Source organism: Hylaeus anthracinus, unplaced genomic scaffold (genome assembly GCF_026225885.1).
Source record: "Hylaeus anthracinus isolate JK02 unplaced genomic scaffold, UHH_iyHylAnth1.0_haploid 11994, whole genome shotgun sequence".
Taxonomy (NCBI): Eukaryota; Metazoa; Arthropoda; class Insecta; order Hymenoptera; family Colletidae; genus Hylaeus; species Hylaeus anthracinus.
The window spans coordinates 5,002,383-5,121,170 of record NW_026534341.1 but is presented as its reverse complement, the minus strand read 5'-3'; the positions used below and the strand labels follow the sequence as shown (position 1 = coordinate 5,121,170).

The window sequence follows — 118,788 nt, the reverse complement described above, 5'->3', positions numbered from 1 at the left end:
TCTTAACTTCTCTTTTTGTAATCAATGATATTTTACATATTCTCGGAGATCTCTAAGATAGATATAGTCCAAACAACATTTACTAGGTGATATATTAGGTTGTCCCAAAAGTTTCTTCCATTTCATTAATAAGTAATACATACAAAATATTTTATGTCTAATTTTACATTATTGAACTTAGGTTGTTTATTTATATAAACACAAAATAGCTGAGTGCAAGTCACGGAAGAAACTTTTGAGAATCGAATGACCATGAACACATATTTAGATTGTGGATATTTATGCAAATTCATATTTTCAAAATTGAAAGAATCATAGTTGCTACGAAACAGTTTTATTGAAAACAATTATTTACGTCGATTTGCTGTACCGCCAATTTTAACTTTTTTCTCGTAAAAACAATTTTTCAAATAATTGAAACGTGAATAAATATGTTTTCTAATTTTTTCTGCAAGAGGTATTATAGTTTTTTTTTTGTTTTTAAATATTTCTTACTTTTGTACGATATTCTTTTGTGGTATTTCTTCCATTGACTTGCGTGTCAGTGATATGTACTTTTTTTAATAGATGAATACACGTCGCAGTGTACGTGAATCGAAGCCTTAGGTCGCAATAGAAATAACAGAGGAATCTCATGGACACGTACCGTTGCTTACGAAAACGTTTTGCATACAATATAAGCAGGATTCACCCGTTCTAACAATAAGAACTTTCACCTGAAATTTACGCCAAAGGGAAGTGAACTAATTTAACGATAAATCAGTTTACAATCAAGTCTTCTTTCACACTTGGCATTCTATTTCATATTACTTTTTATACTCGTCGTTACACGTGAGAACGTTTCTGCTCTGTTCTATGCGTCCGTTTCGTAATATGTATGTTCTTACTTTCCGCGAACGAGAAGCAACTTCTTTATCTTTATCGATCAACTTCATTCACTCGGAAAACTGTTCCATAGAATTTTTTATATAATTGTCTCGAACGTTAGAATATTTCAAGTATTAAGTGTAAAAATTATTAAGTTTGTTTTGTATTGCAAGTAATTGCACCAAAAGTTTTGTGTACACCGATCAATTTTCCAAAAAAGTTTTGTGTGAAATTGTAGTTTCGTAACTTCTTTGTTTATAATCAATGATATTTTACATATTCTCGGAAGTCTCTAAGATAAAAGTATAGAAGCAATAAGTATTTGATCGTGCTCATCATTTAATTAATTATCTGATATTTAAATTAATTTTACAAAAAAAAAAAGGAAAACATTTTCTACAAAACTATAAATAAAATCACTCTCTCATATATATTATTATTATTATTATTATAATAATTCTAAAATCATACATCTCATGATTGTCATATCTAGACTGCAGTTTTTTACCCGTTTATAGGAAACTTGAGTGTGCAAGAAACTACAAAATGGACACAGTAGTATGCGAAATAATATAAAAAAAAATATTGAACGTAAAATTCATATTACAATATTTGGAAGTAACATATATTTTATTTAGGCTCACTTTTTGTAGGTACGTTTGCAAAGATTTTATTTTGCATAAAGATTCGCAGTCTAGTCATATGTGACAATGAAAAAAAATGTGACAATGAAAATGTTCTATTTGTTGAAAAATTCATCGTCTATCCCTGACTGTATCTGGTCGAGGCTCCTGCAGCATACATTTTTGTACCCTTTCGTATAACGTAATCACTCTCTCGTCCCCTTCTCTATTCCATTTAGCAGGTTTGACTTTAGCCATAGCGTCGAGCCAGCTATTGCACGATTTCGAGGTCGATTAGACGGTCCATATTATGCGGCTTGCTTTCACTTTCGTCGTCGCTTGCACAGTAGATGGTTTAGCATTAAAACAAAGAATGCACTATTGTACTGTATTTCAGCCTAAGGCGTTGGAAGAATACCCTAAGGCTGGTTGCACATTAGATGAGTATTATGCGGCTGCGTGCACACATCTCAACAACTTTTCAAATTTTGCTATCGAAATCTTCTTACTACACAAAGATTGCATTTTTATTTGTACAAAATCACGAGTTTCGGATGTATCCCTACGGTTGCTTGAAATATAAATTAAGATTGGTGGATTGAAAAAGTACTTGACTAAACTCCTTAATCGAATTGCTCCTGAAATAACATATATATGTATAGTATATTTATATAGGGTGTGTAAATATTCACCACAGTTTTGAAACTAACGAATTCCATCGACTAATAGAGCGACAGTTTTGGAATATTACATCAATTGTGATTATGATAATTATAAACTAATACACACCGTTGGATTCAGAATAAGAAAAAAACGCTTTTATTAATCTAAGAATAAATCAAAATTTTTAAAAATTTCGAGCAGGAGGGTGGTAATTTTTGAAAAAAATTATTTTAAATTGTTTGACATTGGCTTATAGGCCTCTTAAAACAGTCCAAAGTTTATATAAACATTTTTTCGATATCTCTTATCGTTTTCAAGTTATAAACGCATAAGTAAACAGGGCGGCTCAGAGAAAAGGGGTAGTTTCTCCCTCAAAGTGAAAAACGGGCACGAACGAATTACACCTGTTTTCTTAGACAGGTTTAATAAATATTTATGCAATGTTTCATCGAAATCGGAATGTATCACTTGGCAAGCTTGGAAGCGGGGTTTGTATTTTATTTCCTAAGCTGTACAACACGAGTCTTCTCCTTGGTTACTACTACTTGACTAGCTCAAATGCACGTATTCATGCGGAACAGAAGGTCTAAAGTAAAATTAAAAGGTGCATACTTTTTAAATGATATTAATAATAATTGTAATTATATACCATAATATTACAAAAAATATAATTTAATACAAAGACGACTTATCAAAAACATGTCTTATTACTAACAAACATTTATGTTATATAATATATAATATATCATAGGTTAAATATAAAAGTAAACTCATAGAAAGTATTTCATAAACTGTCCTTAGTAATTGATATATGCATATATACTTAACTACTGCGAATTTATAGTAAATCTTCACAATTTTCGTCGCTAGTTCCTGAAGTGTGGCAAGGGTATCTTTGAATAGAAATTGTGTCGTAGGGTTTTGTCTGTTCCAAAACTACAACCTTTTCCGCATGTAGTTCTAAAAGTTCGTAAAAAGTGGAAAAAGACAATTTAATGAAAATGAGACTTACCTTAGAATCATTTATGTAACTTAAAAAGAATGTTTAAAAGGGCTCAAGTTAAATTTAACTATCAATTTTACTAACCCAAACAGTATAGGAACGCACGTGAGGCATCCAATTTGTTGTAATTGTTGGGTGAAATTATATCGTGAAATTTTGGTATGATCCTTTGATGCCAGTGGACTTCTAACAATGCTTGGAATTCTGCTTTTGTTAAAGATACCCTATAACTACAATAAAAAATGAAACATGTCTTATTTTGGAAACTACCAAGAGCAAAACTAATACACACTAATAATAGTTGTGCAAATATGTTTAGAAATACTTTAAATAATTATATTATAGGTTGTACAAAACTTATAAGAAACAAAGAATGCTGACCTAGAAATGGATCCTGATGTACTACTTGGTGGTTTTCTCCCATTTAATTGTATTTCCAATTCTTTGGTGGTTTCACTGGAAACATTAATGTTTAATGGATTTCGCAACATTTATTATACTTGAAACTAAATTTACTGAATGTTAAATATTAATTGTGATATGATGAGCAGACAAGCAAACCTCAAGCTCAGAAGAAATATCAATTGGACCCTAAATATCGCAATAAATTAACCAATACCTCTCTTTCTCTTCAAGAGCTGGAATTTCTGGAAATGTAACCTCTTCTGGAGGAACTCCAGTGATCTCCTCTTGCTGTTGCTCTCCGGGCACATATGCTGAGTGCGTAAGCGCGATAGGGAGGTTGTGCGGTAGTGAGGCTCGAGGTTGTGTTTTGTTTATTGTCTTAGAATGATCATTTGGCTCGATTATTGCAAGTTTACTCGATATTTCAACCTCTTGAATGTCCAATTTACTCGTCGGATCCGGACGTAGAGTTTCATTCACTGTGAAATAATAGTTACAGAAGTATTTGTTTCGTTTATAACGTATTAACGTACTTATTATTTACCACAAATTATCAGTAATAAATATTTGTTACTATTGAAACCGCGACAGCAATAAATCTCTAAAGTGAGATTATTTTATTAATTAAAATAAAAATCGTATTATGTTGCTCACGTTCTGTTTCGTCAATTTGAAGATTCGAAAATTCATTTTGGGTGACTGAAGGTATTACAAGATGACGTTCGAAAAGTTTGATCAAAATTTCTGCCCATGGTCTGTTTAAGAATTTTAATGCGGGCTGTGTTAAATATTTCTTAGCTGATAGAGCGTTATTAGGAATATGCGAATAATGTTCCTGAAAAATAATAAAATGGAAATTAAATACTTATTTGTATGCATCCTTAATAATTCAGTCATTTTAATAATTCATTAAGCAATCCAGTGATTTCAATTAATATCTTTTACATATACTCATTATAAAAACTTACCACTGTATGAATTGCAACATTTCCAATCGCGTTTCGTAATACGTTATTGCTTAACATAGTTTCTTTATCATAAAGTTTCTTTCTAATTCTTCTTTTTCTTGTATCCCCTGTTAATTCTACATGTTCATGGATAAAAGGTTGCAATTCAAGATCTGTTACTTGTATAGGTTCAAGCCTCTGTGCAATTACTTCTGCAGGTTGTAGTTCATCTACAAGTGGTACTTCCTGGTAAGTATGTGGAGGTGGAACTACTTCTCCAGATTGTAGTTCGTGTACATCTACAACTGGTACTTCCACAGATGTATGTGGAGGTGTAAGTTCTTTAGAACTAATCTGTAAAATGAAACATTAAAAATAATACCATGTTTTATTGACTTTAATATGAAAATTTTAAGGAAAGAAATAAATCAGTAAATATTTAAAATTGAAGACAGAGTAGAACAATTATGTAATAAAGAAAATGATTAAAAAATGAGTAATTGATGTTAAGAAAAAATTTGGTACAATTGCGACTCTCTTCTCAAGATACCTTTCTTTTCTTTGAAGGAGTTCCAGGAAGAGATTTTGAAGCCCTTTTTTTAGGAGTTCCAGGAATTGGTTTTTTGAATTGGTCATCTGAAAAACATTACTAATAGAAATAATATATATTAATAGAATATGATTAAGCTTGACGATATTCAAAGTTACCATGGATCACCAAAAACTCTCTTTGATCCTGATTAGGAAAACTATCTCCGTGACCTTTTTTAGATTCGATAAATTCGATGTCACGTATATCAACAATGCTATCATTAATTTGTTGTGACTGTCTCTGATCAATTTTTCGTATTTCGTTCCTAGTATAAATATATATACAAATAATTGTACAAATGTTAACAGAAAAATAAACAAGCAATTATAAAGTAATTTTAAAACTATAGGGATTCAAACTTGGTAGTTTATGAATGTAAAAGGATTTGGAGTTCTGGATACATGGGAAACTAACAGGAACTGGTCTTCTTCTTCAGGTAACATAAAATTCTCCAGGTCAAAATCAGTCATTACTCCGAAATTCGTTTCATCTTGTATCTACATTTGAATAACATTATTATCCAATTAAATTCAAGTGGATTATCAAAATACAAAGAAAGTATTTCCTATTAAATTTGTGTAATACGCGATACATCCAGTTATGATAACTTTATATCATAATAGTTTCATTTTACATTTGTGATTCATTTAGTTCATGACTTACTTAAATTTTAATTGAGTATTCTATTTGTTTAAATGATATCTTAACATAGTTTGATCATCCTTACCAAGTGGTTCATAACGAAAGAGTAAGGTTTTTCTGTGATGAGATGCAATTTTCGTGATACATGATCATTGATCATCTGCCTTGTAGGAGGATCATTTGGTTCATTTAAAGCCATTTCTAAAGTAAACTCATCATTATCCCTATAAAAAAGGATGTTATTTGTAATCCTGTCAATCTAGTAACAAATTTCGCTCTAATAAAAATAAAAATTTATATTTTTCAAATTACCAATATTTTTTCTAAACATTAAGGCTACCATAAAATTAGAAATGATTTTAAAGTAGAAGTCTACATATATAAACATATGATTTTTTAATTATTACCTTTTCTTATGTGACAAACTTGAGGCTTGTCCAAATAAAAAATCTGTAATAAAAAAGAAAAAAATAAATTTCCTTTATCTATAAAAAATAGAAAAAGAACAGTGGTTATTATTATTGGCATTACAAGGAATTACAATAAATTAAATCAAAACATTATTGACATACCCTTCTCACTGAAAAATATTATATTTATAATAATTCTTAAACTTGATATCTTTGTTTATTATTATTCTCTTAGTAAATATTACTTCTTCTTGGATGTAATTAAACTTAAAAAGATAGGAAAATTACCTTGAAGAAGTTGTGTTTGATAAAACAGTATTTTCGTCGCGCCGTACATTAACTGGGAGACAAGGTAAAGACTCATTCTGTAATGGATCCTGTCACCGCGTACCTCGATCGCTGACAAGATCTCCTCACTGGAAAAACAATAGAAGTAATTAATCCAAACAATCAAAAATGGAAATTACACTACGAACTATCATTATCGAACTCAAAATTCGAAAACAAGTGCGTATACACACACACACGTAGAAAAACGATATTACCAGAGATAAGCTACTTTAATGTTCTCAAGCGTCTTTTGATTTACAGTTTTTTTAAATATTTTCTCGCTGATAGTCGCGGCCAACCAGCATCGCGCAAATTTACCCCTTCGTCGAAGAGAGAGGAGCTCGTGTGAATAAAACATTGGAAAATTAAATGGTTAAATGAGAACACAAATAAAATGCGAATCGTTCTACCATCGAGTTTTGTTTCTTTCGGTTAAACCGTTAAAACGAACAAGAGTATCGTCGAGAAATCGATCAATCGATTATTGAAGGAGGTACGTCGATGCATTGGATGAATTCAAAAAGGCCGTCGGTGCGCAGGAGCCAGAGCCAAACTTCGAGTTGACTTCAGCGATAGTTGCGGAAAAAGTAGGAAACTCCGGGACAAGGACAGAGAGGGCGATACAACAATTGCAGGAGAGACGAGGACAGGACGATTAGACTAGCATGACTTTTTTCAAGGATAGCAAAGAAGCAATATCTTCTAATAATTCTGGTTTTAATACATTCGTTACACTTTGGCGGATGCGACTCCATGGCCTGATTTTGCCATTTCGGCCTTAAAACTTTATAAACAATAAAAGTACGTTTGCTATTTTCATTTTTTCAAGGACGTAAGTTGTGACGGAACAGAGTTCTACATTACCGACGTGATTCAACCGGAAAGCGTCATTCTAACCTCAAAAAATACCACGTGCTGCGGCAAAAGGAAAAATTAGGGTCATGAACAAAACCGAGGATTCCGAGGACGTATTGAATTCTACAATGGTTCACAAGACCCCATTCAATACAGTTTTGAGCAACTTTCTGGCACTTCTAGCAGCCAGTCTAATCAGCCGAACGCTGAATTTGTCCAGGCAATCAGGAGGCCTCAGCTCCCCACCTTCATGAAGGATGACCCGGACATCTGATTTTTTTATCATAGAAGCAGAATTTGCAGCAAGCAATATAAGGTCAGATCAAACTAAATATTCAGAAACCAAGTAGCCATAGTTTTTGTGCTAGTGGCGGAGTCTTATATGTCAATATTTTCCCATACGTACGCAGCGTGAGACAATGTTACACTTGTCTACAATTTGGACACCAAAAGAAAACATGTAGATATGAAGATAAACTATGCTTTGTATATGGACTTCAATATATTATATCAATATTATATTATATAATGTTGTTAAATAGTATATAATATCAATATAATATTGATTTCTATATACTCAAAGAGGGAATGGCGTTCCTATTGGTTCCTGTGTGGGGATTCGCCCTAAAGTATGTCGCTCCGCGCAGACGCGAATTTGAACGCGTATGCCGATGGCGTGGAGTGGGGACGGTGTGAAGAGTACAACGGATCAACGGACAACGGCCATGCGGCGGCCATTTCGTTCAGGGCCCAAGCACAGATGTGGGAAGTGAAACGCATTGAGCTCTATCCTAAGGATCTATCCTAGGATAGAGCTCAATGGTGAAACCACGTTTTTAGTTGGTGACACAAATCCAGGCGGCTCTAGTAGGCATCGCATACACATATCTAGCGTATCGGTGAGTACCACACTGGTATGAAAATTTCAGCGTCAGTGTCAGTTTCCGCCGGTACTCGTCGTCATTTAAAGTCCGCGAAAGCGAAACATTTGAATTACGAAGTAACAATCACTCACGTGGCGGCACATGAGGGGTCATTAAAACCTGTCCGTCACCATAAATGTGGTTGAGAATATCAAACTAACAACACATCTTGCATGTTTCGAACCCATTCATATCATTTCATACTTTTTAGTGTTTACTATGTTGTTTATGTTTTCTTAATATTATTTCTATGGATTTTATTGGTTTCATGACACATATTTTTATTTAAATAATTTATCTTACAGTATACAATGTTGTATGGTAACCTTGTAATTGCCACAGTCATAGTGATATATAAAAGGGATCAATATCGATTTGTATCACTAAAAAAGATAAATTACATGTACTTCTTATTAATACTAAATTAAATTCAATAAATTAGTGTTATAATTATAAATTATTTCGAACCAATCTTTAAAAGATATTTAAAAATTACGAGAACCATAATTTTGTTTATATTATAAATTTCACTGTCTGATAACAAAGTATTGTATTCTTAAATTATTCACATGTATGAAAAGTAACTTATATACAGAGTATGAAATACAATCGATTTCAATTAATTGGGACGCACTAGGACCAGAACAATGTTATATAAGTAAATGTTCGATTTTATTCTTTAAGATTTATCTTAATTATATGGCTTATCCAATTAACGGATCGCCCAAATCAGAATTCACTGTATTTACAATATTTCAACGTATTTAGAATAAAATAATCACTAACTAATAGATTTAACACATAATTATGATGGTCACATTTGTTAAAAAAAAGTTGAGTCAAAAATAAATTGATGGTTTTTACAAAATTCAATTTTACATTTTTTAATAAATATGAGTGTACTATTGATGTACAATGTTTTAAAAATTGTGTAATATTTCTCTATATAATAAAGAAAAGTGATTAAAAATAAAAAGTCAATTATTTTCTGAGTTTAGAAAAATATAAATACATTAAATAGAAAAGCGGATTTTCTATGATAATAAATTATTTTTCCAATTTACTCCATACTTCTGGACTTAAATCCAGTGCTCAACTATCTCACGAAGATATCAATATTAAATGCTAATATTTTTAAAATATTTACTAATAAATGAGTACTCACAAATAAAATACAGGTTGACGAAATTTTTACAGAGATAAAGATTCTTGTAATTAAAATATATCTTAGACAGAAAATACTGAGCTAGATCTGCTCTATTATTTACGAAAGTTAGCTAACGAATTAATACGATAATCATCTATTACCGCTTGTTGACATAATTAGTAACACTGTTCTTAACACACTGTACACTGCTCATGAAAATGTTTGCCATACTTTATCTTCACATTTGTTTATATGAAAATATTTATATTTCATGGTTTTTTTTTAAAGTCCTGTTTGTCGACTACTAGTCGTAATAATATATCGTCCTCAAATGTGTTAACTCATGTGTAGCAATTCATTATCGTACTAAAATAACTAAGAACAAAATGAATACCTGCTAATATGCATTACAAAGAGTTTCTTTGAATTTAAGTATGTTTAACATTGTAGATTGAATAATGTGTAAAGATAACAAGCAGATTGTATGTGCCTGAATAGATACACAGTGTGTTAAATAATGTTACAGATAACTAAATTAGTTAAAATTTGAAAAATCCGTTTTCAGCTTAATGGATGGTGTAGAGATTTTAATTTGTGGTTTTACGAGATCTACTGTTCGAGTGTGCCTTTGTGCTTGCTGATGAGAGGATCTCACGGCATTTTCTAGCTTAGTCTTCAGTTCTGTAGATTGCGACATCAATGTTTTAAATTCCTAAAATAAGAAATAAATACTTTAGAATGTCAATACATAGTCTTGTACATACATAAAGATAATTATTTGAATAATGCAATTAATACCTGAGGATACTTTGGTCCTATCTTGTTAAGCCATTGAAAGCTCTGTTGGTGAAGATTTAATTGATATTTGGAAGCATGTTGAAGTTGATCTCCCTCCAATAAATAATTAATTAGGATTGGCACAAGTAAAGTCAGCATCTGTATACCTAATTATTTATAAACAAGAAAATTGAAATATATTTGATAAGATTTGATACTAATATTCTTTACATTGTCTACTATGACGTATGATTTCGACAAGTTTTTTAGTTTAAAAAATTTTTTAAATTTCGTTATGTTCGATTTTCAAATACCGATGAAGCTCGCCAATTTGTTTTCTCGCGTCTAATGTAATAATAGAAAATATTTTTTCAAAGCTTACTTTATGTTTTATTCATAGAAATAAAATTCATTTGTATTAGACATATAATATTATTATACAAAATTCATAAACATGTCCTATTTAGACATCGCTAAGGTAGTGAAACTTCTTACAAATTCTGAGTATATATTACTATTATTTACACACCTTGTAACAGATCTCCTGCTTTGCATGTAACATAGTTTTAATGACAACGTTAATTTAATTCCAATGAACTAGTTATTCTTAGTATATAGTTTATCAAGTAAAAAATACGGTAAAAACGTAATATGGATTATTACATACGGTGAGAAAGATCGGCAAGTCCTATAAGAGCTTCTACGGTGCTGATACATTCCAAGGTGAAAGCCAACTCTAAATCATTTGTAACTTGTTTACTTTTATCACTGTAGAGATATTCTACTAATCTTGGCGCTAATGCATGGATATATGGTGTACTTATTGTACGTTCTGGATGTAAAAATATGTTTCTCAAAGTTTGAACACATTTGAATTTTATCTGAAACATTTAAGTATATAAATAAATTATAAGAATCATTTCAAGACACTACTAAAATGCCGCAAATCATACCATTGTGTTTTCCGATTGAAATGCATGTCTGAAGTGATTGATACAAGGGAACTGTAGGTTTGGTGCACTTAAAACTTCTAAAGAAGCATGAAGAACAAATACCGCAATACCTAATATCATTGCTACCTCATCCATTTTTGCTTCGTCATTTCCTATGAACATATTATACATAATATACTTACTGATAAATAAATAACATTTGCATAATTGGAATTAAATAATAACAGCAATAGCCTAGTAGATAACATACATTAATTGCTTGTTCGAACTAGCGTCATTATTTCATTATATCGATATTTACATATTTTCACACTAAGTTTCATGTGTTATTCATTTTATTTGTACCTGTTTTAGCAAGATCGATGATCTTAGCAAGAGCACTTTGCAAAAGACTAGTCCACTGTTCTTGACTTCTGTGATCCTTAGCATACTTATTTGTTGTAAGGTTCTTCATGCAGTGCAAAGCTGCATGAACTGGTATATCTGATCCTGTTTTATTGCATTCATTGTCAGTCCGTACCGCAGTTTCTCTTATTACTCCAGTTGCAAGATATAACAATGTTGGCAAAATTGCCACAGCCCCTGAAAGTGAGTACAATATATACATTAGCCTATATTTGAAATGGCGTATACTTCAATTTAATTAAAAGAAAATATTTACCTTGAGGAGAGCAAAGAGTAGGCAGAGATTCCATTATATTAAGCGCAGCTGCTATGAGCTTTCCATTTTCTTCGGATGGCATGTAACCTCTTTGAGATAAAATTGCTGTTGTTCCGCCAGGATTTGGATTCAATGCTGGTATTTGCCGAACCAAAAGGCACAAACACACTTCTAGAATTGCAAATACCAATGATTTACCTGGCACGAGCTCACCACTTTCTTCACCTTCCCCTAATAGATCTACTTCTTGAGTTTCGTTACTTTCTTCGTGTGCTGGTGCTATTTCTGCCATAATACCATGCGCATATATAAATTAGTATATGCCCAATTTAGGAATGAACAATTGGTAGTTATTTACTCAAATACTTTCTTAAATACATTTTGTCCAATCTAGTGTAATTATTATTATTCATGAAAAACAAAATACGTTATGTTTTACCTTTTAGTTTAGTTTTCTTTCTTTCTGCCAGATCTTCCTGTGCTGCTTTCATTACTTGTTTTAAAACTTCCATTACTACCATTTGAATTACATAACTTTCTCTAGTTAATAGCATTCTGAAACAATAAAACGTGAAATATACACAAATTTAATGTATAATGTATTTGTTAAAATATACCTGTGTAGGACATTACACAATTCAATTGGTAACGAACGATCTGTAATCAGTACTTTACGAGCCCACGCTGAATTTAATAAAGTGTACAAAGCGTTTAAACATGTTTCTATATTCTGAGTGGATTCTGAAGATCGAGGACTGCATAAAGCTTCCATGCATATACCTAAAACATTCGATAAATATGTAGCACAAAGTAATATCTATTATCATAAAAAAAAAAACTATTATTTACCGAACAGTAAATGAAATCGTTCAACATTAGTATTAGTTTTAGGGGAGACATTATTGTTGTTGTTGTTGTTATTATTGGTCGCATTTGATGTTTGTACTTCATTCTTAGTTTCTTCTAGTCCGAAACCTTTCGCATTCAGCCAGAGTGTTGCAGCATGTAGGATTGGTGCCCACGATTCTGCATAATGAGGTCGAGCAGATTCCATTGTGTCTGTTGTATAAAAAGCACCCCCATCATGTGGTAATTGACTGGAAAATTCTAATAACACAAGAAATTAGTTTATTATTAATTATTTATTAATATACAAAACTAACTGTACCTGGCGGTAAAGAAAGTAGAGCATGATCTCTCAAAGCAGCTAACCAGTACTGGCTCAAACTTAACAATTCTGGTTGCACCAAACTTAATAAACTTTCAGTTTGGAATTCAAATTTCCCAAAGTCTTCATCGTTCCCATCATTGAGTTGATTTGTATTTTGATTGAATGCGTCTTTACTGTTTAACGCAGCACCATCTCTTATCATAGCAACTACATATACCTAAAACATATACATAAAGGTAAAGCATACATAAAGTAAACCAATCGTTATATTATTTCATTCATATTATAGCATTTTCACCATTAAACGTTTATTGTATATTTGTATTTTACCTCTGCCCAAGCTTTTAAAATCGCTAATCTTTCGAGTGTCAGCAAACTTTCATTATAAAGCTGCGGTCGTGTATGTCCCTCTCTCAATTTTTCTAAAGAGGATACAAGTAATTGATGTACTCTACGAAGATCATTGAGATCTCTGGCAACTCCACTTCCAATCCAAGCACTACACGCTTGACAAGCTGCAGCTGTAACATGTGACGCTGTTTCCGTAGCAAATGCGGGTCTCAACGCAGCTCCCACCTATAAATATTCAATGATTAAATAAGGATATGAAATACTTTTGAAACATTTATTAATACGTATGTAATTTATAAATTACTTGTGCTTGAAACTGCTCAAGTAATAAGTGCCCAGGAAATTCTGGCTCAGGAACGTTTGCAAATTTATCTATAATCTCCTGAAGTGTTTTCAGGCCCTCAAGACGCAATGGATCGCAATCACTGGTCGCGGCCATAAATGCCATTCGCACTAAATCGGAAAGATGCAATACTAAGAAATCACCTAAAATTGGAAGAAATTTATAAACATTAAACAAAAGAAATACCTAAAGAATGTAGACCAAAAATAAATAGAACCAAATAAACCATACTTTTTCCTTTAGACAATTGGATCTCCTTAGCTAAGGCGAGATCGAAATGTGCTTGTTTATTATTTACACAAGCAGCAACAATTCTTCTAACAGATTGTGCAGCGAAAACTCTAGTTGGCCACCGTGGAGTGATAGCAGGTCGTTGTTTCGTAGATTCATCGGCATGAAATTCGGCTTGATCATCGTCTCCTTCTGCGTCTGCATTATCATTATCGACGGCACTATCTTCAACGTTGATGGCGTTTCCTTCTTCGTTAGTACACGTTTCTATACGATAAAATATAAGAATTTTATAATCTTATTTAATTTGACGTTTACATAATTTTGTTACCGCATTATTCTATACCTGAAGCTATAGTAAGAACGTCTTTACACAGAGATAACCATTGAGATAAATTATCTGCTGCTAGAATTTGCAGCATACTGGTCAATGTATCATGGATATCCTTTATCAATTTACTATCAGTTTCTGTGTCCAACATACTGAACAAAACACCAGGAAGACCAGTTTCTGTTATGACAAGACCTTCAACTACATTGGTGTCCCGACTTTCATTAGCTAATGTCATTGCATGTTCGCATACTTCTTTCGCTTCTCGTTGAGCAAGTTGACGAAGACAAGATATTGCGGCTTTGCGTAAAAGCAGATGATTGCTCGATAAAGTTCGCTATGAATAAAATAATATAAATATAAAAAATACCAATATTAGTATTGTTTGCATTGTATCATATAATACTTACGCATAATGTAGGAACGAGAGACGACAAATTAACGTGTCTGGGCGCAAATAAATGTAACTGTTGGAGGCATCCTGTAGCTTCTGCTTGCACAAGAGGATCTTGATGGTCTTGCATAATGGCGCACGCACACAAAAATGATGATCGTGCCATACAAATTGTCGATGTGTTACCTGAAAATTAAAATATATTGTTTTTTGTATTTAACAATCGAGTTATATGTACATTAACAAGTATTGTTGATAAATAAACTATGTAGAACTATGTAACTATGTAAAACTCACCTTGTAACTCTGGTCCTATTGTTGTTATAAGTGCTGACAGTACTTTCCCTATACATTGATGTACATCAATATAGGAATGAGGAACATTTAGAAGAAGAGTTAATGCTAAAGACAATGTAGGTTCAACGTAGCCCCGAAACATTGGTCCACCAGAATCAGCTATAAGTGCAAGAGCATGTAACGCCCATACCTAGATAGGAGGATAACATTACATCCTTCTGACCGTAAACAATTATTAAAATAGCATTGGAGTGCATACATGTGTGAACAGGACATATATTATATATGTATTTATACACGATCTTACTTGTACCACAGGAGACGAATTATCTTGGGCAAGTGCAAGTAGAATACTGACACTTGTGTTGAGGTGTTGACTAGATCCCATCCCACCCACGTATTTATGAAGACATCCCAACGCTAAAGAATGACCAGTTCTGCTCGCAACATCGCGAGCAGATTTTAAACGGTCAAAACTCGTTTGCGCCAATTCTGCTGTAAACTTTGGATCAGAAATAACTTGAGCCATTCTTCCAACAGCTTCTCCTGCTGCCCATCTTAGTATCGAATTACTGCTCACTAAAGCGCTCTGTAATATAAACAATAATATTAAATAGTATTAAACGTTCAATAGAAGTTGAATGTTGAGAAAAGAACTTTTAAACTTTACAGTGTATAGTATGTATAGCTAATAAGAGAAACATAGCACATTCTTACAATAATGAGATTAGTGGCAGACTTTTTTACATCCTCCTGACCAAATCCAGTTTTTGCTTCATTGAGACCCTTCAAGCCGCTTAGTACAGCCGTAAAAACGTTCATTTGTATTGCTTCCTGCCTACCAGATTTCGTATGTTTTATGCACTCGCCGAAGTGATCTAACATTTGTAATCTATGTTTGTTCGCTACACGTGGAAAAATTTGACCAAACAATGACACTGATAGATCAATAACAGCAACTCCCAAAGGTAAAGGACCAGGAATTATTTCATCCTAGAAGCAAAATTATTCGAATTGAATCTTTATGATTTTGTTTTAATATGACTCTAACAATGTTTTGGAATATTTACATGTGGCACTGGTCTATAGAGACAACATGGATTGTGTTCCAAAGCTCCAGAACCTGCAGCACTGTTGGGTTGCAACTGAAATTAATATAGAATATATAATAAATCATTTCTCATAAGCAATACGAAGTAAACAAGCATAAATGTTGATACCATCACAGTCTAAAAATAAAATTAATTAACCAAAACTTTGTATTGTAAACTAAAAATAACTTCATAATTTGAATTGCGTAAAACAAATAAAAATGAAAGCAAAACATAGTGTAACGAGTACTTAGAAAAGTAAAGAATAAATTAAAATAATCGGTTTTAATACTACTTTTCACTATTTCATAAGTAAATTTACAAATATTCCTGTAACACTTAAAGAAAGTATACAGAAAAAGTATTAAAAAGTAATGAAAGGCACCATAGAACATTACTCACATGTTCCAAATCTGCCCTTCTGTTCGGTTCCATCTAGACACGAGTGTAAATATTATACATTAACTTCAAACAATGTAACATATGACATGTTGACGTACACTCTTTACAATACGTCTGCTTTAGTTATTTGATTATGTTTTAATATCAATACATGATTACAAAATATACTTTTATAATATTATACATAGTTCAAATGCTTACTTGATCTTCTATTGTACGGTGGTCAGTTTCTTGTAGCCATGTACCAAGAATGACAGAATCATTGGCATGACAAACTGCACGTAATAATGACGTTGTAGTATTTCCAGGATTTTCGGTCAATGTAAATTCTGATACCAACATTCTTAGAAGATGCGTATATGAACCTATTTAATTCATACATTCAAATATTAACATATAACGTCACAAAGTAAATGGTTTTTAAAATCATAAATAATTTATAATTATAATTTATACCTTCAAATGTTTGAGGTGGTAGTAACAACAATGTTTCATATAAACGCAAACGAACCATTGCAGCTGGAGCTTTCAGTTGTTGTCCGTAATTTTTCAATACAGGTGACAAACTAAAATAATATTTTTAGATGTATACTATAATAACGTAACGCTGTTAAGTACTAGCTACATATAAAAATGTAGTAATTACATACTTAGTTAACATTGCCAGTGCAGACTCAATCGGTGTCAGAAGTCGTCTCGTAATGTCATCGTTTAAAAGCTCTGGACAATGCAATAGAAAACTGTGCATTGCTGATAATGCACCAGCTCGACCTTCCAAGGTTACTTGCCAAGTAAAAGCATCACCTCTGGCTTTTTCACTCTCAAGTTCTTTGTTTGAACGAGGGAACGAATTTCTCCAGAGTAGTAGCATTCTAGGTAGTAATCCTTTCACTACAGCCGTACCTGAATAATTAAATTATTATTTCCTTATAATTTATTACGTTTATAACTATTGTGTGTGATAAACTTAAACTGTTAATATCATACCAAGAGTCATTATAGCTCCAATTAAAAGCCATCCAGCGTGTGTTCGATTCAGCGATAAACGACTATTTTGGCTTGCGCTCCGCAGAAGTTCCTCAGCAGTATTAAAAATTATCTACAAACGGAAATGGATAATTTTAACTTAATCACATAATAGTATTTACTTCGTGATTACTTTATAGTATATAATTTTATACACAATTTTAAGAGTCTCTAAAATAATTACTTTTCCTTTCGTATGGGGAACTCCAAGTGGTGATAAACGGACACTACCAAGTACTGCAGCTAAAGCACTGCTATATCCAGCTATTGCTTCTGGTGAGCTACGCATATTTTCAATTCCATCCACACAACGATCAATCAAAGGTGTTATTTGATTTGGAGCCGCTACACAAATACAGCGTAAACACCAAGAAGCTGCAAGTCGGGCTGCTTGACACGGATGAACCAGAACAGCCATAATTGTGTCGATTAAACCTGAGACATTATAATGGTTAGTACAATTACTGATAATTAAATAATTACATATAAATTGTAAATTTGAAGTACATACTTAAAGATTGATCGGACAATAAATTACAAGCTGTTGTACCCAACCCTAAGATTAAGTTCCCCATTTCTTGCAATGCACAAACTAATAAATGTTGACTAAATAATGTTTCCTGGTTACAATCCTTAGCATTTTCTGGACTAAAATCTAAAAGATTGAAGGTAAAAGTTAACACAAGTTAATACAAGAACGATTTATAAAAATACTGTGACAAGAAAAATTAACAAGTTTACCAATAGAATTCATTTGTTTCAAAATAATGTGTGCTATTTCCTTGCATGCAGCAGCTTGAGCTCCTTCACCCAATAACTTTCCGATAGTGCCATGTAATATAAAATTGACACACTTTCTAGAGTAGACAGCATCAACATGGGAACTAGCAGCTTTTGGATTAGTTACAAGATCAAGTACATGGGCAACTAATGAACCAACATTACGTTCAAGCCATGAACCTCCCAGCATTTGAACAAATACTACATATGCCTGCAAAATGTTAATAACGTAAATAATTGATCATAAAATTCTGTATAAAATATGTATATATTCTGTATATAATTATCCTTACATGTGTGACTCCAACTCGAACGTCTCTGTTCACACTAGAGTTTCCTTTTATGATTTCTCCAGTACCTTTTAAAAAACCTACTCCACCCCTTAAAAATCCAGACATTAAAATATTCAGTACTTCGTCGAGTGAAATTTGTTTATAACCTTTGCTCTGTGTCACTAAATAAAAATCATGGTTAACTTAAGTATGTTTTGTCCATAACAAATAATTAAACATGTCTATTCTACATACCTGAAGGATTTTTCCCTTTTGGTGCTGGAAGTTGAGTCATTGCCACTAATGTACCTAATAATTTTGCAATTGCACATCTTACTTCATAATTTGAACCCTCAAATGCTCGAAAGCAAAGTGTTGCAACACTTTCTATTTCAGTTGTATATAAAAATGGAGCATGATTTAACATTTCCAGTAAACACTGTAAATATTACAAGAAACATATTTTCAATAATGCATATACAAAGTGTTAAAAAAGTAAATAATAAAGTACCTTTGCAGCAGCACACCTTACAGCCATTACTCTGTCTGTAAGATAATGTCTAGAAACTTTATATATTTCTTTATGAACATTTGTAATCGCAGATCCCATTCCAGCACATACCTAGTAAATTGAATTTTGTACAATATGCAAGAAATAACCGTGCATTTTGTCTAATGAAAAATATTACCTTTTCAAGAGTGTGCATAATTTCTATTCGAGTTTGGGATTCCCCAGAACGTAAAGATTTTATCAGAATCTGTACAGTTTCTTCATATGACCTACCCATCATCCTTCCTAATTTTTCATACATACATCCTACACAGCATATAGCAGCTCTATAAATAGTTGGAAATCGAATACAGATGTATTGAGTTGTGCCATGTATAGAAATGGAATGAATTATAAGAGTAAAACAGTATTTTCATTATTAATAATAAATAAATGTGTCAAGGAATACTTACAATTTTGTTGGAAGGAAACTTGGTGAATCATCCTTATTTCTAAGAATATCATTGCATTTATTGACAGTATCAAAAAGCAAAAATGTATCACCAACACTGAATAAAGTGGCAAGACATCTTGCAATAAGTCGTCGTGTAGGAGGACCAGGTGCTCCTTGCATGTGCTTAGTTAATTGTTCCACTAATTTTTGCTGGCATCCTTTAATATCACTCTGAAAATATTATATAATTCCAAGATAAAAATTCCAAGAAAAAAACATATTGTAGTGGATAAATATGATATGAATAAATCAAATAAATAATACCTTTTGTGCAGCTATTAAAACCTTATCCAAAAACCGTAACCATTCAAATATAAAAACTGGTCGTTTAGCCTCAGGGATTTGATTAAGGGCATCCTCATTGAGGGTCAAACTATGACTCAACTCCATCATCATTTCAATAAATTAGATTATAAACACCTTTATGTTTTTCACTGCTGATCTGTAACAAAATTACAATAATTTAGTTTTCACCATTCAACATCTTGGATGCAATTAACTACAATACGATAATTTAATTTCTAATTATAGAGCCAAATATAAATTCGGACATCTCCAATAGACTGACAACTTAAAATATACATATGTTTTTCTTTCTGAAGATGTTAAAAGATCTTATTGATTCTACACGAATTAATAGCGTTAACAAAATTATAGAACAGTAAATGATGAAATACCACAAACACTTCCGGTATTATCAGTAGATAATAAGTAACATAATTTTTCCCTTTCTTTTGTTATCTATTCACACAAAATCATTCCATTTCATTAACGTAAAGCTATGTAAATACATAACTATTGATATTTTCCACTCAACAATTGTACTATGTAAAGTGAATCACTTTATCAACAGCTTGTCATCGCTTTTTAATAACAGCATGGATTATTGAAATAACGATTTACTTTTTCCGCGTAACACAGATATTTTAACTTGATTTAGGTTAGGGTGGATCGGTAATCACCTGGATGAGAAGCGTCGACAATGAATCATTGAGACCACCTACTCGCTGTGACTTTATTGCACCCACACATTTTAATATTTTTCCAATATTCCAAAGAACGTCATCAATTAAATGAAAAAAATAAATGACAATTAAGTAAAAAAGGTTATCAAGATTTTATTTTGTAGTATAGCAGGTTTTGATTTTGCAATAAAACATATTGTAGAATTTTAACAACCACTGTCAAATCGATACAAAAATTATTAAGTCGGAACGTTATGCAAATACTTTCGTAAGAAAATACATCACTATTTACAAAATCACTAATTTGTTCTTTATTTATATGAGATGCAGTCATGTTTATAAACACTGCGTTTGGATTCAAGAATCAGGCAAACGCAAGTGTGTACGGATTCTTAGCTTGTATGTGTGTATGTGTATATGTAATCCTTATTCACCTTTCACTGAAGAATATCTAAAAATTATTCAATTTTTAATCCGTACCTTCGTACTTTTTTTTACAGATTTTAGTTAAAAAAAAAAATCTCAAGGCAAGCTTCATATCTCGTTAAAAAAACACGAAATAACAAAAAACTAATTAGTATACTGTGGTATACTGTCCTCTCTCCGCCCTTCATAATAAATAATTTACGAGTAATTTGTCATAGTCAACATTGGTATTTCATACTGCGTATAATTTTTTTTAAGATTCCTTGGACGTGTTTATTATTCAAAACTTCTCACTCGAGCAATTAATCTGTTTTAAATTCGTACTATCGTTTAATTTACATATACTTGATTGGAATATTTGAATTAATGTATTCACTTATATTATTCATCAAGTCGTTTACAATGTATGTAAACGTTTGGATAAGTAATTGGGAAATTATATATTCGTGTTTCAACATTCCAGCGAACATTTGAGGTTTCAATTGTAATTCGAATGAAAATAGAAATGAGAGGACTGAAGTGAAAATGAAAGAAAAATGTCAGAAAACTGAAAGGAATGTGAAGAGGTGGGATGAATAGAAGATTGCGGGGGGGGGGGGGGAGAGATAACAAAAGGAAAATGAAGATAAAACGATGATGTCAGGGTGATAAAAAAAATGATGTGAAACAGAAATAAGGCTGAAGGAGAAATGGTGGGAAGTTGAAAGGGAAATGAGTGGAAAATGAGAAAGAGCGAGGAGGAAGGGGGAAGGAGGAAAGGAAGGAATGAAAGAAAAAATAAATGTATGAATGAAATGATTGAAATGAGTTTTTAATAAGTTGAACTTTAATGACTAATGACTAATGACTAATGACGAGCGTTTTATCAAATTCACTACAAAGCATTGACGCATATGTGAAGCAGAGTGCGCCACGTTCAGTTCTCAGGTTCTGAGTCGGTAATACAGTTTCGCACAAAGCCCCTTAAGATGCAATATTTGTACAGCATGAATGAAATTTTAAAAAAGTCCTATTGGCGCCTATTACACTGTTATATCTCTGAAATTAGATGAAGAAAGGGCAAATCAGTTTAGCAACATAATAAGTTCCCTTTTCCAATATTTGTTACAAAAATATTGTGAGAAAAACGTTGTTAACAGTTTACTAACTTTACAGAGAAAATCAACAGACATAAATCAAATTGATCGTCAAAAAAAATTAAAAAATAATTCTATAATATTATTAAGACAATTTCCGTTATCAACTCGAACAAAATGTTTGTTACTTAATGAAACCTTTAGGAATGTTAATGAGAAACATCATATATCCTCATGCCTTCCGCATAGTTGTAACACAGTTCCATTAAACAAATTCATTCCAAGGTAACTTTACCTCAGATCAATCGTACGTCTGTTATTTTAACCAACACTTTGTTCGATGTAAAAACAGCACCGCGTCTGCGATTGTATGTTTTATTCAATCACGATCACGCACTGTTTACGAACTGTCTAAGAAAAATTGCAGTCACTTCTTGCATTTCTCATGGAAACTAATTAACGTAACAAGCACATAACACGCATTTGCACAATTTTTCAAAATTTTGAAGATTTACGATTACCAGGGAATTCATACGAAGGAAGAATCAAATATGATTTCACTCGTGTAAATATATATATATACTATATCAATACCGACACAAGCTACTTAAAAAAAAAATTAAATTGACCAGTAGAAACGAATTATAAATAAAATAGATACGATGCGATCGACGATTCGCGCGATAATGCCCAATCAATGATGAAAGATATCAAAGTGCAAATTAGTAATTATGCAAATTGTATCTAGTATGTGATAATTACACCTTTTTCTCGTAATTCATTATCGTTCCTAGTCTGCAAACGTGCATATGTCCTTAGAAATGGGCTGACAATGTAAAACAGAAAAAAAAAGTAAATTTAATTCTTGAAGTAGGACTTTCGGTCCTCAGGTTGTATATATATATATATTTCGTGACCCAAAGAAAAAGGAAAAAAGCACGATGAGGAAAGTAGGAGCGAATATAACTCAACTGCTACTAACAAGGTGTAACCATAGTGTAGCTTTCGCATAAAACAGTGAATCTCATTTAAGGGACGCGTGGTTATTCCACTTCTTGGAACAGGCAGGGGAGTTCCCCACGACATCCAAGATGCATTGCATGAACCCAAACAGACTGGTTTTAGACAGGATTCACTAGAAATTAGCAGACCAGATGTTAGATGGTATCGTACTTGAAACCGATGGTACATGAACCTTTTCTCAGCCCTCGTTACACTTGACAAACTACAATGAGTAGTAATACAGGTTGCGGCAGAAATAATTTCCATATTTTAAAAAGCGATTGTAAAAAAGTGGTACGAGATACCACCAGAAACTTGTTATCTCTTAAATCTAGATATAAAAAAGTTTTCAAACATCGTTCTTGGTCCTTGAATGAACTAAAGGAGACCATCCAAGAGGAAATTGAAAGAATTTACCCCGAAATGCTAGCGAGAGTGATGGAAAACTTTCAAGAACGACTCCAAATGTGTATCGCCCGTGAAGGCCACCGTTTGAACGACATCATTTTTAAAACATAAAGTAAAAGAAACTTTTTTATATCTAGATTTAAGAAATAAAAAGTATCTGGTGTTATCTCGTATCATTTTTTTTTCAATCGTTTTTTAAGATGTGGGAGTTATTTCTGTCGCACCCTGTACATGGAAACATATCATTTTTAATTTTACGTTAACAGTTTCGTTATAGACATTTTGGATTGTCCACGATCGAACAATCAATATAACTTTAAATTAGTAAAAACAAATTGTAAAAGCGAAATCTAAAAACAACACGCTCTTAACGCACTCGTGCCGGGGCCTGCTAGTGTGGTATAAAAAATTATTTGTTATCTCTATTTACCGAGTTTCGAAATATTTTTTTTTGTGCGTTTTTTTTCACGCGGTCCCCATCTACCGCACAAAAACAGGTTTGATTGTATACATACATATATAGTAGATCTACAGGAAAGTTCTGCCGTTTTTACGTATGCAATGACTGACCCACTTGTATCAAACGGAACCTTCAGGTGGTACAGGGTTTTCCCAGGTCTCTTGCTTATAGCTGAAATGATAAAACCAAGACCAACTCAAGGGTATGTGACCCCGTAGGAATCATAGAACAACGACACACTAAATTAATAAAAAGTGAAATTATGATTGTATATTGAAAAGTGAAACTGAACAACAACAACAACTCAATGATAAACTTCCTCGAGTGATTTTTTAAAAGAAAACTTTTATGTTTCAAAATGGTTACATGGAAACTGTATGATCATTGACTTAATAGGATTATTAAAAATAACAGCTGCGAAACTGTAAATAAAAAAACTAGTTAACGTAAATTATTAGAAACTGAAATTATGATTGTGTACACAAAAACGTGAAACTGAATAATAACTCTCCACAATAATAAACATATTGGTTGCAAACGGCACCAAAATAAGGTAGTAGTGATGTGTTGCTAATATAGAAATAACAAAAAACTATTAGATTTAATAAAATACATTTTCCATTCACCGTTTCGCTTAATTATCATCGCGTTAGAATGATTAAGCATAATTGAATTCAACAGTATTCAACAATCTGAAAGATTGTAACTGCTATCGGAAATACTTAAACGAAAAATATATTCATTCTGTCTCGTACGATTACTATTAAGCATTGAAGAGTTTTTTTTTTTTTTTTTTGTATAGACGAGACATTAATATATGTCGCCAATGTCATTGGTGAGCAGGATAAGTTGATGATAACTAATTTTTCTTACACTGTTTACAGTCGAGTGTTCTTGTCTTGTACGTTTATCTCATGTGTGAAACGTTTCCGTAAACAAAATTCTGACGTACCCGATAGAAAACATTGACAAATGATACCGAATAGACGTCTGGAAGTTTCGACATCTCTAGTCTGATTTATTATGCGATCGTCGTTTAATGTTTCATACCACTACAGTTTCACTTTTCAATGTACATTCATAATTTTATTTTCCAATAATTTATATTAACTCCACCTTTATTTACAGTTCTGTAGCTGTTAATAATAATTTTGTTAATCGAAGTATCACACAATTCCTATATAATCACTCTGACACATACAAATTTTATTTGAACAATCACTCAACGAAGAGAGTGTGTTTAATAAGTGTATCGTAGTGTTGAGTTATTACTGAGTTTCACTTTTCAATGCACAATCATAATAACAACAGTTACGTATGTCGAACAGATTATATGATTCAGCAGCGAACAAAATATAGAATCTTTAAATGTTGAAACGAATTGTCTGTTTTGTTACTTTGTATTTGAATAAATTGAAATTTCGTATAAAAGAAGCGATTGTTCTATTATCCGAAAGTTCTCTTATTACTTTTGTTTTCCAATTAGTGCGGATACAGGAGGCTCAACTAAAATCCATAAAAAGTCTCAATTCATGCGAACCATTCGCGTTTATATGTATATTCTGAAAACAGACAAAAAACGCTATAAAATGTTTTTTAATGGTTAATAGGGACTCGCTCCTCGTTTAAAAAAAAGGCAGGCTTTGTAGCGTTTTTTTGTTTACTTTCGGAATACCTAAATTTCATTGGTCTCATCTGGGTTTGTTTGTTTTTGCAGGCGACATTTATGACCAGAGACTATAGGTATAAACGCTAAATCATAATTCCTACGAAATTAATGTTTTCAATGTTTTCTCCACTTCTAGGTAATAAATTGAAAGAAGAATAATAAAATATCGAATGGAAAGAACAAAATTGATCCATAATTATCGATGTACTTTTTTCTCTAATATGCATTTATCATTCCTAAACAATTTTTTAAACGTTTCAAATAAATCTTAAAGTAACCGGAATTTTACACGCAAGATTTAAATAAACACTGTCTACTTTCTTGCATACTTGTATACTTTGTTAAATTTCTTTATTGGATCTGAAATAAGAAGCATATCGTGTTGAAATTATTAATACATTTGCGAATAACTTGTTGAGTAATTAGTCCAGTACCCCCGACTCTGTAACGAACAACCATCAAATGAATAAAATTGAGGGAAACCAGTCTTGCCAGGGATCGATTTACACGTTTCGCAATCTATTCCAATAACCAGAAGTTATAAAAATCAATAAAAGGTGATCGTAATTAGAGTAATTATAATATTGTGTAAATTCCAGAAAAAAGGACATGTGAGAAACCTTCAATGATACATTTCAATTCTAGAATCGGACGGCACGTATTCTTCATTCATGAAATTCTCACGAGTCAAGAGTCAAGAAATTCGAATGATTTCTTATTTTTGTTCTGCTTTCTTTTTTTCTTTTTTCTTTTTTTTTTTAGATGCAATTTAACAGTGAAATTTAGAGAAAATATGACACAATTTCTTTGACAAAAAAGTTAAAGGAATATTATCTTTTATTTAAGTAAGTGTGTCACTGTTATTAAAGTCAATATTCGTTAGTACTAGTCAATGTCTAACAAGTCAAAATATAGGATTTTGAGAGATAGATACTTATTGTGTATCTGTCGATTGTCTGTGAAATCAACTTCCTCAGACTTGTACAGGGTGTCACAAAATGATATGTCACGCCCGCTATGATTCTACGCCTACAATTTGGTGGAAATTGCCATAAAAAACTCCTCGTAAAATTGACCTTGAACTTGAAAATCAAGGTAAAAAGAAACAATTTTTTGTTTGTTTAATCGTGTTTTAGTTGTCATAACGATGAACTTTGTGAAATAAGCTATGTGTCACATCTACAACAGTTCTCTTAAGAAATGATGTTGCGTTTCTCATCATTTTCGCAGCTTCTTTATTTGTAAATTTTTACATCCAGCGCCAATATATATGTAAATAGTATACTATTGACAAAGCAGCGATGAGTTATGCGTTTTCAAGCACTTTATGCTGATGATTAAAATGGTCCATTTTTTTAACGAACATTTTTTTTATGTTTCTTCTCCGCACACGGAAAATCCCACCATTGGTTCGGATTATTCGAAGAAGGCGTGCCTCGTTGTCCAGCTTCATCAGCTGAATTGTCTATCGCTCAGGTCAACAGTTCAGATCAGTCGATCATTTAAAACATCGAATTGAAGAAGCTTTTAATTATTTTCGATCAATTCCCAATCTTGGTGAGAAAACTCGCCGAAATATGAAAGTTCGTTTGCGGGAGTGTATGAACCTCAGAGGTGGACATATTGAAGCTGCGTGTGAATTTAATTGGTAGGATTATCATTAACAACAGCTTTACAGAACTGTAAGTAAAAGTGCAGTTAATGTAAATGATTACAAAATGAAATTATGATTCTATATTGAAAAGTGAAACTTAATAATAACTAAACGATAAACTTATTAAACATCCCCTTTCTTTGACTTACTCATCAAAATAGTATACTTTAGAGTGATGTGTGATGTATGAGTAATGAATAGGATCGTAATGCACGTGGTGTTTAACATTACTTTTTGGCATAAAATAGTTAGTTCCTTAAAATAACGAATGACGCGCATCACGAGCGAAACGTACCAGCTAACAGCATTCAAAATTACATTTTCGTTGCGAAACATATCAGGTTTGAAACAAAAATCATACTTAATCTTTACGCAAAGTTTGAAGCCTTGATCTGAAATTTTTTAATTCATACTCAGATAATCTTCTGTAAACAATTATTAAAACACATAAATATCACGGCGATTATTCAAATTCGCGTGTGTATTGGGATTTCTCAATTCAATCCCAATTATAATTTCTTTCTGTGTAAGGGGCTTGGAACATACGGGATTTTAGTAAGTACAAATTTCTCCATAATTGTACACTTTTCTCAGAAACGGTTAAGCCGATATTAACAAAATTGTACGCACTTGTTTTTTTAATAGCGGGACTTAATTTAGACAGAGAATTTTGTTAACGTTTCGATTTCTAAAAAAGTTACCGCCGCGCAAACTTGTTCACTTTCGTTTCAACTCTGAAAATATGTTTAAAATTAACCACTTGGAATCTCGAAAAAATGTTCAGTCTGTTTTTAGCCCTATCATCTCTGTACATTATGCAAAAAGAAAAATTTAAGAAAGTCAATTAAGTCCAGAGATAAGTGCACTTTCGTACAAAAAACCTAACTTTTTAGCAGACGCAAGAAACTAAAAATTTCTATTTCATGCCCGATTAACGATATAAATGTTATCTGATCGTATTTACTTTTATCAAAATCGATCAACACTGCCTTTTTGATAATTTGCTATCTCTTATACCCTAGAAAACAATACTTTGTGGCGGTAACTAAGGTAACCGCGTCTCCGTTCTCACGCAAATTTGACTGTGTCGTTGTTTCCTCTCCGAGAAAGTTGTCAGTTGTGTTTCCGTATACTTTTTACAGTTTTATCGCGTTCTTTCTTTCTTTTTTTTTTAACTTTTTTTCGTGTCAAGCAAGTCGCGTTCTCGTATCTTCTTTTGATTTTTCGACTTTTCACGTGTATTTTTGTTCTCAGCAATTTTTCTTAACCACTCCGAGTGCTTCAAATTAAATTCCGATTGCACAGAATTGTTCAGAATCGCTGAAATTTTGCTGAGAGAAGGTGATTTTTGTTCCATTTGTCGATGTTCCAAGCCCCTTAACTCGAAGAAACAATTCAGAAGCAGCTCTCCAGCTTGTCATTCGTCAAAACCAACCACGACTATATTTAACAGGCTTCTCCGTGCAGTTTTGAAGGATTCTAATTCGCAACCTAAGGTTAGTACATAAGAACCTGCTCTTCGTGCGTGGAATGCCATCCAGTTTCCTCGCTGAACCGGTGGTTAGGTTTTCTCATTAATGCAGCGCTATCTTCAATGTCCAGAATGTATAGTATCATACGTGAAGAATCATGTTGTACTTCTATTGGTTCCATTCTATCGTCTAGCACGATCCGAACTTACGTAAATTCGGCTTCTTGATATTTGATGCTGGATTAATTCATTACGAAATCGAAGGGATTATAAAGTATCTATTACTTTCTCCTGTCCATTCGCAATTCTTCGAGATACAGCTCGAAGAGATACAGAATACCATAGGGGACTTCAGGCGCCGCGATTAATCCCAGGCATTTTTACATTATCTATCAATTATCTTCCTTTCTTCAATTATGAACTTCAATTATTATTATTATCTTGCTCGTGCGTACTGTCGAGTTATATTACACATTGCGAGAATAAAAAATGGTTGTGTCACGATGCATTTGCCTGGTTGATCAGTATTTGCAGGTAACAATGCAGTAAATACCAATGACGAGCGGGAAAAGTAGATTTGAAATTAATTTCTTGATTTCACACAGTTTTCTTCGGGATATTTATTCCCTTTATTCATAAATTCGGTGGTTTTAATTATACTTCTATTATAGGTGGATAAATACGAATATATTCTTATCTATTCACCTAATCAAAATGTAATAATTTGTGTGAAATTTGATGCGTGAAATCGAAAATGTGTGAAATTTGATGTATTACAAATTCATTAACGTTGCAGTTCGGATTACTTCATTTAACAAAGTCTGATAAAATTTAGTATCGAGGAAATTGATATTATACAATGGAAAAGAAAAGACTTATAATAAAATATTAACAGGAGACAATGTCACGCGATTTCGTTCATTTTGGAATTTGCATAAGATTACTTTATTTAACAAAGTGTGATCAAATTTAGTATCGAGGAAATTGATATTATACAATGGAAAAGAAAAGGCTTATAATAAAATATTAACAGGAGACAATGTCACGCGATTTCGTTCATTTTGGAATTTGCATAAGATTACTTTATTTAACAAAGTGTGATCAAATTTAGTATCGAGGAAATTGAAATTATACAATGGAAAAGAAAAGGTTTCTAATAAAATATAAACAGGAGGCAATGTCCTGTTTAAAATTGATATTATTTATCACCATTACATCAATAACATACAACGAATAATATAGCAAATGTGAAATTAAATTAAAAAAGAAAAGGTTAATCAAATCAAATAAAAAGAAATTTCATTGTTCTTCTAGTACGAAATACTCCACATTAAAATTCTCGTTTTCAAGGAGCAACGAATACAAGAATTACTTTCCTTTTCCACGATTGAACATTTTTTCCCCATTGCCTAATGCAAGGCGGCTAACGAAAGTTGAAAATTGTGCCAGTTTTCGTTTATGGAATTCATCGTAACGCTTGATTGATTCGATAGTACAAGGCCGTTGACCGCGTTGCCCATCTTTTCTGGTTTGCTGAAAATAAGAACAAACCGGTGGCCCGCCCATGGCTTTTTCTTGTTCGCGTGCGTCATTTGCTATTGGTACCGATGGCAAAGAGAAGAGAAAAATCTTGGACGTTGTCTCCAACGGCGTCGTATGGGGGTTAGTGATCAGGAGACGGTATAAAGCAGAGTGAACACAGGACTCCTGCACACTAATAACAAGACATAGAGGGAGTGTGTAACATACAAACGATTCAAGTTTATCATCGATGCGAGAAAACACCGCGATGTTACAGTTTTTGTAATTGGGTGTGATGCACGTTGCACGTTCGAGATTAGAGAATCATCGACGCGGATGACTTATGGCTCTCTTTATCAAAGTTTAACGATTCGCTCGTGTATAGACTAAACAAGTGTGAAAAGTGTTGTTTCTGAGCCAGTGTCATTCAGGGATCTGTTTCTTCGACTCGCGGGTGTTTTATTATAGTGAACCCTTCTCCGAAGATTACGTTTTCTTGGTAAGTTGTTTAGCCTGAGCATAGTCCCTATGCTTTTTCACATTTCTTACTAATTAGTAATTAACACTTGGTAACAGTGAACGAAGGTGCATGAAATGCACATCGTGTCGTTGAAGTATTTTTTAATATACAATAATCAGCGCGGCAAGCTCATCGATGAATGCATTTTATAAGAATAACCCTGTCGACGTTCGTGCAGAAACTTTTTACTGTGGATCAGCGTGGAGATATAGATAGAATCTTTCGATAATGTTTAGATGGTGCGACGTGTTTCTATTTATATTAAAATCCACGTTCCTTCGAGCAAATAATGTTCCTCGAGATGGATCAAGATAATAATTTATTTAAATTCGGTAAATAGTATCCAAGTGTACTGATATTTTGTTGAAATATTGAAAAATCATGTATATTAATTTCAATAATGTGCTAATAAGGAGTCGGTATAATTTCTTAAATTAAAATGCATGTTTCTTGTGATCTCGACAAGCCATTATCGAACTTTTCCAGATTCATATTAAAGAACACGTTTGGAACAGAAACAATTTTCTTATATAAAAAAAAACAAAACAGGACCATTTACATACAGTGGGCGTAGAAAGTATTCGTACACTGATCAAGTTCCAAAAAAAAACTGTGTAAAATTGTAATTTATTAACTTAGTTTTCATAAACAATGACATTCTACATATTCTCGGAAATCTCTAGAATAGGTGTGGTTCAGCCGACAATTACTAGTTTATATAATTTGCGAAATTAATTTGAAAATATAAAAAATCGACAGAAATATAGAAGCAATATGTGTTCGTACGGTTCTTGTGAAGAATCATTTTCAGTAGAATTTGTATATGTTTTTCCCATCTACAGATACAGAAAACAATTCAGTCGAATTCTCGAGATAGTTCCAAGTTTAATAATTCCGTGTTGAAGTCTCTTGAAGAATCACGTATTTGAATCTCAAAAATATGTCGATAAAGTGCCGACCATAATTTCTTATTTGTGTAAAAAATATTCTTCTCGGAATCGAAGAAACTCGATAAATAAAAGTGTTCGCGGTTAAAAGCTTGCAATCGTCAGGGAAAGATAGCAGGATATCGATCAAACTTACGAAATGCATAGCGAATTATATTGAAAAACAGTTCCTTCGACCAGTTTTATAATATATGTATACTCTTTGATCAGCTCTGGTTCCACCGAAAGATCACGATAGATACTCGTGTCACGTACGGGATCTGCATATGCAACTCTCTTTATGCTCTGATCCTAATGCAAGGCGCATAATGAAAGATGACAAGATCGTTGCAAGGCTACTTAGTTTATTGTATTTCGAAGACGTTATCGGTCGTGTGCGTGTCTAGCGAGTCCGTTTTGCTTGAAAAAATTAGGATAAGAATAAACGACAGTCGAAAGGCAGCAATTTTATTAGATTTTATTAGATTTAATGCATTTATGATACCAGCTAATATGATAAATATATGGTAAACGTAATCAAAAAGTATGTTTTACTTGTGTAAAACAAAACAACAATACTATTATTGTATATTAATTATAAAATACATATACTATTTCAATATACATATGTATATTTTTTGTATATTTGCCATATTACCGTATAAATCCATAAAATCCATAGTTTAGTAATTATCAACGCCTGAAAAATTGCATACATGCAGTGATATCGATGTCCTTTGTCGCCAAAAAGTTAAACATTTAAAATTGAAAAGTGCAGTTCGTTCAAAAAAAGAGTCAAGTTTAATAACATGTGAGATCTGAGCGATATCGATGACTTCTTTTCTGTGCGTGTTCGAGGAAACATAGAATTTCAATTTAAACAAGTTTGTTCGCGTTAAAATTTAAAGGCAATGCGTAACAGAAGTCCTGTTCGACACTTTGCACCTTGCGGTTGCCGCGAATCTTCGTAACGGTAAAAGAAAGGCCTTTTTTTAGCGAGTGTATCGTTTGATTTACGGTCTGTTAATGTTTTCAGAGGAATGTGTTAGCCCAGATGCATGATATTAATTGAAAAGTTACGGTCGTTAGATATTTACGTACGAACTTGCTCGACGCAAGGTGACCAACCGTCACGATTTCTCAATCGTGCTTTATGACGTGCACGCTTCTCAATCAAAAGTTCGCCTGACCAAGCGTTAAAGTCACTCCAGAAATTAGACTCGAAAACCTTACGGCAGAGTGTACTCCATTTTAATGTTTAGCTTGCAATTAGTTTGACAATTATGCGCGGTAAATGTATAATAGTTGTAAAAACAATAATTCTACGTGCAATGCGTTTTCTTTGTAAATAGGAAGAACAAAACAGGAACTCTTACATGTGTGTTTTTCCAATTCATCGATCAAGATATTAATTTATTTGGATTCTGAAAATAATTTCAAAGTTTAATAAAGTTGTGTTGGAACTATGTAGAATCGTGTATTTTAATTTCAATAATATGCTGATAAGGTGTCCATATAATTTCTAAATGTTTAGATGGAAACGACGTGTTTATATTTAAAGTAAAATGTGTGTCCCTTGTGATCTCGACAAGCGAACATAACCGTACTTGTGAATACCGTAATATGGTACATTTAACATTTACACATTTAACATATTTGATACATTTTAACATTTGGCGATTACTGTGTATGTTTATGTGTATGTTTAATAATATAATAAATTATAATTATATAATATATAGTATAATAATAATATACATCTTACACCGTTTGGAAGATCAAACATACTTTTATTTAAGGTTTCGTATCTGTAAAAATATGTATTTGCATAAACATCCGCGGTCTAGTAATCAGACAATCAGGGAGTATATGAAATTTTCGTTTCTCGAGCTTCCTTATTAATTCCTTACCGATTATTTTGAGATACATTGAAGTGAAAATATTCCAGAGAAAGACAGACAATCATATTGATACGCGATATCAATAGTGCAGGTTTTCCATACATGATTGCGATATGGGCAAAGGAAATATGAATTATTATTGCACGAATTGAATTTCGACTGATTATGAAACTTATCGAATTATTTATAGAAATAAAAATAAATTTTATTAGAATACGATACAAATATTTAAATATGATATAAAAATTAAATGGGACATTCAAAATTTCGAGCTCCATATTCGAATATAATTTATGAAATACGAGTATAATATAAAGAAATTCTAGTTTGAAGCTAAGTTATTCGCATGTAAAAAAGAAATCATGTATCTCAGTTATCTACAGCTGTACAAATATTAAACATACAATTAAAGTTCAAATTTAATTATCAAATATAATTAATAAAAAATAACTTCAATAGAAATACAGCCTGTGTTTGCATAAAGAAGAGAAACGCAATAAATAAATGTTTCATCTCGTCTATGTACTTGAATCTATTAACTAACAATAAGCTTCCTTCGATTAACAATCATTTGTCTCGCCGTGCCAAAGCACAACAATATCACTCACTCATTCAAGTCAAACATTTAATTGGACGATATCATTCTATTCAAATCTTTTACGCAGTACTAAACGAAGGAAACAAGGGAAACATATTACTCAACGCTTATTATCCTAACGTCACACTTATTTCACACTTAATTTCGACAATTCCATCCATCCTTTCTTTAATGTTGCGTCACGGTAATCAATGACTAGCATACGTATTGAAAGAGTGTTTAATTAATTTAATATTCAATAGGTTGTGTCTCTGGGGAAGAAACGATTCATTATTCATGCAAACGATAACAGTTCAGAAGTTCCTCTGCAAGTACCGGCTTGTTACGCTATTTGTTGCGATACTAGTCGCGATTAACATTGCAAATCCTCGATACACATTAGTGTCAGAGATCTACATCATACGCGACGTAAGTGCATCTCCGTGCCGTGAGTCACTCACAAGGAACGTTTACCAAGTGTGCGCTTCTGATTTTCTTGAAATTTTGCATACGTATAAAACATTGAAAAATATTTGACACGTATTTGTTTTATATTGTCCCGTTTTGATATTTGAGGAGTGAAACGAATCCTCAAATTAAAATTATTGTATTTACATGCAAATAGATTAACTTCAAACTTGAATTTCTTTATATTATACTCGTATTTCATGAATTATATTCGAATGTTTCGATATCCCATTTAATTTTTTATGTTATATTTAAATATTTATATTACATTCCAATAACATTTATTTTCATTGCTATAAATAATTCGATAAGTTTCATAATCGGTCGAAATTCAATTCGTTATACCTGTTTATACGAACAAATACAAAATTTCCTATTCCATTGTTAGTACGATGAATATGATAACTAGACTGCGGATCTTTATGCAAAATAAAATCTTCGTGAACGTGCCTACAAAAATTGAATCTAAATAGGAATTTATTTTACTCTGCAAATATTGTAACATGAACTTTACTTTCAATCTTTTTTTTATATTTTTGCATATTGTTTGCATTTTGTAGTTTCTAGCACATTCAAATTTCCTATAAATATCCGCATAAAGATCCGCAGTCTGATGATACCATTGTATCGAATAAAACTAGACGCGAACTTAATTAACATCGTAAGTTAGTGTGTATGAATAATATTCTCTCCGACAGTGTTTCTTATCAGGGGGTAAGTTACCCTAATCATTTGACCCATTTCTGAAATAATATCTGTGAGATTGTAAAAGATATCGAAGAACTTTTTACATAGAAAATTTAATAGTTCTTCAATTCTAATTCTGCAAAACTGTAATAAGAAATTAAACTCTATCTTTAATAATACTTCCCCTACCGCTATCTTTTCCACCACCCACTGCATAAACATTGTGTTCGCAGTTACGTAGACGTTTTCATATTGCACAACTTTCGTCCAGCCAATTCTGTTCTATCTACTGCAAGAAAATGCAAATAAAAAAGAATTCGACTTTTAGAGCAGTCAAACTAGCATAGATCCTTAAATGGAGGAAATCGAAAACGGACGAAAATTACAAAATGATGATCCTCGAGCAGGAAAAAAAAGTCATCGTATTCTGACCGTAGTGCAAACACTATAGCTTGCTGAGAGTCAATAACTTCGACAAACATTGCGGCGAAACATTTGGAATTTTGCAGAATTTGTATTTTACAGTTAATACCTGTTTTGTACGTCCTGGGAAAATTTTTAGTCAACATTTCGTCGAAACCTGACCCAACACCCGATATTTGCACTTCTTTATTTCTTTCAATCTTTCGGTTCTATTCATTCGTGGAAAACAAACACGGTTTTCAACGAAAGAGCGCGTTTCGTGTTTGCACACTGACAAATGGAAGTACTTGGTTCCTAATTACTTCGTAAAATGTCCGGGATTCCCGAGAATATTCGGGATTCTCGTGTTTTACGGGATCCCGAGTTGATTCGAGATTCCCGAGAATACACGAGATCCCGCGAAGATCCGGGATTCCCGAGAATATATGGGATCCCAAAAATGTTCGAGATTCTGGACGATGTACAGGATATGGAATAATATCTGGGATTATCGAAATTGTGTTGTTATTTTATTTGGCATGCTCCTTGATGGGTGAAGGTAACTGCGTTTTAAGTAACGCTAAATTAGTTAATGGACTCTGACTCTGAGTGGAGTTGTATCGATTAAAGATATGTTCGTGTCTGTTTCAGAACCTTACGATTAAAAAGACGAAATAAAAGAAGGAACGACGCGCCAACAAATCAGGTCACAACCATGAAATTCACCATCCCGCTACAGCAATTCAAGAGTGAGTAATCACCTGCGTTTGCGAACGTGTAAAGAACGTTAAAATAATACGTATGTTAATGAAATAGAGTTTAAATAACTATTCGGTTATGATGGCCGACAAAATAACTATACATTTAGTTCAAGGTTTTTGTACAGTGTACTTGAAAATGTTTATAAAATATTTGTTAGGAATAGATATTTACATATGATATTATATACAACTTTTGAACACGACCCCCATTTGATTTGGTTGAACTTTTTGTGTTATTGTACCCTACTATATCATATAGTATATACCTATTATTAAATATATATATATATATATATATATATATATATATATATATATATAAAGTATATACCTTATTATACCTATTATATAAAATATTTGAAAATTAACAAAGTCACAAGACAATTTTTAAAATTTCAATTTTCCAACTACTTGCTGGCTTCTCAGATAGCTTACAAATTTCACAAAACCCATGGAAAACTTTTTTTTTATTATACCTTCCACTAAAAACCTCCATATGATAGTTAAAATATTGAAACATCAGAAGATAACATTAAATAAAGGCGCGAGATTGCAAATCCAAAAGTTCTGTGGATTTGCCGATATACCATATCTTTCTGTAATTTTTTTCGAAATTCTTTACTCAGTCAGAAAAAAGTTACGAATTAAAAAAAGAAAAACGACAACCACGTGTTTTTCTTTCAAATAGCTATAAACACTTCCAAGAATTAACCAAACGAGACATTTTTTTCCAATTATCCCTTTTTGAATGAACGTTCAACAGATGAGCAATAATATCAACCTAATTTTCCGTAGAATAAAATACACAATAGAAATGCATCGAAAATGCATCGAAAATGCATCGAAAATGCATTGGAAATGCGTCGAATAACCTTAAGAGATAAAATCTTTAAATCTTCAGGATGTCATAGACTCAGATAGGTATCGATTATAAGCTTCTTGAGTAATAGTAGCCTTTGACTCGTTGCTTAATGAGTCCTTGTATAAATTATCGAACACAGAATCTGAGAATGGTTCAAAACGAATGGGGCATTAATAACACGTTTCGTCAGGGTTGTTTGCTACATTTTCGTTGGTGAATTCAACGAATTTCTGATGGTCATAACCGCCAAGGAAAATCACCGCGGAAAGGTCAGAATGGTTCTGTATGGGTAGAACGAAGCGTGCCGAACAAAGTTGTCGTAACTGTTTAAAGGTCTGCGACGGTGAACAGTGGGTGGTACACTTACGCATTCTCTAATAACGTGATGTAATCTTGCGAAACCTTTCGGGAAGAAACGATTCACGTGTGCGAAGAAAATTGAGTTGATTTAGAATTAATAACAAGTAAGATTAACGTGATTGTAGTAAAAATCGATCTGATCTGAAGACTGACAGACTTCAGATTTTATACATTTCTAGCACACATCAATGTGAAAAACATATGCAAAATTGTATAAATATACATATATAGTTGTGATATTTTACATAGCAATTTTTACAAATATCTTTCACAAATTAACATCTTGATTTTAATATCTAGTTTTATATAGGTCATGCATAATCTGATATTTATTATATAAATTCCATTATATATTAATAATTGAATATATTCTAACGTATTATCTAATAAGTTGAATATTTTCATAAATTAATACCGTGATATTATTATAATATCTAATTTTATATAAATCATATAGTCTGAGTTAGACTTATTTATTTGGTATAGAATTCGGTAGATCTATTACGTTCAACGCATGTTTTTCATATTTGTATAAAATTTGTAGTCTACCTATAACTCGTGCATTATCGCAATAAATCACATGAAATAATTCACGCGATGTTTCCATAAATATATTAATAAATAGACTACAGATGTTTATGGATTACGACGAATTCAAACGTGAAGAAAGGTATCTATGGGAATGTGCACAAATGGAAAAATATACAAAATATCAACGATAATATACAGCATGTATTCATTTAAGTTACAAATTTGTTTTCTTTGTCTATGAAAATATGAATTTGTATAAGCATCCGCAGTCTGTTAATAACCGCAGAGAGTTTTCACCGTTAAAAGAAATCTCAACTCCATTTCTGTCGCAAGTTGTCAATAAACGTTGAAAGAAAATGACATCTGTCTGAAGCGTCAATTATATCATAAAGCACAATGGCATTAGCATATCGCGCTTTCGCCGTGATACTAAATATCGGTGCACGCGCTATTTTATTTTTGTCACACACATACGCAAACAACAAACGGCGACAGCACGTGCCATGAATGCATCATGTAACAAAGTAAACGTAAATGTTGACACGCTATCGTGATATTGCTCGTTGATCGCTTGTATTAGAATAACGCACTTCGCTTCGATCCAGCACGGTATTCAAACGAACGAGACAAAAAGCCCAAGATGCAAAAGATGCAAAAGTCCAGTTATCGGTGTCTCTGCAACACCGTATTCCACAAGTGATCAGTTATGATTAAAAAAAAGACATTTACCTGTGACAAAAGGTGATCCTTTTATTTCCAATGTACGAGCAGGGAAAGTGTTTGAGATTTTCAATAAAATTTTCGATCCACTGATCACATTTTGACGAAACTACATAATGATACATTTTTTTTCTTCTTTAATGTACAGGGTGTTCCGAAGTGTATATGTCTTCATCGAATCAAGATATTTATATAACAAGCGAAACAATTGTTTTCGTAATGAACGTGCACCCGGACAAAGAAACGATTACTTATATCACATTCCAAATAATTAACTGTAGATCAAAAATAATTACAAGTGGCTGAAAATACATATAAAACCCAAAAAGTGACGAATTACGTATAGATGAAATACATACACAATCAGAGAAACGATAAAAGGTATCGTTGAATTGAGATACTATTAAATTATGTACCAATAACAAATTGGTAATAATTACTTTAAACTGCGGTGTAATAAAACACGCATAAACTTTGCGATTGAAAACTGTTATTGCAGCAGTGCGTACTGAATGCAGCTCTAATTAAAAAAAGAAAATGGTAGAAGCACTTGAACGTCATTAAGTTTGTCCTTACACGTTCGGATCGCCTTGCCATTAAATCGCAATAAGGATTCTGCAATTGAAAATAAAAGGCAATACCGAACAACCGACGAACCGGCGCCACGTGTCGAAGGGGAACAGTTTTTTGCAATTGCGTCTGTGACCGATAAAATTGACGATTTCGAATGTAAACAAGAGTTCTGCGATTACTAACTGTCGAATAACGTGGAATTTAAGTCAAGGTAAACGGCTCTGAATCACATAACGTATCGTAGGGTATGATTGACACCCATCAACAACGTCCGTACCTTGAAATCGTTGAATATCTTTCTTTTCGAGGAATATCTCGAGATCTTCGAACATGTTAAGAAACGTGTTAAATTGAAATTTATATTCGATAACTCAACGAAACAACGACCGTAAACTAGAGGGGAAATTTGTTTAACTGCATTCGATGTACTATAAATTAAATGGAAACTTTAAATGGAGAATTGATAACCTCGACACTGGGTTCATGTCCCAAGTGAAACGTGAGTGTAAAGGCGAAGTTCACGGCTACATAACTTCGAAGAAACGATAAATGGGCACTACATGTTTCTTGTTCCGGTGATGGACGTTTTTTATGGATTGAAATTTACTGGATTTGGCAAAAATTATTCTCGTGCTATTACGACACAGGACGGTTCACCGGATACGTTACGTTAGGTTGCCCCAAAAGTTTTTTCCGTGACTTACCTGCGATAACGAGGGAAGTTTGGCAATTGTAACGCTCTGAAAAATTTGAATTTTTGCTGAAACAAAATTCATGGGGACTTAATTACAGTGCCCTTTTTCATTTTGGCCCAGAAACGGTTTTAAGGGTGGAAACACGTATAGATGAGACATGAAATTGTTGTCAAATATATTTTTCGAGGAAACGAGTATTTTTCGAAAATCACTTTTTTCGATCACTTTCAACTGTGTAAGCTATTTTATTAAAAACGTTACAATTGACCTCAGTTTCTCTCGTTGTCGAAAATTTATTATAATCCAACCTAACAAAGGCAACCAATTCGACGAGTATAAATAGTAGAATTCCATTACTTCACTTGTTGGCAGCGTGCAACGACCGAGGCTCCCATGCAATAATCGAGGTTTTATTTATCGAGGTTCTACCGCAACGTAATCACAATACGAGCATCGTACAAGCTCGCCATTGGCTATAATAAGAGTTAAGGTGATAACTGATTTTTAACGCGACAAGATTAACTGTTTTGTCAAGGTATCGCGGGATTTCCAGCGAAAGAGCAATAAATATGCAAAACTCCAGCGGCTGGAGCACATTGCGAAGCATACTACATTAGTTTCCCTATTTTCGTAGAAATAATTACATCAGTAGCTATCATATATCACACGCGATCGCGTTTTACGCTAGAAGATCCGAGAAACGAGTCCGACATAATTTATTACGGGACGTATGGAATAGCAAATTGTACCTCTATCTATCCGATCTCGAATTTGATGTGTGACGTTCAAAATGAAAATGATACGTGTACTTCTAATCCGTAATCTCTTCGACAACCATGTCGCTTACATGCATAGAATGAAAGAGACACGCTGAGACTCGTTTCGTTGAATTGAATCCGGCGTGAATATTTAACTAAATGAAAATGTTGTTTTTTCAATTGACAAATCGATAATTGGAGAGTAAGACCGATTTGAAATTAGTGTTGCAAACCGTTTGCGCTCTTTGTTTTACCTACTCCACTATCTTTGTTTTACCTAGATCCACGGTCGTATGCAACTACATAGTTTCAGAGTGGTTTGAAACAAAATAGCATTCGAAGATAGACTACCAGTGTATAAAATTAATTTTTCAAGTTATCTATTACTGATTACAATATAATACCGTCTGTTTGTTGCAGAATTCGTAATACTATTCCTTCTGGGGACCACTTGCAGCGTATTGGCATACATCCTCTATGTAATTAATCCTGTGAAAACGATATTAGAATACGTAAGTGTTTGGAAATCGAACGTTATTATTTGTCCAGCGATAATTGTATTGCAATAATTTAATTTTATTAAAGTAGCATACCCGACCGATACATGAACATGTATTTCAGAACGTGCGATTGAGACCAAATTCGTTGATTTTCGAGTTATGGAAAAAACCTCCGATCGACGTATACATAAAGGTGTACATATTCAATGTTACTAACGCGGAGGAATTCCTCAAGGGCGAAGAAAAATTGAAAGTAGAAGAAGTCGGGCCCTATGTATATCAGTAAGTAACGAGACGTCTACGGTAATAGAAAATCGATTATATCAGCCGAGTGTGAATGCAATACTAGTATTATTATTTATATTTACCAAGTAAGATACTATTCTTTACGACACACACTTCACTATTTTAATTTACAGCGAGCCAAGTAATTAATTCACATTAAAATCTGAGTAGAGGGTGTGTTTGTAACTATAACGAGACCAATTGAAAACAGTTAAGCACGAAGTTATGAAAATTTACAGGTACATTTCAAGAAGATTTCGCCAAAAGCCTTATAAAATGACTGATTTCAACACTCCAATTGGTTTCTGAATAATTAATTAAATATACTTAAAAAGAAACATGCAGATGAATTTCTACTGAACCGCAGAAATATTTTATGTTATGATCAATTTTACAATGATCTACGTGATAAATTTTTATATATAATATGAAAAATTTCATCTTTAAACGTTCGTTGTATACAAAATTTCACGGATCGATACTTTACTGTTCGCAGGGAGATTTTGGAAAATGAAAACATCACTTGGCACAAGAACAACACGATGTCTTACATACCGAGGAGGACGATAGTATACATCCCAGAAATGTCCGTAAGGGACCCAAAAGAAGATATCGTACACGTTCCAAATGTACCCATGTTGGTAAGTGAATTCACATTTATTGTCTGTATTCGTCTTTTATTCGTTACTCGACATTTAGTATCTAAATGAGAATATAATCCAATGGTCCACCAATATTCTTGTGTTAATTTAACATATCACGCTTATGCCAATCAATAACCGCAAGCTGTATGTTTGTTTGCATTGACACGAAAATTTGGTGACATTAACAATTTTTTTGCCCAAGTTTAAGAAACTTGTAGCGTTAAACATAACTTAAAGCTTTAGTTAAATGTACATTCCGTTACGTTATGCTAACACGTAACCATACGTTAAATAATAACACAAATATCTAGATTAATAACTAACACGAATAGTTAGTAACTCTAATATAATATTTATATTAATTACCTACAGTATTCTATCATAACAGAAATTTTATGTAACACTCAAACTAAATAATATTATACTATTAATACTTTAATTAAGCTTCCGCTCGATTCTGTAAAATAATCAACACACAACAAATGTGCAAATATAAAAAAAAACTCATTAACGAACATCTACTGAATAAAAGAAGGAACGATCTGCAATAATGTGCTTCATAAAAAGTAGGATTAATTCGCTTTTAATAATCGAGTCTCGATAACGTCTGACACTGATGTGACACACCTATCGTTCAATCATTACAAAATGCTCGATTTGTATATAAAATTCTATTCGCGTCATTCTTACGTTACTTTTTCACGTGTTCGAGCCTGTTGATTACCATTCTTCATTCAGTTCGTGCTTTGACAATCAAACACACCGAGAAATTATGAATGGAAATAAATAAGCGTCATTTATGACTCGTCGACAGTAGACTCATGCTACTTTCGATGAAACATGTATACATAAAAGACTCCAATCGTAACAATCTATTGATCGTTATTCTTATACAATAATTACCGTCAAATTACTGTTCGCGCGTATACTTTTCGTGTCGCTATATTATACATATTGTAGAACCGCTGTATCATCGCGTTACGATATTAAGTAACAGCTAATTCCACAAGATTCATTCCTGAACTAGTAATTACTTACAAGTTATTTTCCAGTCGAAAAAAAAAAAAAAAGAAACGTTGATGATAATGAATATCTGAGGAAAGACACATTTTCCGCGACAGGCGGAAGTGAAATAGAAATCTAGTATCAAAGATCAACGAATGCAGCGTGTTACATATAAATAGAATCCCCCGAGGGGCATTGCTTACCATAATCATTATTATTAAAAAAAATTGTTTTTTTTTTCAGTCACCTGTTGATCGTTATTTGCGTTTTATTTGCATGTTTTGTAGATTTTAATGTTTTCAACTGAATTTTTAATTTGAGCATATGAATAACAGAGTTGTTAGTAGAAGTAGTTAGTAGAAAAACGATGAAACATTAGCTGATAAACACGCGTTTCTTTCAGTTTAGTAAAACATTAGATCATTCCGTAGGTCTTTGTAAATGTAGCTGTGAGAAGTTTAGGGTCGATGTAAACACACGTTAGCGTAACTTTTACAAAAATAATTAAAATATATTGTTCGCTATCTCGTTCAAGTATTGAGTACCGTTGTCGAAATCGGGAGGTATGGTTAGGTGATCAAATTTAATGGTAAAATAAGGATATATTGGGTTGTCCGGAAAGTTCATGGCAATTTTTAAGAAATATTCAAAGGCACATTTGAATTTTACTATATATTTATTGAATTACGCAAGTACCATTTTGTTCCATAACCTTTTCACCTTTTAAGGGATGTATACGTGTTATTTGTTTTCAACCATTCCGACCTAAACCACCTACCAGAAATCGGCATGGACTTTCCGGACGAACCAATATTTACCTAAAAAATAGTAAATTATGTGTCAAAATATGCTATCTTATCTAGCATGTTCATTTTTTTTTTTTTTTTTTTTTTTTGTTAGTATACAGAGTGGAGAACATTTCAATGTTTTCGTTATTTCGGGTACTATGAAAACAGAATCCCTACAATACAGTTACGCTGTTTAAAGGTGTGCATATAACGGTGGGACACCATTTTTTTCTCAAAGACGTTTTTTTTAAAACTTTTCAAGATCATTGAAAAGGTGTCTTTCTAAGTGGAATGCATTACTTTTATTATTGGAATTCTATTGCTGATAAAGAAACGAATTCAATCGCGTGAATATTGTTGCGAGCACCCTTTGGATGGATCCAAGGCCTGAGAAGAAGGCGATCGGATCGATCGCCTGTCGAGCTGTCATATTCGAACTAGACGCCATTGAATGCTGACGTTCCGAAACTAAGAACACATTTAATTACCTTTGCTGATATTTGTATTGTACACACCCTGTTATATATTATAGTTACTCGTTAATCCTTAAAGTTCTCGTTATGCCAAACATAAAACGTAACAATATGTTGTGGGAGTCGAAACGAAACACAAAGCACGGGAGATTCGAACTCGCGATCCTCGGATCCATGGTCGACCGCTTTACATACACAGCCTTTACATACAATCCTGTACCCTGTGTTTCGTGTTCTTGTTTGACCTCCCTTATTCTTGGATATGGAGAACCGCGATCATACAACGTTGCATCTTAGATTGGCCTCAGATGATACCACGAGGACACTTCAAACAGTGTAATTTTCTTCTATAGATTTGTTTTCATCAAACCATAAATAACAGAGATGTTCCGGTGTTCCAATTGATTATAAATGCTCCACCCTATATACTAGTAGTACAATACTACACATTAAACCAGAAAACCGACATCGATGCTTCATATTCAGTTTTCTACTTTTATTAATTCTAATTTGGCCAAGGTTGATATTTTTCAGTTTAAGGTAAACATAAACAAACACAAGAGGAATAACGTATTAAGAAAAATGATTCAATGATAGTTTTGATTCCAGGGTCTCTCCTCGTCGTTGCACGACAGCGGATTTCTGATTAATTACCCATGGGCGAGGTTGGTCAACATGATGGACTGCAAGCCAATTCTGAACATAAGCGTTCACGATTATCTTTGGGGCTACGAAGATCCTCTCATTCGTTTGGCGAGTGGCCTCATGCCGAACTTCATCAACTTTCGCAAATTTGGTTTACTCGACAGGGTAAGTGGTCAATTTATACCGTTAAATACACGTAAATAAAAATAACACAGATACACAAACACTTCGACGTTGTTAACCGCGTTATCACATCGTAAAAAAAAAAAAAAAGGAGGAAAAGAGTTGCAATATTTTGATTTTGCAGCCTGAAATAAGTTATTTGTTTTCAATTCATTGTTTTAGAGTGATTCTCAAAGTCAAGTCAAATTATGCAAAAATGGGTACGGAATATATATATATATAATTTGAAGGCTTAGTCAAAAATGAATTTGGACAAGTGGCTGGCGAAAAGTATAAACGGTTTCTGTAAAACCTTGTAAACTTTGTAACGGGTCAAAACGGTCGCGTTCCATAAACCTAATTTTGATGAATTCTTTCGTATGCTACTTTAGTAATTTTGCGAATGATTACAATAAAGTATCGACAAGTAAGTAATAGCTTGTTCGAGACAGCGAAAACAATTCTTTAATTTATACAGATTATGCAGCGCAGAAACTGATCTATGAATGTTTAAAATATTCATTATCGTCCAGCACGTCATTCTGTTCTTTGGAATTTCCTCAAGAAACGTTTGCTAGATCTATAGTGCTACTATCGCGGATAAAAAATTATGTGAAAAAAGAATAAAAATCGTCAAGTTCCATTTGATTTTACTCGTGAATCCAACTTACCGTTCGTGAACTGAATATAAATGACTGATAATACATTAGGCGTAGCGCACTACTGGTATTGATCTCTACTTCTTATCGGTTTAATTGAATAATTATCCGTATGTTTCTCACAAACAGAAGCATCATATTACAAATGATACTGAAAATTTTTTAGGTGCATTGGGTGCATTACCGCCAGTAACTTGTCCTCGATTAAATTAAACAACGAACTGTGTACTTGAACTGTGTGTTTCGTAAAAGCTTCGATACCGAAGATTCTGGAGATTATTCCTTATTCATACAGAGAGTAATTTTTAAACACTTTTGCTGTGTCTTTCCAAGCAATTAAAAAAAAAAAGATTACAAAGTTCAAATTCTTAGAATGAACTCCAATATTATTTACTGCATAAATTCAAGCAGCAAGGAAAGATTTCCTCTTAGATTACGCAGTGGGGGGGGGAGGAGGAGGGGACGGAGGAGGGGGACTGGTAACGTCTTCCGAGATTTGTTTGTTGTTTGGGATACACAAACTTCGAAAAGGAGGAGGTTATTCAATTCGATATGTATTATTTTTTTTTTTTTTTAAATACTTCTTGAGATTCGGGAATCCTGATCCTGCTGATTGAGACACGAGATCCTCAAGAATTTGAAAAAGAAAATAACGAAACAACTTGTAAACAAATATTTTCCTTTAGTATTTGACGTAAGCACTGAAGTTGACGGAATAATAATATCGAAATTGTTGTTTGTCACACAATTTAGTTAGGAACGCGTAAATAGGTGTATCGGTCTAAGAGCCGGTGACGATTTTACTCGCGTCATTTTGAAATGGCTGATTTTTGGTATAGCGATTAATCGCATGTTAGTGAATAACAAAAAAATATTGCCAGATGCGCACGAAATCGCATTCTTTTGCGCGTCTGACAACCCTTACGCAAAACGTTTGGCAATATTTTTGTTGTTATTCGCTAACATTCAATTAGTCGCTATACTAAAAATTAGTCATTAAGAAATGATATAATTGTATTTGTTTTCTTCGAAATACACCCACGCGTCGTTGTTCGAACGATTGGCTGCCAGCCGACGGTTTTTTTGATCATCAATTACTGTAGTTTCGCAAGAAAAAGGTTATTTTTCATTTCAAACTGACGTATGTAACATAGTCCAATTTTCAAGGCTGCAACAAATTTTTCCTGGTAATCGGAAATCCCGAAATATTTGAAAGTTGTTCTGCGAGAAACGTGAATGGAAATTGATCAAAAAAATCTCGAGAATTCTTCTTAAGTAGGACTACGACGAATCGAGGTTGCATGATTTCATTTTAGCCCGAATACTGTATTTAGAAGGAGGACGCGTATTTGCTTCGCTTGATTTTCATAAAATTAAATACGATTAGATATTATTTGTATCGATAGTCAGCGCGAAATACAAATTTTTAGTTTTTTGCGTTTTCTGAAAACCTACGTTTTTGGTACAAAGGTACACTTTTCTCAGAAACGGTCAGGCCGATATGAACCAAATTTCACACGCTTGTTCTCTGATATATGGGCCTACTTTACACCGTTAATTTTTTTTAAATGTTCAAAGTTGAACAAAAATGTATAGGTTTCGAAATCAAAACATTGAAAAAATCCTCGGTGTAAATTAGGCCCAACTATCGAAAAACAGTGCTCCAAATTCAATTCTGTTTGCGTATAACTGTTCAGAATCGCTCATATTTTAATTAAAAAAAAAAAAAAAAGTGATTCTTTTTTTCATTTTTTGATGTTTCAAGCTCCTTAACGGTTCGACAAAAAGAATTCCAGAAAATCAATTTTTCAGTCATTCGAACTAGAACAACCCTTCGATCGAATGTCATCTGTTACTGACACTCAACGATGCGGAGATGAATGTCAGGAGTAACATTCCACTGAACGTGAACCGTCCAGACATACTGAGAGAAAAATAAAAAACTATTCAGGGAAAATTACCGATAATCAGTCGCGAAAGCAGGCACGATCCTTAGACCATTAACTTGTCGCTGGTGCGCCTAGTTGGAGCGCCTGTTGCGTACGAATTAGACTGTCGACGTTGACTATAACGACCCAATAAATAATAATAAAAAAAAAAAAAAAATATAAAAAAAGAAATTGAACGAAGAAAAATATACCGGTTATCGACACAACTGACTAACCTTGTCCACGCATGAATCGGCCAAATCATTTAAAGTTTCCTGTTGCTAAATTTCGCTGCACGAGGAACGAAGTCACGACGACGAACGGAATAATATCGTATCGTGTAGAAATAATAAACTCCTCGGTGTATGTACAGTGTACACAAGTGGACACACGTGCCGCGACTGTCGACAATTTTTCGCAATTACTTCTACTCGTTGATCCTTTCACTGTGTACAAACGCGTTTCAGGGTTCACGAGGTTAGTGTCAACGACTCTTGCACGCGCAAAAAGCGATTATGACAGACGGCACTAGCCGTTCCCGAGATACTAACCACGCGCTAATGGAATCCTCTGGTTCATGCACTGTCACCTATTAATTCCTTTTACTTTTTATCAAACGCAGACGAGAAGAACTAACGATTACGAAATTGTTGAATAATTATCGATAGAAAAATAATTACTTTGTATAGGTAATTCTTTTATAGATACAGAGTCTGTGCAGAGCGAGGCATTTCAAACAGGCCACCTGAATAATTTTACTTTTAACGCTTACTTTTAACGATAGAAAAAAAGACTGTAGAACAAGAGTTGTTTGTGATATTAATTTCTAATCAAATGTAAGATGTCAGCGAAAGGAGGCAGGCGTGAGACTAGACTCGAACAAATTGTAGGTAGGCCTAACGTGTATTAATATTCGAACGAAATTATTTGAGACGCAATACATAAACACATAAAAAATACATACGAAGAGGAAAACATACGAGTCGAAACTCCGTCGACGCGACGGGTTTCGAGACGAGTTCGACGAGAAGTGTCGCAATCCGTCCCCCCCATCGACTACGTCGAATGCATTTCGCCCTAATCCAAGGAGTTGTCAACATCTTTGATATGTTCGGTCTCTTCTTACAAAAATCTATTTTATTCACATCGTATATTGTAATGAAAATGTTCTAATTTTTAATTTTAACACAGACGCTTGTGAAACGTACAAGATTTTCGTGTGAATTTTTTCAATTTGAATCAAAATGCAATTTAAGAACTCGCTGAAAATTGAATATGTTACAAGAACCGAAATTGTAAATCATTTAAAAGAAAATAACAATTATTACCGACAGTGCGATGCAAGTCATTAAAATCGGAAACTGAACGTAGAGAAGTTGCGCGGTAACAGTCAACGCAACAATGCCGAAATCGTTTCTCGAATATTGCGAATGTATGTAGATATATGTACAGGGTGTAAACAAATTAATGGTCACCACTTTCAGGGATTATTGTACACATCTGGATCTCGGTGGACATTTCCAAAAGAAACCGTCCGCCTAATCCATTATGACCTCGAAATTTAAGGTCGAAGTATTTTTGTTTTTTAATTTAAAAAAAATTCTACGTTTTCGATTCTACTGATTCGATTTGATGCTTTTGTCTTTTCTGGTAATTTCTTTCCACTCACATAACAACTGTGTGTTGGCAGTTGTGACATTGAGAGATTCAGTTTCTTCAATGAAGTGATAGCGGGTAATTTTTCTATTTTCTTTTGTATATTAAAACTTATTATATACATAATTGTTTCATGTATTATTGGATTAGTATCGCGTGAAATATTTCTGCTCCAAATTGAAAAAAAGTGTCTCTTTTAAGGCCAGTTACCTCATTAATCGCGTTAGAAGCAGATTCAAATTAAATGTAGATAAATTTACTGTCGATAGCGTTTAAGTAGCAATCGTCTTTCATTCGTATACGCGAGAATACGGTAGTGATATTAAATGTGACACGTGTACCCGTGTATCGCATTGCACGTGTTTTAGGCGAGAGCTCTGATATTCAACCTCATCACACGCTTCAAAACACTCGTGGAAAAAAAAAAATAATTCACACGATCCATCGACGTGTTCGTATCGGATTCGATAATTTGATTCATTACCCGGAGCTGTTGAATGAAAAGTAGAATCTCCAATTCTCGTAAATATAGTTTCGATAAGAATATTTGTTTACATAAGATAGAGACGTTACTCGGCAATAGACGCTTAAATATCCACGTTCAGATTTATTTCAGTCTTCTTATCTTGAGAATAAAGAGAGCGTATTTTGTACACAGATGTACGACGAAGGGGACAACGTCGTATTTATGAACATTGGCACAAATGACAATATGACGAACGAGGATGGACGTTACCTCAGTATCGAATCGTACAATGGCAGTCCGGGAATGTCTCAGTGGGGATATCGAGAACCGGAAGGAAACGAGACATACCCAGAGTAAGAATATACGCGTTAACGTAATTGGAAGCTATGTGAAAGTGAAGAATCGTGTTTTTAACAGACGTTCACGCCGGCGTGTACCACCGGTGGCTCACACTAATATTTTTGTTAAAAAAAAAACCTAAAAATTTTGTTGCTCGGTGTATTTGAATAATCAGAATGACAAGAAACACCACTCTCCGACGCAACAATATACAGGGTGTCCCAAAAGTCGGGGAGGAGCCGGAAATGGGGGGTAGCTGAGACGATTCTGAACAACAATTTCCTTTGCGAAAATGTCGGATGGGGCTTCGTTAAGGAGATATTAAGCGAAAACCCCGACCAATCAGAGCGCGCGTAGACCGTTGGAGCGGCCGCGGTAGCGAAGGCTACGCGCTAGGCAGCCGCGCCCAATGTCCTTCGATGCACGTCGAGTCACTTGTTCGCGTACAAGCGCGGCCGTCAGCGCGTAGCCTACGCTACCGCGGCCGCTCCAACGGTCTACGCGCGCTCTGATTGGTCGGGGTTTTCGCTTAATATCTCCTTAACGAAGCCCCATCCGACATTTCTGCAAAGGAAATTGTTGTTCAGAAGCGTCTCAGCTACCCCCCATTTCCGGCTCCTCCCCGACTTTTGGGACACCCTGTATACATATGTACATACACTGGAACTAAAAGTTTCTTTTTAGTGAAAGAAAATGAGGAAAATTTGTCTTGATAAAAAAGAAAATAAAAAAACCAAATCGCAGTCTTTTGGATGTATCTCATGAAATTGTTGTTCCGTTATTTACGCTGATGTAAAATAACATTACTACTATTCTAGCACTATATTTGCGAATTATCCATATATTTTTATTTACATCTGTTTACATCTGTTATTATTAACATCTGTAATTTCTAAAATGCTCACTAAATAAGATGTACGAAAGATTTTTGGAAATATCTTCATAAACACGCATTCTTTTAATAAAATGGATACCACATTTTCCGTAGAAAATTTAATTTCCTACAAAATCGTTTCTATAGTTATTACCTTAATTCTGCATATTTCGCGAGATATTTCCAAAAAAACTACGATTTCATCCAAAAATGAATTTAGATCGTTTGGTGGCACGTGTTCTTTTAATTTTATTTCTAACAGAAAAAATTCTCCTGATTTTCCTTCGCCAAAAAAAAAGAAAAGCTTTCTATGGAGCATTTACGAGAATTTAATTTTTAACAACCACCCCAATATACACGTATGCAAAACGAAATATTGGATAATGAAATACACATACTCTACACAATTCATGTTTGAATACGTTTTCCATATTATTGTACGCTACGAATGCATAAAATTCTCAGCCTAACTATAACTCCAATTATGGAGAGGTCCCATGTACCTAATAAACATTATTTCCATATTTTAGAAATACTGTTTGCAATAGCATCAAGGGCTGTACCGAGGGTGAACTGTTCCCATCGAATTTGGACAAGTACGCAACGTTCAGAATATTCAGAAAATCGTTTTGTAGAGCGATACCGATTGTTTTCAAAAAGGAAGTGTGGCTGGACGGTGTCAACGGATATTTATACACCGTGGCAGAGAATTTCCTAGACCCGCCTGACCAGAATCCGGATAACGGCTGCTTCTGTTGGAACAAGAACAAGTGCTTGAAGAAAGGACTCTCCGACATGACACCATGTTATTACAGTAAGTGTATCGTTCGTTTTAAATCAAGCGACAGTAACTGAATTGATTTCAGCGCGTAGCTCTCGTCGTGCTATTAACACTTGGGACTGGGAATCTAACAGGCTTTTTAGTTGAACTTTTCATTGGCGCACCAAAAATTATTGACTTTTTTAAATACCATTTAGTAGCTCTTGATCCATAAATCACAAAAATGGAAGTTTTAATGTTAGGAATCCAACGGTTAAAAAGTTATGGGTATATAAAATTGAGAACTTTGGCCGTATTTACAGGGTGTCCTAATAATTTGGGAGGCCCTTGAAAGCGGTAGTTCGGGAGGTGATTTGAAACAACTTGTATATCCCAATAATGAGTAACCGCGGATTCGAGGTATTTTGGTTGTTCGGTTATTCTAGGCAAGTATAGCGACTCTTACGAAAATCAGATAGCTGCAGGATCAGTATACCCTAGAAAAGAGTAACTGCTAGGAGTGTGCGGATCCCGATCGGGACGGGAATTCCTCCCGGGATCGGGATCCCGGAATCCCGAGAATTTCAGAATCCCGAATACATCCGGATTTCCCGAGAATTTCGAGATCCCGTACATTCGGATTGCTGAAATTTTCAAGAATAATAACACTTTCGGAAATCTCAGATATTGTTCTGGATCCCGTACATTTTCGAGAATCCCGGATTTTTGCGGGATCCCGTGTATTCTCGGGAATCTCGAATCAACTCGGGATCCCGCATAAACTCGAGAATCCCGAATATTCTCGGGAATCCCGGATATTTTCGAGAATCCCGGACATTTTACAGGAATCCTGAATATTTTCGGGAATCCCGCACACCCCTAGTAACTGCAGGTTAGAGTTAGAATTGTAAGATTGTTCACAAAATTAATTTCTATACTGACGCGGAAGATCCTTTTCTGTGTTATAAACTCAGATAAAGTACCTTAATATTACTTTGAATATTCAATTATCTGCTCATTGTAAGTAACATTAACTTCATGCAACGAATTGACAACGGTATTATGATTTTGATAAGGGAGAACTCACCTCGCGTTGATTTCCCTGCAGTTACCAGCTACTAACCGGCTCATCGAGTTCCTCGTGTAAATAACACATTTAGCGTCGTAGAAGGAACGGAGGAGTTGAACCGATGAAAGTCTCTCATCCTGCAACATCAAATGTCGAAGTCTGAACTTTCCAAATGTAGTTCACGGCACCATTGTACACTTGACATTCTTGTAAAGCATTTTCCTGAACTACTCTGACAATTAATCTTCCGTTTCAAAGCCATAAAATTCAATGAAATGGCTTGAATTAATTCCTCTTAAATCAATCGTCAATTAAATGGCTTTGAATTAACTCCTCTTAAATCAATCGTCGATTAAATGGCTTCGATTAATTTCTCTTAAATCAATCGTCAAGCGAAGGATTTTCGATTAATTCTGCTTAAATTGATCGTCAATTGAATGATCTTCGATTAAATTCTCTCGTATCAATCGTCAATTAAACGGTTTTCGATCAACTCTGCTTAATTCAATGTAATTTTTAATTACATTTATTTAAAATATTTATTAATTAAGATGATCTAATTAAATTTGTTTAAATTAATTATTTAATTAAAAAATTGTAATTGATTATTATTCAAACCCTGAGACCCAGTTGCATCTGATCAAGATAGTATTTTTACTAGATCAACATAGTTACTCAATACACATAAGTACAATTTACTATAATTAACAAGAAGAACAAATTTTACAAAGAAAATTACAATAATTACATATATTGCATATCGTTCCCAATTTCCTTGTACTATAAACTTTTTAGATCGGAGTAACGGTTTGCTTCACAAACCTGAATAATCATACTACTTGCATACGACACGACTTTTCTTTGCTTACAGACATCCCAGCTGCGATGTCTCTGCCGCATTTCCTCAATGCCGATCCGAGTTTATTCGACGGTGTCGAAGGCCTTAATCCGGATCCCGAGAAACACGGCACAAAGATCGTTCTCCAACCGGTACGTAGACCTATAAAAGTACTGATTAATGATACTATTCTCTTTAGATTATACGTTCCACTTCGCATCGAAATAAACGCTTTGAGCATTCTTTCCTTAGGCTTAACGCTTGTTGCTTCAATTCATTCGGAGAATCAAGGGAATTTTTGTTTGATCTGTTAGGTTTATAACTGAAGATTTATTTATTGATAAATTAAGATAAATTAAATGGTTTCGTGCACTTCGAGACTAAATCTATGTATATGAAGCAAAATTACATCTTAGGTTTAACCTACTCTTTCTTTCTTTCTTTCTTTTTTTTTTTTATTTATAGCCGCATCAACCCTTAGGTCATTAGCGACTAACACATCATTTACAAGTTAATTTCACTTATAGTATTATCCAACACCGATGCATTATATTTGCAGCGCCGAGAATTTTCTAGGTAAGTAATACTCTTTCCGTTTTTCTTCCTTGGCCCTGGATTTCAAGCAAGACCACATGGTGCTTACCGAATTTCGGTAAAAGTATTACCTACCTAACAAATTCTCGGCGCTGTAAATAGTGCATCAGTGCTGGTGAATACTTCTCCAATGTTCCTTCCTTGGGCTTGCAATCCCAAGCGAAACCCTCCGTGCCGATTTCAAGAACCGCATAGTGTTTACCGAATAATTGGGACCGCCCGAGGCCGAACCGAGTTTTTTCCTTGAAAATTAGCAAACTTTGAAGCGTTATAGCTTGAAAGCTAATAAAATTCAGGTAAATGCATTAAAGTTTAATGAATTCGCCTTGAAAAGCAGTATCGCATGATCTAAAAAAAAAAAAAAATGATATAGTTCCATTTGAAAAACGAAACTTGACCATCATATCTCGTTAAATAAGAAAGTGAACAAAATTTCCTTCTCGTCGAAACATGCACTCCATTCTACCATGCGATTTCCATATTTGCAATTTTGTATACGGCCGATAGTTTTGGAGTTATAGCTTCGTATCAGTTTGGACTGGGACACCTCGTGTAATATGCAAAATTGTATAAAATCAAATTTCTCCAAGAAAGTATAAAATAATTCCCAAAACAGTAAATTATTGTAAATATTTCATCAGATATTTCATCAATTAATGTAAAATATTTTCTAAAATAATTATATAGAATATATTATATTATTGAATTACATGTATATGTTAATATTCTACGTGACAATTATATTAATATATAATATATTGTATTATAATAGTAATACCTCATTTTGGGCAAGTGCATTCCTTATAAACTTAGCGCGCGTTTTTAATACTCGCATAAAATCGGGCAACTTACAACTCCAGTTACTTCTACTAGTTACAACTCCGTACTTCATTACAATCCGCAAGAGATTCGTAACGCGGAACTGGCCAAGCACCCGACGTTTTACTCGTCGCGTAACATCGGCTTTGTTCTTTCGTAATAATTCTGTCGTTCGCCGTTGAAATTTACTATATGTAAACGAGCGCAACACCTGAAACCCCCCATGGGTTCTTATCAAGAGAACATTCTCCGCGACAAGAAACCAGCGATACTGCCAAGTATTTCACAAGTAACGTCACGGGTAGACGAGAGGAACGCATTTGAAAGCCGACCACGGTCCGCGTCTGCGAATTACCTAATCGAATGCCGATAATATTATAACTGGGCTGCCCGTAAAACCAGAAGCGTTGATCGTTAACGATTAACGCGTTCACTGCCATGTATTCACATGGAAATGTTTACAGAACTAAAATTTTGTCTCGAGACAATTAGAAACTGTAGAATCTAACATTTGTCGTATTGCTCATTTTTGTATTCTCATAAAAATTTACGAATTCTATCCCGATCAATTTCCATCAACACTTAGCCCTTGAAATCGTTTGTTGAAGTTCCTTAGTGAAAAGCTCCGTCACCCGTACGTGGGTGACGCGGCGTTCAACGTGTTAACGGGATCGTCAGCGTTTTGGTACGTTTTCAGATATTCTCGAGTAAGACCCAGTTTCGATGCAGAAAATGACTCAGAAAAAACCATCCAATTCTGGATAGAATGATCGATTTCTTGGCCTTTCCTGAATCGATGACTCACAATCGCGTTTTGCCTTCTTTTCCGCAGGCGGTTGGCATCCCGATGCACGTTAACTCCAGAATCCAGATCAACCTGGTGATGTACCCAACGTCCTACAACTCCAAGATCTCGGCTTTCAATGGGAAAACGATACCATTATTCTGGACCGATTTGGTAAGTGTAGTTAATTTGGGACGGGGTGCTAATTATTTCCTTAATGAAATTCCAATGCATGTTGATTAAGGTGGTTCTTGAAAAGGTGACTTTCGCATATTCAATGCTTCCATGGTTTGAGATGCTTTGAAATAACTAAGAACAAATCCCTTAAATATTTCGGATCTCTATCTCGATTGAAAGAAAACTTGTTTCATTCTGATTTTTATATTTTCAGAATGAAATATCTGAGTATTATGCTCTGCATAAAAAGACTCTTGTGCAATAATTATCGCTAAGAATTTTTAATATATCTATTTCCACAAAGTGGCAAACTTCTGGAGAAAAAAAAATTGTTAATTACAAGAAATGTTTCCTCAAAAAGCAGATATCAATATTTAAGCACCTGGTCTGCTCCAGAGTCATGTAATAAATCTTCAAACACTTTCTTCTGTGACAGATTACACTCGTCTCGATATTGCTTCGCCGATAATTCAATTTTCATATGTAATATTTGCGCGATGCCTAGTAAAGATATTGGCGAATCATTAATCATGCAGGTGACGAGATAAGGCATTTACTACGATGAAGATACCACATGACTGCGCTTCCGAACGAGAGCGCTGAATTTTTCGTTATTGTTTTGTGTGAAACCGCCCGAGCAACATTCCGCTAAGAGTCTTTCTTGGCCCGTGTTTTCACACGCGAGAGAACTCGACGAATCCTCGTCGATTGGTGCATCCACAACCGACCGAGAAAGAGTCACCGCATGATTACAGTTATTAAGTGCTCTTGCTGCTTTTGCTATTGCCAATTACGCAGTGAATCTTTGCCTTTCAGACATTGATTCTTTTACCATAAAAGGAACAGCGAATAATAAACTCTTACTGCAACACAGGGGATTGACAAAACTGCAATCTTCATATTTTCGATGCAAATAGAAAATCTAAAATAAATACCACGTTAACGCGTTGCCTGCCAAACGAATATTCTTGAAAATTTCTGCTAAGTATCACGGGCTCCCCAAATAAATTACATAACTCTGTATCATGCAACTCGCCTCGTTCCGGGTTTGGAACTTCGGATAGAAAAGGCTACAAAAATTTATGGCCCAAGTCTTACTGCCGAACTCGCCGTTAGGATTACGAACCTCATACCTGCGGTTTCTACTCTTGTTTTTCACTTGGCTTAGTCAGACATTACTCTTCCATAAATGGCAAAAGAAAACAATCGGTTATGTAACTTAATTATTGTATCTTTTAATTTAAATACGTCAATAAGAAGATCGTAAAACTGAAACCTTTTGTGGCGCCAGTTTTCATCTCAGTTTTATAAAAATAGATTCGCGAACCAAGAATTCCATACGAGCCATAATTCAATTTTGATGAGTGACTTGAAGGATCTCGAGACGCGCGAGCCAAGTATGTAGCGCGAGTATGGTCAATGCGATAGAACTTGTATTTTCTAGCTGTAACAATTCTAAAATCGTGTCGGATAATCAATAAAGTCGCACGCATAATTTCAGGCAAGCCTAGTTTATACTTTCTCTAACATAATTATGAACGATGACCGACTTTATGAGACATTTTAACGCGAAGAAGACCCCTCGAAGCGATATCCTCCTTGGGTGCACGTACAAGCTGCTAAATGGGTTTTCCCCAACAGGTTAGCGAACCGGTGGCAACAGCCTGGAAGTCCCAGGCTGGGGCCTCTTCGAGGCCCGATGAATTAAATAATTCTATTTATATCCTCCTAAGGAGTAGGAAATATTTTACAGTACAACATACTTTACAATCCCTCCTTCCCTTTCCTATTATTTTTTTAAAATAATATCCAAATGCTTCTAGCCATCCCAATTCATTTTTTATTTTCCTCTTGTATCTTACATTCTTTTGAAGAATGTTCAATTCCATCATCTCTTTATATTTCACTACAAATTACAAATGCATGGATCGTTAGACCTAGACTGAACCCAAGCTCATTAACTTCTCTACTATAAATAAGTCCAGGATTCTCATCACTCTTAACTACACACTTTTCTCGATACCTACTTTCTCCCTTATAATTGTCACTCGACGGATTCAACCCTTCAACACGTTCACTGTCAGACTAATACTCTTAAAATATTCTACTGTGATTAAACTCTGTTTACAGACTATTAGAAACTGCGTAATGAAACACTTATTGTGGTATTTAGTTGTGTAACTTCATCAAAGTTCAAGTATTTCATTTAAATTCACTTAACTGCGACACTTAACTTTCAGAATGAATTCTCGTAGTTTTTCAGTGAAAAGCACTGTCACCCATATATGGCTGACGTGACGATGAACGTGTTGAAGAATGAAAATTCCAGTGAATCCAAAAAATTCCCTCAGACTGGCATTCCCCCATTCTTGATACCCTATATTTCCTTCATCGACTATACACGGTACGCTTTCAAGGTAATTCCTGCTATACATTTCTGATTGTCGACGACCTTGTACAGCGAGTCATTGAACTTGTTTCACAAATGACACAACCTTCCTTTTAAAGAGATGAAGTTGACCATGAGATCTCCTTTACGCCTCCATCTGAAAATCAAACGCTTCGACAGTTAACGACCGTCCTTCTCCGCATCAAATGGTTTTCAGGTCGTCAATTTATCACTCTCAACTATATATCATCATCCGAGACATACTAAGATTTTATGGGTTCTTCGGCTGCAAATGTCGTTACAGGCGCAATATGCAATATTTTACAAAAAGAAAGAGGGCTTATTCGCGTTCAAAGGGTGGATACACCACACTCTTTGGAACCTAATGTCCTCTTTTGGAAGACTTAATATACATGGTGTCGCAGCCTGAGTGATACAGCGCTCTAACTCCAAAACTATCGTCCGAATGCAACAAATATGGAAATTGCATGGTCAAATGAGGCTCATGATTTTTTGTTAACTTTGTTATTTAACGAGATATGATGGTCAAATTTTGTTTTTCGAATGGAACTATGTATTTTTATTTAGACCATGCGATAGTACTTTTCAAGACGAATTCATTAAGCTTTGATGTATTTACCCGATTTTTATTAGTGTGCTAATTTTCAAGGAAAAAACTCGGTTCAGCCCCGTGCGGTCCCATTGATACAGTAAGCACCATGCGGTTCTTGAAATCGATACGGACGGTCTCGTTTAGGATTCTAGGCCCAGAATATTGGGATTCTTCCCATTTTCCTTTGTATCGATTTCAAGAACCGCATGGTGTGCTTACCGCATCAATGGGACCGCTCGGAGCCTGACCGAGTTTTTTTCCTTGAAAATTAGCAAACTTTGCAGCGTTATAACTTGAAAACTAATAAAAATCGGGTCGGCTTGAAAAGTACTATCGCTTGGTATCAGAAAGAATATACAGTTCCATTTGAAAAACGAAACTTGACTATCTCGTTAAATAAGAAAGTTAACAAAAATTTCTTCTCCCTGAAACATGAGCCCCATTTTATCTTGCAATATCCATATTTGCAATTTTGCATACGGCCGATAGTTTTGGAGTTATAGCTTTATAACAGTTGATCTTAGACACCCTGTATGTAGGTATACATAAGCAAAATCGATAGTCATCGTCATCTGAAGTAATGTATCAATTACTGATTTTAGAAAAAACTGCTTCATATGACACAACAATCTTTTTTTTTTTATTATTATTATTAACGTTGCATAAATGCATAATTAACCTAGTTAAAATTCACTTATATTATTATATTACCAATCTTAATTTCTTTGATGAATTCAAGCAGGCCATGAATCTTATCCTTTGTAACGTTATCGTTTATTCAATGAAGAATTTTAACAAAACTTCGCTTGATTGTTATTCGATTAAATTTGAATGAATACGAGCCTATTACGATTTAAATTGACCACCAGTTCATTTTATGAAAAACGATATAAAAAATTTGTAATTTTAACGCAGTTTCTTATGGAACATACAGATTTTCACCGCGAATTTTTTCAATTTAAATCAAAGTGCAATATATGAAGTTGCCGATAGTTCGATATGTTTTAAAGACCGAAATTATAAACTAATTATAAAAAAAAAAAAAAAAAAAATGGTACTATTACCCATAGAAAAAGATGATTGCTACCACGTTACGTGCCCCGCGAAATCAAACAACTCTTGTTTGACACTATTCTTCTATTGCTAAAAGTAAGCGAATTATTCAGACGACCTGTTTCAAACGCCTCGCACTGTATAACGATGAGAGCATTAAATGTTATTTTAATAATAGTTAACAAAGTTTTGGTTGTCCTAGCGAGAAGCCTATTAATTAAAAGGCTACCAGTCGGTAAAGTATTAATAATCCACCCAATTGCTATATTTTCAATTACTTTTGTTTACTTTTCCTTATTACTTATTTGTAAACAAAGGCACCATCTATCCGCTTAAACCGACGCTTTATAGATCGATAAATATACGAAATGTTGACTATCGATGATTGATGGAACCCTGACGTGTCAAGTTCTCCGTTGAATCATTTACTTGGACAAATAAATAAATCGTTGTAAATTTGTTCACAGTCCATACCTTCGTTGCCGAACAATATGCTGGTCGGAATGAAATTGATTCTTCACGTGGCGCCTTTAGTGCAGACAGTGATGATCTGGTTGCTGGTGATCGCAGGGGTAACGATGACTGGATTATCGATACCAGCGTTGGTGTGGGCCATCAATCAGCAACAGAAATCGCTTCAAACCGAGAGAAGGGACAGCACCGATTTAAGGATACCGTTGAACTACGGACAGTACACGACGATGCGTATTTTGCCAGCCATCAAGAAGATCACATCCAGAACGGATCTTTTTCCATAGTTATCGACTGTCTAGCAAGTATATACGAGGCTCAAAGTTAAACGTATTGCGACGTTAAAAATAACGAAAACTGTCTACGTATTCATAAAAAAAATGAACCACGCACACGCGTACGCAGGAAAACGAGGATAACGATAAGGAGTATAATGGGAGCACACGAGTACGTTAGTTCCCGCGAGAAGAACAGATGACTATGCTCTCTCGTCTACTTTTAACAGGCTCTGAATACGGAGGTACAAGGTATTCTGCGTTACGGTACACATTCAGGGTTTCGTGCTAAAAATATTCTCTTTATGGATCAATATTATTCTCCCAGGACGTTATTACGGTGTGTTTCGACCCAGACCGCACGGTGGGCCAGCTGACACGTTTAGCGTGTGCTTCGCGCCTATACAGGGGCCTTAAAGCGCAAAACCAAAATCGAGTTGAGAAATTAATATAGCCTTGTGATCAGTTTCTGACTCAATAATGGGTAATTTTGGTAGAGCAATATTACCGCGTTTCATCCTGGACCTCCTAGTTGAACTCAATATTTCAATGCAATGCAATTCCGCGCAAAGTACGAAAATCTAATCAAGCTAGTAACTTATCCAAGGTAACACGTCGACTGCCACGCCAGTCAAGTACGGATAGCCAGTGTTTTCCACTGAGAACTTAAAAGAATTAATTCGAGTGTTACTAAATGAATTAAGGGGGCATCCGGAATTAGGAGGTCTAAAAAAAAGCGGTTTTTCGTGAATTTTTTTAGGATGGAAAAAAATAATTAATTCTATCGAACTTTTTATCCTATTTTCATACATATTCGAGTAGTCTATACTAATTTTTCCAACAAGAAATATCCAAAGTGAGCCGACACCTCACAATTAAAACCTTCTATCGGCGGGAAAGATGCAGGTCGTAATTTTGGTTTGACACAAAAAAAAAAAACCAAAAGAAATGTTCATTTTCATACATTTTTTATCTATGTGAACCTTAGGAAACTCCGCAAGAATGGTGAAATGTGAAATTACTGCAAGTTTGAACAAAAGAACGAGTTCTTTGGGTGCAAAAAAATCGCTTTAACTTTTAACAAATGTTGTTTAAAATTTTTTTTGTATGAATTTTCTTGGTTTACATAGATGAAAAATGTATGAAAATGAACATTTCTTTTGGTTTTTTTGTGTCAAATCAAAATTACGACCTGCATCTTTCCCGCCGATATCGATAGGAGGTTTGAATTGCGAGGTTCTCTACAAATGTGCGTCGCAGTCGATTCAATTTGAATATTTCTTGTTGAAAAAATTTGTACAGACTACTCAAATATGTATGAAAATAAGATAAAAAGTTTGATAGAATTAATTATTTTTTTTTCGTCATAAAAAAATTCACGAAAAACCGGTTTTTTTAAAACCTCCTAATTCAGGATACAATGTGAATTTGAATTTGAATTTGAATTTTCGCTTATGCGCATTAAAAAGTACGTCAGTGCAGTGCTTTGATTAACAATAAGTCAACAATTTTAGAAATTATAAAAAATAAATTTTGTGCCTCGTATTGTTGTAACTGTTGTTAGCTAATATTCGAATATGACAACAGACGAATATTGTTGTTTGTTGAAAAGAAAAGACTACCAAAGAGTATAGGATAGAGGAAAAGTAGCAGTATGAATGTAAGTGACCATTGGAGTTTCAGGCTCTGAACTATTGAGTTTGTTGGAGACTTAGGGCTTGCGTCTATTTGAAACGTGCGTTATATCCAAAGGGTTTGATTATATCTATTAGCCAATAAATTATTGTAAGTAATAAAAGAAATTACAAACAAAAAATGGTTCGTTGTCGCGTAAAAGGTCGCCTTAGAACTCGAAACAAAAATAAAAACCATTCGTTCTTCACTGAACCAACAAATTTACTGATGTAAGTACATTAAAATTAAATTAATTATATTATGTGTAACAAAATTTATAATTTAATATTAATAAAGTGATTACATATTATTATAAAAAAAGTATTTTATTGTAATGTAATGAATTACAGACGAAAGCAGTGGAGAGAATTTGTAAAAGTTCAAGAAATCTTCAGTGTTTCTTGAATTTTGCCGCCGATTTAGGATCGGTTCATAGGCCTGATTCACCACAGGCGGTGAAACTTATATTATATTTTAACATTGACTCTTATGGGCTACTTCTCCTCTATCCTATACTCTTTGAACTTACAATATGTATTACTACTATTTGTACGACCATGAAAACTAAAAATCTAAAAGTAATGATTATCGATATGGTCAAAGTTGGTTTTCGGATTTTTATAGTACTACAGCTTAGAAATTTTAATAGAAATCGATTTTTAATATTACAGAATTTTAAATTACTATCATGTTTTTAGATTTTATGATTTTTTCGAGAGAAGACACAATATGTTTTATAATAATATTATGATCAATATCTTAAGTTTCTTAAGCAGATAATGTTTTTTGTTAGAAAATAATAAAAGGTTGCATAATATTTAAGCCATTTTATAAGGGATCTGTATTTCATGATTCTAAAAAACATTGTATCTATTCTCATTTGTCATCCTAAATATAGAAGGAAAAATTGTAATACCATCATTTCATTTCTGTATTATTTTTTTCATTATCACAATATCATTCAAATCATATGTCAGTTATCACACAATAGTGATATAAATGTAGCATTACACTATAATTGTACAAATTTCAGAAAATATTTGATAAGCAATTGCAATTTAATAATAAAAATTTAAAATCTAATTTGTTACATATGTCCTCCAAATGTCCATACAGTAATATGTTAATATTTAATTAATAAAAACTACTACACCATCATATTTACACTCTTTTTATCATAGGTATTTTGTACATTTATTTCAAAATATTTTTATTATTTACAAAATACATGTTAAAATGTATACATTTTTTGTAAATTCATGTGCAGATCAAATGTAAATACTACAAAATGAAATATCAGCTTATACAAAGCGCAACTTAAACTTTATCCTACCAAAAAGATATTTACAAACTCTATAGCTATAACAAAACTAGTGCAAGCCATACTATTTAACAAGAGAAAGATTCCATAGGAATCATTAATAGTTTGTTGCATAAGAAAAATATGTACCGATATAATAAGATATACATTACAATTTCAAACATAATATCAAAATTATAAGTCATTCAATTTCTTGAACACATAATCCATTTCAGGTCTATTTTGTGCCATATGATTAGTACACCATTTTCCCAAAAACATTAAATTATTATAAACCTGTTTGTCTTTCTCACCTGCTTTGTTATCTATTAATAAAGGAAGATATCTGTCTTCCCAGCTGTCAATGAAGTCTTTCAGAAATTTATTTTCCAACCTAGAATCGTCATAAGCCGGCAAACCAGTAGCCAATTCAAACAAAACAATACCATAACTATAAGTGTCTACCTTTGTTGATAATTTTCGGCCATGTAAAAATTCTTCTGGAAGATACGGTCTAGTACCATGAATTTTACTTACCTAATAAAACACATTATAAATAAATAATAAAGCTTATTCCTCTAATTTACAACATGTTTATTAAATAAAATACTTACTTTCATGGAATCTCTCTCGGGACCCTCTCTTGCTAAGCCAAAGTCACCGATTCTAGGTTCAAAATTTTTGTCGAGTAAAATATTAGCACTTTTTATGTCACCGTGTATCAAAGGTTTCCCTCCAATTGTATGCAAATATTGTAGACCACGTGCAGTTCCTTTAGCAATTTCATGACGCTGTATCCAAGTTAATGGTTGGCTCTTTTGTTTCACTAATAATCTATCCTCTAAAGATCCATTTTTCATAAGTTGATACACAAGACAAGGTGCTCTGCCATCTAAACTGTATGCATACAATGGTAAAATATTTTCATGTGGACAAGAATTCAAAATCTTTATTTCTCTAAGCGATTGCTGAAGTTGGAGTATATAACTTTCATCTGAATCGGGTCCTCTTTTCTCTATCTTTTTAATAGCTACATCTGTATTTTTCCAAGTCCCTATGCAATAGTAACATTAATATAGTTCATACATAATAAACTTAATAATTAATAAATTGATAGTCCTATTTTTTCCAATTACCTTTATACACAGTTCCGAAACCACCTTTCCCTAATATATTGTATTTATTCCATTCATTTGTAGCTACGGATAATTCATTATAAGTAGCATGTGGTAGAGTTGCTTCTGTACGTGGAATTGTTACATCATTATTCTTTTTATCACTTGGAACATTTTGTATAGAATGTGGTAAAGGATATGCTCCTGCCTGAGAAGCAACAAGTAAGTTATTCGAATTGCTTGGAGTAATTCCAATTTGCATAGCTTGCATTGGTTGGTTTAATATTTTATGAGATTCCTCTTTAGAATTCGGTTTGATAACAATTTTTGGTACGTTTGGTTCTGGTGGTATAACTTGATTGAAATTTTGCGTGCCTATCTTTAAATCTTTAGTGTTCTTATTGAGTCGTTTTCCAAGTACTTTCTGAAGGTTACCCTCTCCATTATACAGTAATTTATGAAATTTAGCTTCAACAAATGGTTTTAATGGTACCATCGCTTGATAATGCTGCATTCTGGATAACAAAACAAACAATTCCAATATTGTATGATTATAATGGCCCCACATTGTTAATAATTCATCTGTTGGATTTTTTTCCCTCCGCAAACATTGTATCGTCAACATATCATATTCCATCCATATTCCTGTAAACAATTGTCACCTTACTCAGTTTATCAAGTAAAAAGTACATCTCGTTGTTTATGAATAATTTACCAGCAAGCTCTTCCCATTTATCATTTTGGTTAAGTATGTTGCAAAGTTCCTTTCGCTCGAAAACTGGCAATTGATAAATATATTTGATTTTATCTGTACAACTTGATAAAGACATATTGTACAACTGATTTCTCTTCATAAATTGTAATTATAATTGTTTTAAGGAAAATTATTATGCATGATTCGTACTACACGCAACGTAAATATTATCATTGACACAAAGTAGATAACTATAAGGTGCGTTCCGTTTCATGCATTGCATTGAGTGCATGGAGCGCATTCAGACGCATTCAGTAGCATTCAGTGCGCTGCAATCAGAACTGATACGTATACCAGTATACTATGGCCACCAAAATACTGTTCGGTTTGGCAACATTGCACATACCAGTGCTGTATCTTCCGATAAACGGACCTTTTGCTTGTAATCGAGTACATGTACCTTTAATAATAAGTAAAACGTATTAACGTGCTATAAATTATTTAAAGATGTGATCGAATAAAATAGTAACGAGAAGAAATATAAATCATTGCAGATGTGACTGAAAAATAATAAAATTATATCTTGTTAGCAAATTTGAATAAGCAATGTGTATTGAAAAAATTTGTGAAAATTATTAGTTTTAACTTAATTTTACTAAGACTTTAAGTAGGGCTCTATATATTTCCGAAATACCAATGTATTAATAAAGAATATTCCATAAAATAGAGGTCTCTAATTTTTATGCATTCTTGAAACTTTTCTTTTGAAGGTATGAATTAAATCATATGGTGACAGTTGACAGCACCGAACACTGGTTGATAATATCAATTGATCTCAATTGCTGAGTGGGTGTTTTTTTCTTTTACTAAGTTTGATAAAAAATACTGTACACATGTAAACGTAATTAAGTAGGAAAGTAATAGTTTGTTATATCTAATCAAACTAAGTGGTATGGTATGTATTGGAACTATTTAAAAAAATTGACGTTTACTCTAAGAGTCGTTTTAAGGTTAACAAATATAAACAAGTATCCAAGTTATTCGTACTTTCTCCACATTGGAAACATATTGTTGCACGACCAGTACTATTTTTTACTAAATTCATTAAGTGTGTAATAGAGTATGCTAAACAGCTTTAAATATAGCTGCATAAAATTTTATATATTAGGACATATCAGATGGGATGGATAAATCATGGGATCATCCATGGACAACCGAGGAAATGAGAAAGAAAAGAAGAGAATGGAGTTTGGCAGCCGATGCAGGACTTCTTAAACACCTTCAGCAGTTTTCTGAGGTATAATTTAAATATGTGACACATATAATAAGTCCTCGAATTACACAGTCTTGAGTTACATGGATTCCTATAACTATGATTGTACTTTCCATTATTCCCTATTCTTTATGTAATAAATAAACTTTCCTTAAATTTTCTTTATCATGAAGCAGTACGTCTGGACATTGTACATCTGAAATTGGTGATTAATCATGAAAAAAATTGTGAACCATATCGAGTTAGATATTTTTTTGAACATATTTTCTTTACTTATAGTACCATATTCTGCTCAATCTTTGACTAATCTTTTTCTTTTTGGAGCATATTTGGACTTACTGTATCTTTCAACCAGTATAATGAATGCACAAATAGAAAATTAATTCTTCTATTTACTTTGATAGAATGTAGTATCAAGAGCGAATAAAACTGAGGAAGCATTAGATGCATTCACAAGTCAGTTAAATGAGGCAGCAATACTTATAGATAATGTTACCAATACATCCTTAGCTTTGGCTAATACCCAATTTATTGAGAGCCGTGTGCAAGAAGATGATATAGAGATTGAGAAAAAGGTGGAAACTTCAGTGCAGGTAATTAAAGGTTACAAAATAAAAGGTATTTTAAACTTTTGGAGTAGTATTCTGTGAAATTTGTCTACAGTCTAAGGATGAAGACTTAGCAACAGCAGATTTAATAGCCAGTGTGAGTGAGAGTATAAAACAAGGCCTAAGCATAATGGATGAGAAGTATAAAAAGATGGAATTTGTTGATAGCGATAGTGAAGGAGAAGATGACGATAAAGTAGTATTAAGGTAAATAAATTTACTGAAACAATTTTGTTGTAAATGTAATTTTGTTAAATGTTGTATAATTAAATTTTAGTGTTGTACTGGGGCCAAATAATCCATACCAAAATCGGCCTTTACCTTATGTTATTGGCTCTGAGAAGTGGAATAATTCAAATAAGATTGGTTTAGAAAGTAGTAGTAGTAGTGAATCAGAACAAGTGGACGAAGAAGAATCAGAAAGCGATGATGATAGAGCTGTATTTAGAGAGTATAATATTGATACTGCTCCAAAAACAAATATTGCTGGATTGTCACCCTCTTTGGTTGGGTCAGATTATAGTAAAAGAAGTGATATAACATATATGGATAATGAAAAATTAGATGTAATTAGTCAAAATAATGTACATTCCGGTTCTGAATCAATTACTCCTAATGATAATGGATCAAAGGTTTGTATATTTGTTTATATATTTTTCTTTTAAAATTTGTTGTCTCTGGTCAATTTTAATAGAAGTAGAACGAATAATAGTAGAGTTGCTGTGAATTTTGTTAAACACTTAGTTACTCGTTTCTTTTTTTAATGTTTTTACTACTGACATTCGATGAGGGTTTTATATATGAATAAAATATTAGCGTGTTTTCAATGTAACTGTATAATATATTTTTTGTTTCTTTCTGAGAGTTTACCTCCACCCATTTGTTCGCGGATCGTGATTTGAAAAATACGGTCGATTTAATTGTTTAGGTACCATTAGCAAACAATTCGGCACCGAATTTTGCAGAAGAATTAGCGAAGCGATTAGGTACAGTTCGTCAAGCTCAAAAACCAACCATTGTAGATGAAAGAAGTGAAGCGTCGATAAATCGATTCAAAGGTATTTGGTTAAAGCTAATAATTTGTGTCGCTCGTCCGTACTTAGCTAGCATCGTATATTTTAGATGATTTATTAACGCCAGAAGTTGATGAGAATATCGTAAACGATAAACCGAGAAGTATAAATAGTGGAAATACATTTTTGAATGACAAACCATCCGAAAATTTGTGGAAAGAAAAACCTATTGAACCATATAAAAATAACATCATACCTGCTAGTATTGATGTACCACCTCCGATTAGTACAGTTTGTAAGTTTCATTTTAAATTCTTTACAATATGTTTAACTAGATTCTAAAAAAAAAAGTCATTAACGATAATTTATATTTTCAGCCGTAAATCCGAAATCTGAGATCGACGATTTATTTGCCGATGCCGATTCCGAAGATTCCGATAATATTTTCTCGTCAAAAAATACAGTGAAAACTATTACGAAAAATAAACATACAAATAGCAACAATCACTCAGAGATAACAGAAAGTGCGCAAAAGAAATATTTGAGTACTGTAACACCAGCGGTTACTAGTCAGAGGGTCACAAGTACACCAGAAACTAACATAAATAATAATAATTTGTTTAGCGACGACGAAGATGACGGCGATCTTTTCGGCCCGTCTAAAAATCAACCACCAAATAAGATAGTAAGATTTAAATTTAATATCTACGCTTCGTAAAGCTAATTTTGTCAAATATTTAAGGATTTCCATGAAATGAATAACCTTTAAACATTTTAGAAACCTGCAGGAGTATCAATACTTGGAAATATTTTATCGTCAAGTATTGAGAGTAAATTAGCGAACAAAATATCGCGCATTCAATCATCCGAATCTTCTGGCAGTGATATACCAGGGAATTTCGACGACAGTCAGGTGTCCGTGGATGACAATTTACGAAATACTATTTCGAACAATAATAATATTAACAATCAAAGTTCCATCATGGCAAGGAATAACGCGGGCAATTTAACCGCTCACATCGAAAGTAGTACGAGCAGCGGGATATCGATCCGTCCATCGAGTATTAATAACACTGGAGGTTCGAGCTCAGAGTAAGTATTATTGTTATTACCATTTTTAAAGTTTTTAACAATATTTTTCAATTATTAACATATTTTTAATCATATAAACGGCATCGCTTACATATAAATCGAACAAATCGAATATTCAGTTTTATGTTTACGAAGTATCAATAAAAATCAACGTCGTATTTATTTTTCGCGCATACAAGAACGGGTACGCGTGCCAAATACTTAAAGTGTCATTGAATTGATGATCCAAACATTAGTCATCCTCCATTGCGTTGTAGTGATTGTGTGGAGTTGAGGCTCAAGCTTCAAGGCGAGCGCCTTCAGTTTAAGTGTATCTCATCTCGTGTCTGTACCTCACACGCGTACGTTTTATCATCGTTTATTTTTTTGTTCGCATTTATATTACTTATACAATATCAAGTGAGTGTGACACAGCCGTGGTTCATAGTTCAGGTTTATTTAACTTTGTATTGTTTTATCTAAAATGTCATCATTAGGCCAAGTACTCTTCCCCCTCCTCCCTCATATTACTCGTCGTTTACATCCAAGTTTAATCCGCACAAATTGGTCCCTCGCAACATTCCGGGTAAGGTTTGCTTAAATCCGTTTTACGGTATCCAATTTGCGATCCTTCTGCGCATTGGTATGCTGGGCAACTAAAAAGTTCAATTATTTTTTTTATGATTATTAGTTAACGTAGCGTTCAATACTGAACTGTTGGCATTACTCGATTAATACTTATCAGTATTAAACATTGAAATGTCTGATAAGTAATTGGATGAATATCTATAAGTGATCGATCGTGCGCGACGAAATTTATTTTTTCGCGGAGACGGGACGCGATGTATTCGAAACTTAACGCAGAGTGTTCACTCGGCGTTTAACGAGTAAACGTTATTTTAAAATGTTCGAATCGTATGATTTACCCGAGTGCGGATATGGATCCGTCTGCGTTGCACGTAATCTGAAGGCAATTTATGTAATGTGTCCCCACACTGAGATCCTTGCCTTGATAACCTTTGCAATCCCCTGTACATACAAAATTACATATACAGGGTATTTATTCATTTTTATCTATTTAATGTTTTCGTTACATTTACTGAAGTAAAGAGACCTACAAAAGTAGAGATTTTACAAATGGAATGTAACAGATTCGCTATCACTATTTAGTCGGAAGATCGTTCTTTACAGGCCGCGTTATAGTCGAAATAATTTTTGTAAAACACATGAAATGTTTGATAAAATTTAATAAAGTTTATTAATAGTAATACAGTATATTAAATAGATCAATTGAATACGTCGAATATTTTCTATTTAAAATAGAAAACAAAAAAAATGCGCGGTAGCGAACGTGTACTATACATTTCTAAATACTCTATGTTTTCTTTTTTTTTTTAACTATTTATCGTTATTGTGGATAACTCGAACGGAAAGAAACGTACCTTGCACTTCAAGTAACAAGCACATTGTAATACAAAATGTAAACAAGGCGATGTTCTTCATGTTGATACGTTAACTCGTACGTCTCGATCTCCTTAACTTTCCAAAGCTACTGCTTCATCGTTCTTATTCATGTTTCCCTTTTATACCTAAGTTCCCCTGTATCTTCCATAACGCTTGCGTAGTCGCTTGCATTTCCATACGTGCCCAACTGTTACTCAGAATTTTAGAAGTATTACGGGTGTGTTTACACAATTACAGTCTCGAAGGATAATTTAATTCATTCATTAGCTAACCGTTTTTCTCCAATGCTTCAACCTGTTTCTGTTTAATTTATATTCAAAATTTACAATTCAACGCAATCATGCATGCCTCACCAATTCCAGGTAGAAAACTAAAATTGTTTAACCAGAAACATTTAATGAAGCATTCGACGAAGCTTCTATATGAAATTATGCATAATTTCAACGATGTAGTTGTTGCTTGGTAACTCGTAGTACACGCGGAAAGAGGATGATAGCGAATAAGAAAGTAACTCGAAAACATGTAATAACGGTTTTTCGTACGAGGCTTTCAATATTACTAACACAAATCTTTCTTTTATTTTCAAAAACTTGGGTTTCAGTTTAGAGAAAAACTTTCTGTATGTTTTATATAGGGCTCCATGAGATCTACAACGAAAAAATAAGAACTTCCATTGTTAGTTTTTGAGATAATCGACTGTAAATGTAAATACATAAGGTGGAAATGCAAACACCTTAAAGACTTATTAAAACCATAACATCGTGTATTAATATCAGTCATATTCCTGAGTACTTGCCGTTTTAACGAAACGCTAATCAAATGCTATTATTTACTGTATAACAAGTATCAAGTGGACATTAAAAAAACAGTTGTGCCTTGATAATCAATGTATTATCAGACAGAAATATTTGAATTGAACCTTATTCAGTTTTCTTTCAGTTGTAAACCACTTTAAGAGATGCTCGTACAAAAAAAATCGCACGAAAAATAAATCGACCGGAATTAAAGTTTGTTTCTTTTTTGTTATACATTGTCGTGTCGTCCGGTACAAGACAGAAATTTGATAAATAATAAAATCTGAATCCGAAATTCCAAATAGTGATGTTCAATCGACGTTTCTCTGTCTGAATGTTCGTATTTCTTTCCAGTGTCGATTTCCAGCCTCTGATGACGTCGTCTCGCTTAAAATCCGAGGAGATCTATCGCGAGAGAGTAGTCAGCGACAGCCTTTTCACAGCGCGTACCCGCAATCCCGTAAACGCGACGATTTCAAATTCGACCAACAGTCAGCCGCAAGAGGAACCGATCGAGAACACCTCGTCCATACGACAAGACGATGTATTCGAGAACGAGGATCTGTTCGGTCCACCGCCTTTGCCGAAAGCGAACTCGAAACCAGTGAAAACGAAGGTGCAGTCGTTGTTCGACGACTCCGATTCCGGGGACGAGCTCTTCTCCACGACCAGTTCCGGCTCCAGATCGCAGAAGAGCACCGATTTCTTGACGACCGTCTCTCAGCATCCGGATAAATCGAAATTCGCCCAGCAAAGAGGCCTCTTCGACGAGAACATCGACATATTCGGCAGCAAAGACTCGCCGGATGTCGATATCTTCGGTATAGCGTCGAAATCAGCGAAGCAAACGAATAGTTATCCTGGTCGGAAGTTTCCAGACAGCTCGGAGGACGGTCTTTTTTCGAGCAACGTTCAACACGCGATACCTAATAATAATAACGTAGAGAAACAACAGAGCGTCGCGCCGAAGAAGATTAGCCTGTTTGACGACGGCGAGGATATCGACGACGGTGATCTGTTCTCCGTGAAGCCGCTTAGGAACGAGACTAAAGTCAATGTGTTCAGCAACGACGATAAGACTGACTTGTTCTCGGTCAAGAACGTGACTGATGAGAAACAACCGAGCGTTAAAATATGCGTAGACGCTATCGCATCGAGGATAGGTGATGTCGATGAAGATATGTCTGCTCGGCGAACGGAAAGAAAAGGTAGCGATATTCTATCGGGTAATGGATTGTTCTCTACCACCACCGGTTCGCATGGATTGGTATTCGAAGACGACGATTACGATGACCTGTTCAGCAGTAAGAGCGCGAGAGGAAGCAAACAGGATGAGAAATCAGCATCAGATGTTAAAGATGACGGGATGTTTGGCGAGGCATCTGCAGAAGATACCGAGACGTCGATCGATTCTAAAATCTTTATGGACAATCCAGAAACAAGCGACGTTCCCGTTGCCACGTCGAGTAAAACGGAACAGGAAAGCGAACAGGATGTAGGTCAAGTTATTTCGAAGGAAGTTAACCCTTCGGAGAACGTTGAATCGAAAAAGAGCCCTCCGAAGTCGTTGAATATTCAGAGAACTACGTCGTCGCCGCCGTCCGAGGAAAGTAAAAAGGTTAAAGTCACTGTTAAATGTTCCGGTAAAATAAAGAATCTGGTGGGTAAAATGGGCGATTTGAAAATACTTTCTCCTATGGATACACCACCGTTGTGGAGGAAAAGCGAGGAGAAAACAGACGAAGAAGATAGCGCGGCGGATAGAGATAGTGACGATGGCGGATGTATGAGTACGCAAGGTCATAGTTCGCCTCCAAGTATATCTGGTAGCGTATACTATTTGCATCGAATGATGCTTTATATTTACATTTTCTTTTATACAGGGTGTTTATAGATAAGTGTCACTACGTTGTAGGAGATAGAGGAAACGTAAAATGTCTATGCTTTGTGATTGTTTATATAGAATCCGAAAAGATTTTTTTTGTTATAATTTATTATTTTTTACTAGTAATATTGTAACGGAACATGTAATCTTTCTAAAAACTTAGGGGACAATTTGGCAGAAAATTTGTAACACTTAACGCAAGCTGCGATACCTATCTAGAAATACTCTGCATAGTACCAATAATAATCAATTATTGTTGTATTTAAATAAAACAAACACATTTCCTCCGTAGAAGACAGTACTGCTCAAAAGCACTCGCTCCAGTCAACAATTTCGGGTGAAAGTAATGTAGAAAGTGCTATTAGCTTCGATGAGCCTGCTCAAGTGGAAACATTGTCTATTGCAGCTTCAAAGGTAATCGTCGCAATCGATAAATTTAGATATATAACGTTGGGCTTTTATTTTTAATTTTTGTTTTCCAGACACGTGTTAGAATACAAGCAAAACGTCGACCACAGAGTAGGCATGCACGAAAAACTGCCCTCAGACATAGTGGAATCGATTTTGATACCGTGGATGGCTCGGGAAATAACTCACAAAACGAAAATTATGATAATCGATCATCGACTGGTCATAATAAAGAGTCATCCAGTTCTACAAATGTTAACATACCGCACACCACAGTTACGAGTTCTGATCGTTTAGCTCCATCAGCTACCGATAACGTTCATCGATTAGCGGATCCTAATATGTCTTTGATAGCGGACGATAAATCTGAACTCGGTAGCATAAGTAAAGAAAGCTCTATGAGCGCTAACAAGAACACTTTGCTGTCTCCATCTACCGATGAAGAAGATTTATTCGACGTGCCGCCTGATCTACCGGAGGATCCGCAAAAGGAAGATACTCTGTTTGGTAGAGCTCCTATTCTTTCGCCAGTGGATAGAGTTTTTCTTGAAAAGGCTCCCACTAATTTTAAGCCATTAAAGGATACTCATATTAAAAAAATAGACAATACGGATACAGCTTCAGAAAAAGGTACCTCATCGGATAAAGATAGCAAGCTTAGCACGTCGACTGAATCCAACACTGATTCTAATATAAATATTACGGATTCATGTAAAAAAGAATATAAGCTCGACAACGATAAGTCCAAAGATGAACCGACAGAAATGACAGATCCGCTGCGAGACAGCAGCCACGATCCTTTGAAAGATCCGAGTCAACTGTTCGCCTTCGTAACGAAAACGCCATCCCCGGAGAAGGGTAAAAGTTTGCTATTCTCCGAGGATGATAGTCTTTTTTCTAGCGGTGTTAAAAGACCACCCGAAGAACAAACTGCGAAGAAAAAAATGTTGGACTTATTTGCCGACGATACGGAAGGTGATTTGTTCTCAGCATCTTTGTCCAAACCTGTAAAGAAACCTTTGAAGGATACAAAAATCAGCTTGTTCGATGACGACGGCCAAGACGATGAAGATGACAATTTATTTGGCTCCATCGTAAAGAAATCTTCGGTGAAATCTGACACTGAAAATAAGCACTCTGTACAGCAACCCAGGAAGAAAATAAGTTTATTCGATGACAGTGACGATGCTAATTTGTTTTTTGATCAATCTGAGGTAACGCAAAAGTCGGATTCTGGAAGTGTTCAAGAGAAATCGAATAAAAACGAATTTCCCAGTAGTACCCAACCTGTAAAGACTTCGCACATAACGGACATTTTCGCTGATCAATCTAGCGGAGAAGACGATATCTTTGCTACAAAATCTATCCCGAAGAAAGCTGGCACGCCGAAATCATTGTTTCTTTCTGATGATGATGACGACGACGGTAATATTTTTGGAAAAAAATCGTCTACGAGCGAACCAAGAGTGAAGCAAACGGAGATACGCTCGACTATAAAAAAGTCTGTCACGAGGGATCTAAAGAAAACGGCTGAAAATATTAGCGAGGATCCTTTAAGTATTTTACAAGATGATTAAGTGTATTACTTTCTATCGCGTGTTAAAGGAATCATATATTTTATTTATACTAGCCCTTTAATATTTACATGTTTCAAATTGATTTTAAATGTTAATGTATTAAATTGTATACTTGCTGAAGAAATGATTGAAAGGCTGGTATAAGATATTAATTGTGTATAAATAATAAAAGAAAAAACGCTGTGCGTTAAAAATATGGGCACTGTCAAAGATAACGGATAGAAACTTAATTATAGATAATGTGCGTTTGTTTTTCTTTATTTTGTACACGAAAAAGAAAATTGCGTAACACTTTATGATTTGTAAAATATACGAACAAGAATATTTTATAATATTTTTTCACGTTTAATCATCCAAATAGAAATCCTAAGAATATCAAATCATGTTAGAACAATTTTTATTAAATATCGACAACAACGAACAATAGAATGTTACACAGATAAGATAGGAATAAATGCTGCTTGATTTATTGCCATCAACTTGGTCCAACTGTTTGGAGTAATTAATCTGCAGGCAGTGCTTTAAAAATATGGTAGATGTTATATATTTTCTGTATTTATATGTAGTTCATTCTATAGGTATATTTCCCTTGTTTATAATATATGCCATTCCATGATGTACTGCATTGTATATACTATATCTCTTTATGAAGCATGTATCAGTACAAATAAATTCGTAGAATAAACACGATCTATCTTAGTGCTGTAATATTAATTCGATTATATAAATTGCTAATCAAATTTTATTTAATTTGAAATAATTCATCATACGTTTAAATCTCGCTCGTACGCGTTGAAGGAGCGTATGTATTCGCCTAAGATATACTGTAATTAAACTACTGCTACTTAATCTAAAAGGGTAAGTACTATCGATCTTAAAATACATCAGTTAAGTAGAAGTAGTTGAAATTGCGTCAATCATTTATTACCTTTCATGACCTAGAAGAAGTCTCAAGAGTAGTACTTTTTAAATTAATAAAATTTAGTTAACTTAAAAATGTATTTCGAGCTGTATGCTATAATTTTTTCATACAAACATTTGTGCTAACAATACTTCTGGTCCTGTTTCTTTTTTTTTTTTTTTAGTACTATTCCATTCATAATTATATCTTTATATACGTTTATCTATAACTTCTGCATTATTACATCAAAGTTTCACTTTAATCACGTTCAACTATATTTATAAATAGGTTTAAGAAACGAGTTTACCCTGTGCGTCTAGTACTATAATTTTAATTTCGTTAACTGTTTATGTCGCTACTATCCCATTTTCATTCGGTACAATTTTCTGTAACATTAGAACAAAACCAATGTCTAAGAATGTACTATAATCTGATACGGTAAGACTTGGGGGTGGCACTACGCGTTACCGCACTGGTTGACACTAACCCTATTGACGTCATTGAAGAAGTGAATATCTTTCTATAGGTGTTGGAATGGATTCGGAACAGTTCGCAGTTAAAGTTTACACTTCGTTCAATCAACATCGGGCGAATCACCATTTCTGATAGTTTGGATCCGGTAAGAAATACTAAACTTACATTCTTATCGTTGCGACGTTTCATCCCCGATTTTAACACGGTGTTGTTTCCTTCTTTCCTTTACAACTGATAACATTTTATTTTATAAGTTATCTAATCTAAATTAAAAAAAAAAAAAAAAAAAAAAATAGAACATGAAAACAATGAAGTTTTTATAATATAAATCAAACGCAACGTATACGCGTAATTAGAAGATAATGTACAAACAATAATTGATCATATTTCTGAGATAATAATATACTTCATCGTGACAGTTTTTTTTTTTTTTAAAAGATAACGATAGTGTGGGTATTATATACATATTTTTTATACCAGTCACTTTTTATTGTAGTGTAAATCCTTTTCCACAAATTGACGTATTGTGATCGTAATTTTTTTATGTTATTGCCACAGTTTTTCCGATAATTATGCGAAGAAGAGCGGGCATTAACTGATTACGCGTCCAGCAGATTTACATGTTATTATTATACCGAACCGTGTGTATTACGCGAATGTAACAGGTACACCGTCGCGATGTCGTCAGAAGGAAGTGATGCGTATTTAAACGATATGCTGGACATGTCTGACAATGAAACAGTGAAATTAAAGAATGAGAAAAGTGAGATCGCCGAATTTTTTGCTGGCACTAATGTTTTGGTAACAGGAGGAACAGGTTTTCTGGGCAAGTTACTCGTCGAAAAATTACTGAGGTGATCTTTTTATGTATTAAAATTCTAAACATAGATATAAGGAAAATTGACAAGGTATTAAACAAGGTATCAAAAATTCTACCAATTTTCATATCTTTATATTACAACTATTGGCTCAATGTTTATTCAGATCATCGAGCTATTTGACATTGTACATGAATTAGTACAATATCAAAAAGGTGTCGAATGGAACAGTGATTTAAGATGTTTAAGTGTTATAAAGGAAATTCTCAACTTTTTTGATACGCTTATGTACGTGTCTCGATTAGTAATTAGGTATCGTAATGTAGTAGAAGTGATTTGAAAAGTGACTTAGTATTTCGTTAAATTGTCGATCAGATTTTAATAAAAAATCTAAAACAGGTCAATCTTGGTATCAAAGCGGACATAGTTCGTTGTCAGTAATTCTTTTGTTAGAGGTGACGTGATGAACAAATTTATTTTTAAAGTGGATTATGTTTTTTATCTTATTTATGTTCTACGCGAGAATCAGAAGGTATGAACAATAACCTAGGATTGAAAATCTATTACGAATGAAAAAGTTTTACCTCGAATAGTTAATAAGTACAGAATGTAAACAAACACTCGTTTACATTGTAGGGAAATGTGGGGCAAATGGGAAATGTAAAAAATGGAAAATGGAAAAATAATTACTTTCGGATTCTACACTTAACACATTCGCGATCGGCAGATATTTTACGTTTCTAATATCGACTACTGACAAAAGTAATAAAATTCTGAAGCTGAATCGTGCAAAATTTCATTGCTTCTCTTATAAATTACAATTTATCATTTATATTCTCGGAAAGGTGGCGGGATTGCGAAACGAAGTAAACAATAATCTTGTTAACCTTACTCCACTTCGTATTGCGTATCGAATTTATAAAGACTTACTATCTGTATCGGTATAGTGTCCATAATGCGACTCCATATTTATTCATTATTACAATGCTTTACGCGGAAATGCCAGCGTCGGATCGCGTGTACTGCAGAATGTGTGTAAATGAATGAATCGCTAAAACGTTCGGCAGGTTTACCCAAGTAAATTATTTTCTATCGTAGAAGACCATAACGATCCTTAGTGATCGTAATCATAGGCCATTGTCTCGTTCTACGAGTTTTAAAACGTCTTATTAGAAAACAAGTAAAAAAACATACAATTTCATTGAAAAAAAAAAAAAAAGAAAATTAAATAGAGTCTTGCACTTCCTTCACACCTTCACCCTCTAAAAAGTATTCGCATGTGATTAGGTCTCGCTTGAAATCGAGAAAATTTGAATTAATGAATTTTTGTTTTATTGTTGACCGGTTAGACTCGTCAAAGTACGGCCAAGGGTTTAAAAGTACACGTCCGTATTAAATTCTGCATATATTCCATTCAACGAGTTATATTACGATTTCTTTTACAGCGTCTACGCCGGTCCTTCGAATCATGTAACGATTTAGCTGAATGTCTTTCAATGCGTAATATCTTTCAATGATTTGCAACATCAGTTTTACGTTCAATGAACGGTTCAAAAGGTACATCCGGTGCTTAGTAGGCCAATACTTCTATACTTACAATTCTAATGGAGCAATGTATAGCAATTATCATGGCTACATTTTTTTTTTTATGACGTACAATTATGAAACTCTATTAAATATATTTTAATTAATGGATCTATTCGACGAATTGATCTAATAATTAATTCTGTCTACCGTCTACTGCGAACCACTGTCCTTGGTTTTATTTGATCAAAACACATTTGAATGGAGTTCAAACATAAATTCAACTGCTATATGTAGTAAATTTATGAAATATAGTTATATGCGTGGGCGTATTTCACAAATTATTATTGATAACATTACTTTTGATGATATATGAAGAATCGGTGAAATTTTTATAATATTTTTAGCACCGTCATTGTTCGTACCAAATGAACAGTATTTCCTTTCTAATTACTATTCGTGACGCACAATTAAAGGTGTATATATACAGGGAGCTTAAGAAGATGCGAGCGTGTTGTATATTTTCACATGTTAGGTCATCGTGTGTTCATTGTATGGATATTTACAGATCTTGCCCGGATATCGCGGTATTGTACACGATAGTCAGACCGAAAAAGGGGAAAAGTTCAGAGGAAAGATTTAAAGAAAATTTCGCCGAAAATGTACGTAACATACAATGTTTCACGTAGATCTAACGATAACGCGTGTATGTACGTTATTCAACGATAATGTATGCAATAATATGCGTAAACAGGTATACGATAAATTGAAGAGTGAACAACCGAACTTCCTCGATAAAGTGGTCATGTTAGAGGGAGATGCTGCCCAAGAAGATTTCGGTTTATCAAAGGAGAGCAAAGAAATACTGATGAATACCAATATTATTTTTCACGCAGCTGCAACCGTTCGGTTTGACGAAAAATTTCGCATGGCGATGAATATCAATGTGAAAAGTACGAAATATATGTTACAGTTTGCAAAACAATTGTCAAACCTGAAGGTAGATCGAAAACGTTTTAAATATTTCGTTAAGAATGATGGTTGATAATAGAAGTGATGGTTAATGATAATAAGGAAGGTATCGATTAGAATTTTTACTGTTCGATTTATATTCGTATGTCTACTTGCAGGCATTTGTACATATATCGACCGCATTCTCACATTGTATATCTAAATCCATTGATGAAGTATATTACGATGTTCCTATCGACGGTGACAAGCTACTAAAATTGTTGGACATTCTCAACGATGACATACTTCAGCAAATCACTCCCATGTAAGTATCAGAAACTGGATTTTACGGATAGGACAAGGCCGGCGTAACCTTTTGCTAAATTCACAATCAAATTATACATTTAAATTTCACAACGAGGAATTATTTACAAATGCTGTTACATATTATGTACTGTTTATAAGATGAATATTAAGTAGTAATACTTTGATGATTTTTGTCACTCCTTTAACACGTTGACTGCCATACTAATACTCTCGAAAGTTTCTACTGCGATTAAATTTTATTTACTGACCATTGGAGACTGCATAGTCAAACATTTGTTGTGGTATTTATTTTTGTAACTTCACCGAAATACAAATATTTCATATAAATTCATTTTCTTTGATATTTAATTTTCAAAATTAATGTTTTTATTTCTTCGGTAAAAAGCACCGTCACCCATATATGGGTGACATGGCGGCCAACGTGTTAAATTGAATCATCGCTATCAAAAAAATGTCTAATTAGAATGACGATATCATCAACAGATGCAAGACATTTGTTTAGTAGCGATGATTCAGTTTAAAAGAGTGAGAAAAATCATCAAAGTATTACTATTTAATATTCATCTTATAAAAAGTATATAATATGTAACAACATTTGTAAACAAATATATCTGTGTTAAGTTACGAACTTTCCATTATTCTAGATTACTCGATAAATGGCCCAATACGTACGTCTTTAGTAAAGCAATTGGGGAAAATATGGTACTAAAGTACAGCAACGATCTTCCAGTATGTATCGTTCGACCTTCGATCGTGATATCGACAGATAAAGAACCACTTCATGGTTGGACAAATAATTTGTATGGAGCGACAGGTGTAGTAATGGCAGCTGGCGTAGGTTTGATGCGTACATTACATTGTAAACCAGAAAAAATAGCAGACGTTATACCAGCAGACTATGTAGTTGCTAATATCATTTCTTCTGCTTGGGATGTTGCCAATAGGTAAATCTTCAATTACATCATCATTTTGAAACTGGAACTGTCTCGTACAAGTACCATTACCGTTACAAGTACAAACTATAGAGAAGGGCGAGTTTGAAGTAATAGAAAAAAAAGTTACAATTAATGTAAAAATGTGTGTAAACTTTACTACTATTGGCGATTGTTTTACTGTGTAGAAGATCATTGGCGAAGTCAAATCAAGACTCGACTATGCCTGACGAGGAAAGAACACCTATTTATAATTCTGTATCCTCGTGTCAAAAACCACTTTCTTGGGGTGACTTTATGTACCTAAATGAAGCCTGTTGCAAGGAACAAAGTACTACGAAAGCTATATGGCATTACATGCTTGTACTCAACAGATGTGTCTATGCACATCATATATATTCTTTCGTTCTTCACATAATACCAGCAGTTATTGTCGATACGTTTGCACGCGCCACTGGTCGAAAACCCATGTATGTATCATACATGTGAAGCATATTGCGTGCGTAACAAAGTGCAATCTATGGATTGTATTAATGTACTTTAATATAATAAACTTTTCAGGTGTATGGACACGTATAGAAAAATACATAAATTTAGCAAAGTGATATCGTACTTCTCGTCGCAGGAATGGTATTTTAGGAACGATAACGTTATGAAACTATGGCAAAAATTGAATTCCGTCGACCGAAAAATCTTCAATTTTAACGTAACAAACCTAGACTGGGAAGAATACTGTTATCGTCATATAAGAGGTATACGTATCTACATGTTCAAGGAGTCACCTGACAGTTTACAAGAAGGAGTCTACAAGTTTAGGAGGTAAGTTCCTTCAAAATACAGGGTGTCCCAAAACTCGGGGAGGAGCCGGAAATGGGGGGTAGCTGAGACGATTCGCGTAGACCGTTGGAGCGGCCGCGGTAGCGTAGGCTACGCGCTGGCGGCCGCGCTTGCACGCGAACAAGTGACTCGACGTGCATCGAAGCATCGACCTAGCGCGTAGCCTTCGCTACCGCGGCCGCTCCAACGGTCTACGCGCGCTCTGATTGGTCGGGGTTTTCGCTTAATATCTCCTTAACGAAGCCCCATCCGACATTTTTGCAAAGGAAATTGTTGTTCAGAATCGTCTCAGCTACCCCCCATTTTCGGCTCCTCCCCGAGTTTTGGGACACCCTGTATATTACTAACCCTTTGTGCTCCAGTAGCACAACGTGTTCGTGCAGTTTCGTAGTTTCCTTTCTATTCTTAAAGGAACCTTTAATAAAAAATATGGCACAGTTCAGTTCACTATTTTATTTATTCTGATGCAAATTATTTCGTTCAGAAAAACAATGTTAAGATAAAATATTATCTACGTAAAATATGGTACAAAACTTTAAATGGCGATATCTATGGTACTTTTTGAGAAATTAGTACAGATAAGATGCGACCGGTTTCATTCCGATTCGTCAAGCCATCTCGGCGTAATCGGTGAATATACCTAAAAAAAAAAAAATTAATATGTCCAATTGAGTAACCTCCTCCTTTTTGAAGTCGGTTAAAAAATAATCAGAACTTGAGTCCATAAGATAGATTATGCACGACTTTGAGGTGTTAGAAAAAACTGTGTTTAATTATGTGGAGCACAAAGGGTAAATATTAAACTGAATGCTTTACCGACCGATGGCCTCTTAATAAGGTTCGTGTTCCCACCATTTACCGACTGGTGGTCTATTTAATAGGCTCCTTGTCTTTGACGCTTACCGACACTTATGAATCGGTTCATATGGTAACGAATTTTTTTAGATTTAATTACGAATTAAGATTTAATTACGAATTAAGATTTAATTACGAATTAAGATTTAATTACGAATATACGTATTCGCGCGTGACAGGTTTAACCAAAACAGAGCCAGTGTCAGGAAAGTGTTTACGGTCGAATGATCGGTGATATTTATATAGGACGTTTAACCACTACCGGTCGGTAAAGTATTGATAACATTCGATGTTACAAAATGTAATTTTTATTTTGTATTTTAGGTTGCGAATAGCACATTACACGCTACTGACGATAATTTCATTGTTAGTTCTATGGTTGGTTGTATGGATCGTATCTTTCCTTTAGTCTTTCTGTCCTTTATCAGGTTAACAGCTGATAGTAATTGCGATATAGTTCTCTACGTTAATGATAAATTATTTTAACGCAATCTTATTTTTGTAATTATGTATACACTTCATATTCGAACCATCTGTTTTACTGTAATGCTAACAGATGTCGCCACTAATCCATAAACTTGTATACGTATATTAATTTCCTTACGAGTTTTCTTACATCGCATTTGTCAAATTACGAATGAAACAAATATGTAAACTTTGTACTCGAAATGGACGGATACCCACCCAGCTGTTCGTTAGGTTTATTTACAACAAAAAGTCGAATAAGATCGGGCAGATTATTCGTTAAATTTACTATACACAAATATGCATTCTTCGTCAAATGTAATAGTTATTCTAAATGATAATGTAAGAAACAGTATTTCGTGTAAAATTTATATCAGAAAATATTTGCAAATATTATTACACTTGAAGAAAAACATATATTCATGTATACTGAATTTTATGAATAATAGACTCCGATAAAGCAATATAATCTCAATACTATAGCACTCAAATTTCTTCTAACTTGATCTAAAATCCAAGTCTAAAAAAACATCGTAACAATTTAATTAGTATTGTGTACTGTCATTACACATTCTTTATAACTCGAAATCACCATGCCGGGAATATATGAATGGTATAAATTAGTTATAAGTCAAATGTATATCCGTATTCATTGTTCAATGAACTTTTTATTACTTACTTTAAGAAATTCTGAAAAATAAAACAAAGTCATTTGTTACTTTTGCTCGAAAGAAATTTGAATAATATTGAGAATTAAGATTATTTTTGGAATATTCTCAAATCATTATTAGTCTTTATAATTATTAACACGACGGAGTGGGTGCTCACTTTAGACATTTGTGGAACAATGTTATGCATGATACTCTGTTCTAATGATGGCTTTAGAGATGTGCGACCCGAATAATTGCTCAAAACACCACATTTCTGGATAATTAGGTATTCAAATCTCATTGATTAGAGATTGCGCACTCGCTTAAAAATTGTTTTTAAAAAAACACCAGAGTGCCAGTGGGCATCGAAGAGGTCAGCAAATTTTGGTTTATTATACGATATACAACTCGTCGTTATATTTATTTGAAATTACTGTTCTAATTAAATTACTAGATCTAACAGAGAGTAACGGCGGTGAGGAAAATGGTTACAACTAACGATTAATAACCATGTTGAATCTTAAGCACAGAGTGTTTATCCCTAGACGGATTGCCTGTAGCGGGTGATTTTACAGGAAATATTGAAATATTCTGAAACAGCAAGTTTTGTTTCGTGATATCATAAATACTTAAATAATGTGAATCATTTATTAACCCTGCAGGGATGGGTACGGGTTATCGATCCACAATTTTAAGAACAGGAGTATAATAAATAAACCGCAGTAGTGAATTAAGCATCTTCTTTGTATGTAAATAATGAAATGTTTACATTGCGATTGATTTAAGCAGTTCTGTCTATCTACTATTCATGTTTAATTATAAACAGTTTTTCAGGTATGATGAAAATGAGATTTGAACCATTTATTATAATTCCGAGTAAAATCTAATTTCTATACATTGTTTACTTTTCCTGTTTATGTTGCGTCTACCACAAGTTTGTTTAGAATATTCATCCCTAAGGAGTTAAATAGAACTCGAGTATAAATAGACACGTGAACGAGAGTGCATCGAAAGTTGCAATCAAATGTAATCAATCTCCCGTCAAGCTACAACATCAAGCTCGTCCATTGTCAGCAGTATTATTCAAGGATTAGAGAACCTCGATTCACCGAAGGACGGATAAAAACAGCAGTAATGGCATCGATGGACCAGAAGGAGAGAACAGCAAAAGAACCATGGAATATATAGAACGCGATACAAAACGTAGATGGGATCCGTTTAAAGAAAAAAATGAATGAAAAAAATTTATCAATTCTATCTCATTATACTCGGATCAGGAAACGCACAAATTACGTATTTCACAAGTGAAACATTGAACTCACGATAATAATTTCGAAATAATACGTACTTACACCTAACAAACATTTTGTTGTAAGCGAAATAGCGGGGAAGATTAACAAATTAATTCTTTTTAATAGATACTTGTATCTTTTTATCGATGATAAGAGAGCACTTGGTTAGATAAAATTACTGAACTATCATACGAAGTCATTCATTGTAATTCAAAGCTTTGAATTGGAGTATGCGGTCCGTCGAACAAGAATAGAGCATCTCGAAGAAGAAAAGATGCTCCATTCGAAAATGCTCTGAAATGAAAACAAAAGGAATATCAATCTGTTCACGAAGTAAGAAACATACATATAAGCATTTTATCATTTTATATTTCGATTTCTAAAGATATGATTTTTCATTCGCTATTGCTAATAACTTACTGTCTTAATGAATATGAATTTTGAAATGAATTAGAAATTAGTTTCGTACCTTTATATTCGATCAATTATCATTTATTTTTCTTGTAACTCTAGTTTAAGTAGAAATATTTACTGGTCATTTTATTACACTAAAGTATCGACCATATAAGTAAAATATTACCCTGCATGTCCATCAGGTTGAGACTTAAGTTACACGTAGAAATCTATATAGAAGTTTATACGCATGTTATAACAGAGATCAGGTCGAAGACTTGGAAGGCACAGAATTCATTTCTATACCTAATATACTACCGAACAAACCTATCGCAACAAGATTATCCATCAAAAATCCAGGAAACGTGCACCAAACTTACAAACAAAAACAAAAACATAAAAATTACTTGGGTACCTTTCCACCAAGGCATCACTGGCAACGAAAAAGCAGACCTCGTTGCAAGAGAAAAGCGACAACCACTGACTCGAAATAACGAAATAGAAATCCCTTACCGAGACTCGATTACGAGAATACAGCACTCATCGAAAGAAGAATGGAATAAAATATGGAACAACAAAAGAACAAAACCTCACAATATAACGCACGACTTTTACCGAAACAGTATCCCAACACTCCATGACCAGGAGAGAAAAAATAATACTGACTAGATTGGGAACTGGACATTCAAAAATCACACACGAATACATACTAAAGAAAACGGGCCCTCCCCACTGCGACTACTGCAATAAGGAAATCACAACTAACCACCTACTATACGAATGCAGCAAATTCGATGAACAAAGTAGGAAGTATAATCTCGATCCAGAAACAGCTCTAACATCCCAGGAACATGTGCAAAATACCATCGACTACCTCAAGGACACCAAACTCTACAGTAGTATATATTGGGTTGTCTGGAAAGTCCATGTCGATTTTTAGTAGGCGGTACAGGTCTGAATATATCGGAATGGTTGAAAACAAATAACATGCGGACATCCCTTAAAAGGTGGAAAAATTGTGGAACAAAATGGCACCTATATAATTCAATAAACATATATCGAAATTCAAACGTGTCTTTGAATGTTTCTTCAAAATTGCCACGAACTTTCTGGACAACCCAATAGCACCACCGGAAACCAAATCGAATTCGTCGCTAATTACCATGCAGTAGATGCAACGTAAAATAAATCCATATAAAAAAAAAAAAGAAAAAAGAAAAAAAGAGATTATCCATCGAACTATAGTTGTACTATAAACGCGCACAACTCCATCGATTTTCATTGTATCGAAACAATCTTTTTCGATATGCGTTTAGTTATGACATACACAGCGGTATAGGATAATGCGGCACTGCGTGCAGCATCGTGTACCAAGCGTCGGAGCGTAGCGCGATACGGGGATGGAGGCCGCGAGCAGGCGAGCGAGTCGAGCGAGCCGCGGAGTCGAGGATCGAGAACCAACCGGCGACTCAGGAAGGCAGTGCACGCCCGACTGCCGACACGAGCGGATGGCGTACGTAGCCGCTCGCGCCACGCTTACCTCGTGATTTTCCTTCCTGTCAGACACCGGTCACCTTCGTCGTATTAGTGACGAGTCACGCAGTACTCCGGTGTTTCTACCTTGCGACGGCACGCGCTCCGCAATCATTCAGGTCCATCGTGGGCGTCGCGTGTCGCGCAATCGAGTAGGAGAGAGACAGGAAAAGGAAGAAACTAAAAGAAAACACGGGAGAAGCCGAAAAGTTGTTATCGATTCGACCCCTGCCTCTTCGGTCGGTTTCCTTCGTCGTCGTGTTTTTGTTATCGACGGACACTGGTGCATGATACGCGTCGTACCTTCCAGCCACGTGTGTGCGTACGCACGCGTGCACGTCGTATACAGTGTGTATATATATAACACGCGCACAGACACATAAACACATACACACACACACATTTATATATATATATATATATATATACACACACATTATCGGAGAACCGCGAGGTGGCATACGGGCGCCTTCGAAAAGTCGTGTGCGCGCGTGCAACCCTACCCGGAGCCCGCTGCCGTTGGTTACCATAGTAGCGCGCGTGGCGATCAGCTGATCGTCGGAACCGTAGCGTGTTCGACCGTCGGCAGTCGGCCAGCAGTGGCTCCGTCCTCTCCGTCGTTTCGTGGCGTCCATCTCCGCCCGTGCGTTTCCGTGCTTTAACGAGAATTTTCCTTTTATCGCGTAACTCGACCGTCCGTCGTGCCGCGTGATTCGATGGCGAACGAACGAACGATCCCGTGAACCTCGAACGTATCGAAGGACGAAAGAAAATTGCTAGATCCATCGTATTCACCCACCGATGGTTCAATTCGGAGTTGCTGGAAGGATACATCGACAGCTGACGCGACTCATCGTGCGGAAGCTCAGACGATGGAATTAACAACGCGTCGATCGGTCGGTCGGATCACGTTGCTCCAATGATCCCGTGATGTATTAATGACAAGACGAGCAGAAAACTTTCTGGACGCACTGTAGAAAGTTTCGGACGATCACTCACGGCTGCTGAGACACTGTTGCGATTAACATCTCGCGCGCTACAACTCCGAAATGACACTACGAGGAGGGACCTGCCCAACGATAGTGGGTTCCAGAATTCTCTACTATATACACTCCGATTAGACCGTTGTAAAACATCACGTATCGAAGTATTTTCGTCGCTGTCGATTCGTTGGTCGAATTTAGCGATGAAACGTTTGCGACACGTGTCTAGACCAGAAGAACACCGATTACGCAAGCATAATTGGTAATCGTCACCGTTTCAAACGCATTTCAATCGACAAGTAATAGAAGAGGAGCGCGCACAGACACTATTTTTTGGAATCAGCGATTTACTGTACGGCATGCTCGCGACACTGCCGTCAGGTGGTTTTACAAACGCGACTGACCTTTGTTGGTTATCGACGACACGTTACAAAACGAACAGAAAATTACGAGGAAACGAAGGATCGTCGAAATAGATATCGCTTCGAGGGACTACCGAGAGAATGGACACTCGGCTCGCGACGCTACCGGTTGGTTTTAAAACGGGACGAAATTCGATTATTCGAACTAAACCGGTAGTGTGAGCTATTCTACAACGACGCGACGCGACCGTTACGCTTGTACTGATCGGAAGATGTCGCAGTGAATCACGGGAAAAATATCGATATAACGATATATTGTTTCGCGTCGTAGCTCGTCGTGTCGCAGTGGGCGCTGTTCACGAAGTTTTCGTGCGATCGTAGCGAGGAACGAAGCTCGTCAGAATAAACTACAAAACATTATTACACGTTGGAATTGAAAATTGTGATTGCAACGAACGAATAGGGTATGTTTAATAAATCTGAACTCGCGAGGAATATGTCTGTTGCGTCTCTATGAACGCGTTCTGACAATCGTTTGTACCTGTGACGGACGACTCGATCTAATTAATAAACTCGCCGTGAACACGTCAAGTGACTGTTTTTATCGTACTCTCACCCGAAGTGATTTTTTTTGCTGTGCTACAGCGACTCAGCTGCGACGATGACAGTTGGGAGTATTTTCTCGTGCACGCGGAAACACTGTGATAGCCGATGCCAGCAACGTCATTACTCGGATTAAGTCAAGTGCGAGGTGAACGTGGTTCCTGGAATCATCAATAGAAAGCTTTTGGTGAGTACTAAACGCGTCTGTGTCTATCGAAATGTAAACAGAACGGGGGAACGAAGTACGCATCGTGTCTGTTCGATCGTGGAAGGTTAGGTGCGTCGAATCTCACAAATCAAATCGCGCTGGTTTCCCGCCATTCTTGTCTCCTGGCCAAATTACAGTCCGTGTCATAAATACGACCCGCGAAATTTCAAATTCGATCAACTGACAGTTTTGTTTTATTCTTGATGAATACTTTTATGGAGGCTCTACAGTTACGCTGTAAGTCAATATAGAATTACTATTGTCGCTTGATTCACGTAGTAGTAGATCTGGCATAGTATTTAGAATATTGCAATTCGTTCGTAGTTTTGTATCAAAATAACAAAAAAAAAATTATGTTAAACATTGATTTGTAGTCGTTATTGTATTAGGTTTTCCAGAAAATTCGTGCCAATTTCTAAGGAACATTCAAAAACACGTTTGAATTTTAATATATATTTATTGAATTACATAGGTGCCATTTTGTTCCACAACCTTTCCACCCTTTAAGGGATGTATGCACGTTATTTGTTTTCAACCACATCGATATATTCAGACCTGTACCACCTACCGAAAATCGACATGGACTTTCCGGACAACCCGATATCTATTATATTTATATTGTATCATAAAATAATATATAAATCGCGCTGGTTTCCCGCCATTCTTGTTTCCTGGCAAAATTACAGTCCGTGTCATAAATACGACCCGCGAAATTTCAAATTCGATCAACTGACAGTTTTGTTTTCTTCTTGATGAATACTTTTAAGGAGGCTCTACAGTCACGCTGTAAGTCAATATAGAGTTACTGTCGAGCTTAGTGAAGTTGGCACCTCCAAATGCAAATTTTGATAAAAATCAAATTGCATTCGTTTGTCCACGATTTGTCCACATTTGTCCAACCAAAATTTTCATTTGTCCACCACCCCAAACAAAATTAAAAAAAAAAAAAAGAAATTTTTTTATTCAGCACCATGCAAATTTTTTTACGTTTTTTTATGAAGTTTCATTGTAAGCGATTTGTCCACGTTTGTCCAACCACAATTTTTATTTGTCCACCCATCAGAAAAAATTATAGTAATACACCAACTCCGAACAAAATGTACTTAATTTCCATTACTTCTCCTCGATTCACATTCGATAATTTACGGAATTCTTTTTTAGGAGCTGTTCCTTGCTGCTATAATTTGTTGTTCAAATACAATTTCTTGGCATTATACACCAATAGGGAATGAAATTTTATTATAATCCCTTACCTGAAGCGCAGAAAATTTAAACTGTGGAAAATCGTCTATCTTATCAGACGTCAGTTTATTATAATTTAATAATTACGAAATTTGGTAAAGAATGAATATGAAATTGAAATAACTGTGCTCGTAGGGACGTGTAAAAACGACGACAATTTTTACGTTTGGGCGTATTAGTAACTCCGACGGGGCAGAATATAGACTCCGGTCAGTTGTCGAGTCGACGAACCTCTATCGATCTTTGCCTCCTGTCTGCGTCTGTCCTCCCCCGCTCTGTGTCACACAGGAATGCAAGCTGCGTTGTATTTCTGGAGCGGTTATTTCTTAAGTTCTTCGAGTTACGATCTTTGTCGCAGAATGTCAGAGCAAACCGGTTAATTAACACCGTTGCCTGATTGCGTATCATTAATACTAATGTGCTACGCTGCGTGTACGCGCGATTTGTAATATTTTACGCTGAGATTCTCGGAATGTATATGAATTTCAACAATTCTGAAACATAACATACTTCGTTGACTTTTAGAAACGCGCAATGGTACGCTTTGATCGATTCCGTTTTCGATAGCTACGGGGGATAAAAATGCTCGCTCTTAAACGTGAATCATCTTCTTTATTTCAGTTATCATTCGTAATCTCGTTTTAGTACAAAATAAGTATAATAACGTTGATTGTTTTTATATATATATATCAATAATAACGTGTTTACTTAAGATTAATTGTATTAGTCTCTCTGATAACAAATCTATTTCCGGTCTTCGTCAGCAATTCTGTTAAATTAATCAGCGGGGTGAATACGGCGGTGATAAATTGTGATAATGCAACAAGAATGTAACGGTTAAATTTTGTATTCATTAATCACTGTTTATGCAATTATAGTTGAACATTCGACATGGTTAATACATATAACGTAAACCACAAGTTTGTTTTTTAGTTTGAGGATTTACGTGGATTTTCAACTTGTTCAAGCTCTTTAATCTGACCTGGTAAGATGTTCTTCATCGTTCTTTCGTACTATTAAATTCTGTTGGTTACTCGAAACTTTGCACAGTCTGTATTGAATCCGATGTTGCACCTCGGGCGTGAAAAAGTTGAATTGCCAGCGAAGAGTATGCTGGATTAATTGGCAACTTCTTACGACGGGTTTATAGCTCACGTTTTCGTGGCAAGCTTATTCAACAGTAATGTAAACATTGCCACGTATACGTAACAGTTGAATCAAGCATATATTCCACTTACTCTTATAATCCAGAAAGATTGTTTTTCATTCCATGACTTGTCATCGTTGAACTTTGAAAAACACAGAATGAAATTCAACGTTCGTTGATGAGGGGCTAGATAAAAAGTAACGGACTTTCTCGTTTTGTTTCAAATGTTACAAACTCTACTGAAAATGGTTCTTCGTAAAAAATGTACGAATACATATTGCTTCTATATTTCTGTCGCTTTTCATATTTTCAAATTGATTTACACCTATTCCAGAGATTTCCGAGAATATGTGGAATACCATTGATTATAAAAAAAGAAGTCAATAAACAACAATTTCGCACAAAAGTTTTTTTGGGGAACATCGATCGGTGTTACGAATACATTCTAAACCCACTGTATTTATGAATAGGTGTGCACGTTTCCTCTTTCAATCTAACAGTTGTCAGAATCCCCAATATTTACGTTGATCTTGGACGATGGCTTCGATCTCAAGAAAATCCTCGATGCCGAGCAGAAGAGCGATTTCGTCGCGAAACGACCCTTACTCGGGCTTTCCGCGCGTATTTTGATTGAAGTCATCGACCTCGCCGGTGGCAATTGCGCAACCACACCTCAACTGGGGGCGAAACGCATAGCGAACGTTTTCGATGAAGGGAAAGAATCCGCGGAGTGTAAACAACGCGGCAGGAGTGTCGTTGCAACTGAAAATTAATGGTGTCGCGGAGGTGGTCCGTGATACGCGTGCATGTATGGGGGTGTACAGGGACAGATGGTGCAGTATGCAACGGCATACGTGCGAGAAACGGGCAGGCGCGTCTTAATTTGCGGTCGCACGTTCCTAATTTGGTTTACCGACGGCCGTGCACCCAACGAATAACGTTCTGCCGCAGTTGCGCGGCATTAGAGGGAACACAGGGACACTGGAATAAGAGACAAAGAGACAGAGAGGATGGTTATTAGTCGCTCGCGGTTATTTCATTTGCGACTCATGGTCCGCGGTGCGGGTTCGTGTAATTGTCAGGTTTACGAGGGACCCCGCCGCCACGGCTTGCGACAAAGCTCCGTCGAAGTGTATCCAGAAAGTTATGGTCTATGAAAAGTACTGTAATTCGCGCTCGACGGAAGAATACGCTTTCTTTGAAAGCAACGCGACATCGTCTCGTAATTTGTGTACGTTAGAATTTCATTTACTCGAACTCCATGTGTTGGAAATGTAGTCGATGCTCGATTTAGTAAATTGCTGAGGTCCTATTATCTGAATTATTGCCAAGCATCGCTCCAATTGTATGAACGATGATGGAACGATAACAAAAACAATACAAGTTGTGAAACAGAATTAGAAACAGAACGGACAAAAGATGGAATTACTTCCTCAACGTACCGATGCTCTCTATTCTTCGAATTCAGTTATTCAGATACTTCGAAGCATAGCCGGATGCAAATAATACTAATTTACAGTGTTTGTATTATTTTGTATTAACATTTCACGTTTATCGAATAATAACAAATATTTACGGTCGCTGGTTTTGCTCTTTAACTGAATCGATAATTTATTTACTAAGCTTTATGAAGTGACTGTCCCTGCGAGTCATTTTCCAGTTGATAAAGATTGAAATATCGCAGAATGCGCTCCAAGTACGATGAAATCCACTTATTTGAACGAAAAGTTACAAGCAGTGTCCATCAGGTTTGTCAATTATAAATACACTTCCACCGATCTGGATTTTCTGCTCGCTAATTATCAATAGGCAAAGCACACATAAAGAAATGTTCTTTCTAAGCACTGATCGAATCGATAAACCCGCTCGAAGAGCTGCCATGTTCGGATCTTATGATTCATAAATTCATATTTCGACGGATTGAAGCAATTTGTAAGAAATTCAAATTAATCGTCGACAGATCGAAGATAGAGTGAGCATTAATTTTAGACGGACGTTTTCGATGATTAATCGGTTTCAATGGCTCGAAAGGAACGTGAGAAATTTATATGGAAGCTCGATTTATGAAACTGGTGCTAGTCGTATCCCTTTTCGTTCGTGAAATATGAACCCGTTACAGTACTTATTTATTGCACGTTCGATTGGCAACGATAAGAGCGCGAGCAAACGAGAATTTCTCGTTGGCATTGAGGAACTCGACGTAAAAATCCGTACTGTAGGTCGCGCGTATAGTTGCTCGGTGTGCTTTATACATTGTGGTTTCGGAAGCGAAACTTACACTTCCCCTTTAAGTTTACAGACTTCTCGACGGTACTCGAATCGCGCGTGTTCCGCGTACTTATATTTACCTACACGTCGAGAGAGGCGAAGTAGCTTGCGGAATCCAAATGAATAAACAGGTATTCCTGCTACGGAATAACTGTTCAACGTAAACGGATATTTTTTAATCATCGTCGGGATTGGCCCGTATACATAACGCTCAACTCGTGGATGCTGTATGAAATCAGCTCTCAGCGTTGCATGGTTCTTACTTAACCGCTGCTAAGGATCCAGATCATGAAAATGGGTTTTAGTCGCTTTATTCAATGCTTGTCTTTTTCTGATATCATGAAGTTTCTGATCCAGTGTTTCATTGTATCATCGTTTCGTATTTTCTGTTGAAACGGTTTACTTGATTCTTGTCATCGAATACCTCTTCCGTTGTCTGTAATTTTAACCCTTTGCACTCGGAGCCATTTCGTTACGGAACGTGCAAACACGAATCATGTCGTATTACATAACGTAACTTATAAAGCATGTGATTTACTGTAACGATACTCGAGCTTATACGAATCCTTAGACGTTTAGACATCGAGGAACATATTTATGTCAAGAATGATAATTGGATACTATTTTATTAAGGCGAACTAAAAGTTTGTACGTTTTTTACGTTGTTTCTACCACAGATACAGATTTCCGCTACTTAAACTCTTCTTCGCTCTTCTTCTTCATTTGTCGTTTTCTACAAATAGTTCCACCGTTCCTTAGTATTCTCGATTAGGCATTTTAGCAGATCACTTAACTGTATTAGAGATCGCTATGTAAAACGGTAGAATAACTCCAGGAAACATTTTCGGAAAGGATTCCCAGCGATCTTAATCTTTTCGTGGCGTGACGTTCGCTTGGTTAGACTTCCACTTTACGCGAAGGTAGAAAAGTATATCTGCCCGTAATGTTTGAACGCGATGAAGTTTAGGCACACTCTTTTTTCTTTCCCGATGAAATCGCTTGCCCGTGACATCCCGATACCGATTCCGTGGCGACGAATCCCGCGTAACGGGAGTACACGCCTAACCGTTCCGTCGGCCTGACACCTATCTTGTTGGCTGTCAGATTGTTGACACAACCAGTGACACGTTTAATAGGATTATTTATGCTCCTAATGGCGCTTAAATGGTCCCACGTCCGTATCGGCTTCATCTACCTGACGGCGCGTAGCATAATTATGTCGACATGGTTTGTATATCGGGCTCGGCGAGCCAAGTGACAACGCCTAGACGTCCCTGATTTTGTCTTCGCTCGACTTCCGACGTGCTACGAGACGTTTTAATCGCCTACGAACGCGCGATCACGGCTACACGTGCTCTATAACTTGTTCCGATGATTATTGACATGATTATCTCGCACCACTGCGCACGGAAGAACGTAATGGAAGTTAATTGAAAGAAACCTTAGACACGTCGTTCCCCGCCTTCGAACGGTACCCCGATTTTTCCCTACGCTAACGACAAGTTAGCGTGTTTTTGTTGTCGCGAAATAACCACCTTCGACGTGCTGCACTTTGATCAAACGAGTACACTTGTTGCGCGAAATTTAAGCTTCCTTTTTGTCTGTTGGCAAACCCTTTGAATACCAGAGGAAATTTTCATACATGTCCGGGAAATGCCAGACAATTTTAAGCAAAGATGCGTGATTGTAAACATAAATGTATATTTCGGTCAATTTTATTTTAGGGTTCATGACAGTTTTACGCAGCACTAAAAAGATTTTGGACATCCTTTGTTGGCAAAGAAATAAAAATAAAACGTATTATAGGTTTAACAGAAAATAAATTTGTATAAAGACAAGTGTTTGTATAAGAACTTGAACTTGAATTTTGTTTGTTAATAAACATAATTTATTGTCTGTTAGAACGAATCTTTTTGACGTAAATATGTAGTGTATAAAATAGAAAGATTTTCATAATTTTTTCCTAACCAGGAATTGAAAAACGACGCGAAATCACGGTCAGAAATCGCGAATGCGTTAAATTTGCAGGTAGACTATTCCAAATATTGTAAATATTATAAAATATCAGAAATCCACGACTGTATATTTATGTACAGACAAATAACGTTCATCAGTGATCCTAATCATCCACTGATCATCTAAATAATTTCGACAGACTTTATGTTCATGTGCATAGTTTTCGAAAAATGTCTCATACTATAGAGTACTTATTTGGATGTTATTACGTTTTGCGAATCAATTCGGTACGAGAAGAAGCCAGGAGTGATAGTTAATTAATTTGCACGTGTGAATATATCCTGCGCGTGCGCGCGTCTAAATAATACCCTTGTACGTTCGTGTTCTTAATTGTTGATATCTAATCCATCTTGTACTGTGATACTCGATCTGCGTACGATCTCATTGTATGCCCCAGCCTTGTGTTTATGTGCGACTGTGTACACGTGTACGTACTGGAGGTAATTTGCGGTTTTGAGACGAGGCTGGATTCAGCCGGATAATGACCTGCTGGTACTCGTAACGTTAATTGCACTCGTTTCAGCCTTTTGCACAAAGCTTCATTGTGTTCAGGCTTTGGTTCGAATGTCTACGGACGCAAACGCGAGACCAAGACAACCGCGCGCGTATGATCATTTTCACGATCATCTTAATGGCGCGTTAAAAATTTACGCACCCATTAATTTGCGATCACCATGGGTACGGAGAACTAGTTGCGTTTTAAGGCTACTTAACGTTGGGAACATTGTAGTAGAATTATAGGCGTGAATAATCGTATCGAATGTCCGCCAGAAAACCTGTTCGACGAGTCTTGATAAACGTCGAATCGGTGTTTCTAAATTAAAAGAAACGTCGTTACATCTGGTAGAACAATCTGGAAGTGTATACGTTTGTATCTATCGATGCATACTGTTTTTTATCCATTGCTTTCGATTTATTCTATTGCATCGCAGGAAATTTTTAAAATCGAATAGCATGATATATCGATTAGAGTATGAGCTGTAGTTGAAAAAATGACTGGTCGTGATAGACGCTACTTACAATTTATTGAAACTTCTATTCCAATGGATGTAAACTGTACACATTAATAGATATAATTAGATACGCTCGAACTTTGCTTTCATCGTCGCAGATTAAAATCTTGAGAGATCGAAATGAATATTACATGAAATAATAACGTTTATACCAACTATCTGCGTTTGTAATTTGGTTTCTGAACCGACATCAATCGTAACTTTATGTATTAATAACCCCTGCGGCGCAACCCTTCGAAGCTCGCAAACGTTTCCGCAGGTTACAAGGGTTACAAGGGTACTAAGGTTACAAAGGTTCAACGAGGTTTTTTCATCCGTAGTTGGAAAAAGTATCGGGGTGTTAAACGATGCATAACTTAACGCCGCGGTTAGCAACAGTTCTCACCAGTTTCCCCGGCGCATTGAAAAAACGTTAATTTCCCGAATGCGCGAGCAGCGAAGCAGCCTGCGTCAATTAACCATTTAATTGGCTTTGATGCGTTGCCGCCTTCGGACGAGTTTCGCCTTTGAACGATCGAAAAAGTGACACTGCGCTGCGCCATGTCACAGGAGGAAATTAGGTGATTCCTCTGAGAATGAACAAATTTCCATCGGATCCAACGATGACGCAACGGACGCGTACTATGCGATATAGTCGCGAGCCTTGCCACGCGGAAACGAGGATGCGCGATGTCAGCGAGTGAAAAATGGAGAACCGCTGCCGGCGATATAACACGATATAAGCACGGATCACAGGCGACAACCGCTCATTAGCATACAATACGGGCTAATGGGATCGCACGCTGACGGCTACCGTTCAATACCACGTCTCCGCGTTACTTCTAGTCACCCTTTCGAGGGAAAGGGCGTCGTCGATGATATTAAAATTCCCATACAGATCCGATTAATTTTTCCCTTCGCAGTCTGTTGGAACGCGGATCCTCTCTTTATAATGATCGCAAGTTTGCCTTAACAATTTGTGAGATATTCACGAGGAGCACGAGACACTATAGCAGATTGCACCGAGTATATTACAGGCTTCAACGAGTTACTGGTAAAAATTGGAAACCAGATACTTTCATTTCATATAAGAAATGTAAGTAGGTTCAAATTATATGCCGTCTGGTCTTTATAAGTAATTTTCTTATGACGACAGGATGTACGTAAAATTATAAATGTAATATTTCATGTTTATTATCAGGGAATTACATTATTAACCTCAATTTATGATTACAAATAATACTTTTTCTTCGTTCATTGATTACTTCATACATCGTAAAATAACTTTATACGCGTGCTTGAATCTAGTTGTTGCTGGAACTATACTATATACGTGGAGATGCATACCCTCAATACACTTATGGCGTCAGCATGACTCCTTTTTCGAAGCATGAAACTATTCTTCGAACTATGCGCAAGAGAAACTTTCCAACATTCCTCGGTAGGGTAGACACTGATAGACACTGAGAATTTTTAAATCGTACATGCATTCGAAGCTTTCGTTACTTTTATCTACTACTATGGATCATTTTCAAAATGTTATATATACGTTGCGAAGAACGATGCGGGGCACTGAAAGATTGACCGAACAAACGAGAAGCAGTCTTTTGTCAGACTCCATATATCTTTTGCAACCATTATCTTAGAAACGACTTTGAGCGAACGTTCCTGTGAATTACAACATTAAAGCGACGCATAAATTTATCAGCGATAGTACTCAAGGATTTTAATGTCTTCTTTTGCTTATTTTACGAAAATAGTTTCAACATCGTCGAGTTTAACACTAGGTTTACGTGTCTTCGCTGCGTTATTTATGTATTATAAAGTCTGAAACAAAAATGAATTTTTTATATGAACAAAAGGCAACACAATTGGGTCAAAATGACCGTGTAATCCTAGTGTTAAAAAAAAAAAAACACATCTACGCTATTTCACATATCACAAATAATCACCCACTACAACAACATTTTTTCCTCGCTCACTTGCACAAATAACTCAAAAGGAGACATAACGTGTTATTCGTGGAGTGTAAAAGATTTTTATTAGCGAGATTCCGAGTCGTCGGGCGTTTTCGTGCTTACTTCGCGTTATTTAATAAAGCAGCACGTAGCTCGGACGAAAGGAACATTGTCGTTACTCGACAAAAAGGCTCGACGATTAATTCTAATGACTAATGCGCGTATCAGTCCCATCTGTTGCCTTCTTGCACACACCACCGCGTCTTTTGTTCCATTAATAAAATTCGTTATCTTCGCGCTGCTATCTCGCGTTCGCGCGAATAGGAAGCAACGCGAACGTAACTGAAAATTACTGTGACTAACGTGTAATAACATATCGAATTACGTTTATCGTCGTACACCCCGCGGTTCGGCCGGAACACGTATTGCCCGTCGAGGAGATAAAACTAACACGAATCGGTCCGGCGGGGGCATTGTACACCGACTGCTATTTACACGTCATCGCATTATACTTCTAACTACAACCCTCGTTACAGCACCGGTGCAGCGAATGCGTGCGAATAGTCAGTTTTAGTACGGAGGCAATAAAAGGCGCGAGGCGTCGTTGTTATTGCTTTCCTCTGCTGGTAGTCTCGGCGCTGGTATTCGCTGGTTTCGCTGGTTGTTGTTTCATTATCGTTTTGTCGGGCTCTCAGCCGTGGATTATTGAGATAACGCGATAAGTCGGAAGATTCCGTACCGAACGCATGGCGATACTAAGCGCGCGTACATCTGGCAATGGAAAAATGCATATGAATTGTTTCTGCGAGAGACCGAGTGGTTTCGCGGACCTGTAGCGCGAGGTGATCAATTAAAACTGAAGTTCTTACTGGTTTCTTCACACCTCGCGGTCGTATTTAGTTTGGAAACAGATATTAATAAGTTATTTTGAATTTTACATGTACGTAACACAATATTCTATATAAAAAAATTATATTTTGTACTGCTCGTGTTACGTCTCTTCTTTTTTTCAATTGTAGTTGGAGTTGAATAAAATTAGTAGCATTTCATGGTGGATGTGATTAATAAACGTATTCATTAATCAAGGACATACTATTTTACTAATTGATGCAATACCTGCTGAATACAGTATTCAATCAAGATTAGATTAAGAATAAAGATGCATCGTATTAGAGAGATGTATGCAGCTGTTCAGATGTATTGAAATTAGTTGACAGTGGACTTTGTATGTCATTAACTGATACAGTTCACCGAAGCTGCAACGTTACGTATGAAACTCCGTTAAAAAAGTCCATTAAAAGACTATAATGTCTAAATACTCCGACGTCCTACAAGTCGTATCTACTTCATGTGTGTAATATATTCCTAGAAATCTTCCCGAGTAATTCTCGAGTAATTCTCTCGAATATCACGAATAATTTCAAGGTTGTTTTACCAAGATGGATTAAGTGTATGCAACTGCAATATTTCTTACAAATCTTGTTGTTTACTTTAACATTTTCTAAACTTTAAAAGAAGTAATTATTGATTGATTATTTTAATCAGGAGTGAGAGTATATTTGAAAAACACTTTGCATACACTTGAATCGAACGTTTGCGGACACCGACTGATTATTTACTTATAAATCTGTCGTCTCATTAGTCCACCGTTTAATAGAGTTTTCAAGCAGTTATCCGCAGACAATTTTTAAACTACTCGTAACTTCGGTTGATGTTTGCAAGAACCTTCTATTACGTTGCCGGTAGAGATCGCGTACTAGCCTCTGTAGAGTAAAAACGGCGTTTGGTCGACGGGAAAATAAAACGAAACGTTTACAAACTGTAAGCTACCGGTAGTTCAAGCGAGCATAGAAGCAAGTAGCTGTCGATAATGAGAAACTCGATAAAAACACCTGGATCGTTTCATCTCAATTGATGTACGCCCAGTCATAATTGATACTCTAACGTCGTACTGGCAGCTCGGAGGTTGTAGTTAGAGTCTTGGATTACGTTTAATGAGACGTTGCTTTTGACTTAACAAAAGGTGATTACGGATTCGTTTATCCCATGAAAACTAACCATTTGCCGCGGTTACCTTTCACTCGATCAGGAAAAATTAACGTGTTCCTCGGTACGTGAAGCAGTGATTTTTAAAAACGAATACCTGCTTTCTAATATCACTCGAAACCAGATACGGATGGAATTATATTCGACGAATAGAAACGTGCAGCTATTTATTCGCAACGTTTATTCGATCGAGCAGTCATCGAGATTTTTATTCCTTCTATTCCAAGATCGTTTTTACGATCCCTCGGATCCACAGTCGACCGCTTTACCTACGCGACCAATCCCGTACCCTACGTTTCCGTGTTCTTATTTTGACTCCTTACTGTTGGGTATGGGAGGCGCGGACACTACAATATTGATTATAATTGAGACTGCAATTTCTATTAGACAAACACACGTTTGATAATATTTTTCTTCGCCTGTTTTCTTCTTTCTTTTGTTGATAATTCGTTGTCAAGGGAAAGACCTCGACGTAGATAAGGAATATTATATTTTGAAGCTTGAATTACCTACAAATTTCAAATTATCCAATTTCAACAAAGATATCGTACAAAACATATGGTAATTGTTCCAGAAGAATATAGAAATATTTAAAAAATTTAGAAACATATACTTTATCCAATATTTCCATCTCAATTTCACCTACAACGTACATTTTATTATCCGAAGTTGGTAAAGCCGTTCAGAGGTTATCAATGATTTTTGAAATTCTTCATTTCTTTTTACATCAAAACTTATAGGAACATATGCGAAAAAAATGAATGCATCTCTGCTCGTAATCGATCATGTTTATAGCTGTTTCTTCGCTTCTTCTACGTTTCGTCCAACACATTGCGTCGATCTAACAAACTTTTAACCAAAGGATGACGGTGAAAAAGTGATTGGTCTCTCGCGATACACATCCATACGTTTTGCGTAGACCGAATAGCGAAGTCTCCCAACTCTACGTACCGTAATCCGGGACCTAAATCAGCTCGTTAATTTTCATTCTTTCACGTGGGACGATAAAATCTGATACGAGGGAGAGGTATGAGGCACACGTACGTGATCTACATTAACGCGTGACAGAATGAGAATTTCTTTTGCGGTACGCGTTTCTATATGTGTATATAGATATATATCAGAAACGTGCGTATATTTACATGCACGACACGGTGCTCTAAGCATGATGCATTCCTATTAACGCGTTATTATACGCCGCGTATTAGAAACCGCGATTGCGAGCCGTTAATGTGTTCACACGCGTGTACGAGACATTCTAGAAAGATCGTAACGAGATGGAACGAACGTGTTTCGCGAAAAATATTTATTAGGTCTGCAAGGGATATGCATTTCAAAGACGCACGTGCTTCATATTTAATCGTACGTTTAATATTGTAGTCGGGTTCGCAGTCCAACCGCATTTTACAGCGAGGCATGCTAATTATTCTCGTGTGTCGTAAATATTTTCAGTCCTTAATGAATCATGAAAAACATAGCAACATTGCGTTCACAGATACTTGCGATTTTTATGTATCAAACGTGGAAATAAAAACGGGAGTAAACATACAGTGTAAGATATAAATGTAATTAAAAGATGGTACAGGTAGCACTAGGCGTAAATATGAATTAAAGAAGAAGAGAAGTAGATGTTCTCTATGAGGTTATATCGCGTCGTAAGTCCAGCAAACACAATGTTGAAGTTATATTAAATAGATGTGAGGACACAACCAATTTATTCATCTGATGAGTTTTATTCCAACTGTATATATATTTAGACAATGTAAACAAAATAAAAACTAAATGAAATGTAACAAAAATAAATCCGCTCGGAGCCACAGGAAAAAGACGTTTAATCTCTGAATTCGCAACCTTCCAACAACTTTAACAGTGAATATTCGAAAGTGTATGTTTCCTTGAAGGCTTCCATTCAAATAGCACGAAAAATCAAATCAACGTACGGTATTGTATATACTAAGATATGAACTGGTATTACGTAGAAAAAGATTGTGTAAACTGTTCACACGAATCAGGTGATAAAGAGCATTTGTATTATATAAAAAAGTAAGTAAATGGTGTAATTTATCAAGATAAACAAGGAAGCACAAGATTGCGATCTAAAAGATCCTTCAATGCATATCTGTGACTGTTGCATACATTATCGCACGTTAATAGCTTACAACGTCGTGTCAGAGATGTGGCAGGGTGACCAAATGTAAATAAAACGTCTCAGAGACGTTGTGGAGCCGTTGTCACTCAGTTTTCTTTACCGAGTTCGTAATCGCAGGCTTACATTTTAAGAGAAATTATGGAGACAATAAATCATTCTTGTTGAATAATCAATCGATCGTAATTATTTACCAGACTCTGTGCAATGTAAAGTTAATTGCACCACGCACGTGTATACGATTTGCCCAACTTGAAACGCTCAGCCAAACCGCGAATGTCCCGAACGTGTGATCGATCTTTGTACTGTTTATGGGACACGTGAAAAATCAAATGTAATTTCCTCCAAATTTGTAAGATTAGTCGGAGACGGCCGATTTGAAAGTTGCATCGGTGGCACGGGCGTGTTCGTAGTTCCGTGCCTGCGTCGAATATCGCCAAGTACGCCCGTGTGCTAAAACACGATTCGCTTTCGAAACAAATCGATAAGATCTCGGTCGGACGGATTTCAAATTAATGTCAATGCGCACCGCGCGCACGCCACGAACTGGGTTTATTAATGCTGCCGGCGCGGCGCAAGGTTGTTCTAACGTTATGTCGGTTTCATGCAAAGCAGACGTTCCGCGCGTACAACGGTAACGTAATCCGAGAAGAAATTGAGGGAAGCAGATGCGGCGGATGACAACGTCGTTCGATTCGCGTGGAAACGGTTGTAATTATTTCCAGACCGAAATAGGTCGGGACACGATGGGGCCGCGGATTTCAGCGGAGTCGAAACGATTCTCGATGGGCTTTCTTTTTCGTACGTCGACGCAAAACGCACGCCTTAATTGCACGTACCGGCGCGATCATAACGCGCTGATATAATTGGCCCCTTTAATACCGTATCTGTTATACTTTCTAAGGAGATGATCAGTCGGCGGCTCCTCGACGCCCTCAATTAGTTTAATTACCAGCGTTAGCGCACGATAGGTGAAAGAAAACGGTATCATTTTGCCATTCTGATAAGGTTAATTGCGAGAAAAGTTGGCGTATCTGGTTCGCGATCGGGATCGGTGTAGTATGGCTGTGACTTCCTGTTGGATCGATGCGTATTCGAATATTCGAACACTTCACGATATTTCCTATACTCTCCCTTCTCTAATTGACTCCATTTAAACGATTTCTGTATACTTTCTGTATCGGATGTATCTAAATTTAAATACCGCGTTTCAATTACCGTATTTTCAATTACCGCCTCTTACCTCTCTGCGTCTTTGCCCCGAAATACAAACATTCGATCTATCCAAAACACATATGTATTTCATTTTCGTACTTCTTCGCGCGTCGTCTGTATCGCCTCTTTTTTGTATGCCCCTCGCTATCCGTTTGCGTTTAATTTTAAACAGTCGGTACGACCGTTTCATCCTTGTATCGTCATAAACTTGATAAATTGAGATTTAAAAATGGGTATACGATACAACGCGATCTCCGAATCGCGCGGTCATAGGTTTTCGTCTCGTAGCTCGTCCGGTCTTTAACTTCTAATTTTAAATGGCTTCGATTCAGCAATCGTCTCGTCTCGTTTGCGTCTCGTTATCTCCTGTCCATATGATAACGCACTCTGCCGCGAATTCTATATCAAGAAGCTTAGCACGTTACCGCGAGCATTAGTGCCCGCGCGCGCGTACTTTCGATGATAATATACGCAAATTAGGGAAACAATCGGGCGGGCGCAATCAGTAAAATACGCGTGTACCTCGTTCGTATATTCGCGAAGTAGCGTTTTAGTGCACGGAGAACTTTACTTTGCCGGGGATGTAAAGCTATGTCTGACATTTGTCTCGGATATCTATACGAGCGGACTACTACGGTAGTCTTCAAGGCGAAAGGAGAGAAGGCCAGATAAGGTAATGTCCTGGCAATGGTACGTGTGCTTTCGTTCACACGCGGATACGAGTGATCCGCAGCGATCGTTATCTACCGTGTCCCCGTATAACACAATTATTTGCACCGGCAATACGACTGGCCGAGTTCCATGCAGATATCGAAGTATTTCGACATGTCGTTGCGCGGTAACGTGCCAAGTAAGAGGCCATAGGAAACAAAAATGTAACGATGTGTGTATTTACGATCGTGCGTCAAACCTGCCGCGATACACACTTTTGCGCGGTCTAACAGGATTTACACCTGCCAGGGATGGTAACGTTTCTTATCTGCTTGAAGATTTTCAGCAACGAATAAAAGATAGACCGAGGATACGTTATTCGCTTGAGAAGTACTACAGTCTGGATTATAAAACGATGTTCTCTCAATAATTATGGAATAGAATTATCAGAATAAAACGCTGTCAGTAACGAAAGTACTCGCACAGGTTTCCGGATTTATTTATTGTTACATTGTAAGAATGAATTCTTTTGTATTTTATTTCATTAAGAAATCCATTGCTTGACTTTTATTCAACATTCTCAAAAGGTACGCTTACTAGAATTGAATTACCAGATTTCTACGTTTTAATCGATAAAGTCCACGAGATAAACTTGATGTGGGAAGTGTGTATTATTTGGTTTTATCGAGCGAAGACGGCAGAGTTCATTTAATGCTTTATTATCACGATGCTCAGATCACGAGTTTGCGTTATGATCTTCGTGTGTGATCCAACAATAACGTGAAAGGATCTGTAGAATAATTGAGAATAAGGAAGAGCGTGAAAGTTTCAGGAAAAGTACGATAATGTGAAATTAGAGGTAATAAAAGATCTCTGCCGTGAAATGAAATAGAAATAGTCACATTGGAAGCAATAGAGATAATTCATACTCCTCTCAATTATAGGATGAACGAGGATAATCAAGATCCTTTATCCTGAACGTCGGTGAATGGTCCATGTCCTGACTTCCATACTTTTCTTCAATTATTCTATTTATCATTTTATATTTCGGTTGCATTAAATGCGTTACGTTATAATAATAGACAATTAAATTAATTCTGACCGAGGTCCCTTGTTGAATTTTGTAACAGATAGAGCAGTGACACAGGAAACTTTCGATGTCAACGCGAATTTTCTGTGCCTTGATACCAGCATGTCTCGTTTAGTTGCAAATGATATTTATCGAGGCATCAATGTAATCTCGAGAAAGTCACGTCGCTTCGTTTTTATGCTTATCTCCTCGATTCCTTATTAACGCTAAAATTCATCGCTTTCTACTCGTTATTGAAAATGACGGCTATGATTACACTTAAATAGTCTGGATCGGCCCGAAAGTTACCTTTGTAATTATTGTCTTAACTGTGGAATCATTTCATATATCTTGACGTATTATCGTTCGAGAAAATTGTATTCGAAGAAAATATGTCGCAAAATGCATTATTTTTCAGAGAGCTGTCATTTTCTTGTATGCTTTTTTGTTTATCATTCAATTAATTAATCGCTGTCTCTTTTATAGAGGGCAGTTGGTATATTTTTAAAAACTCTGCTAATGACAATTTCAATGTCCAACTATAAATAAGGGATAATAAGAGAACAATTTCTTTCGTGTAGCTAATAGATATTCGGATTTCTAATAGATATACAATTATAATTGCAAATAAAAAATATACAAAATTTGCACTCACAGACAATCGATTAAAATATTTTATGAACTAATGATTTTTTTTACCACTTTATCCTAATACATTTTTACATAGAATGACGAAGGGATTCACCTATACAAAAAGATATACATTTCTATTAAAAAAAAAAACAACTCAACTATCGATTGCACCATTCCACTTAGAAAAGAAATATGGTCTTACAAACATAGAATTCTTTGAACCATTCTTATCCTTTCGATTATTCTTTCTGAATCTTCTGACAACGGAGTTGCGACTTGTGCCCACCAGACTCAACCTCGTACACCATATTTTGCTTTGTTTTTTTCGTGTCATTTGAATGGAAACTGCTTCAAGGAATCATACAGTTTTACAAATTTTATGCATTCATGAGTTTATCCTGTGTAATCGTTAACGAAGCTTGCTGGACTTTGGATGTCTCTTCAGAGGCGACATCCGAGTGCAAAGGGTCAGGTGCATAGGTTACATCCTACGTAACGCGAGCGATCGTCAAACCGCAGGTTGGATCGATACCGACCAGCGTTCCGGTGGACGAACATTTTCGGGAAAATTCTCGTTTCGTCGTTTCGAATCGCTGAAATTGTGGGACTACCATTCATGGCACCCCGCGGTGCATTTCACACTTGCAGCGGCGAGTGGACTCTCGCGTCCACCGAGTGGTTAGCCACACGATGCAATTATCCAAGGCAGTTCTTACGCCTCTAGCGTGTGCGTGTACACGCTAGTGTATACACGTCGTGCGTTGGAGCAGGTACAAGTTAGAGCAGGTCACTTTCGCTGCCGGCTCGAACTGTTCCAGTCGTCGCGCACGCGTGCTGCTCCATTCATAAAGCTATTTGAGGCGCGTATATACAGTACTGTGCAAAAGTGTTAGGCCAACGTAGGAAGCTTGCATTGCAAATAGAGTTGTTAAAAATTGTTTGAAAGACTCAGAGAAGAACGAAACTGTTGGAAATGGGGTGTAATGAAATAATAAAATACTAATTTGATTAATTAAAAGTTTCGATTTTATTTATAAATGTCACGATTAAGCTGAGATCTTTCCTTTGGAATGAGTTTTATTTTGTACCAGTTTCGAGATATTTTCGTGTTTTTCTTTTTTTGGGTAGTGGAAATAAACAATATAGGTAAACTTTTGAAATTCTTTATGTTTATTTATACGGAGCGGGTCGGAAATTGTTATACGTTTGGGCAGCGTGGGATTCTACGCGAGGAAAGAGACAAAATTTTGGCATAATGTTTTTTCATCTATTTTTTTCATTTCTTTTCCAACAGAAACATTAAAAGTTACGAGTTAGCCACTCGAAAGCTCTGATTTAAACATTATTGAACGTGCCTGGGATTATTTGAACGGTGGTCGAAAAAAGGGGAGCTAAAAGGCGCAGATGACCTGTTTGAGGTTATCTAAACATTCCGGGTGAAATAATTAAAAAATTACATGAAAGTTGTTCGTGAAGAGTTGTTAAATTCTTCTTTGAATTCGTACATTCAAATAAAATATACAAGCTAAATCAAAATTCGTACTCTTTCCTTGGCTGTAAAAATGTAAAGGATGTAATGTATCGTAAGTAGCTTAAGACTTTTGCACAGTACTGTAAGTGTGGGTTCTGCAGTGGCATAAATACACGGAAATGTACCCATGCGCCTATGGCGACGTAATTTCCAGTCGGTCTGTCTTTCCGTTGCGTTTCACGAACCTCTGGTGGGGCGAAAATTGATACGTAATGCGTCGATATCGTCGATACGTTACTCTTGATACACCTTGACGTTTTGAACGTCACGTTTCGCGTAAAAATGATGGGTACGAGCGATGTATATTAGTGCTTCGGCTATGGGTAGGGTTATCGATCGTAGAGCTCTTTTGAGGTGGCAAAACATGTACTGTTGGGTTACATTTGTCGAAGTCAGATGTACTTTTTTTGACGTGGTAAAATAAGATCTGATTAACTTAATTTAAATTAATGTGTTACATTATGTTCACCATTTACAGGACCGGTTTTTCTAGAGTAGAGCAAAGCAAGTTAACATTATATCGTATTGCTACCATATTTTGTTTTTCTTTAAAAAAATTTGGTGTCTTATTATAAATTTAACATATTTACACTTATATTTGACTATATACATACTGAAAAAGGAGCCCAGAACATGTGTTAAATCTTGTGCAATAAATTTTCCTCCATAGTCACGTTTTTTTTTTTTTTTTTTTTTTTTTTTTTTTTTTTTTTTTTTTTTTTTACATAAATCTCACTCTAAGATATCAACGAGAAAGGAACAGCCACCTTTCCAAACTCCATACGTTCAGTTTACTTTATTCTAACCATCAAGAAATCAAGGAATGAATTTAATTCGATTCGTGTGCATGCGTTTTCTTTCGAGCACGGCGAATAAAGTCGTTATATGAAATAAACAAATATCGAAGGCGTCAAACTCGAGTCTATGATTCAATTAGATTGCGCGAAAGATGCCAGGTTACATAATGCGAAATCGCGCGAAATGCTAGGCGCCGACTCTTACCGGTCGTTCGATATATTTCAGTTTTTACGGTGTGTCGCGATTATGCACAGTCATATCTATTGAAAGAGATATAATGGATGATCTAGTGTTCTGTATAGAAGACTCGAGCCAGGCAGCGCGCGTTTATTCGTTAAACGCGAGGTTTCGTAACCTTTCAATTAAGAGCGGAGTGCCACGGCGCGGCGGTGCAACCACGCTCTTAAAGTGGTAACCGTGAGCGCAGATCATGGAGACAGCACCGAACGTGCGGAGCTTCGTATTTAAACGGAGATCGAGCCCGCGATGATTTAGAATCGAGATCGATAACGTGATTCCCCGTCGACGCCTCTGACTAGTTTTATCGGTAACATCGTCAGGGTGTTTGTCTCGCGATAAAACGAGCTGACAGCGATAGATCGATAGATGGATCGATAGTCGTCCTTCCGTCGATCGTAGCGCGCGGTCCGTTATTCGAAGCCACGAAGACATAGAAACGAATATTGTTAATAGATAAAGTATTCGATTCAAGAACGTCATGCTTCGTTTAGCATATTTCGGGACGTGTTCAGAAGTCTTCAGAAGAAATAAATATCTAATGAAAGTTGCGGGTCTATTCATATCAATTATATCATTTATGCTTCGATATGTTTATGTTGTATTAGCGAACATATTTTATTAATAGTTTTTTTTTTTTAATTTTTTTTTATTAGATAATGTTAAAATTTCTTTTACTGAACTTGGATACTATTAATTTATTCGTTGTATTCGAAGTAATATTATCTCATTTATTTTGTAATATTTCGCCATAAATGTTTTTGCCAATCCCATAAAATTTTAATCACATAGTTCCACTATAAAATTGAATATGGCAACAAAAGACACGAAGTAATAATTTACGGTGTATATTAATTATTCATCGAGGGTGTACGTACAACTATAAATTATGCAACTTTAATCTCCATGGTTAACGTTTCCTAACGGGTGTAAATATATATATTTTGAATAAACTAATTAAAAATTATCAACGAGGATAAAAAATCAATCAATGTTCTCCTTTGTTCAAAAGATGCAGAATATAATTACCATAATTTGAGTAAGTAGTAAAAGGAGGCTCGTGAAAATTGCAAGGCTTGATTAGTGACGAAAAAAGAGAATACCTTGTATCTATTATTTTTTTTATATCAAAAATGTACCTTAAACGTTTCGAAGTATGTACGTGAATTAGAGGAGAACATGCATTATACTCGACGTAAAAATATAATTTGTAACGGGTGCTGGCTATAACCTGTCTGGCGCCTTTCAATTATTTAAGGAGTAGACGCTGTTACGTAACTACAATGCACATAATTCTTGCCGCACTTCCAGTTCGCGAACGCTAGACAAACCCGTAGCTTGATGTCAAGCCCAGCTATAGAACTTTTCTACGGAACGCTCGTGTTAGAACTTTTATTACGCTTCGTTAAAACTTTTATCGCATATGTGAAATTTCATAGAACACGAACGAAAGTTTACGCAGTAGGAAGTGGCTTCCGTCACTCGCACTCTACATTTTATCTTGGCATTCCCTCAGACGTGCAATTATGTTCCCAATAACAATGTAAATTCGTTGGCATTCTTTACGTCTGTTTCCGTATACCATTCATACGTCATATGAAATTATCACTGCACAACTTCTTTTAATTTTTACACCGTAAATTAGAAATTGAATAATTATATTATCATGCTTATTAATTAAAATCTGAAAGGAGTTGTAATTTGAATACCTTAATTCACGTGGAATAATTGCTCGTGTTAACAATTTATTCAAATTTCAATCATGATAAATTACGCTCAATAATTATATTTCAACGTTCCTCCACTTTGATGGACATCATTAAACATTTTCATTTATCTATGAAATTTCAATCATAATGAATAATGCATGACAATTATGTTTCGACGTTCTTCTACTTTGATGTATAACTTCATCAAACATTCTCAATTTCCTACCTTCATTTGTTATATTATTCTGCATAGGCTATAATGAAATAATGAACATTAGCAGATTATTTCATTATATTATTAATAACTTGAAGATGGGAGATTGAATCGGTCACCTCGCCACTATATATTCAATGCATATTTTATTCCAAGTTCGTAATAGAGATGCCAACATTTTTGATTACGTTATATTACAAATTTGAATGCTCCAATGGTATATGTCACAATGAACGAATAAAGCTCTGTTCAGACGAATAAATCGCTATACGTGGGTGTTATTCGCCGCTTGTTACTCGAATAATCATCAGATTATGATCGTCACCGTTTATTTACGGTGCAGCGCGTACTCTCGCAGCTCGCGCTCGTTTTCTTGGCGGTAGGCTCGCACGAGAGGCGTTATAATGCGCGATATAGGTGAGCTCATTCGATATATAATTATCTCCATTTTTAACGATTATGCCGCGAGTCACGATGGTGTTCCAGGCACGAAAGTGTCGGCTCGAGCTCTTTTGCGTACGGCGCGATTGTAGAGAACTGCATTTGCCCAGGTATGCAGTTGCAGGAGCGCAAGGGCTACCGTTACGAACCCGCTGTGAAAGTGCACTAACGAAAGTGCGAATACCAATGCGGTTTTTACTCACACTGTGTACGAAATGTGTGTACCACATTACGCGTGCCGGATCTAGAATTCACCGTTAACGTAGATCGTTTCCTTGAGACAACGCTCGCAAAGTGCAAGCTGTAAAATGTTGTCTACCTTGTTTTTCGACACGTTGCTTAGTAGGGGCGGAAGAAATACCGTGAGCGTTAGTATTATTTTTGCAGGACTGAATGGATTTTTACCTTTTGACTATTGCAATAGAGCGTTGCTGGCAATGTTATTGATCCTTAAGTCAAGGAAAAGTTATGAGCATTTGTGTTAGATTTTTTACCTTTTTAGTTGCTTGTTCTATGTATTAGGTGTTGAAAGTAATTATGCGATTTCGTATGCAATCGTAGTTTAAATACAAATATTTTCTCGTAATTTTCTTGTGTTTAAATTACTAATCTCTATAGTAACGATCGTAATGAACACAGATTGCTTCGACATTTCGTTTTCCAAACTGTATGTCTTCTTTTTGAAACGTGCGAGGGAAGATTAAAAATTGTATTAAAATTACTTTTAAATAAATGGTAGGTTTACTTTACAAAGGTATTCATTTCTACGCCTAATATTTCCAAGCATAAATATTAAGAAGTAGATTGTGAGATAAACAGAGTCTCACGCTACCACGAAATTAATCCATAGAAAGTTAAGGAACATGCTGGAAAATGAATTCCCTTTTTCAGAAAAAGTAGCGTCTCAAAAAAGTTTGGAAACCGCAGTGGTTCTTTAATAGGTTTCTAACGATTATTGGCTGATTACAAATAAGAAATAAGTTGAGAACCGTAGACGTACGAATTAAAAGTGGAATATTTCCGAATCGGTGCTCCCGAACGGATGCTTATTAAGACCTTCTGTTCGCGTTTTACGAGCTCCATTACCCGCTTAAGTTTACGTCTATAATTTCGAGACACCCTGTAGAGTATACTAGATCTTTTAAAGCATTGCGTACTTGGTCGAGCGATAAAGTCGTTTCGAGCAGCTTGTAATTACAGTATCGCCGAACTGCAAGTGTATACAATATTTCCGTAAATTATAAGGTGCATTAATGATAACGAAGCAAAGGGAAAGTAATATGGAAATGTTCTCACAGCCAGCCGTGATAAGAATCTTAAATAATACGTACAGTGGAACGTTAATTTCTATAGAAAATGTTTGGCGGCTGATTGGATTGCCGGATACCTCGATCGAGGAACGAGAGGGATTCCCGCGAGGGGCGCGGTAGCTAGAAATTGTGCATCTCGGTGCTCGGCTCTATTTCCCTGGCTATTAACGTTAATCGATTATAGCGTGACGGATCGAATGATTTAAATAAAGACCGGGTGCGTCACGGGCCCGGCCTGGTACAGTCGACCGCGCCCGACAAAATGATGCCATTGCATTTACTCATTATTATGCCCTACTGTTACGTTTTTCCTATCGAACCGATCAATGATCTTCCGTCTCCGATGACTCGAACAACTTACTACTTCCATTTAACTCGTAATTGTTAGACTGTGGATTTTACGCATTTACGATACGAGCGGACGTAATAAACACGTGCCAAGGTATGCGCAGTTGTACAAAATGAAATATTAGGTTGTCCCAAAAGTTTCTTTCGCTTTATTAACACATTGATCGCCATGTCACCCACATATGGGTGACAGTGCTTTTCACTGGAGAACTGAAAGACTCAATTCTGGAAGTCGAGCATCAAAGGAAATGAATTTAAATGAAATTCATGATTTTGTATGAAATTACAAAAATAAATACAACGATAAATGTTTGATTACGCAGTCACCGATAGTTTAAATAATATTTCATTTTACCAGAAACTTTTAAGAATATTTATCTGTCAGTCAACGTGTTGATAAGTAATACATACACAATATTTTATGCTTCATGTTACATTACTGAATTTGTGCACGATTCATTTTGCTCCATTACTGTTACAACATGAATATCTATGGAATTAGATTGTCTATTTATATAAACACGACCACATCAAATCATTGAGTGCAACTCGCGAAAGAAACTTTCGTGACAACCTAATAATAATATTATTATACAGGGTGTTCGGTAGCTGGTGGCTCGAGCAAAAATGGGGTGATTCTACATGAAAAAAATAAGTCGAAAATATTCAATAAAAATGTTTTACTCTTTCACGCGAAGCTTTGTTTTTGAGACAATCGACTTTGACATTTCGTTTTGACTTTTATGAAGTCGTATTAAATCTATCGTGTGTTCCGGAGATATCACAAGTTGCGAGCGTACATTAAAACAATCTCAATTAGAAGAGCAGAAATATGCATTCGGCCGAATGGGAAACATTTTCAGAAATTTCTGTAACGATAAATTTTATTTAGTACTTCAACATTCTATTTCATTACGTGTTCCTAACTTTCCGTTACGATACAAGTAAAATTAAATCGCGATAATAACGATCGAGACAACGATCCACAGCAAGATTCGTTATAACGAGACACGATCAAGTTCACCCGTACCCGACGAAAATTCGAAGTCGATTTTCTCGAAAACAAAGCTTCGCATGAAAAATTGTTATTCTATATTTTCGACTTATTTGTAAATATAATACCTCGTGCAATATTCCGACAAGATCTTGCATTCCGTACACAGAATTATTTTCAATACTCGACGTTAAATCAACATCATTAATCTTAATCGATCTTCCATTTAGTTCTTTATGTTTCAACGCAAATCTATGACGTCTAAACTTCTCGCAATATTCACGTTTAACCGGTTTCTCTTTACAATGAATGGAAAAACTGAATATGTGTTGCGTTTGTTTGCATTCTGGCAAACACGACTACTGCAGTTTTATTCGGAAATGACTAAGCGTTCTTCGCGTTTGCATCGTTTAATCCATTCACAGAAATCAGCGAAATTCGTATCTATAGATTGATTAATTGAACAAGGGAACAAAAATTGATTCAATATCCCGCAGTATTATCTGCTTTTAACCGACTTCGAAAAGGAGGCGGTTACTCAATTCGACATGTATATATTTTTTTTTAAATTCCAATCTTTATCTACAAGAATCTATCAATTGTGTTGTTGTGTGTTTTCTCAATTTGAGAAACTATACAATGCTTTTGATGTATCTATGTGTAGAAAATACACGGTCTGTCTAAAAAGAAACCGAACTTTTGCTATTAAAAGAAAAAAAGTACAAGTAAAGTTCTTACACACGCGTTTATTCACTCAAAGTAATCTCCCTCTGCGTCGATACAGCATGTAGACCGCGTGATCAACATTTCGAAGGACCTTTGCGGCCTGAATCTCCGAAATGTTGCTACAATGTGTCCCTCTCATTGGAATTTTCAATTTTGGGAAAAGAAAATAATCGCAGGGAGACAGATCAGACGAGTAGGGTGGATGATCGAAGGTAACAATGGCAATTCCAATGAAAGGGGCACATTGTAGCAACATTTCGGAGATTCAGGCTATTGTAACCCCCGTACTAAACGGGCTACCAAAACAGGAGCTGCAAAGGTCCTTCGTAATGTTAATTACACGGTCTACAGGCTGTATCGACGCAGAGGGAGATTATTTAGAGTAAATAAACGTGTGTGTAAAAACTTTACTTGTACCTTTTTCTTTTCATAGCAAAAGTTCGGTTTCCTTTTAGACAGACCGTGTAATTACTGTATAGTAATGCAGAAAATCCTCCTCCGAGTTGAAACATTAATGCTCTCCGAGTATACTTAGAATGTGGTCTCGTTGGTTGTTTTTACGTCGTTCCAAGAGTTTTATTTAGCTTGGACCGAGATACTAGCAGACCAGTGATAAAACATTGTCGTTACTAGTTAAGTTTCCCGCAATCGTGCCGACTAATTTCTAATGCAGATACGTACGTTTGTATGTTGCAGGTGACGTACGCCGAACGGGCCAGTATTTATGCCAGTATGCCAATCAGATGCCAGTAGAGAGCCAGTATCTGTATCTGTCGCTACCAATAGCCAATTAATAAGTTACTTAGATAGTTAAATTAATAGGCAATACATCACCATTTTTGGATAATCGTTTACTAGACAACGTCGTTTACAGACGTTAATCGTTACACGTAATCATAAATAATCGGGGAGCAATAAAGAATCGAGTCGAGAAGCAATTATATTCTCATCGTAATCACAATTTTCCGCGATCTCGTTCGTCGGTAAACTAACCCCCGGTTTCTTTTTTCTCGTAACATATATATATATATATGTATATGTATATATATATTTTTTTTTTCTTTTTTGTGTTAATTACCAGTGACCACGTGCGGTCGGGAAATAATATATATCTAAATCGAACAGTGAGATCGAGCTGTGATTATTGAAGTGGACCGACCGATCGATTTCTCGGCTGTGAAGTGAATTAATACCCCAGGAAAACGATCGAAACGGAGAAAGGAAGTTGAACAGCGTACACGGGCGAGCAAACGCTGGAAACGCTGACTTACTTCGAGAGCGCCAACCTGCAATCAAGGTTCATGGTTTTCATGGTGAGTCATCGCATCTGTTTCTGTTAATTCTTACATGGTTAACATTTTTTCCTCTATTCGTTGATTGTCTCTCCCCCTCCGTCCCCTGTTTTGTTTTTTCGCTTCACCCAACAAACAGCACGTTGGGAAACGTTGGGAAAGATATTTATAGTCTGTTTCTTTTTTTATCGTTGCCGCGACGTAGAAATTTCCAAAGAGATTACACGACATTTTTACGCTTGATTTCTCCTCGTTTTTACCCTATTATTTTTTTGCCCGTTGCCGGCTGATCAATTACAAATTGACGAGCAAACCCGTTACGAGCGGCGCGATTTCACGCAAAGCTTCAACCGTCGCGTTCGCGAGACGCGCCGCGAGTCCCACGAATTATATAGCACGTGTCACGTGCAATTTGCATAATGCGACATCGACACGTCTCCGATGCACCGAAACGTTATCTTTATACGTACGTCGTATCGTTTCATATCGCGTATCATTGGATTATCGAGCGCGCGGCTTAAACGGACCATCCGATAATGGCAAATTCGAAGAACTGAAACTGTCTCGTAAACATCGATAAACAAGGACTACCGAAAGTACTGCAAACTTCCGCCACCTCTAATTTATTTACATTCCCGCGTTATTGCGAGTTCGTGGCAGTATTCGATGGGGATCGCCGCGATCGTTCGGATGAACTGGCTCCGATGGAATCGATGCCTGTGCAAATACCGAGAAGATTCTGGATTTCTGCCAGTGTAGACAGTAACTGATTACTTTGTGGTTCATGATTCATCGTATTAATAATTATTTATGAAACGATAATTGCCGAGATTAATCAGTAATCGCGAGGAACTTGTATGCGCGTTTGTATCAATTTAATATCAATATCGAGTGTCGTAAATTATATTATTATAACTAGCGATCGTGAGATATATTTGCAATGTGTTATCGCGAACTGCGTTTGTAATCAGTTGCCATGGGTTGCATTCGTTTAGTGAAAGATTACCTTTAGCTTTTTTTAATTCGCATTCGCGGATATACCGTAGGTCTGTTGATTAAATGTGTTGGAATTTATAAAATGTTTAATCCATTTCAGCTCGATCGTTGAATCTCGTCGACGTTCAAAGATGATATTTCTGCCGAATGTCATATTCTCGTCGTGACCGTTACAAAGTTTTCATCGCAGTGTGACGTGCAACGGGTTATAACCAACGTCGATTAAACTCAGCAACGTCAGTTTCCTGCCAATACGATTAACATTAATTTATGGAACAGGCCGTAACCTTTGAAACTTACAGGGTGCGGCGGGAATGGTAGCTTAATCGAAAAGGTAGCAATTTTGTGTGCAGAAACAAATTGAAAATTTGGAGAACAATTGTTCCTTACGAGGCTACGTTTTCGATCAAATCAACTTCGAAAATTCGTTCGGTACGCGTGTATTTAAACGTTTCAGGCCGGGTGGTAACTCATGTGTACACGATATTTTAATGTTAGTATTTCTTTGATATGCAACATGTACTTATGCATACATGTATCTAAACGTACATGTATTTTATATGTATAATAGGGAAACTATGATTTTTTCTGTTTTCGTTCACTTACAATTTATTAAAAACTGCTTGAAGAATGTCTTTCTGGTGTCGCATAGGTCAGAGAAAAATGAGAAACAGT

The 118,788-nt window shown here is 35.3% G+C and overlaps 8 protein-coding genes and 1 long non-coding RNA gene across 14 annotated transcripts in view; 5 read left to right on the top strand and 4 right to left on the bottom strand.

Annotated features, from left to right (window-relative positions):
- Positions 1-2,843: 2,843 nt before the first annotated feature.
- On the bottom strand, positions 2,844-6,970 carry LOC128888844 (uncharacterized). The gene is made up of 13 exons (XM_054146009.1): positions 6,698-6,970; positions 6,441-6,568; positions 6,150-6,192; positions 5,828-5,966; positions 5,515-5,597; positions 5,217-5,365; positions 5,059-5,144; positions 4,530-4,862; positions 4,216-4,396; positions 3,776-4,040; positions 3,538-3,612; positions 3,241-3,386; positions 2,844-3,113 (listed from the first exon to the last, which is right to left on the bottom strand). Exons 1-13 carry the CDS (start codon positions 6,838-6,840, stop codon positions 2,992-2,994), a joined length of 1,893 nt encoding a protein of 630 aa, XP_054001984.1. The 5' UTR covers positions 6,841-6,970; the 3' UTR covers positions 2,844-2,991.
- Positions 6,971-7,191: 221 nt separating this feature from the next.
- On the top strand, positions 7,192-18,476 carry LOC128889073 (uncharacterized). 2 transcript variants are annotated; one of them, XR_008460363.1, is made up of 4 exons: positions 7,192-7,653; positions 7,748-8,236; positions 17,647-17,886; positions 18,297-18,476. It is a non-coding gene; the product is annotated as an uncharacterized LOC128889073 (long non-coding RNA). The 2 variants fall into 2 exon arrangements; XR_008460362.1 differs by having other exon boundaries at positions 7,192-8,236.
- Positions 9,100-21,175, bottom strand: LOC128889059 (HEAT repeat-containing protein 5B). Of its 2 annotated transcripts, XM_054146372.1 has the most exons (35): positions 20,169-21,175; positions 19,756-19,933; positions 19,451-19,662; positions 19,177-19,324; positions 18,999-19,109; positions 18,743-18,926; positions 18,509-18,669; positions 18,177-18,426; positions 17,947-18,090; positions 17,620-17,870; positions 17,397-17,508; positions 17,060-17,312; positions 16,866-16,975; positions 16,611-16,774; positions 16,410-16,442; positions 15,987-16,061; positions 15,634-15,909; positions 15,224-15,505; positions 14,917-15,106; positions 14,636-14,805; positions 14,241-14,562; positions 13,895-14,161; positions 13,625-13,806; positions 13,300-13,545; positions 12,967-13,186; positions 12,648-12,905; positions 12,416-12,578; positions 12,238-12,353; positions 11,799-12,083; positions 11,483-11,719; positions 11,138-11,289; positions 10,852-11,065; positions 10,714-10,728; positions 10,206-10,351; positions 9,100-10,119 (listed from the first exon to the last, which is right to left on the bottom strand). In XM_054146372.1, exons 2-35 carry the CDS (start codon positions 19,885-19,887, stop codon positions 9,943-9,945), a joined length of 6,258 nt encoding a protein of 2,085 aa, XP_054002347.1. In that variant the 5' UTR covers positions 19,888-19,933; positions 20,169-21,175; the 3' UTR covers positions 9,100-9,942. The 2 variants fall into 2 exon arrangements, with proteins under 2 accessions (XP_054002347.1, XP_054002348.1); XM_054146373.1 differs by lacking the exon at positions 16,410-16,442.
- Positions 21,176-30,342: 9,167 nt separating this feature from the next.
- On the top strand, positions 30,343-63,984 carry LOC128889067 (scavenger receptor class B member 1). Its single transcript, XM_054146386.1, has 11 exons — positions 30,343-30,642; positions 36,276-36,373; positions 41,305-41,396; positions 41,506-41,666; positions 42,166-42,310; positions 45,189-45,389; positions 50,288-50,448; positions 51,839-52,122; positions 54,009-54,127; positions 56,221-56,346; positions 60,872-63,984. Exons 2-11 carry the CDS (start codon positions 36,340-36,342, stop codon positions 61,160-61,162), a joined length of 1,614 nt encoding a protein of 537 aa, XP_054002361.1. The 5' UTR covers positions 30,343-30,642; positions 36,276-36,339; the 3' UTR covers positions 61,163-63,984.
- Positions 63,985-64,124: 140 nt separating this feature from the next.
- On the bottom strand, positions 64,125-66,457 carry LOC128889069 (serine/threonine-protein kinase pelle). Of its 3 annotated transcripts, none has more exons than XM_054146388.1 (5): positions 66,340-66,457; positions 65,955-66,262; positions 65,261-65,884; positions 64,739-65,178; positions 64,125-64,661 (listed from the first exon to the last, which is right to left on the bottom strand). In XM_054146388.1, the coding sequence occupies exons 2-5, from the start codon at positions 66,091-66,093 to the stop codon at positions 64,320-64,322; spliced, it is 1,545 nt and encodes a 514-aa protein (XP_054002363.1). In that variant the 5' UTR covers positions 66,094-66,262; positions 66,340-66,457; the 3' UTR covers positions 64,125-64,319. The 3 variants fall into 3 exon arrangements, with proteins under 3 accessions (XP_054002363.1, XP_054002366.1, XP_054002364.1); XM_054146391.1 differs by lacking the exon at positions 66,340-66,457 and having other exon boundaries at positions 65,261-65,447; positions 65,733-65,884; positions 65,955-66,250; XM_054146389.1 differs by lacking the exon at positions 66,340-66,457 and having other exon boundaries at positions 64,361-64,518; positions 64,590-64,661; positions 65,955-66,250.
- Positions 66,458-66,737: 280 nt separating this feature from the next.
- On the top strand, positions 66,738-76,716 carry LOC128889060 (WASH complex subunit 2). The gene is made up of 12 exons (XM_054146374.1): positions 66,738-66,888; positions 67,102-67,230; positions 67,611-67,799; positions 67,870-68,021; positions 68,092-68,446; positions 68,743-68,872; positions 68,937-69,122; positions 69,205-69,512; positions 69,606-69,919; positions 72,511-73,982; positions 74,334-74,455; positions 74,524-76,716. Exons 1-12 carry the CDS (start codon positions 66,886-66,888, stop codon positions 76,024-76,026), a joined length of 4,863 nt encoding a protein of 1,620 aa, XP_054002349.1. The 5' UTR covers positions 66,738-66,885; the 3' UTR covers positions 76,027-76,716.
- On the bottom strand, positions 70,336-71,463 carry LOC128889071 (uncharacterized). Its single transcript, XM_054146394.1, has 3 exons — positions 71,341-71,463; positions 70,825-70,927; positions 70,336-70,554 (listed from the first exon to the last, which is right to left on the bottom strand). Exons 1-3 carry the CDS (start codon positions 71,399-71,401, stop codon positions 70,449-70,451), a joined length of 270 nt encoding a protein of 89 aa, XP_054002369.1. The 5' UTR covers positions 71,402-71,463; the 3' UTR covers positions 70,336-70,448.
- Positions 76,717-77,446: 730 nt separating the features above from the next.
- LOC128889068 (fatty acyl-CoA reductase wat-like) lies at positions 77,447-84,144 on the top strand. Its single transcript, XM_054146387.1, has 9 exons — positions 77,447-77,546; positions 78,067-78,255; positions 80,312-80,405; positions 80,498-80,743; positions 80,874-81,019; positions 81,666-81,965; positions 82,142-82,423; positions 82,515-82,772; positions 83,970-84,144. Exons 2-9 carry the CDS (start codon positions 78,080-78,082, stop codon positions 84,052-84,054), a joined length of 1,587 nt encoding a protein of 528 aa, XP_054002362.1. The 5' UTR covers positions 77,447-77,546; positions 78,067-78,079; the 3' UTR covers positions 84,055-84,144.
- A 32,328-nt stretch (positions 84,145-116,472) lies between these two features.
- LOC128889070 (Krueppel-like factor 6) overlaps positions 116,473-118,788 on the top strand; it is a 409,458-nt gene continuing 407,142 nt past the window's right edge. The window contains exons 1-2 of one of the 2 annotated variants that reach the window (XM_054146392.1): positions 116,473-116,808; positions 116,907-117,138. Coding sequence is in view for 1 of the 2 variants with exons in the window: in XM_054146393.1 (XP_054002368.1) it covers positions 117,127-117,138 (12 nt within the window). In the remaining variant the exon portion in view is untranslated. Of the gene's footprint in view, positions 117,139-118,788 lie in introns of both variants that reach the window. The other variant, XM_054146393.1, reaches the window with a different exon arrangement.

Excerpts from the sequence above, each read along its gene's own strand:
- LOC128889059 (XM_054146372.1), bottom strand. The coding sequence starts at position 19,887 with ATGATGATGGAGTTGAGTCATAGTTTGACCCTCAATGAGGATGCCCTT. Across the intron at positions 16,775-16,865 it reads ACCACCTCAAACATTTGAAG|GTTCATATACGCATCTTCTA; the intron begins GTATAAATTATA and ends TGAATTAAATAG. Across the intron at positions 15,107-15,223 it reads ATTCGTCTCCTGTGGTACAA|GTATGGGCGTTACATGCTCT; the intron begins GTAAGATCGTGT and ends CCTCCTATCTAG.
- LOC128888844 (XM_054146009.1), bottom strand. The coding sequence starts at position 6,840 with ATGTTTTATTCACACGAGCTCCTCTCTCTTCGACGAAGGGGTAAATTT. Across the intron at positions 5,598-5,827 it reads CTTTCGTTATGAACCACTTG|ATACAAGATGAAACGAATTT; the intron begins GTAAGGATGATC and ends ATTCAAATGTAG. Across the intron at positions 5,366-5,514 it reads GAAGAAGAAGACCAGTTCCT|GAACGAAATACGAAAAATTG; the intron begins GTTAGTTTCCCA and ends TATTTATACTAG.
- LOC128889067 (XM_054146386.1), top strand. The coding sequence starts at position 36,340 with ATGAAATTCACCATCCCGCTACAGCAATTCAAGA. Across the intron at positions 50,449-51,838 it reads GGAAACGAGACATACCCAGA|AAATACTGTTTGCAATAGCA; the intron begins GTAAGAATATAC and ends TCCATATTTTAG. Across the intron at positions 52,123-54,008 it reads CATGACACCATGTTATTACA|ACATCCCAGCTGCGATGTCT; the intron begins GTAAGTGTATCG and ends CTTTGCTTACAG.
- LOC128889068 (XM_054146387.1), top strand. The coding sequence starts at position 78,080 with ATGTCGTCAGAAGGAAGTGATGCGTATTTAAACGATATGCTGGACATG. Across the intron at positions 78,256-80,311 it reads CTCGTCGAAAAATTACTGAG|ATCTTGCCCGGATATCGCGG; the intron begins GTGATCTTTTTA and ends GGATATTTACAG. Across the intron at positions 80,406-80,497 it reads AAGAAAATTTCGCCGAAAAT|GTATACGATAAATTGAAGAG; the intron begins GTACGTAACATA and ends ATGCGTAAACAG.
- LOC128889071 (XM_054146394.1), bottom strand. The coding sequence starts at position 71,401 with ATGAAGAACATCGCCTTGTTTACATTTTGTATTACAATGTGCTTGTTA. Across the intron at positions 70,928-71,340 it reads CTTGTTACTTGAAGTGCAAG|GGGATTGCAAAGGTTATCAA; the intron begins GTACGTTTCTTT and ends TTGTATGTACAG. Across the intron at positions 70,555-70,824 it reads GGATCCATATCCGCACTCGG|TTGCCCAGCATACCAATGCG; the intron begins GTAAATCATACG and ends TGAACTTTTTAG.
- LOC128889069 (XM_054146388.1), bottom strand. The coding sequence starts at position 66,093 with ATGAAGAGAAATCAGTTGTACAATATGTCTTTATCAAGTTGTACAGAT. Across the intron at positions 65,179-65,260 it reads TTTCGGAACTGTGTATAAAG|GGACTTGGAAAAATACAGAT; the intron begins GTAATTGGAAAA and ends ACTATTGCATAG. Across the intron at positions 64,662-64,738 it reads CCGAGAGAGATTCCATGAAA|GTAAGTAAAATTCATGGTAC; the intron begins GTAAGTATTTTA and ends GTGTTTTATTAG.
- LOC128889060 (XM_054146374.1), top strand. Across the intron at positions 67,800-67,869 it reads AGGTGGAAACTTCAGTGCAG|TCTAAGGATGAAGACTTAGC; the intron begins GTAATTAAAGGT and ends ATTTGTCTACAG. Across the intron at positions 69,920-72,510 it reads ACTGGAGGTTCGAGCTCAGA|TGTCGATTTCCAGCCTCTGA; the intron begins GTAAGTATTATT and ends ATTTCTTTCCAG.